The following is a 142,540-nucleotide window of genomic DNA, read 5'->3' as shown; positions in this document are numbered from 1 at the left end:
CTGGCAGTGGCAAGCCATTTCCCCTTGTCCTGGCCCTCTGGGCTCTTGTCCCAAGTTCCTTTCCAGCTCTCCTGGAGCCCCTCTAGGTATTGGAAGGCTGCTAATTAAAACACTCCTAATTAAAAATAGTCCAAGAGGAGATGCAAATAGTGATTGGATGGTAAACTTATCATTATCTGAGGAACAAACTTCACGACCAGCACAGACATACCATCAATTAATTTTATCTAGCAAGGGAATGTTCATCGGTCAAAATTCATGCCAAACTGTCACTGAGACCCTCATCTGGCCCAGTGTTAGTGAAAAGCCAAGAAAAGAAGGGGTGGTGGTATTTACTGTCCTAAACAGTGTCTGTAACAGATATTAAATAATAAATCTTAACGTGGAGGCCAGCAAGTAGAGCTGGGAAGAGTCGCTGCCTTAGAGACTTTCTGTTCCATACCTGGAGAGAGCAGCACCCTTGACCTTGTCCAGAAGTTCTTTGGGGAAGCTGAATTTTGCTTTTTAATTTCTTAAGCATTTTTTCCCTGACCTTCCCCTCATATTTCACAGAGTTTTCCCCCTGCTGGTAGGAGGTGCCTTTCTGCTGACGTCCATTCTGACTCATCCACCCCTGACTGTTACAGCACTAGCCACGTTTCAGCTCAGGCACAAAACTTTAGGTGAGGTATGTCAGTGTGCTGCAGCCTTTCCCAAGGAGAAACAGCCATCCCTAAGGTGCATTTTAAAGGGCACTACTTTTTCCAGCCTGGCAAGGAATTCTCTTTGTTTTAAAACAAACAAAGATAGATTTTAGTCACATGACTATGGAAAATAAACATCTTTAGTAAACATACCTCACTGTTTCTGAGTGTGTTAAACACGCAACTGGCCTTTAATGGAGCTGCAGCACTGTCAGAACTTTGCCTCAGACAAAAGCTGGCCAGTTCTAATTCCTTAATCATCTTAACTGAGATACTTTAAGCCCGAAGCACTGATTTCTTGGCAATATTACAATTTCTAGGTAATTACAGTAATAGGTATTTGGAAATCAAATACAAACTTACACTATATAGGAAGCAATTCTAGAGCCTGATTCTGATGTTGTACCAATAAAAATTACTCTGGAAATAGCTCTTTAATAGCTATTGACTGCTGAAGAACTGAAAATTACTCACACAAAGGATAAGATCAGAATTTGAATCAATTTCATGAACAGCCATAAGAATATCACTTCTATGTAGCAGGCAGGTGATGTTTTGGCTCTCCAGAGTGCTTGACATACACATTAGATAACAAATGCCATCATCCTGTAAGCAGTAGGAGCATTGTCCATCATATATTACAAGTGTAGAAAACAAATGCAACAGTAGAACCAAAGTTTACCCCAGCTGAAGCACCACAGACAAGGCACAGTTCAGTCCCACCCTCTGCAAACCAACCATTTTAACTGTGCCCTCAGCTGACAAATTCAGACAAGTTTAGGCCAGCAGGAGTAGGAAAACTCACAATTTTTCTAGTTTTAGGTCCTATTATCAGGAAACAAAACCATATAATTATTGTCAGTGAATCTCAGGTGCTGATTCTTATACAGAAAGAAATGTAAAACCTCAAAAAGCAAAATTGGGATGGGAGAAGGGTATCGAGTATTGGATATCTGTGAGCATCTAACTCTGGAAGACACAGCTTTCCCAAATAAGAGCAACTATAGAAACTAAAAGGCAAAATAAGTACAAAAAAAAGAGGGGGTTCCTCACAAGTACTGTGGTCACTATGCACCCACTTACACATTGGGAAATATCTTCCTGGCTACCCCAGCTGCACAAACCCCAGAAGGATCTCAGGAAGAACTCAGCTGAACTTCCAGAGATTCTTCCAGAATTTTCCTTTTTTCAGTACGCATTTCAGAAAAGGTTGTAGTAAGATTTATATTTTTACATCCAGTGCCACAAGACACCAAATTAAGCTGTGCATGAGCTTGTGCATTGTTACAGCTGAACAGGAAGTGAGACTTGCTCCACACATTTTCTGCTGTGTGTCTCTGCCATACCATTAGAGGGGTTCATTAAGAGCCCATTTAAAGGCACATCACTTTCCATTAAACTCCTTGATTCTCACAGAAGCTCAGTTGTTTCATGCTTATTAAATTCTTGAGAATTTGTCTGTGAGAGTATTCTAACAAAGGCTGACAAACTATGAAGATTTCAAGATATTCTAAGCATTAGATTATTTACATCCTTAAGAACACTCTGCTCCAGACAGTGAAATTAATTCAAGCTGGCTTGCCCTAAATTTTTTTCCAGCTCCTCAAGAGATTTTGCTTTAACAATATCAAGCTGGTAAAGAACAAAGTACCACAAGATTTGTAGAACAATCTGTAAATCGCATGTAGAATAAAAGTCTGTGGAATTAGATCTTTTTGAAATAAAGGAATTATAATTTAAAGAATAAAGTGGAAAAACAGAGTGATGTTCTTTCCACACAGTAAGTCCAGATATGTAATTGGGTTTCTTCTCTACAAAATATCTTTGAAAAGTATTATTTGACTACTTTTGTCAGCTACAGGTAGGGCTGGGAAAAAAATAAAAAAGAACACTCATACTCAAAATTGGATCAGCTCCACACAGCATTTGCTATTTGAAAGCCTGCAGAAGGGTGCCACAATAGCAAATACATTTTAAACTTGCTCCTTTTTCACTAGGAAGAGTATATAAAAACTCTTTGACAGTGAGAGCTTCTCCTGGAGTTAGTTCCATTTCTGGGAGACGTGGGTATTCCAGGTGTTCTGAGGTTCTTACTGCACTTCTGACTCTCCAGCTGCTGCCTGGCCTCATAACAGGAATAACAGACCTTTCTTTCTAGACTTCTGTGGTGAAGACATGGCAGTTGCTCAGAAAATCTGCTGCAAACTCATTTTATCATGAAATGCACTACAGATTTCATAGACAGAGAAAACAAGGTAGTATCTTTGCCCTTACCACAGGTTTTTTTGTCCTCGAAAACTTAGGTTCTTCTTCAGTCTCCTTTTCCTTAAGCAACAGAATTCTCATGCTTTTCTTCGCAGAAAGGGTTGTAAAATATGGGCACAGGTTGCCCAGGGCAGTGGTGGAGTGCCCATCCCTGGCAGTGTTCAAAAACCATGTGGATGTGGCACCTGAGGACAAGGTTTAGTGGTGGACATGGTGGTGGTGCTGGGCTGGTGGTTGGACTTGGTGATCTTTAAAGGTCTTTTCCACTCTTAATGATTCCCTGATGCCTCAGAGACCTTATTTTCCATATCCCTGATAACTCCCACCACTCAGCTGGGGACTGCTGACGTGGGTCCACCTCCATCTCATTTTTGTAAGGCACATTTCAAACACTGAAAACTGAAACAAACAACAAAAACTGAACAAGACTGAAGGCCTTGCCAAAGGCAAAAGCTCCTTCCCTGAGACCAGTAAGAAAGATTTTGCTATGGGAAATAGAGACCCAGACCTTGGGTTAGTGAGGCTGAAGTAAAGGAATTATGGTGAATTCTATAGTGAGAGAATGGTAAAAAAAGAAATGCCAATATTACTTTTCAGCTGCAGATTTCAATGATTAGTTGTCAGTGTGTGAAGATGTTTTCAGTACTTGACAGTACCTTGTTGATTATCCATTACAAAGCATATGGAAATGCACATGGCACAGCTCTGTTTCACATATTGTGTTACACAACTATGATTAGGGTGATCCCAAAATGCCACAACAAGACATTTAACCCTCATTTCAGGCCAAATGCAGAAAAGATATTCAGATGCCTAAAGTTGCAGATTGAAATCAATCAAATGATTAAAGCAACTTAAATTCAGCACGCATATACAAGTATGATCTTGTAAATAGCTGTAATGAAAATAGCGTTCATTAGTTTGGGAATTATTAAATCAACATTTTGAACAGCGTCAGGAAAACAGGCACAGCAAGAACTGAGCTTAGATGAAGACTTACATAAAATCAACTCAGTGGTTGGCAGCTGTCAAAAAGTAAAATCTTAGGAGTGCTCACAAAAGCAATACGGCATGAAAAGGTAAGAAGATTATACCATTATATACATCTGTGGATCTTTCATACTGAGTGCTCTGGGAAGCTTTGGTAAAATACAAAACATGCAAAGTGGAAAAGGGTCAAAAGAGAGCAAAGATGATGAAATGTATGGACTGACTTCCATATGGGGACTGACTGAGTGGAAACCCTGCAGCACAGGAGAGGTTTGATTTACAGGGGGTATTTTAGAAGGTTATGTATTCTTGAATAGCCTGGAGGAGGTGAGTAAAAATCAACTATCCTTCTCACACACCAGTTCTTGTGCTGGAAGAGGAAGGGAAGTTAGCAGAAGTTGGGTTCTGAACAAACCAAGGCTGATGGTCTTTCCAAAGCACTTGTTCAGCTCTTTCAAAGTACTGTGCATCTACAACATGAAATTCTGTGCATCTACAACATCTTTTGGTGAAGAATTGTACAGGTTTACCACAAGCTACAACAATGTCTCCCTTTGTGTTTTGGATGTGGAGTTCTGCCCAATCAAACCTCACATGGATGTTGTTCTGCACCTTTGTTGTCCTTTCCATTTGCTGTCTTTTGCATTTTTAATAAGCAAAAAGCTCCCAAAGCAATTGGACAAATGCTTAGCAAGGGCTGTAGCTGGAATTATAAAAGTGACAAATCCCATCAGCCCTGCCTAAAAATACAGCTGGGAGATCACATGGGATTAGTCAGAGAAGAAAGGGAGAGGGAAAGGTATGATACACACCCTATTTTTACTTCTTTCTTGGCATCCATCCCCTTCTGGCCACTTGGGTCAGAGTCCAAGCAGTGGCCAACTTGGTCCCAGTCAGCACATGCATTCCTACGTTGGCTAAAATCAGAGTGAAATTTAAAAACCAAAATAATTTAATTAGTCTTTTATGCAATAAAAAACTAAACAGTATTTGTTGTTCTGCCTTGAGATGTTATTTTTAGAGCACCATTAGCTAGGAATTAATTAGTAGTAATTGGTAAACCCTTACTGTGAATCTTGCTGTAGAGTTCATGGTTTATCAAGATGTTTCATGAAGATGCATTCTTATGACTCAGATGTGAGGATAATGTTTTCCTTCAGGACTCCTGCAGGTTCCCTGCCATGACTCAGTGCTGTAATTTATTCTCCATGCTAAGGGCACAGCTGGTTTGTGAGAACAAATGACCAGACTGATGGATTCTCATCACAACTAAAACCAGAGGGGATGGCTGGCTTCAACCTCTCACACAGTTTTAATGCTATCACACAAAATGCCCATAAACTGGGCTGAAAGACACAAACAAGTCACTCCAGATTTTGGAGTATGCCCAATATTCTGACACATGGATGTTGTGAAAATGTCTTACTCCTTATCTTTGATAGGGCAGATGCCAGAAACCTGTGATTTTGTGTTATAAAAAGCTGATAAGCACAAACAGATGCTTCCTGCTTGATACTGTAGGGTTCAGCAGAGCCCTCAGAATCAGCAGACACTGGCGAATAAACTCTTTTATCTTTGTTGGTATTTTGAGTCCTTTGATCCTCTTATTTCAAATCTGCATCCAAAAATTCCCAATTTATCTTTATTTTAGGCTTCTGAGAGAGAAAACAATCCTTTAAAATCCATGAAACTCCTGAGTAGTGATGAAACTGTGTCTTTAGAAAACATTTTTCAATCCCAGCAGCAATTCTGAGGGCAAGGCTGGGCTCCAGAACAGGACTACTGTTTCTAAAGAAGAGGTAATTCTCTATTCTATCAATACAGACTCAAACTTGTTGACTTTTTTACCGCTTTCCCTGTACAGAAAAGGTTCACTTCAACCATCAGGCAAGCCTTGGGGCTCTCCTGTCCACATTTATTCTGCCATTTACACACCAGAAATATCCACCTTCAAAAGAGGAGCATGAACCAGTGCTTTGGTGTTTTTCTATCAGGAACCCAAATAAAAGAAATCAGTGCTTATATTTGCAAAGCCATTTGCTACATTAGATTACAGGCCAACATGCTGCATTTATAAATTCCTTTGCCTGGCAATATTTGGGGAGCAGCAGGAAGAAAACTTTCAGTAGACAAACAAGCTTTGTGTAATCAGGAAGTTAGTAAACCCTGTTGTGGAACAGCAGCATAAGCTGCGTAACACTTCTACATTTCATGACTGACAAACAAAAGAGAATTCCTAGATTTAAAAAGGGAGCAACTAACAGATCAAAGTGAATGAAAAATGCAATTGCTGCCTGCCCTTTGGAAGTTCCTTGTCTGTGAGCCTGCAGGCACAGTTACCAGCGTTCACACACAGCCATCCAGGTGCCACTATGGACCAGGCGACAGCAGCACCTCAGAAAACAGAGTAAATAAAACCTTACAAGGCTTCATAGATAATTTTATTCATAAGGAGACTAAAAGAACTGAACCTAGCCTTAAACCCATCAGCAGCAAGACCTTATTTCGAGTATAAACATCAGCAAGTGACATCACGGAGGAGAGATTCACCTCCAATCCAATTTGCATTGTCTGATCTGCTCCAGACACAAACTGAATTCCTACAGAGGTAACCTCGGAGCAGGTTCCCAGGCTGATCAGCCTGCATCTGCAGGCAGGCCAGCTCTAACCCCAGAGCTGTGATACTGACCTTAGCTGGGCATTTGGGTCACTCCTGGCTGGCCTCGGTGACTCCGCACACAGGAGCCCCAAAGCAGCTCTCTCACAGGAGGGGAGGAGCTGTAAAGCCTCTGTGAAGAGCATTCAGCATTGAAGCTAGGGAACAACGTAGGCTGGCAACAGAACAGGCCTTAGCAGGAAAATACATTGCATGGGTTGAGATTTTTTTCACAGAAAGCATGACTAGTCTCTTTTTTCTTTTTTTTTTTTTTTAGCAAGTGTCATGTGCTATTATAGAAACGTAAAAGCTTAAATCTGAATTTTTCCTGAGCTGAAAATACAGTATTTCCCCATCCTCTTTATTCAAAACTGTCACTTGCTGTCAGAGACTTAGGAAACACAGCAATTCCCAAAAGTCTATGGAAAAGTTTATTTTTACTTTGCCTACTCGGACAGTATTTCCCTTTAGCCCTGTCATACTGCTCTTTCCACCAGATGGTTTGCTGGTTCCTGGTCTAGCTAAGAGGGACTTAACCAGCTTGAATTAATCCTTACAGTTGTCATCGACTAAGTGTTAATGCTCTGACACTGCTTTAATCCTTAGGGATTTCTTTCCCTTCTGCCCCCACCGTGCGTGTGCCAAAGGAGGGAGGGAGGGAGGAGGGCACTGGGGATGCTGAGCTGACAGAACAGCCCCGTGCTCCAGTTCAGTGACAAGGTTACAGGCACTCACCTGGATAATCCATCCCGGGACATTCACAAGGGAGATAAACAACTGCCAAGGAGCTTCTATTACTGCAGGAAAACTGAATCATTTCAGTGGTTATATGTGAAGCAGGAGCACATGTACACATGTAAGATTTGGCTCGCACTTTTTAGCTTACGCGGGGTATTTTGTGTCTTCCACACTGCCCAATTCTTTTTAATTTTCCGCTTTAATGTATTCCCTGTTTTCTGAAAAGTAGAATCTGATACAAAGTAGCTTTCACCTTGGTGTGGGGTTTCCTTCTAGAGTCCATATTTCCTGTTGTACTGCTGAGCTCATGAACCCAGCACACCTGCATGCCCTCTGTGTGCATTAGGAACACCTCCTGGAATTTGGGTCATTAGCATATCGCTAATCTCCACAAACTCATTATTATGCGCACACCCGATTCACGCTGACCTTTTCACCCAGCTGCACCACTTACAGACTCCCACCTTCCCCTTCCCACTGTCCCTCAGGAAAGCCTGGATTACTGGGTGTTCCCAGGAGGTACAGGGATCACCTGACAGGCATTTACCATTCTGGAAGAGATGGTAACGTTTGTCACTTGTTTAGCAAATATTCAGGGGGAAAATTAATTCTATTAGAATTTAATAAGCCTCTTTGCGACTGATGGAGCTCCTCTATGGCAAACCTTACCTCCAGAAAACATCTGAGCTTCTTCTGCAGTGCTACAGACAGTAATCTGGGAAGCATCCATTGAAAGCTGGGTGGTTATTCAGGGGGGCACTGTTCCCACTGTCCTTGCAGGAAAGCTACACATAACAAAGAAATTATTTGGACTATTACATCAGAAACCATTTACTAGAGGAGTGATTTGAAACCGCGAAGCATCAGGTCTAATTGTGAGAAAACAAACAGTCAGCCTGCCACCCCTGCATTTGAAAGCAGCTGTATTTGAATTCTTTTGAAAAATGCTTTGAGAGGCTTATAAATTGTCTCAGCAGCAACCAGACAGCCCTAGACATGCTACATTCAGTAAACTAAACATGAAGTAATTCAGGAGAACTTAGACCATGATCTCACATCCATTGAGCTTAATAAGCGTTCACAAGTATGAAATTAATACTTTTAGATGTTTGCAGGAAAAAGGTTTTAAATAAACCTTTCCAGGTAGTGAACAATTTCAAAAGAAAATATAAGCCTTCTCTGGTTAGGCTGGGATCCCAAAGGGGCCATTCATAGTTCCAATTTGTTCTTTTCTGTCAGCTGGTTTTCTACTTTTTGCATTAGCATTTTAAGGAGCATAACCAAAGTGTTTTTACAATAGAAGTATATATTTATATATATTTATGTATATTCTACTCTTCTGCAGTGCTTTTAAGAAGCAGCAAAGGAATTTTTGCTCAGGTTTTCTAAGCTTATTCTTCAAGCAGCAACAGGGTGTGCAGGAGATCTACCCAAAAATGAAGCATGTGGAATCATGTAGGTATAATGGAAACCTTAGCAAGGCTGCAGCTGGCATGACCAGCCTCCAGTTTTAGAGTTTGGGTAATATTTATATTTCTCTGTCTATATAGTTTCCAAAGGGCTTTCCTACCCCTCCACATGTTTATACACTTTGTGCGTTCCCTTTTTTCCATATGCCCAACTTTACCTGGACCACTTTTCTTCCTCAGTGCACGTCTGGGCTCTGGCCTCTCAATCCTTCCACAGAGAAGATGAACAAACACAACTCAATCCACTTCTGTGAATTATGGTTCCAGAATTTATACTTTACATTATTTTTAAGCAAACTCTTGAACAGGGATACTGGAAGATAAAATTATATGTAAAATGCAATTAGAAATGGGGGGAAGATTTAGTGAACTGGGACAGCTTTTATTATCCATTTTCACACTACACCAAAGCTGCTTGTGTACTTTTAATTGACTGCCATTTTTTTTCTTCCTGTTTCTCTGTTCCACATAATGATAGAAACATGAAATTATAGAAAGGTTTGAGTTGGAAGGGACCTTAAAGCTCATCTCTTTCCAGTCCCCTGTCCTGTGCAGGGACACCTTCCACTATTCCAGGCTGCTCCAAGCCCCATCCAACCTGACCATGGACACTTCCAGGGATGGGGCAGCCACAGCTTCTCTGGGCAATCTGTCTATAATGTGTCTCACCATTATATATAATTATTTATATTATTAAATATATGTTATAATATATGCAAATATCTACAAAAGTGCAAGGTCCCAGCACAGCGAAGCAGGACTGCTGACTGATGTTAGTGTCTCAGAAGCCCAGTTTAAACTGATTCACAGCACTGTGGGATGTCTGTGGTGTCTGCATGAGGCATAGAAATCATGAGTCACCTCCTCTCATCTTACTGATCCCTGGTTCCTAAAACTGAAAGTATAAATTGAAACATTAAACGGAAAATTGGGGTTTCAGTCTGCCCTCCAATTTGGACACACACAGAGTCCCCACTGTCCTGGGGACAGGAGTGTCTCTGCAGCACTGCCTGCCCTCACCCATCTGCAGCCAGAAACCTGGTTTGACTCAAGCTACTGCAAAGTGATCCCAAGAAGGGAATCATGTCCCCGGTATCAGGGCAGCCAGGCAAAGGATTCCCACTTTGGATCAGTTTAAAAACACTGACATTTTGCTTGGACAAAGACACAGGTCCATGTGGGAATGTGAGTTTCACAGATATTCACTGTACGTCCTACCACTGAATTCCCCATGTCCATTAAATACTGTAAGACTCTAAATAAAAACTGAACTGTAACAAATAATCACATTGTAAATAATCACAAGAACTGGTGCTCTAAAAGTTATCATTTCTACATGAAACCCTTTTTAGAGGTCCTCAGGCATCCAAAACAGTGGTAGGTAAATTAAAATGTGTGGTTATTCTATATCCCACTGCAGAAAGCCAGCTCAAGTCATGGTGGCAACAGAGTCCATATGTCTGATAAAAGTGTTGAACTACTGGTTGATTTATAAGGATCTAATATTTCGGATTTCTCCAAAGTGATTATGGGAAAACCTCCCCTTTAGGAGGATTATACTTTTCTAAAAATGACCCATCTCCTCAGGCTGAGTTCCCTTGTTCCTCTCTGCTGTGTTCCAGAGGTTGAACAGATTTATTTTGATTATGTTTTGATTATTTGATTAAATTTGCTTTCAAATTTATGGCCATGATTCTTATCCCCTAAAGACAGTTAATTAAAAAAATCCATTCATAGCAGCATTATTTTGCATGATGTCAGTGATTACCTCTGCTCTTACTCAGGACAACATCTTGTGCAAACCTGTGCCCCACAATTAGTAAGACAGTACTCCTGGTCAAAAAAAAAAAAAAAGGGAGGCAGCAATTGTTTTAATCACATCCTTCAGTGAATTTAAGCCCTGACACGTACACCTGCTCATTCTAAATACCTCTGGTTATTGTCTCTTCATCAATTAAATATGAATGTCTATTACTCTAACCAAACACAAAGCTCTGAGTAGAACATGTAGGAACTACAATTCTTGGTCATGTTGTGACCTGTAGTGATCACCATACTTTCCACCAGTCAGGTTTAATGTTTGCTTTAATGAATATTTTCCCCTCTGCTCACCAGTTAAAACAGCAGGAGAGTTCCCCTGGCCCAGCGGGTGCACGTGGTCCACATACTGCCTGTCTTCCATGGAGGCAAGGACAGGGACAAAGGAGCACACAGCAGGGTTGTTCCACAAAGAAAAGCTGCAGCCTCCCCATCAAGCAGCCTCTGACAGCAAGGAGGAGGAAAGGCTTCACAGAGCAGCTCCCTCCCCTGCAGAGATGACAGGGATAAAGAAAAAGCAGCAGCAGAGCTATTCTTACAGTGAGGGGACTTAAAGCCCGTTCCTCTCAGCTGGACCTTGTAAACAGAAGTTTTGGAGAAGACAAGGGACAGCTGATGTCTTCTCCACTAAACCCACCTGCCTGACCTTTACATATTGATGTAAGGGATGCTAGCAGGCAGGAAACAGGAATTCTGCACTTGATATTATAAGCCCCTATCTGGAAAATCCCTGTGCCTGGAGTAGCTGGCAGAGCTCCAGGGCAGCCCAGCACACCATCCCCTTCTGCTCAAAAAATTCCAGTGGACTCAGCCAATAGTGTTTGATTCAAACTCTTCCCCAGACCTCTGTCCTTTCTCACCCCATAAGGTTTCAAAGTCTCACAGTCCCAGGGTCTGCTTGGGCTGACAAGCCCCATGTGGCTCTGGACTAACCAGGTACTCACAACTACCTACAGCCCTTTTTAGAGGTCCCCGGAAAAAAAAAAAAATCCCAGGTAAATTAAAATGTACGGTTATTCTATATCCCACTGCAGGTACTGCTGGAGAACTGCAAATTTAATCTGGTGGAATGTGCTGTGATTAAACCGTGCCAGATTCCTTGTTCTGTCAAGTTAACAACAGCCTTTCCATCCATGGCTTTATTGCAGGAATTCAGAGCTCTGTTTTCAAAGGAGATAGCTTTAGGCTCCATCATATGTTCTACCTCCATATGGGGAATAGATATAAAACTCTTTTTTTCAACATATCCAGGAAAACTGAGTTGCTGTCAAGGCTGACATAACAGTCTGCTTTATCTCCTCAGTGGATGAGCAGACTAAAATAGCCTTTTCCTCACAGAATGCTAACACAATTCTGTTTCTATATATAAGCACATGGATTTATTGCAAATCTACTGATAAAATTAGCTCTACAGTAACTTATGCAGCCTACTTGGGGATTTTTTTCCTCTTTAGAAATTTTGAATATACTAGTATTTTTTCCTTTTAAATCTTTTAATAAGTTATTTTAGGGAGAAACTTTATTGCAGTGCATTTCCTAATTTGACAAGCAGCTCAGAAAGCAGACATGAACCAAACAATGCTAACTCATGTCTTTGGGTTGCCTCTGTCAGCTTGGAAGGGACTTTGAAGGTAATCTCATTCCACCCCCTTTATCACACCTTCCACCAGAGCAGGTGAAATTAAATATATGCCTTAACTTACAAAATGTCCATCTAACAATATTGTGGCCAGGTGAATTCCAGCTTTGTTGGCAGTGGTAATGTCTGACCCTGCCTGCTTAGATCTGACCTGGTGGCCAGTTTTTGGAGGCTGTATTCCACTGCCAGTCACATGCACCCTGCCAGCTCCCAAACACCTTCCTGTCTTTTATGACTTTGCCTGCAGCAGTAGGAATTCTTCCTTTTAGACACATATTCTGCATAATGTTAGTAGCTGATGGTATGCCAGCCTCCTTCTCCTCACCTATTTCCAGTTCTCCAAACAAACATTTATGCAAATCTTTTTTTTTAGTAGCCTGAAAATGACCTTAAAGGTCTATTCCAGCATAAATGAGTATATGAAAAAAAGAAAGCAAAACAGATTATTTAGGTAAGCATTCAGCAGTTTTTCTTACACTTCTGAACTTTCTTCTCTCTGCTGTAGTTACTGGCAGGTTCCAGCTACTTGTGGATTCAAGTTCAAGACCTGATGTAATTCTGACAACAATAGACCACACCTTTTAAGGTTTCTAAGAAAGGTGTGGTCTAGACAGTTTCTAAGTTGTGGTAACTATTTGTGTGTCTTGTGCTTGGAGGAATGGGTAAAGGGGTGAAAGGCAGCTGCATTGGGAAGTGCTATTATATAATGCACCCTGCTTGAGCTCCAATTATCCAGTAACGCAGTTATTTTTTTGTTTTCTTAAAGTTCCTCCTTTCTTCTGCTGTTAAATCAACATGGGCTTTAAATGTGAGAATTTTCCTTTAACACTTTTCAGCAACTGGATTCCATTTCCTGGTAATTAGTAAGTTCTGGCCTAGATATGCCAGAGCTATAGGAGAACAAAGGAGACAGAATCCTTGGATGAAGCCAGAGGGGAGGGGGAACTGGGTTTTGTATTCTAACTCAGTAGCTTGCTCATGGTGCTCCCTTCTTTGCAGTTTCTAAGGGGGATTTAGGGCTTGTATTTTTTTTTTTCTTTTAATGACTTGATTTTCCCTAAATGCAGACGGTGGGAAATGGGTTTGTAGAAAGTTTTTAGGGTTTGATAGAAGGCTTACACAGACAATCTTGCAATGATATCCCATTCACAGGCGGCTATGCTGGCCATCAGCTCTCCATGTTCACAGCAGGTGGAAGCCTGCACAGAAAGCCTGGGTGACCCAAACATCTGAAGCAGATGGAAATCCAGGGGAAGGTGGGGTGGGCAGGGTCAGATCTGATACAGTGCCACTTGCATCCTCCTTTATTACTCACACACTGACTGCCTAGAAATCCTTTGTAAATAGGATAATTATACTGCTCTTCAGCTCTGGTGTTTTCATTTAAATTCTCCCGTGTCTCGCTCACTTCCATTTACTGAGGTGTCACTGTTTTTTTAAGAAGGCAAGTTAAAAAGCTGTCACAGAAACTGAAGCTGAGTCACCCTGGAAAGTTCAAGATATTCTGTCCCTAGGAAACACAAAGCAAAAACATAAATTAATAACAGATTTTACAGCCCAGTTTGTATTTCCCATTATTATTATTTGCACTCTCTGCATGTTGGGTATTGTAAGGGAAAATAAACAGCTCTGAAACCTTTTTTCATTGCTCCTGAACAGTCTAGTTGGTCTCATTAGTCAGCCAGACACTCCTACTATTTTCACCTCCTTGCTTTGTTTACCCATGATAGCATGATTGAATATATTTCTCCCTTACCATGCAAGTAGGTGTTATAATTTATGCTTTGTTTTCTTAAATAACCTCCTACAACAGACTCCTTCCTCTTCAAAATATAATCTCCACTGCACTTCTATTTTTTCACAGGCACCAGCTCAGGTACCACTCACGCTGTCATTGCTGTAACCCCCTGAAGTCTGATCCCAACACATGAAGGATGCAGACCTGTTGGAATGACTCCAAAGGAGGCCACAAAGTTGATCCCAAGAATGGAGCCCTTCTGCTCGGGAGCCAGGCTGGGAGAGCTGGGGGTGTTCACCTGGAGAGGAGAAGGCTCTGGGGACACCTCAGAGCCCCTCCAGTGCCTAAGGGGCTCCAGGAGAGCTGGAGAGGGACTTGGGACAAGGGATGAAGGGACAAGGAATGGCTTCCCACTGCCAGAAGGCAGGGTCAGAAGGGATATTGGGAAGGAATTGTTCCCTGTGAGGGTGGGGAGGCCCTGGCACAGGTGGCCCAGAGAAGCTGTGGCTGCCCCTGGATCCCTGGAAGTGTCCAAGGCCAGGTTGGACAGGGCTTGGAGCAATCTGGGACAGTGGAAAGTGTCCTTGCCCATGGCAGGGATGGGACTGGATGGGCTTTGATGTCCCTTCCAACCCAAACCATCTTGTGATTCTGTGATTCTATAAGTGAGGCAGCCTTGCTAGAACTGGACAGGACTTTCTCAGGACTCACGGAGAGCTGCCTGTCAGCCTGTCAGCCAAATTTCGATGTAAGAAGCACATTGAGGGGCTGTGGGGAGACAGGAAGAGATCAGTCTTCAAATGTCTTCAACCCTTGTCCTTTCTATTGAACCTTTTAGGAGAAGAAATCTTTGTCTGTCTGGAACAGAACAGAAATCACATCTATCTGCCAGCCCAAATTGTACGGTTTTTAGCCCATTCCAAACCTGAGTGTGCACTAACAAGTTTATAGATTAAAATAATAAAATGTCATCCTTCAAACCAATGATTCTTTACCATTGAATGCTACATAGAATTACATCATTGTGTTCTGCACATATCTGCCCACAACTACTTCAGGTTGTAGCACTAATGCTGATCTGTGATTCTACTGTTTTACAAGTCAAAATTACAAAAATCTTCATGATACAGTACAAGAATTTCCAAACCAGCTAAAAATTATGGACCTTTCTAGAAGAAAAAATGTTACTTCAGAAAAAAAATTACTTACTTGACATTTACTGCTGAATAAAGCAGAGTAAATAGAGGAGGCTTAGTACACTGTACTCACTATTGGATACACAGTTCTCAATCAGGTTTGCTATTTCCCAAATACATGGATAGTATTTACATTACAGATTAACTATCCTTGGAGTGAAAACATTATGAAACCTTGACACTAGGTAAATATCTTTAAGCTAAATGTTCAAGTTAAATTTCAAACTCCTTTGTCCAGTTCATTATGTTCTACTGGGCAATGTTTTTCTGTTAAATATCTTGCTGAATTGGTTTTGCTCTGGTTCATTATTCCTAAACAATCTCTTGAGGAAGTCCACAGGATATGGACTTACCATGTCTTTCCAAATACAAATGCCTCTCTTAAACTGTGCTGTCCTAAGATTCACAAAGTCTCCCAGCCCTGTTAGTGTGCATGTGGTGAGAAACAAGAAAAATATTGTACTTACAAGTTTTGGAACTTAAAAATAGAAGCACAGCTGATCACAGGCCCTCTTAATCCAATTACCCCACACACCCTTGCCTAGAAAAGACCTGCTCTGCCACAAGAAAGTGAGGATACCCATGTCAGAAGCAGACATTAAGTACTTTTAGTTCCCTTTATCTTCAGGTGGAGTCACTTGACCTCCTCAAGAGGCCACTTAATAGTCCTTGTGTATAAAATATGCTCAGGCTTACCCAGAGTTGCTGTCTTGTAATGTAACCTCCTCAACACATTCAAAGAATGAAAAAAAAAAATGTTGCCATAATAAGGCAGAATCCTTTTTCTCTTTTAGAAAGACCTAGCAAGTTTATATTGCTTCATCAATATAAAATAACCTGGACTCAACTAAAACTTTTGTAACCCAATGTGTAACAGATCTGTTTTATCAACATAAAATACCATTAATAATTAGATACCTCACTCCTCTGACCATGGGAACGAAATTATGTGTACCACATAACATCCTTCTTGCTTCAAAAATATTTTCATCTCTGTGTTAGTTATCTTTTCATCACTGCCATTATAAAAATGGATATGGATTTGAAAATGGGTCATGCAAGAAGAAAATATTCCAGAAATGATGCCCCAAGACATAATCAGAACCCTTACATCTTTATATTTCCCTGGGTTCAGTGGAGCTATAGTGACTTAAGTAATTCTTTTCATGGTAGTCAGTGGTCAGAAAATACTTCTGCACATTCAGTAATACTTCATCACTCATTCTTTACACACTATAGTAGTTTATTTTTCAATTTATACTTACAAGTTTGGTCTCAGGAGGTTAGTGGCACTTCCACATATTCATATAAGCTCTCAATTTCATAAGTGTAGTGTCATGAATAATTGTCATCACCCAAGAGGGATGTAAAGCCTACCAAGATTTTTTTAAAAAATTGAATAACCCTTATCTCACGCCAGGGATTTCTTGGGTTTAAGTGTCTCCAATTAATTACTGCTGCCTCACAGATTTATAAGCTATCCAATATTTCCTGGAGAGACATAAAGGCAGAATTCCTTCAGAGAAGCACATCCAGAAAATATCACTCACTCACTAAAGAGAATGCTCCCAACTGACTGTGCTAACAGATAATGTTTCTTACATCTTCAACAGCTAAAGTCTTGAAAATATTTACAACTTTTTTATCTTCCCTCCCCCCCCGCCACCTTTCTCATGGTGTCATATGAGATCTGACTGCGTATCATTAACTTTTTGAAATGTCCTGCATATAATTTAGAGCTGGACTGTTCTCATGTGAAACCATTTTAATTTGAGTAAATTTGAGTAAATTTGAAACCATTTGAATTTGAGTAAAAAGCTGTTACTCCATCTACTAAATCTGGTTTATTTTAGCTTCACCTTTCAAACTGCCCAAATGCATGACATCTCCCAAAAAGTTGTGGTGATCACCTCAAATATGAGGTGATACTCAACTTAGTTTGTGCTATGGAAGTCTGATCAGTTCCCATAGAAATAAATTTAAAACATTGTGTTAACTTAGTGAAAACTGAATTTGGCCCTAGAAGAGTGAGACTCTGCTTATATGAATAGAGAGAATAAGGTATTTCTTTCACTGCTTAGAGAGAGAATGAAAATTCAGGAATCTCTTATTAGAGAGAAGGAGAGAGATAAGGACATAATTCCAGTGAAGTCAGCAGAGATAAACTGATAAAACTGCTTTCAGATGAAATCTGATGAATGATGCAAAACCAGAGTAGCTGTTACAGCCTCAGGTTAAATCCAAGACCCAAAATAGAGATGTTTCACAAGATAGAGACAGTGCTGTGTTTATGAACATAAGGACATATATTCAGCTCAGCATTTTCATCTTTTTCCTTTCATACTTGCAATTATGATCTCATCTGGCTTTCCTGCCCTTGATTTCTTAGCAGTCATAACCTGCAGTACTCTGAGCTTAGAGACTCTGTGAGTTGCCCTGGATTGTTTCAGCACCTGTGGGGCACTGCAGCAGCACTGTCACCTGGACTTTTTAAGCTCCTACGCTACAGCTTTCATATTTTGCAAACCGTACTTTATGCAGGGCTAAAGAGTTCCCTGAAAAACAAGCCTGCCCACCTCAGTCGAGGTTCAGAGGTCTTCCTGTGCTCTGCATAGTCTTCCTGAAGTTTCTGACATGCTTTGGCTCCCTTGGATCTTCCAGAATGAAGGATAGCAGCTGAAAAAGCTGAATTAGTCTGTGTGTGACTGGGCTTTTTGGGGTTCCTGCAATGAGCTCTGAAACCCTTTGTGGAGGCTTCCACAGAGCAGAGACCAGGCTGAAGCTGTTACCACCTGGTGGGTGTGAAGTGAAGGGGCACCCACTGCTTTCCTCCTTATCTAAAACTTGGCAGCATTCATCTCTAGTAGGAGAATTCCTGTGTATCTGCACCAACACTGGAACAGAGCTTGGCCTTCAGATGTGACCAATGATAACCAATGAAGTGCTGAAGTAGCAATTCTAAAAGCTTTAAATTCTTTTATACTTAAAAAAGAGCTGTATACTCACGCAGAATCTGGATTTTTGGAAAATCATAGAGTCATAGAGTGGTTTATGTTGGTGGGGCATGTAATTCTACCCCCTGCCATGGGCAGGGACACCTTCCACTATCCCAGGTTGCTCCAAGCCCCAACCAGCCTGGCTTTGGACACTTCCAGGGATCCAGGGACAGCCACAGCTTGTCTGGGCAACCTGTAATTCTACTTAAAGATGAGTAACCTCCACTACTGAATATAAAGTAGCTGGGCTTTCAGCCACATTAAATGCTTTGTCTGTTTAATTGATCTGGTTTTGCAAGTGAAAAAGTGTATTGAATGTTAAAGCCCATCTGCTTTTTGGTAGGACAGTTTCCATATGTGGGAACTACAAAGAGACAAAAAAAAAAAAATCCCATGTTCATTTCAACACTGAGGCTCTTCATTAAAGCAAAAACCACATTAAGCATGGAATAGAAATACGAATTTTAGAAGAAAGGGCAAATGAGGCACTGTTAATAAAGACAGTTAGTAAGGAAACATAGCTGAGATGGATTTGATTAATACATTAGGAATGACAAAATAACCCGAGTAATGTTCAGTTTCCCAGCATTAAGTAACCTTAATTACTTTCTACTTTTCTAATATATGTTTGCCACAGGGCATCTATCTACCATGTTGAACAGTAAATTTATGTATTTCTTTATGTAAGTCTCAGTATCAGCAGCCTCCTTTAAAAAGCAAAGTTAAGGTCATGGAATGTTCTATATTTGCAGTCTACAGCCCACTGGAGCCAGATTCGGTCTCCCACTGAATCCCCAGCCACCATCCTGAGCCTGGTTAATGTGAGATTTTTTTACCCTGGGGAGTGTAATTGTTGTCTGGTCTGTCTGCCACCCACTGAAACAGTGCATTTACCACTTGCTGTAGAATGTGAGTACCAAGATTATGATTCAGGGTCTCTACCAGGTTTTACAGCTGTATGTATTTTTATATATGAACTTTTTTCTGCATTTTCCAGAGGCAGGTAGTGATAGAATGAAGGATAATTACTTTCAACTGTACAAGGTAGATTGGGTATTAGGAAGGAATTCTTCCCTCTGAGTTTTTTAAGACCCTGGCACAGGGTGCCCAGAGGAGCTGTGGCTGCCCCATCCCTGGAAGTGTCCAAGACAAGGTTGGATGGGGCTTGGAGGAACCTGGGCTAGAGGAAGGCATCCTAGCCCAGGGATCCATGGATCCTGGGATCCATGGATCCTTAAAAGACCATGGATGGTCTTTAAGGTCCCTTCCCACTCAAACCATTCTGTGATTCTGTGACATTGCCAGGAGGTTGTGGAGAGCAGCACTGACAAGGGAAGATTTGCTGCTGCCCAACCCCCATCAGCCCAATCTCAGCCAAACCTGAAGCTAGGGCAAAGTGCTCTGAGTTCCCCCCTTGCCTATGGCTGGCAGTGATTTTTGTGCCCGTGTATGTCCTGTGTGGAGGAGCCAAGGGCTGCACTTGTGCTCCCCAGCTGTGCTGTGTCTTTTCCCCCTTCCCAGGAGAAGGGTGGCCAGCCCAACACTGCTGTCAGAGCTTCTGCCGTGGCTCTTTAGACACAGCCTGCTGCCAGGTGGCCTGCGGGAGGGGTTCCCGCTCTCCCTTGGGAGGCAGCAACAGTCTAGAAAAGGTTGCCAATCAACTGCTGCTCTCCACCCTAGAAGAGCTGTCCATCAATGCTTGGTACTCTCCCCAGTTCCAGAAAGTTCAGTTATTCTGTTACCCCCATTGGCTCCTGTTAGAATACCACTCCTCCTCTGTACCCCGATTGGTTCTCTGTGTGTCACCCCACTCTGTCTCCCCCCTTTACCCGTTGCCCGTTGGTTGTTTTGTACCCTAACCACTCCTACTCCTTTGCCCTTAATACCCAGCCCTGCGTGACCTGGGGGCTCTTGGAGCTTGCTCCCTCCTAGAGAGCTTGTGTCCCTCGTCTCCTTCTCCTGTTCCTGCAACTCTCCTGAAATAAAGCCTCTAGGAATACAGCCTCTCCAGAGTCCTCTCGTCCGTACGGTGGAGTTATCCGGGTCCCACCACCTCCTCCCCGCGGACTGGTCAGCCGAGGGTTTTCCCCTGGACTGGCTGGGCACCCGGGTGAAGCCCGGAGGATTTATAATTTAATACAGTGGCCAAAGACCCCAAATGAACTCTGAAAGGATAAAGAGGGATAAAGGAAGAGTTAACATGAAACACCTGAAACCACATTTCCCTATTTTCAAATTAACCATATATTTTTCTCAATGTAAATTATCTGTAGAGGGAAAGAGATAATGGCTGTTTATAGAAGTGCCAATATTTGTTATCACTATGAAATAAGAGCAAATTCTGAAAAAAGTAAAATTATCTAAATTATGAGAGAGGTAGTTAAACCTCACAGTGATGACATTTCAAACTGTAAATACTGGAATGAAAAAAATAAGTGAATAATCCCTTTCCATAAAGCATTGTCCATAATAGCCAACATTTTCCAGGCCCTATTTTACTACCTTGCTGTATGTGAAATACTACTGCCACATTAAAATATAATTTTCAACTTTGAAATGTTACAGAAATAACTCCTCACTAATCTGAGGAAAGATGTCACTGTCAAATCAAACCAAACTAATTCACTAGCATAAACCAGCTTGTCTTCCGGTATGAATGGACTGCAAAGAAATAAGATGACATTTGTAAAAAGACAAACAGAATTGGACTAAGGGGCCAGAGTACCTTTCTGGAGGAATCTGATGGATTATTAATTTACATTACATTTTGTCTGTGTTGTATTGAGCCCATCAACCGCTGTGCATCCAGATTTGGGCAGGGAACATCTGAGTTTTATTCATCAGAAGCACTTATAATATTTACTCTGCTACCAAAAGCAGTTTTGCATTTCAAAGGTATTCTTTGTATTTATTCCCTCATTAAACAACCTATTTTTCAGATGGAGACAGGTTTCATATAGTGAAGTGTTAATATTTAAAACTAACATCTTCTCATGTTGAGGATGCTACCTACTGATTAAACCAGGGATTCAGTTCAGCTGGGCAAGTTACTTCACATCTCTGAGATGTCAGCACTCATGGGATCAGATTGATAGCCATCTCCTCTGTGGAAAGATGGGGCAAGGCTTATTAGCACTTTGTAAAGTTTAAATGAAGGATATTGATCCTGAGATGTGAGGAAGATCTTGCTCTTCCTCCCAATCCAGCATAAAATTTAGTTTTCACAGTCTGAGCCTGGGGTGGCTGGGCTGTGGCCTATTGACCCACTGATAAGCAGCATGTAGGTGAGCATTTAAACATCAAAGCCCTGACTGGGCAGGGTGAGATGATCCAGGTTAAGCCGCTTCCACAAAGTTTAGCTTTTGGGCTGCACAATGCCCCTTACATACGAGGCAGAGCAGCTCAGTTGGATTTTGGCAGTCAAGGGTGGCTCCCCTCAGCCTGTCACCACACTGAAGGTCAAGGTCCTGCTACTCTGATGCTTTTAGGGCTTAGGAGAATATTTTATTTTTGCATGTGTTCTCAGGAAGAATTTGCACAAGAGTTTATGAGCATGGAACTGTACAAGAAATGTCTGGATGTGGCACTCAGTGCTCTGGGCTGGGTGACATGGTGGGAGATCAGTCACAGATTAGACTTGATAATTTGGGATAATTTTGATAACTTGATAATTTTCCAGCCTGAATGGTTCAGGGATTCTGTGTTGTCTTCCACAGACAAGGTGTGTGAGTTGATTCTCACATTGCTTCTGAACTCAGGAGACCTTTTCCTGCTCACCAATTATATCTGAGCTACATTCCCGATCCCAAGATCAAGCAGAACAAGCTAATTGGTAAGACACTTGCTGTACACAGAGCTACTAATTGCAATTAGAGTTTCACACACAAGAAGGCTGACATTAAATTTTGCCATGTGGCCTCCATCAGCTCACATGGACTGGGGTTGTACACTTCATTTCCCATCACATGACTCCCTGTGTATTCCATGGTAGTCAGCCTTGAAAGACACCAGTTATAATCTACAAGCCCCATTAAATTTTCATAAATATTCAGCTTTGGTGGTGAGCTCCTGAACACCCTGTACTTGATCTTATCTTTCACCAGGGAATAATTTCCCTTGATAAATATTGATGAAAATGCAGCCAAAGTTAATTGATACGATTTCCATTTTTCACTCTGAGCATAGTTATGCTTGAGTTTGCTCTGTTTGCATATGCCAAGGATCAGTTGTCTTAGAGAGGGACTTACTATGCCTGAGTGAGTACAGCATCTTCCCACAGGCATTTGTGTGACAGTCTCCTCCAGTCAGCCAGAAGTCTTTTGCCAGCCATTTTCAGACTCAAGGATAGCATCAATCTTGTGGTGGGAAACCTTATGAAACTGAAAGCTGCTGTCACCGTCAGCAATCAAGACACTCTCCCTCCCTTTCACACAACAGTGTGATTTCTCCCTGAAGAGATGTTTCCCAGAAAACAGATGTTTCTCTTTGAACCAGAATTATTTTAAAAGGTACTTTTTAGAAGTTTAATTTACCTTTTAGGGGCAGTGGTATCAGGAGCATAATCGTGAAATCTGGCAGTGTTCCATGTCTCCTAAACAGAACTGATAGCACTGAACTGCCTCTAATCAAAGCCCATTTGATATTTAGTGACAAAACCACCTTAACTTAAAAATAACATCACAAATTCGTCAAGGCTTTTACAACATTTGATATCATTAGTTCAAAATAGGAAGATAAACAGCAAATATAATGTTTTTGTATTGCTTATTGCTTCTGATGGCATCATGTCCACAGACTGCTTTCTGCAGACATGCCTCCATCTCACAGATCATTTCCTTGCTCAAAGCCCTCCAAAGATTAGTGACTATGTCAACATGGGTTTGTACAAGAGCAGCCCTCAGGGCCAGAGCAGGATAGTTGTAAAGTTGGAAATGCTACATCAAAAATGCCTTAAACATATGAGTGTGTCGCTCTGTTCTTAGTGGAAGTTAAAAAGCACCATCATTATATTAAAAATTCCAAATGTTTTCCATTCCCTGCTGTTTTACAGGAAAATCATCACCCAGATCCTAAAGATTCAGTGATTTCCAAAAGCTTCTCTGCAAAATTTCCCATTTTGTTCTTGTCCATTTGCCAGGTACCTTTGCTGTTTCCTTCTTCCCATTCTAGCTGTAGCTGGAGGAGCCAACTCGGTTGTGTTTACTTTGCATGAACAAGACTGTGTAGAGGTAATCAGAGACACAAACCTGCTGGGGAATGGGCAGGGTCAGAGAGCATCAGGAAGATCTGAGGATTCAGTTACCTGATCTCATCTTCCAGCTCATGGATTGCTGCAAGGCCAGCTCTCCTGAGCTCCTCCTGCTTTGGGAATTAGGATGTCTGGGCACCTCACATCACTGGGCGCATCATGTGTAGGCTACCTGTAATCAAACTGTATGAGAAATCATCCCTGAGGCACATAAAGGGAAATAAAAAGACAATTTATCTTTTCATTCTTGTTACTGGAATTGTACAGCAAACTAATCCATTCCCTATTGCACACCCTCTGCTATGAGGGTGGGCAGGCCCTGGCACAGGGTGCCCAGAGAAGCTGTGGCTGCTCCTGGATTCCTGAAAGTGTCCAAGGCCAGGCTGGATGGGGCTTGGAGCAACTTGAGTAGTGGAATGAGTCCATACCCATGGCAGGGGAGTTGGGTGAGGTGATCTTTAAGATCCCTTCCGACCCAAACAAGTTTGGGATTTTGTGATTCTATTGATGGGATTTTCAAAGCAAAGCCACAATTTTAGCATCCAAAGTTGATTTATTTACAATTAAATCATTAATAGCAGGTGTTTGGAAGTATTTAAGCCTGGAACAAAAGGAAAAGCTTCAGATGCTTATGAAAGGGCTCTATTTTTCACAACTTATCCATCATTCTTTTTTTTTTTTTTTTTGGAAAAGGCACGGAGTTCAGTCTCTTTGCCCTAAAATTTCCAGATCAGGACATGCAAATAGTGGGGCTTAGCTGTTTTGTTCATAAGCTGGGGAGAATTAATGCTACTTTACATGGATACTGGGCCATGACCAGGTATTTTGCACTCAAAAAATACAGAGAGATCCATAGAAAGAGATCAGTTCCTAGGGATTTACCCTACAAACAGACTGGGATGTCAGTTAGATGCCTAATGGGATTTTCAAAAGTACCTTCATAGATTCAGCATCCAGTTGCGCTAAGATTTAGGCACCTCATTTTCTTTTCATTAGATTTTCCTTTGAAAATGTGATGTCTGAGTGCCAGCTGCATTTCTAGGGATATAACAATCTCTGGAAATTGGGCTTTAAGCTATTTGCCAGGCAGCACATGGTATGCCAGTGAGCAAGTGCAAGAACTTTCCAGGCTGCTAGCAGTGGCTCTGTTAGAAGCTCATCCTTGGGCATTAATGACATTTCAGTACATGAGAACATCTGATGAACAAGAACAAAAATACCTGTAAATAAAGATACTGAAATATACCCTTATAGAGATATATTATGAAATAAATTTTATATATTATATATATATATATTGAAAAATATATCCTAGGCCTCTCCATTCCACATTAAGTGGAAGAAATAACATGTATTTGTACTTCCACCCATGGAGGAAAAAAAGAAAAATTTTAAATCAACTTAAATTTTGGCTCTAAAAGACTGAATTAAATTATTTTTACCTCCTCTCCAGATCTTATTTGTTTCCTATAGTGGCTGAACTCTTCCTGTGCATCATATTATTTCCTATTTATTTATTTTTAAATCCCTCCTTTAGGGCTCTGCATCCTACACTCCCTCTTATTTTTCATGGAAATTTTTACCATGAAAAAGGAGGAGCAGACAGAGTTAGGGTAAAGAATACTTTGTTTAACTTGGCCTCTTCCTGGACCTACATATTTGTTTATGATTTGCAAGGTTCCTGCTTTCACCCAGGCAGAAAATAGTTGCTAAGAAGCAGCACTGCTTTATAAAAGGCAGAGCCAGGGCTTGATCCTGCCCTGACTTGTGCTTGTGGCTACTCCCTCCCCAAGGGAGGGAATTTGCATATACCTCCCACCTATGCACTAATCTGTGTCTCTGTACAGCTTACAGTGTGCTGGTTTGGGCTTGGATAAAATTTGGTATATATGTGTAAATATACACACACATACATACATATATATATATACAGAGATAAAAAGAAATTATGTTTTTGTTCGTCTGTATTTCTGGGTGCACTGATACAAATCAACTTAAAATTTAGTGTCTGCCTTCTTAAATGCATGAGTTTACCTAAACTGCGCTGGTGGTATGAAGCTGGTCCACTGATTTTTGCCTTGGAAAAATCCATCTTAAAAACCTTGCATCAGATTTTTGAGTTTCTTGCCAGATTTCAAACACAAAAGTGAAAAGCTTTGAAACAAAGCAGAGAGGTTTGTAATATATACAGAAAATGTCCAATTATGTCTCAGCCTTTCTTGCATTATCATGCCTCTGCCATTATTTTTACTAAAAACAAGTCTTTTGTTGAAATTTATGCAAGTGTGTGAGGTGCATAAAACTCTAGAAATGGTTGGAGGTTTTGTTCATTAACTCTCACTGTATTTTTATATTTGATCTTGGACACAGCAGCCAGTAGGTTGCTTGTTGCTCCTCAGCTCAGAAAACAGACCAAAAGCCTTAGAGGAGATGAGTGCAAATATACGGAGTTTATAAATTTATCACAGAAGTGTAATAGGATATGAAATGTGTATATTGTCTAATGAGTAATGTGAATTCATCTAAACTGCTGTAAAGCCACCATCCCACACAGACCCAGAACTTAGACTCACAGAATCCTTCAGGCTGAAAAGTTCTTTTAAGATTGTCATTCCCCCCAGCACAAGGCCACCACTAACCTGTGTCCCCAAGTGCCACATTCACATGTGTTCTGAACTTTCTACTGGGACAGTGACTCCGCCACTTCCCTGGGCATCCTGTTCCAACACTTGATTAGCCTTTCCATGAAGTAATTTTTCCTAAATTGAGGTGCTCTTTCTCTTCGGAGTGCTTTACACAGATTACCTGATTTCCAGTATTGCTCCTGGGACAAGTCCAGTACCTGCTAGCTGGAACCACATGTGGGAAGCCACCCAAAGCACTGCAGTGCCTTCTTTAAATCCGTAAGAACGAGCTGGATTGAGGAGAGGTGCCATAAATTCCTGACTTGATAAGCCTGATGGTAAATAGGCTGAACTTCAACCCCTAAAACTTAACTCCTGAAATTCCCCAGGCATGGCACGGATTGCCAGGTGTTGGCAATCTTGGGGCAATTTGCAGGGATTCTCCACACTCTGTGTGTAGTGCAGAGGTCTGGATCACCTGGGAGGTGCTGGGATCACAAATGGGACAATACACTCATGCCCAACTGCTCCTCCTTGGGATCATGGCAGAGACCCAGGAGAGGAATGAGAGGATGTTACTTCAGGAGAGCACAGAGTTGCCTTTGGAGGCACAGCTGACCCAGGTTAGATCCCTGGCACAGAAAGTCAGGGCAAAACAAAACAAGGTTCAAAAGCAAGTACATGGAGACCAGGTTGTTACTGTTCTGAAACACCACAGAGAGGCCAAGGAAAAGCTGGGCTTAGTCATCAGTGGTTGTTTTGCTGATCCAGCTGAGATTACACAAGGTACTTCAACAAGAATTTCAGTTGCACCCTCTACTTGTGTTTATTATTTTTTTGGCTTACCCACTTTCATAGGCCTTGATATTTAATTGACTAGAAATGAACACAATTCCCAAAAAGTGAGAGTGTAGCCTGTGTTTTTCAATTTTTCCCACTGCTGCTAACATTAATTTGTTTCACTATTGCTTAAATAAGACAATTCTAGTATCTTCAACATGAACTTTAGATGTATATAATCAGATGTACATCTCCCATATTCTATAACATCAGGTCAATACTAGAGTTTAACACAACTTCTCAGCACAACTTTCTTAGCACATGAAGACTTAATGTTTTGCCCAAATCTCCAGTTCTCAGGAAAACTTACTGTTTTTTCTCTTTCGTGTTGAAAAGCAAAACTGATTGAAAGTGTATTTTTAAAAAGCCAGTAGGAAACTAAAAAGAGAAGTCACACACGACTCATGGTCCTGGAAACAGCTGTGCTGCTTTTCATGACAAAGGGCTGGGCATAGGCCTTATATAACTCCAGAAAAATCAATATGCAGCAAACATACTGAGCCAGAAAGGAATCTGACCCTAAATTTTTAAAATCACACAAGCTGTCTTCTCTCATATCTTTATATAGGGGTTCTTTGCCCCCCAAATACCTTGTTTGCTGTCATGAGTGATGCATTGGCAATAGATTGGGTCACTTGTAGGTGACAGGTTCAACATTAATCACTGCTGTATCTTGAATGCTTAACAAAATTAGGAGTATGTTGATCCATAAAAAAATGCCAAAATCCAAGCTGCACTCTGCCTAACTGCAGGTATCTTCAGAAGAGATAAAAATGGCTGCATGGTACAGCCATACTATTCCCCTGGAAAGTCAGTCTCCAGAGATCTCTGCAAGTCCTCACAAAACTGTTCCTTTCCACACCTTGAAAATATCCAGGAAACCAGAGCAGGAATGCTGGGTGTCTCTTTAAGGCACCACTTCTATTTGATACCAAAAATGCTGGACCTTGAAAGAGTAAACTCCTCCTCAGCATGTACTTGAAATGGATATTGTTGTGCCTGTTTGTTTCACAATATTCCTGACAATGTTTTATCTGGTGTTTCTGTTTACAGTAGTCTGTTCACAGATTTCTGGGTATTTACTACTCAAAGGTAAAGTAAATCCAGATATATGGGATACATATTTAGCAACCCCAGGCCTATTTATATAGCGCCCTTAGGGCACTGGTCCATCTCAGACAACTGAGAACAGAAAATGCTGTCCCAGGCAAGCCCATGAGCCACTTCCTGTGGGCTCTCCTTATGCCCCCAGTGAGAGGGTACATCTCTGTATCACTGCACATAGCACTGCAATCCTTGCCCCATGGCCCATTGTCTGTAGTAGCAAAAGTAGGTGCAAGAATCACCAGTCCCTGCCCATTCCCATGCAAAATCAACCTGCTGAATCATTCAGGTTGAAAACAAGAAAAACTCCTCAGAATGTTGATTCCTAGGTTAGGTGATTTCATTGTGCACTGAAGTGTGTCCCAGCACATAACTGCAGTGGTGCAAGGGGTGACAAAAAGTACAGTGGGGCTGTAGGGATTGCTTTTCCCAGCCCTTTGTTTCTTCGGCTGCATTTGCAGAACTACAGAAACAGTGCTAACATGTAATGACTGTCATATTTCTATTTTCATAGAAACAGATCTAGATCCTCCTAAAAAACTCTCTCCTTTCTTTTTTATGAACAGAATTACAGGTGACTGTAGAATCCACTTTGGTCCCTTTTTACCCTAATCTGCAGAGCCCTGTAAATCTGTGTCTAACTGAAGTGTGTCTTGAAGTGCTTGTCCCATCAACCTTCCAAAGTTATTGCAGGTTTTGGATTTTTTTTTTCTCTGGTTTGGCTTAGCTTTTTAATTCTGAAGTTCAAATTCCTGGAAAGCTTGAGAATGGTTCCTTCTTTTGTTTCACCAAACTTTTCACTATGACCATGCCATTACCTATTCTTTCCCCAGATATACAGTTTCCCAGTCCCAACATTTAATTTTTCAGAGAGGTAGGAAGGAAATATAGGAAGATACCTGCACAGCAATACCTGCAGCCAGCCAGTTATTTTGGCCGTCAGTCTCTACTGATGACTTTAAAAAGCTGAAGTTTTTAATCTGATCTAAATGATAATAATCTTTCTAGATACTTCCTCCCCTAAAATCATATACTGGATCATATGGTTAATCATACTCATAAGGTGGTCCTCTTCTAAATGAAGAAAAGACATGTTACCTGCATGTTGTTCTTTCCTTCACAACAGAACAGCTTTAGAGTGAAAGTGTTAATAAAGGACTGGATGATCCCAATTTAATTCACAGTTTTGCTCCATTCTTCCTTTGTAACTCACATCAATGATGTGGCCTTTTTGAGCCTCAGCTTCTTAAGCTGCAAAATAAGGTCTACAAATCTCTCCAAGTTGCTGTAAGACTACAATCATTCATCTTGGTGATGGGATCAGAGATTACAGTGGGGAAAAATTAAAGAAAATAGCTACAGTAGAATTCCAAATAACAACAGGGCATTCACTGATTCACTGATTCAGTCATAAAAAGGAAGTGACCACAAACCCAAGAGGGATTCAGGTTTCACTTACAGATTTTAAACTGGAGTTTGTAAATGGTTCTGCCATTTCCCCTTTCCCATCAAACACAATCAGATACCCTTCATGTATATGCAAAAGGAAAGATAAGGCATCCCACAAAAGTGTCACAAGGTAAAGACACTGGAGATTGTTCTCTCTACTTAAGAGTTGGTAATTTATCACCTTGGGGTTTGCCAAGTGGCATAAAAGCAGGCAATGGAAATTACTGAAGAAAGGACATTGAGAAGACAAGACATAAATGAACAAGATGCAAAAATTCAAGAGATGAATTCTTCATCCCTTGAATTTTCTGTCTTCATCTTCAAGACAGGAAGACAGATTATCAGTTTTGGGGAAAAGCAAGACAACAGTCTTAGTTTCTTTTTAGAACTTTGTGCCGCAGCAATACAAAGTGGACTGATATAAAATGAACATCTATTTTGTTTACTCTAGTGCCTACCAGAATTGACAAAAGCTGAATACATTCTCTATTTTTTTGAGTAGCTGTGTGACATTTTGGTCTGTGTGTATTATCCGAACATGGTAGAAAACCACTAATGCCTTTTTCTCTTTTCCATAAATATGTATCATTCCTAATATTGGAGACCTGCATGGTAATTAAGATTGTAAAACTGTAAGTAAAACGTACTGCAATTACCTGAGTAATTTGGTTCAAATCAACTCAGAGATTAATGAAGTAAATGCTTCTGCGGTCAATTATTTCCCACAGCTCCACATTGGGCCAGTTCTTGTTCCAACCAAGTTCAAAGGAAAACATGCCTTTAACTCTGACAAGAGCAGGAACTTGCTGTTGGCTGGTAGGGATGGATGGCTGCAGAGCTTTGAATCTGGAACAAAACACACAAGGCTATCACACACCAGCAATTGTCTTGATACCACAAATATTTACATATCAGCATGCTACACACTCTTCATTTTATGTGTGACAGTAAAATAATTGAGACCTTCATGTGAGGGTCAATGTAGAGTAGTTGATCTTAATAAAAATGGAGTTCATTGTTTAACTTCCTCTCCTGACTATCCTGGTACATACAACATGTAAGAAGGGCACAATGAAATGCACAGATACATGAACTTGAGCATATCCAGAGAAGGGCAGCTATGTTGGTGAGGGGCTTGGAACAGAAGCCCTGTGAGGAACGACTGAGGGAGCTGGGGGTGTTCAGCCTGGAGAAAAGGAGACTCAGAGGTGACCTCATCACTCTCTACAACTCCCTGAAAGGTGGCTGTGCTCAGGTGGGGTTGGTCTCTTTCTCCAGGCAGCACTGACAGAACCAGAGGACACAGTCTCAAGCTGCAGCAAGGGAAATATAGGTTTGATATTAGGAAAATGTTTTTCATGGAAAGAGTCATAAAGTTCTGGAATTATCTGCCTGGGGAGGTGGTGGAGTCACCATCCTTGGATGTGTTTAAACAAAGACTGGTTATGGCACTTGATGCCATGGTTTAGTTGAGGTCTTGGGGCATGGGTTGGACTTGGTGACCTTTAAGGTCTCGTCCAACCCAGTCGTGATGTGGATTCTGTGAATATATATATAAAAGAAATAAGCCGGACATTTCCCTGTAGTGTTTGGGCAGCCAACAGCACTATTAATACTCCAGAGTAACACGAGGCAGCCTGTCATGGTTCTCCTTCTCTGTGCTAAAAGGATGGAGCCAGAAAGTTAGATGCATGACCTTATAGTGGAATTTGCAGTCCTCAGGAGACCAGATGACATTGCATGTGTGTCAAATACTCTTGTTGCATCTAGTCCATTCCCACTGGCAGCCATCAGGCTGAAATTTTAAATCTCTCCAGCCTTTTTGTCCCCTCTCAAGGCTGGGCAGTAATTCACATTCTGGAAGGGACACTGGTGCTGCAGAAAAAGTATTTCCAACTCCAAATGTGTTCCTTTACGCTTTCCCCCTGTGCTGCCCTACCTTCCATAACCCTTCCAGTGCTCATCCTGTTTGCACTCATGTGCATATCTTCAAAGTGCACTGCATTTTCATTATGAAGATGCTCTGTGCCTGCATTACAAGGTGTTGCAACTTGAGGTTGCTTCTGTGCAATTAGTGATTCCTGATTATATAAAAATATGCACTCACTAGCTTTAAAATAAGACCACTTTGTTCCTGTTTACCTGTATTTAAATTGAATATTCTTGTTAAGGAGAAACTTGCAATTACTTGTGTCCTTCTATTTTAATGATGACGATTTCCTTAGTATAAACAGGTCTTACTACAGATATTATACATGAACCTCTCCCCCTTAAATTGTCAGAGATTTGCTCGAATTAGCATTGCAAGCAGAAGCTCCCAGCAGAATATGAAACAGGAGCTGGAAGCAGTGACGTGCTCTGTTTTCAAAGGCAGCATGCACACAGAGCGGCCTCAGCTGCCCCGGCTCCCCTTTCACCCAACCATTAAAGCAAATCCTGCTGCAAAAGGGAGTAAAATAAAATTCTTTTTGCATTCCTTACACAGCCCCTGTCCCCCATATCCTTTCTGGTGAGCCCTAGCCTCTTCCAGGCTCCAAGGAGAGCAGGCACAGGCACTTACCTCCCTGCACCAAGTGGGAGAGGTAGGCACTGAAGATCCACCCCCACACAGATCTCATGAGGGAGCACTTGAGTTGAAGTAGTTCAGCTAAAAATCAGATAATTCTGTTACCTGCCCTTAAATAGCATTCACGTTATCTGCTTTCTGCGGCAGCTCCCTCTCTTTACTCCCTCCCAGGTATCATAATCATCCCACGCATCAAACACGCACCATATGCTGCACTTGCAGAAGTCCCCCAAAAATTCTGATGAGCGCAGACTGCCCTGATCTTCCTTTCACCATATTCTCTCTAGAGTCAAGAGCTGGAAAACTTCATTTCATTGTCAGCAATGCCAGTCCTTGCACTTCGGTGGTGTCAACCAGGTCAGACAGCTCTCTCCATGCAGTCCACTCAGCTGGGGTAACAACCACTGAAAAGTGAAACATAAGTGTTAGTTATCTTCTCCTATGCATTTCTATGCTGCAGAATTAATTTACATATAGCTCTGGGGTCTTCAAACAGAAAGTGTTACAGAAATGCAAGGTACTGTGAGTTATGTGAAAGAAATAATTTCAACAAAAACTCTACCTTCAGTTGAAAGACCTCATTTCCATAGAAGCTTTCCTCAGCCCTATCTAAACCTACAACCTGTGACAGGCCAGGTGTGGCACTCACTGATGCTTCTGGAAACAAATCACACCAATAAAAGACACCTGCCCCAAATGTTAAACATAACCCCCCCCCCACCCCCACTGCTGAATGTCCTCCTGACACTGGTGAAATCAAAGAGGATCCATGTATCAGAAGGTTATTTTTTCAGACACTGCAAGCTGCATCATAATACAAAGTGAGCACACAGTTACAATAAATGTCTGTGTTCTTTGGAATAAATTATGAGGTTGAAGATTAATTCATTTCTTTTGATCAAGAAACATCACAGTTCACCTTTGGCTTGCTCCTGTGCCCATTGGCAAACCAGCCCTCAAGGCAGGGTTCTCATTAACCTGCCTTTGTGCTAGCAGGGCTATACAGTGGGAACAGCTTTCCTTTCATGGGACATGAAGGTTCTTCTACATTGTTCTTCTCTTTTTAAAATTAAATTACTCATAACATTACTATGGCTGGAACACATAAGCGATGGTAAAGTGACATCAAATCTATTCTTCTGCTTGTGCAGAGATTACAAAATGCACAGTCCAACTCTTAAGTAATTTTGTCCTCATAGCTTATGATGTTAGTATTAATTTAAAAAACAAAATTGAAGGATGCTAGGTTCTTCTGTAAAAGCAGAAATAAGAGTTCTGTTTGAAAAAAAAAAGCCTCACCACAGGAGCCATGGACCTCTCAGTATAAATTTTCAGTCATTTTCTGGAACACTTTCTGAGTGGATGATAGAACAGGATGCTTCACTCGCTTTTACTTTCCCACCAGAGCAGCTAAATCCCTACATGGTCACCCTTTATGTTATTTTAAAACTCACCTGTCTCGCAGCAGGGAGGACAGGAAGTACATCCCTCACAGCCACAGGATGTGTGGGAGCAGGCCTGTCCCCCAGGCTGTTGGTGCCCTCATCCTGCTGATGATGCTGTGTTCTGGTGTTCCTAATTACAGCCGTCCCTTAATGACCACAGCAGGCATGCAGGAGGCTGAAGAACACACTGCTGCCAAGGAGCAGCCTCTTCCAGCTGTGGTGGCCTAACAGCAATTCCTGATGCTTCATCACAAGAGGATTTACACATCTCCCTTTCCTTCTCTGGCATGACCCAGCACAGCTCTTCTTTGGGATAGAGGCAATCAGGTGTCTGTTCCTTTGTCTTCCAGAGGTTCCCCACTGTTACCATTCTTAATTAACATTCTGATTTTTCACTAGGACCATGAGTGAAAGTAATGATGCAGATTCAGAGGGAGAAAATGAAAAAGAAGAATAAGCAAACTGGGAGCTACCAGGCTCCAGTACAGCCAGTGAACACTTAGTGAATGCAGCCCCAAGGACAAATAGTACAAAGCTCTTACTTGCGTGCACAGTCAGAAGCTGGCAGAAAGCTGAGGGGTCAGGAAGGCAAACAATTCAAGTGCAAAGTGTTTTATTGTAACCCTCTGAACAGGATGTTTCAGCCAAAGAAACTATTGTCCTTATGGAAGCAAGAAAGACATACAGGTGTATGAAATGAGTCAGCGTATTTGTAATGTACAACTAGAATATATTTGCAAATATCACTGCCAAGCAACCATAAATTAATATAGCTGAAAAGCTTTTAATTTTAACTAGGTTTCCAGTCTAAGGAAACAATAACAAAATTTCAAGTTCTATAGGAAAGCCACAAACTAGAGTATTTTTCAAAGGCTTATTCCTGATCAGGAGCTCTTGAGCATACATGCAAAGTCAAAAGGATCAGACTTTAGCCCACTCTCCTAAAAATCATAGAATCCCAGAACAGTTTGGATTGTAAGGGAATCTCATCTTGCTCCAACCCCTTCCACTATCCCAGGCTGCTCCAAGCCCTGTCCAATCTGGCCTTGGACACTTCCAGAGATAGGGCAGTCACAAATGTGTCACCACAAATGTTTGGAATCAGATCTGAATATCAACTTTGGAATTGTTTGCTTCAAGAATGACGACAGGATAGGTACTGCTTTGTGAACACACCCATACTTCTGAACTGATGTTACATGTGGGTTAAATACTGGTCCAGGCCAAGGAAAAATAACTTTTAATATAAATAAAGGTAGTATCTTCATGCCCAGAATGGATCTGCTGACAGTTGCCTGGGGAGAACTGTCTTGAAAGAGTTATGAAAGCTGTACTTTTTTCTAAAATTGTAACTGTTTTCCCTTTGCAAGATATATCTGCAGCTGGGAGTTCACATGAGGCTTCATCCCAAAAGCTGTCTTTGAGATGGAAAGATTGATCCTTCAAGGACAGGTAGTCAGAAGAAGGGGTTTTTAAACGACCTTAACTAGTGGCTCTATCAGCATCCTCTGAACATTTCCTATGGACTTCATCCAAGGGAATTAATTAAGGAGACTTCTGTTTGCTTAATGGAAATAAGACATAATTTATAGCCTTGGTATGGCATTCTCTGGCTTTCTGTCCAACACAACTCAAGGAAGGTGACTGAGGTGGAAGAATGGTGTCTCCTGAAATGAAGGAGGGAAGTTGTTTACATTGTTCAAGAAAGATAAACAGAGATTTGATAGAGAACCTGTCATTAAAATCTAAGGCCATGGCTACTAAACCCGTGTCTTTTAATGCTCCTTCCTAGTGCTTATAAATGTCCTACATTCTTTGCTCCTATGTAAAGAATTCATCCAAGACTATCACTGCTTTGCCACAGGGAAGGAAAGGAGATGAACTGCCCTGCTCAGAGTAGCTCTTATCAGTCAGCCAGATGGCAAATGATGTGCCAGAATGTACAGGGAAGAGTCCAACATGGACCATTAATCCCAACCCAGCCCAAACACCATTAAAATGTCACTGCGAAGAACTCTGAGAGCGAAGGCACTGACAAAACGTGTTCTACACAAGTACTTCTGCAACCAGAATGAATTATCAAAAACCTTTCTGAAGTGCAGGAAGGAAAAGTTATGGAATGAGTAGATTGGTGTAAGTTATAATTCCACAGAACACAAACAATCTTCAACTGCAATACGTATCTCTATACATATTTTAAATATATACATGATAAAGGATATTGAACTGAATAGTATTCCGTTTCACAAAGCATTCTGTTAATCCATAAAAACAATTTTCTGTTTAAAATAAGAGCAGGGACTGGTTTCTCTGGCTGGTAGTGCTGCACTGCACTGAGCTGTGCTAGTCTGTGTGCGCAGAGAAACACTACGTGACTCTGAATTTAAACACATTTTGTAGAGCAGCTTATGAAGAATAAAAAAAGAGGCCTTATTATCACTTCTAAGAGTGACATATTTTTTCTATACTTCCTCCATTTTTAGTGCAGCAATCCAAGCCACATATTTTGCTCTAACCAAACGAAGTATTTTCCCCTCTCAGGTGGTTTTAATAACAAAGCTCTATAGGAAGCAGAGTTTGATGCTATAACATCAAACATTAAGCCTTTGCAATACCCAGAGACATCAGATCTTTGGATGAGACATGGTGGAAACCAGCAGAAGAGCCACATCAGGAACACCTACAAACACCTGACTTAGGGGGAACACACCATTTGGATGACAAGCAAGAGGGCTTTCCAGGCATTAGACTGTATTTTCCATGGCAGGAGACAACAGGAATGCAGAACATCCAGAACCTCCACACGCATAACAAGTTCTGATTCAGCTCCCAGTAACTCAATCACTTGGTAGCAACTCAATCCACTAGTCCTTTTCCATAATGTGTTCTTCTTTACAAATCAATTAAGATTTAGCACAAGTTGCACTGGGAAGTTTTGCAAAGTTTCTAGGCATTTGAAATGAAGGTATTTGCATGTCACAGAAGTACCTTCCATCAGCACAGGATTTCATCTAGAGTAAGGGTGTTTTAATGATTTAAAATAATTTCATGTTGATTGCACAGCACGGAGTGGAGGGGAAAAAAACATTTTTTTCAGTGGGAGTGAGTTTGGGTGATCAGAACAGTTGCACCAAAGGAGAGCTGAGCTCCTGGCCTAGCTCTGTTCTGCATGGGGTCCATGGGAAAAGAACTGGGAACACTCATCTGCTAACTGTGCTGTAGGGAAGCTGCTGCTCCTGCTCTCTGACATCACATGTGGTGGCTGACAATGAAAATTGATGGTGATTCATAAAGGCATCTCCATCCCTAAGAAAACTGGAAGAGCAGCTTGAGTAATCTTGAGATTTACTTAATTAAGTAACATCCCAGCACCATTCTATTTGATCATCATTCCTTTACCTCCTTCTCCCTCCCAGCTTTGATTAACACAGCCCTGATATGAAACTTCATTCAAAAAGAAAGCAGAGAGTGGGAAGGCAGCCCTGAGGTGTGGCTGGTGATTTAAAAGCTGAAAAGAGGCAGTAAGAACGTCTCAGAGAGGTGGGAAACTGGGATTGCCGTTTGCTGCAGGCAAGGTGAGAAGCTGGAGAGGGCTCAGCTGCAGCTGAGATATATGTGCAGGTGAGGAATACACCTACAGCTTAATGCCGCCGCCTGCTTCTGATGAGACAAGATCATTATTTTCAGTACTTTAAAGCACTTTATGCATGAAAACTCAGAATGGCTCAACTTCAGTGTTTTGAAACATGCTTCTCCACTGAGATTCTTGAAGAGTGTTAGAGAAATTGTATAATATATGACAAAATATCACATGCATTGCACAGCTGCACAGTTGAGACACTGAAGTTGTATCTAATGTAATCTACAGGTTTCCTATTTCCTGACCAAGACGGCCTCTGAATCCAGAGGAAGCACTCAGGGAAGTTGCACAGGGAAGTGTACGCTGCCTTCCAGGTGACCTTGGCACTTTAAATCAGGAAGCAAACGTGGATCCTCAGACTTTACCAGGCCCATGGATTATTTATGATGATCTTGCAGCAGCTCTCAGGCCCAGCCATGAATCAGGAGCTTGCATGCAAACACATAACGAACAGACAGGGCTTCAAATACCCCTCGTTTATCAGCAGGGATGTTTAAAAATTAATTTACCTGGAAAGACAGAATTTATCCTGAAGAGTGCATGGGTGAATTTCTCATCCAGCTGTTGAAAATGCTGTTCATCTGGAAAATGCCTTTCCCAGAAGGACTCCAGGGTTAAGGGGTGAGGTGGGATGGAGCTGTCATGGCCTCACACAGAGAGCAAGCTCCCAGGGAGAGCTCCCAACACTAAACACGGTATTTTTTTTTTTGGTCAAACAGATATACCTTGAACTACAGCCCAGATTGATGACAGAGTGTTGTGGCTGAGGGGGTTCATAACTGAGAGGGAGCCATGGCTGAGGGGGTAGCATGGCTGAAGGGGAGCAATGGCTGAGGGGGTCAAAGGGGTGAGGGACAGGCGTGGCTGAGGGGATGTTATGGCTGAGGAGGAGTAATGACCGAGGGAGACCTGTAGCTGAGGTACTGACATAGCTAAGGGAAAGTCATGGCTAAGGGAAAGTCACGGCTGAGGGAGTGTCACGGCAGGGCGGATCTCATGGCTGAAGGGGTGTCGTGGCTGAGGAGAACAGGCAGCGCCAGGTCCGAAAAACAAAGCTTCCTGAACCAGTTGCGCTCGTGGCTGAGTGCTGCGACCAACACGGCAGCAGCCGGCACGGGCACAAAAGGGCACGGTGCTCCCGCCGCCGCTGCTTCCTGCGCCTCAGCTCCAACGGGCAGGGCGCCTCCTCCCGCCGGCCCTGAGGCGGAGGGCCCGCGGAGGGCGGGGCGGCCGGACTCGTTTCGCGGCCGAGCGGAGCCGATCGCTGCCGCCCCAGCACCGCCTCCTCCCCGCCCCGCTCTCCGCCCGCCTCGCGGAGGCGGAGGGTTCGGCGCGCAGCGCTGTGCGTGTGGCCGCAGCTCGTGTGGCCGCGCTTACCCACTCCGCTCCCGCCTTCCCTCGGCAGCGCCGCGCCATCCACTCTCCGCTCCCTCTCTTCCGCCGCTGCTCCTTCCCGACCAGCCGGGGCTGCGCCTGCGAGTCTTCTTCCCCCGCATTCTGGAGGCTCCCAATATGTTCAGCGCCGTCCGCGCCCAGAGGCACCAGGTACGGCGGGCAGGGGCCGTGGGGCCGCGCTTTGTTCGACGCCGGGGAGCGGGCGGAGGCGGCGGCCCGGGCCGGCGCCCCGCGCTCGGGGAGCCGGAGCCCCTGCGGCCCCGCGGCGCTTTTGTTGCTTGCTTCGGGGCCCGTTTTCTTGGGCCGCAGAGTTGCCCGCATGGCCTGAAGGGCGTGAGGCCGCTCCTTCCGTGCCGGGGGAACGGGCGGGCCCCGGCGGCCGGGGAGTGCGGTGTAGCCCCCGGCCGGGAATTCCCGGGTTCCCCACGCGTGCGGGTGCGGGGCCAAGGTCAGGCTCTGCCTCTTGAAGCGCCACGCTGCAGCCGCGGAGTGGCATCTTCCTAACCCGTACCGTGAATGGGGGCGGCCTGGGGGGGAAAGAGAATCGCGGGAATCCTGGACTTTGAAGGAAATGTCCGGGATGAGCAACGTGTTCTGATAGCTATTTGCCAATATGACCCTCCCTGTCATCTATATCAGTTCTAGGAAATGGGAGATAATAAAGCAAAACCGGTGGCTGTCAGCTCGCATTAGTGCTTCTGGTGAACGCTGATGAGGGTGGATGCCCAAGGCAGTTTGGTTTTGGTTTTTTTAGGGTTTTTTTGAGGGGTGACTGGGGAGGTGTACATTATTTTCTGCCTGCATGCACCAATTTCCAGAGATTTTTAGAATTTTCAGAGGCGCTTCAAGGTAGAAAATGCTTTTTGCATTGGCACTTTTGCTGTTCCTTCACCCAGCATTCCCACAGATAATAAAACCTGAATTGGCTGTAATTTCACGCAGGGTAGAAAAATACTAACAGTGAGAGGCAAAACATCCGAGTTATTTCCTAAGGAGATGTGTGGTGATAGACCAATGGAAATACAGTCTCATGTCACTCCTTTTTTGTGTGGTTTGTGAAAGGAGGACTTTTATTTTTTCTTGTTTGCGGTGATAGGTGTGTAGACACCACATCTCTTCTGTCATAGAGCTAGAAAATAAGAAAGCAGGCAGGAAGTGGTGCTTTGATGGTGAGATTGGTTTAATTTTCAAAAGCAGATTTTGTAGCCACAAGCCTGACTCCTGGAGCACAGGATGCAACACTCAGGGAATACTTTCCAGTTAGGAAGCTGTGTGTTAGCTGCTGTAATTAAGTCTGCTTTTATTTTCATCAACTTGAGTTCTTAAGGAGCAGGAGATGGAGAAAGGCAAAAACTGGCCAGAATGGGGGTGGAAGACAAGGAGGACATACAAACAAAACTCAGTGATTTGGTTGTGTGACAGATGTTTGGAGAACTGTGGGAAGTCTGTGTTAATAGAAAAAAATAAACCCAGGGAGTGGGAAAAGGGGAGGAAAGAACTGAGATTTTAGTAGAGTGAATGTGAGACAGAAGGTTGAAAAAGAGATGTAGATAAGGACTGTGACAACAATCGCAAAAGTATAAAGTGGGAAAGGAGAGGAAAGGCAGAACCAGTGTGAAAAGGGAACTAATGACCAGAGCTAGGGCTTAGAAGCGTGGGAGGCCAGTCCTAGTGCTGAATGAGCAGCCGGAGTGTTACAGTACAGCAGTAACATTGAAGCATGAAGCCTGCTGCTTATAAATTTTTTAAGTCTGCATGCATAAATGTGTTTGGAAGAGCTCTCTGGGCTTGCTTTCTATAGAGGGCAGTCCAAGCATTGCACCTTCCAGGGCTGCATGTAAGAGATTTTGGAAAATGTCCACAATACTCTGTCCTTCCTCTTCAATTCCTAACCAGTGGTAGCAAAGATTCCATCTTCCCCTCTCCCTGTCCTCACTGTTGGCATGGGAGCATGACTGAGGTTGATGTGTAGTGAAATAGAAAAATTTTGTCTACAAATCATAGTTATCAGTGAGACTAAATCTTTAGTGGAAAGTAACTGAAAAGTGAATAAGCAAAACAAAATTGTTGTAAATTCTGAGTCTTACTTTAGATTACTGGTATAAAGAGGTTGAGCTGCTTTAGTGGTGTAAAGTATGTTAATAAATGTCTTGGATGTTTTAGGTGTTTTGCCCAAGTGCAGACTCAGACATTAAAAGATGATGTGTTTTTACCATAAGTAAATGCTAATGTATAAAAGAAATGTTTTGAGGACGTTTGGTTTTATATTCTGATACGGATAATGGCCTGTGAGCAGTCGTAGGTGTGACCTACATTTCTTCTGAGCTGGGCTGTCACAAGCCAGAAAGCTCTGGCTGGGTGTTAAACTCCATTTTTGTTTCACAAGTGTCAGTCAAGTGTCTGTCATTACATCAGCAAGTATTGACTTTAAATCAAAATTCATCAAGTATCTCCCCCAAATTAGTGCTTTACCTGTGAGTTGAAGAAGTAGTACCTTAATTTGACTAAAAGCTTTGTGCAGAATTGGCACAGCAAATACTGCTCATGGAAGATGGGCTGTCTTAAAGATGAGATGTGAAATAGATGGTTCCTGTGTTGTTAGGTCATGGGCAAGGTGACTCTGCCTCTGGGGCTTCTTGTCTTGGTGGTCACCTGAGACCACAGCTCCTGCAAAAGGCTCTGCAGGGGAGAGGCCTAGGGCAGCACCGAGGATCACTGTGTCTCAGTATCATTGCTATTTAGGTGAGTTTTCTTAAATGTACCTTTAAATGGGCAGCAGTGAAATAGAGGAGTTGAAAAGGAGGGAATGTCCCTTCTGGAAGTCAGGATGTGCAGCCAGTTTATCTCTGAGTGCACGATGAGATGTGAATCGCTCGCGGTCCAGCGGTACACCTAGGTGGCAAAGGAAGATCTCTGTGCACAACATGAGGTGTTCAGGAAACAAAATTACTGCATAAAGGTTGTGTTTAAAATCGAGCAGCTGGGCAGACATCTGAATCCTGCTTTCCTGGGAACAGCTGGGGTGCTAGAACACACCATGTGGATGTTCAGTGACTTCAGGCGCCTGCCTGAGCCTGGTGATTGGCTCTCGATCCAAGGGGGTCTCCAGCCCCATACCAGTACCAATCCTTACTGTTAAAATTACAACAAAAATCCAGAGTTTACACATTACTCTTCTTTTATCATTTTAAATGTAAGGGAATAGCTGCTCTCAAGTAGGAGTTTTCTCCAATGGAATGTGTTGTTCCCATTCTGGGATGATCATTCTGTAGCTTTATTGTGATTAAAGACGTGCATTTGGATGGAGCTTGATATAATCAAGGAGGGGAAGGTAGTGACAAAGTGATTTCGATTTAAAAAAAATAATTTAAAGGAAAGAGTTTGTTTGTAGTACCTGTTTATGACCTTTAATGGCAGAATAAGCAGTGTTCTGGACTTTGCAGTGTATTTTGGCTGATAGCTTGTGTTGTGTTCTAGCAGCAGCACTCCAAACCAAAATATGGAAAGTTGTGAATCTGCTTGTGCTATTTAATGCTGTTTTGAGTATTAATATTAGCCATGACACACACAACAGCATTGAAACTCTGTGGCAGTAATTAAGATGTTCAAATTCCTAGATATTCAGATTTGACAATACCATTAGGGACATAAATGCATCTGCATGGGATTGGTGTCTCACACAAAGGAGGATTTTAACAGACAGACAAATCTTCCATTTCAATCCAGAACTATTTTGGATAACCTTCTTAGGTCTTGAAGGTCCCAAGCAAGTACGTATGGCAGAGTTAGAACACTGGAAATAAAACTGTTGTGTTACAGCAGAATGTGACAACACATGCCCAGAGATGTAAACTGAGCGAGGCTGATTGTGGGATTTAGTTAGGATAGTTTGACTAACTGTCCTGTGACTTGAAATGTTTTGGTTGAGGTGAATCTTTGGGGAAGATGTGGACATGGGGATGTTGAGTTCTGTTTCGGGAAGTTTGCTTGCTTTAAAAATTGCAGTGATTATGCCAGTTGTACCAGCAGGGATGTGTTAACTGCCAAATGCCTAATTAAACAATATTTGTTAAATAGAACTTGGTGTCAGGCTCTTGACTTGCCTGTAGAATTACAAAAAGAATATACCTTAATTTATTATTCTTTAATCTCACCTTTGTGTGAGATTTCTTTTCCCACCGAGGCAGACTGGCATTGCAGTGTGTTGATGGAATTGTGTGCAGGGGTGCTGCTCCTGCAGCGCCCCAGCGTTCCGGGGTGCTGTGTTCCTGTGATGTGGGACGCTGCTGTGCTCGGGAGCAGGTGTTCCCTTCTCCAGGCTGTGTGGCTGTGCCTGCTCCAGAGCCAAGCTCAGCGAGTGTTTGCTCTGCCTGCGCAGTTCTCTGCTGGCTGGACTCTGCTGTGGGAATGGAGGCAGTGTCCGTGGAGCTGGTGTGTGGTGGGATAATGCCCTCTGCCGCTCCGGGAATCAGCCTCCCGCTGGAGCTGCTGGGCTGCCCGGGCACGGGGCAGGTACCGCTCCTGCCAAAGTCACCCCTGGGCTGAGCGCTGGCCATGCACCACGGTCACAAGGTTCTCTTCCCTGCAACGGAGGGCACTTTTAGTTTTTGACAAGGAGAAATGAGCTGCACCTATTTTTAGGAAACCCGGTTCCCAATGTGGCATTTATTCTGTGGATACAAATATAGTGTTGGAACTGAAGTGATTGATGTTTTCCTGAGGTGGCACCAGGGTCATGGAAAGTTCCAGAGTGAGTGTTTGTTGCCTGTTCCCTCCCTGCTGCTGCTCCTCCTCCTCTTCTCCCCTCCCCGAAAAATCTCAGCATAAAGAGCCCACCAGCACGTGAATTCCCAGCAAAGCCACCCCAGTCTGCACTGCCAGTGCCGAGCTCAACCAGAACCCAACAGGGTCTGTTCCCAGTGTGGCAGAGAGACCTTTTACCAAAGAAAGCTGTCATACAGATTCCTGACTTTATACATCTTTCTGGAAGTAGCGGAGACTGGAGACATGCCCAGTCATTTCAGACATGTCCTTAATCCATCTTCAGACAATTTTAGGCATTCGGTAGAAGAAGGCTATAAGTAGATGAGCACAAGAAGAGCTGAAGGTAGGAGGCTTGTGGATTGTGTTCTTTTAGAAAATGGAGTAATTTCTGTTGCAATACTTGTGAGTTATCTACTTGTGGAAGCAATAATGATAATAGGATGTGCTGAAGGGCAGAGTTGCTAAAGGATTGGCTAAAAATGGGATTTAGCTGTTGTAACTTTTTTCCTAAGCACTGATTTAGCCCTTTTCTTGTCTCCGGGGGTATAACGATGATGTGGTTGATCTCTTATTAGGTATGAGGATATGTTAGTGTCAATATGGAAATTTTCAGGCTGCTTGATTTTTGTGGGGAGAAAAAACCCCAAAACCCCCCAAAAAAACCAACAGCAACAATAAAACAACCCCAACTTGTTTGTGGAGAAAAACTTGTTTGTTTGGGTCAAGACTGTGAATCAAGTTTTATGTGAAATACGTGGCAACACTATTTGTACTTACTTGATACCTTCTCTTTTATTGCAGGTTATGATGCATGACTATCACAGAAGAAATTCATGTCTATAGCTCATAAGGACTATATTACATCATCTTCAAGCCTGATAGTTTTGGAATCCATTTTGCAGCTGCAAACACACGTCTGCTTTTGCATTTCCACAAACATCTTCCCTATCAGGAGATCCTGAAACTCGAGTGCTCTGTTCTAACACAGTGATACCATTGGGCTATTTTAAATTTACAGTCATATATTTGCTTGGTAAGTTGTATCATTAATTGTGTATACAGTAGTTAATACTTCTGCTGAAATTATATAAATTTAAAATCTTGGTGTCTTTTCTTTAATAAAACACAACAAATGGATGTTTGTAAGTAAGATTATTGTTGCCAGTTTAGGGTTGAATACTTGTAGTAGTAAGTGAATTTAAAATAGATGGATTAACACTAGAAGTATTTTGTAGGAGCCTTGATATTTTCGTTACTGATTTTTGCAATCCACTTCTGGTTTGGAGTTTTCTTATTTAGTGTGATCTTCAGAATTTTCTTAAACTTGAGATGCAAATAAAAATTATTGCTGGTAACATTAATAGAATCCCACATATATTCTAAGGTTTTTAAGGTAACTGTGCTTCTGTGTATGTTAGCAGCTCAAATTTACAAATCTGACTTTTGTTTTAAATTACTATTTCAAATTTATTAGGTAAGCGTAATAGTTTAATGTTCTTAATTGGCTTCTTATTTGAAAAGTGGTTAACTAAAAAAGAATCAATTAAAGGAGCTATGGAATAGCTTCCAGATTAAAAAATTAAAGTTTCCTGAAGTTATTTTTCCAGTCTTAGACTGATCTCCCAGAGGTGATATTTTTGTGTATGGCCGAGGTCTTCAGAGGAAGTTGTTCTAGCTTTGAGATAACTTAAAATACATGATTATTGTTCAGAATTTATCAAATTATGTCTGTTTTGTTGGTCATAATGTTCTTTCATGACTTTCAGCTGCTCTAAAATACTGAGTCATTACTCATAAAATTAAACAGAAAATGTTTATCTATCTATTCTGCTTCACAAGCTACTTTAAGTTCTCAGTTCGTATTTTTCAATGTAGCTGGGTTTTGTGTCTGCAAAAAATGCAGCTGGACCAGAGTGGTAGGAAGTGTAAAGTGGTGATGAATAATGTTAGCTGGGGATGGATCTACTGGAAAAGATCTTTAGGGAAGGGAATCCATGTAATTCAGTAGCTCCTAGCTTGCTCCCACAGAGCTGGCACCGATTCAGGCTGTGGTTTTGAATCCAGTACCTGCTGAAGTGATGTGGATGCATTAAAAGTTGTGGCCTCAATCCCTGAAATCATTGATCCATCAATGCCCCCTGCATGTTGGTTTGCAAACAGTGTTGCTAGTACTGCTGCACTGAAGCAAAATGCTGTGTGTGTAACCTTTGCCCATTGCATGTGCAGCCAGACCAACACCAAAATGATTCCCAACGGGTATTTGATGTTCGAGGATGAGAACTTCATCGAGTCGTCTGTTGCCAAACTCAACGCCTTACGGAAGAGCGGTCAGTTCTGCGACGTCCGCCTCCAGGTACCTGTGCCCTGCCCCAGTGGGGTGCCCGGGGGATGTGGGGGTTACACCATGTGAAGCTGTTGCTTCACAGACTGGGAGATGTGACATTTTAGAAACCCGTTTTTCTGAAAAATGCATATTAAAAAATATCCAAATGGGGTGCACTTGGAGAGAAGTGATGGTAACTTGCAGCTGGAGACTGTTAATTTGAAAAATTGATTTGAACTGTGGCACTCACCTGAGTAGGTCTTCATATTGTGAAAATACAAAGGTAATTACAAAAAATCCTCACCAGCACATGGACTTGTTTGTGTTTGACATAAAGGTGTGTGGACACGAGATGCTGGCGCACCGAGCCGTGCTGGCGTGCTGCAGTCCCTACCTGTTTGAAATCTTCAACACTGACAGCGACTGTCATGGAGTTTCCCATGTGAAATTCGATGATCTCAACCCAGAAGCTGTTGAAGTTCTGTTGAATTATGCCTATACTGCTCAGTAAGTAGTTCTCATGGTAACTAGAGAGAGGATAGACTTTGATTTGAAAAGTCAGAATAATAAGAGGTACATTTCTCTATTTAATAGGTTAAAAGCTGATAAAGAGCTGGTGAAAGATGTATACTCTGCAGCAAAGAAGTTGAAGATGGAGAGGGTTAAGCAGGTACAGTTCTCAGCTCTTCTGGAAGTCCATTCTGCCTTCCCAGGCTGACAGCATTGCATCTTTTGGTGTTAACAAGCCAAAACCTGATGATTCTGTGGAAGAAGTGCTCAGCACAAAGCTACTGTAGATGTTCCTTAGCACTGTATTGATTTGGTGCCAGCTGGATGTGTTGCTTCCACTTGAGCTGTCTTAGTGCCAGTGTGTTCCCTGGAGTTACATTTTGTATTTGTGCACCTGTGTGAGAAGAACAGCTTTAAATCTTGGCTGATTCTTACCTTCAGGTCTGTGGCAGCAGTGCTGTGCTTGGTTGTGTTGGGAGCATGAACAAACCTGTAAATCTGTCAGAAAAATAATAATTCACACATTCCTGAACATAAATTTGGTAGTGCTTGACTTTGGGAATACCCTTAGCCGCAGATAGGGGTACCCTTTAAAAGAGAATTGGGATTATTAGCTCACCTGACCGAGAAGCAGTTTTCAATAGGTGGTAAGTAGAAAAGCATGGGGTCAGTGTAGATGTCAGTAGCTTCCAAATGTGTCTGACTTTTTCATTAAAATGTGCATACTCCTGTGGAAGGCAACATTCCCTTTACAGCACTGGCATGGGGATGACAGCAGAGCCACTACTCTGGAGTTAGAAAACAGCTGCTGTATGTTGGGATAGATAATTTAAATGTATAAAAACTGTGTGTTTGTACACTAAGCTGCAGCTCTTTCATTGCCAGGTTTGTGGTGACTATTTGCTCTCCAAGATGGACGTGCAGAGCTGCATCTCATACCGGAACTTCGCCAGTTGCATGGGAGACTCTCGGTTGTTGAACAAGATCGATGGCTACATTCAGGAACACCTTGTAGAGATTTCAGAACAGGAGGAATTTCTCAAGCTCCCACGGTTAAAGGTTAGCTTAAGTTGGTAGAATTCCTTCTGGTACAGGATTTCCAAAAAGCAACCTGAGGAGCAACTAGGATTTCCTTCCCTTTTGGAGGCAGGAAAGCTTGGTGTACTGATTGCTGCCAGTATTATAACAATTCTGGATCTGTGTCCTACTGCTGTGAACCTTAACTGTAGAGAACACATGCTGTCACCCTTTCCAGGTCTAAAAGGTGATTGTATTTAAATGTGCTTCCTAGTTCCATTGGCTGAAAGTTCCTTGTGGTGTTTCTGGCTCTGTAGTAAAGAGAGAGTTGTGCTTACTTTGTAGAATACAGCATGCTACAGGGTAATTCCTAGAGACTAATTAATCTTTTTTCTTCTCCCTCAAGCTTGAAATAATGCTGGAAGACAATGTTGGCCTACCCAGCAATGGCAAATTGTACACAAAGGTAATCAACTGGGTACAGCGCAGCATCTGGGAGAATGGAGGCAGCCTGGAAGATCTAATGGAAGAGGTTAGTCTTTAAGAAAATGGGATTTTGGGATTAATCATTTAAAAAACCCCAAAAAAGCCAATATGAAGGATGATCCCTTTTTTTTCTTTTTTTTTTCCCCTTCACTTTTTTAACTGACCCTAAAGAATTTAAATTTTGCTGTAGGTACCCCTAAGCTGAGAAACTGGGGGGGTGTTCAGGTGAGCTGAATGCACTGTTCAGTCTGGTCTTCACTTTCCTTTTTGCTCCCCGTTGCTGTATAGTAGCCTCAGAGTGGCCTGTATCTGCTTTAGTTTGGGGAGGTGGTACTGAGACTTGCCATAGATTGGTGATGTTTTCCTTTGCAGGTTTTGCTTGTAAATGCACAGTAGGTAAAAGCTTCTAATGGTTGTTCCTCCCCGTTGGTTTATCTCCCCATAGGTTTATTAACAAAACTAGGATACCAAGGCTGAAGAACCAAGAAGAGCCTCAAGTGTATTGACACGTACAGAAGCAGCAGTCCTGCCCCAGTGCTCCTAAGAAAATCCGCTGTGGGCAGAGAACGATCATGATGATTTAATGGTGTTTACTTACTCCTTTACAGGATGCATTATTTTGAAACTTATGTGTTGTTAAATGGCTTTTCTCATGAATACTAATGTTAGATGTAGCCTGGGCAGTGTTTAATGGCAAAATTAGTGGGGAGACAAAATTTTTAATTGGCTCCAACAAATGGACTTTATCAAATCTTGTGAAATTCTTCAAAATTTTCAAAATCTGCTATTACGTGCACAAAAGATCCCCAGAAACAGTTGTCTAGGCAAAAGTACATGTTGATGCTGTCATATAATCTCAAGTGTATATTTCCTCTTGGAGAAACTAATTTAAAAGCTTTGATCATGTTGAAATTAAGATGCATTTCATTGAAACAGCTGCATCTAAGTTTCAGTGGTGGACAACAGTTTCTTCCAGAACTTAAATTTGTGTTGTCTTCCCTCATTCCCATACCTTTCTTTTAGAGTCTGTTGGCTTCTCTTGGCCTTTTATGATGGAGATAAATATGTGTATTTTTCATAGCAGAAAACTTGTGTGCAGGGATAAGGAAAATGCTTGCATGAGACTGTGAATTTGTGTAACTCTGCAAATTAATGTGCCTTTGGCTTGTCTAATGTTTCTGTGCTGGGAAAACAGCAGAAGCCCAAGGAAAATGAAGATTTCTCTCAAGCTGAGAAAGTAAGGAACCTTCACCCCCTGTTTGAAGATTGCCACCATGACATCTGCTTCCTTTTAGTTTTGCCACTGTGCGAGCTTGAGATGAGCTGACGAGCAGTGTGGTGCCTGGGGTAATGTGCCTGTAGCTGAGGAGCACAGAGACAGCAGCCACATGGGTGTTCTGTTATTGTTTTTGCAGGTGCAAACGCTGTACTACTCAGCTGATCACAAGCTGCTTGATGGAAATCTGCTAGATGGACAGGCTGAGGTGTATGGCAGTGATGATGACCACATTCAGTTTGTGCAGGTACCAATTGCAGACAGTCTCAGGTAACCCCAGGTAGACTGGAGCAGTTTACAGCACACCTGAAGTCTTGTGTTCTGCTGGCAGAGAAGGCAACAGGTGCTGTAGTGGAGAAATGCACCAGGAGAAGGTGTCTGGCTGGGAGCTGCTGCAGGCCATGATGTGCTCTCAGATTCTGTCTCTTTGGCAGGCTGGGCTGACTCTCAGACTTTGCACAACAGAGTGCTCTAATTCTGACTTCAAAATCAATCCTGGCTGTTAGAAGAAAGAAGAGGCAGACAGGCACTCAGCTGTAGGAAGTCAGCTGAGACATTGTAGAGTTCTCAGAGACTGTAGAGAAACACGGACTGCTTGGCTTGCAGTGGGGAATGTGTCTGGTTAATTTTGGCCCAGAAAAAGATTCCAGATCCAAGTTCTAATCCTTCAGCTGCCAGTGTCCGCTTCTTTTGTTCAGCTGCACTGGTGGTGTAGCTGCCAAATCTCTCTGATGCTTTGACTGAGTGCAGATCACTCCTGTGCTTTTTGAGAGGTCGTTTTTTATGGTTTTATTTTTTATTTCTTACCAGGTGTAATCTTTCTGAACTCCAGAAAAACACATGGCTTAGTACAAACGCAGGCTAAGATAGAAAGAATAAAAAAAGGACTAACTGTTGTAAATTATCAGTTGCTTTATACAAATGAACTTGGTTTAAATTTATGAATTTAAAGCAAATACATTTTAATATTTTATAACAACATGTTCATACAAAAAGTTTCCTTTATGAAATTCTTAGCTAATGTGTAAAACACTGTCCATCCCAGAATGTGGATTTTAGAAGTGAAATGAGAGGAAAAGGAAAAGCCAGCTAATCTTCCAGTTTGTTAATTGTTTTTAGAAAGCCTTCACAAGGTTCTCCACCTCTGGATACCACTTATAATGCTTAGAAGCAGAGGTGAATGTTAAGAAAGTTCATTTTCAGAACGACGACCAGGACTTGTCAATGTTTTCCTACAAATCCTTTCTAATGAGAAAAATCACCAGCTTCAGACATCCTAAACAGTTGAGGGAACTAACACTAAAAATCCCCTAGATGCCAGTCCTAGAAAAATTGTAACCTTTACATTTTTAAATTACAAAACTTTGTATTTTCTGTTGCTGTCGAGGCAATTTAAAGATAAGTGCTTAAGTGGTTAATTGGATGAAGGTTCAGAAATTTAAAAAATGCTCTCTCCAAGTGCGCTGCTTGTCACGGTGAGCTGAGCTTAGCAATCCAGCTCCTCTGTGTGAGGTTATCTGAGTTAGGTGATGTGTTTCTGAAGTCTTGTGACAGTTTCCATGGAGATCAGGCTCCAGGGAAGTGTGCAAGCATCGCAGACTTGGGACTGTGGTCATAAACTCTGCTGCTGAACAGTATAGACAGCACGGTAACTTCCTGTGCTTCAGGAAGAGCCTCAACAACCCAGCCAACTATGCTGAAACTGGGAATTTGGAGTTTTTTCTTAATAGAGTAAAATAATGTAAGCTACAGTATAAATTTAATTGGAAATTAAAGAAGAAATCTCTTGTTAGTGGAAGTATCAAGGGAGTAAAATCCAAGAAACAGCTAATCTGAGCACAGAGGTGAACTGAGGTAAAATTAGTTTGTCTTCAGGGAATGAAGAGAATAGTTAATTCACTTCCAAACAGCATTATATAATGAACTCAAGTTCCAGAAGCAGAGCTTGGGAGTGAGGCTTCTATGTGGTAGCTCAGTTCTTTCCAGCTGCATGTAGTTCTTTGCTTACATTCGTAAATCCTGCTAGAAATGCACACCTACTTCAGGGATTTGCAGTCCTGCACCAGCAGTATAAAGCTGCAGTCACAGGATAAAGTGAGTTCCAGGAGAAAAGTGTAGGGTGGTTTATGGCCACTGTTTCTGGGCAGGCAAGATGTTCTGCTGAAAATATAGGTGTGCTATAAATGCTGCTCTGCGGAGGCGGTAGATGAGCGTGCTCCAGAGTAGCTACGCAGTATCTCAGAGAAGCAGAGGTAAAAGGAGCTGTAGTCTCTGGCTAGGTTTCTGTAGCTGCCTTTTGATTTTGCAGAAGAGGCCACCACGTGAGAATGATCACAAGCAGATCAGTAGCAGCTCCTCTGGAAGTCTTTCTCCAAATGCTACTGTTCAGAGTCCTAAACATGAGTGGAAAATCATTGCTTCAGAGAAGACTTCGAGTGAGTAACAGGGGCAGGGGTTGTCTCCTCAGATGTGTCTCCTCTCGGGTACCTGCCACCTTCTACTCCCTGGGGATTTCCTTCACATCTTTGAGGAATGCTAAGTTTCTTCTTACTGATGATACAAGTCAAGTAATTTGTAGGGTACTTAGATGTACCTGGGCCAAACTGGGATGACATACATTTCAGTTCCTTATCAACTAAATCTGTGGTGTGTCATAATTTTCCCAGAAAATCCTAAGGACACAGGCAGTCCATAGTTAATGAACAGAGCTGTTTGCACTGTGTGTGCAAGGAGATTCCCAGCCCATGTTTAAGTTGCTGTCGTATGTCCTTCAAGCACTCTTTTAGTATCTAAAGCATAGTTGTAAATAACTAACACTTTTGGAACCAGTAACCTGAGAAAATGAAGTTTCCGTGCTGCCAAGGGGACAGAGAACCAGCAGAGCCCATTTGGCATCCAGCTCGGTCCCCCTTCACGTGGCACCCTGCTTACGGTGGCGGTGTGCTGTCCCCGCAGGTAACACGTACCTGTGCCTGGCCGTGCTGGACGGGGTGCTGTGCGTCATCTTCCTGCACGGCCGCAACAGCCCGCAGAGCTCCCCCTCGAGCACCCCCCGGCTGCTGAAGAGCCTGAGCTTCGAGCTGCAGCCCAGCGACCTCATCGAGAAGCCCATGTCCCCCATGCAGTACGCGCGCTCGGGGCTGGGCACGGCCGAGCTGAACGGCAGGCTCATCGCTGCGGGTGAGCCGGGGCGGGGGCGCCGGGCCGGGGGTGGGCCGGTGCCTCTGAATGTGGGGCCAGTAACCTCTCGCTTGCAGGGGGCTACAACAGGGAGGAGTGCCTGCGCACCGTGGAGTGCTACGACCCTGAGAAGGACACCTGGACGTTCATCGCACCCATGAGGACGCCGAGGGCCCGGTTCCAGATGGCAGTGCTGATGGTGTGTGGGGTGGGGAGCAGGCAAGCCTGTGGGACCCCCACCTGGGCTGAGCTGAACAGGGCACACTGAACAGGATGGCTCTAGAAGCTGTTTCTCTTAGTTCCATGGTTACCCGAGTGCTCACGAGCTGACTGGTGTGCTGCGAGGTGACGGGTGTTGGTTTGTTCTCTCAGGGGCAGCTGTATGTCGTGGGTGGGTCAAACGGCCACTCGGATGACTTGAGCTGCGGAGAGATGTACGAGCCCGAGATCGATGACTGGACCCCTGTTCCCGAGCTGCGGACCAACCGCTGCAACGCAGGTGAGGCCTCTGCAGCGCCCGACTGGGGGCTGGAGACTCAGCCAGTTCTTGCTCACTTGCCATTCTTTCCTCTATCAACAGGAGTGTGTGCCTTGAACGGAAAGCTGTACATTGTGGGTGGTTCTGATCCCTATGGCCAGAAAGGACTGAAGAACTGTGATGTGTTTGATCCTGTAACAAAGGCTTGGACTGGCTGTGCTCCCCTTAACATCCGTAAGTTTGTTGGGGAGCTGGGCAGGGATGGGGAGAAAAGGGCAACTGCAGAACTGCACCAAACCAAACTACACCAAAACAAAACCTCTTTGAGTCGCTGCTGCTGTGGGCTGTTGCTGGTGGCTGACTCTGCCAGCTTTGGTTGCAGGGAGGCACCAGTCGGCCGTGTGTGAGCTGGGGGGGTACCTGTACATCATCGGCGGGGCCGAGTCCTGGAACTGCCTCAACAGCGTGGAGCGCTACAACCCCGAGAACAACACCTGGACCCTGATGGCGCCCATGAACGTGGCACGGCGCGGCGCCGGCGTGGCTGTCCGTGATGGTAGGGCTGGGGCTGCTGCCTCGGGGCCTTTCATGTTTGTTCTGATGCGAGTAGAATACAAAGTTGTGCTCCTTTTTGGGCAGGAAACAGTACAGTAGGAGCCTGGTTAAATGCCCAGTTTTAATTAAAAAGCAAAAAACCTCTTGGTTTTGGGGCATTCACCCCACCTCTTTGTTCTGAAAGTGTCACTGTGCAGCTTCTAAAGCTGCACCTGTTTGAATTTGGACTTTGCTCTTACTCTGAATCAAATTCCTGTCAGCTGTCATGGGCAGGAGACCCAAAGCAGATCACTCCTGTAAGTGCAGACCTTGACCAGGCCAAGGTCTGCGACAACACCTGGGTCCCTTGGGGCTTTGTTGAGCCTCCTGGTGGGAGCACAGGGCCAGCTGGTGCTGAGCAGTGAGCGTGGCTCCCTTTCCTCACACAGGCAAGCTCTTTGTGGCTGGAGGATTTGACGGCACGCACGCGGTGAACTGCGTGGAGATGTACGACCCTGCCAGGAACGAGTGGAAGATGATGGGCAGCATGACCACACCCAGGAGCAACGCCGGCATCACCACCGTGGCCAACACCATTTATGCAGTGGGGGGCTTTGATGGCAATGAGTTCTTGAACACACTTGAGGTCTATAATCCAGAGTCAAATGAGTGGAGCCCCTACACCAAAATTTACAAGTTTTAAGTCAATTAAATTCCCTTTTCAAACTAACAGGCTTAGTGATGTAATTGTGTTTCAGTTAGAGGTACACCTGTGAATAGGGGTGGGGAGGGCATAGATGTTGCCAACAGCAACACAGAGCTTTTGCATATTGCATATTAACGTGCTGTATATATTTGTTTTGGAAAAAATATTGAGATGAAGGGGTTTTTTGTGTATTTTAGAACTTTAAAGGTTTTGTTTTAAGATTTTGATGATAATGCAAGAGAAACTAGACTGGGCATATCATTTCAGGAGCTTCCCCCAGTATTTGTTACTTTGCACATTGGATGACTTCTTGGAGGTGTGTTCTTGGGGCAGGAAGGGTAACATTTGTGGGGGATAATGTTTTCTTCTTTCATCAGGCCTTGGTTTCCTTCAGTAACTGGAACAATCTGTAACAAGAAGCCTTATTTAAATAGATGTAATGGCTATTTTTTTTAATTAAGAAAAGCTGACATGCCTCTGCTAATACCTTATCTTTTACAATTGCCTTTTTATAACAGTTTTTATATACTCAGCAGAGTATTTTGTCTGTTGAAATGCAAATGGCAGATAAATGGTTATTGAAACAAAGAGACAGCCTTGGAGTTTCTAGAGCCCGAGTGGGACAGTGGATTGCCCCCACAGGTGAGCTGCTGCCTCTGCTGCAACAGTGTGAGTTAGTCTGCACCACCTTCCTTAGAACTGCATAGGGTTTCTGGACATGACACACCCAGACTTTCTAGGGTGGGACAAGGATTCTGGCTCCAAGTGTTTTGAGGAGAATGCAGAGCGTGCTTTCTGTACAGCAGTTTTGTTACTCTGGGTGAGCTGATCTTTGTACAACAACAACTGTGGGGGGGGGGTTCTCATGGGTTTTAAACTCTTGCCAGCTGGCAAAAAAAATGTGTTGTAGTACCTGTCTTTATTTTTCTAATATTACCAGCTGGAAGTGTGGTAGAACATGAATAACTTGATTTTGTATGTGTTCATAGTCCTGTTTTAGTTCACTTTCTCTGCTCCTATGGATCAAATGTCAGGGTGGGATGACTTGGTGTCTAATGTGTAGTGCTGCACATCTAACTCTGGGTGCCAAAACTAGCACTGACTGCTTGCTGCTGCTGCAAACACATTAAAGGTACCTTTTGGGAAACCCTTGCACCACAGGTGTGCCCTGGCCTGGCTGTGTGTCCTTTTCTTCAAGGAGGGGGTGTCCAAAGAGGAGATACTAAAAATGACGTTTCAGATGGGTGTGCAGGCACAGGGCAGGGGGTGGAGTGTCCCATGTCCCTCATGCCTGCAGTAGAGTCAGGCTTGCTGCTCGGGGGACTGGGGGCTCGGAGCACCACAGCCCCTGGGCAGTGTCTGGGCCAGGGCTTTCCCTGCTCAGGGGCTGTGTTCAGAAACCTCTCTGCAGGTTGGGTGGTGCCCCACAGGGCCGGGGGGCCGGGGCCACACAAAGCTGCAAATGCACAACAGAGGTGCAAAGCTGCACCTTCACCTTTAGGGATGAGCCACACTGGTGCTAGGCCAGGTTCTGTGCAGTGGGGCAGGAGCCTCGCTGCTCCAGCTTCCCATGGGAGTGGGAAAACACACCAGGCCCAGGAAATTCCTGCACACCAGCCTCTGCAGGCAGACTTGTCCTCCACAACAGCCCTTCCCAGCCAGCTGCCCAGAGAGCACAGCCAGCATGTGCTGCAGCTGGGCCAGGGTTGGGACACACAACCACAACTCACAGCACCTTTGAGCCAACGTCCCCATGCTGCTCCTGGAGAACCCCCATGGAAACACCCCTGCACAGCCACTGTGCTCCAACAGGAATTCCACCTCACTCCCTGCCACTGGGGCCTGGGCAGGACTGCACTGCCTTGAATCCACAGGGACTGGGCAGAGCCACTCAGAATTAACCACTGTTTAATGTAACAATAAATTACATTTTTACAATCAAGAATTTACAAATACATCCAAAAGTTAATATCAAAATAGACACTTCAGAACTTTGCCAGTCAGCTCATCTCTGTACAAATACATACAAGAAGAGGTAGCATTAAAGGCCTTAGAAAATGGCTTTTGGAAAGTTTCATGGACTTGAAGCAGTTCTGGAAAGCAACCACCAGTGCAGCCAGAGAGGAATGTCACCTGGAGAGCAGGGGGGACCCAGGCCCACCTTCCAGAAGGATGTGGCAAGAGCAGGATAAGGAGTTTCCCTAAGAGCACTGCTAGCAGGTTTCCACTGTATGAAGATAAAGTGCCTGCTTAAACAAAGGAGACGTGCCCTTTTCCTCTGAAAAGGGGTATGGGACAATCACCTGTGTGAAGGCGGGGGGTCTGTTTTGTCTTTAAGGAAAAATAAGCATCAACCTGCTCTTCCGCCCATTCTACATCGTCTCTGAAGCCTTCACTGCACAGGACACACGTGTTGTGTCTGTGGGTCAGTCCTTCATTCCCGGCCTTGCACTCAGCTACTTCCTACCCTTGGGTGACACAACAGATTCCTTTCTCTCACCTGGGACTGAACCAGCAAAACAAACAGAGGGGTTTTCCTATACAGCCATTAACAGCTCAGTTCCTCACAGGAACGCTGGATGCTCAGCAGCACAGCACAGCTGCTAAATCCCATACCAGCCCTGCTTCTCCTGGCTATCCATGGCCATCCAGCAGCACCCTCACTCAAGACAGAACATTCTAGTAGTGAATAGAATTCTCAGCAGAAATCCCAACATTTAATGTCCACGTGAAACTGAGTTTTCCCTTCAACTCCAACTCAAACCAGCACCTTCGAGAAGAAAAGCCGGCAGGGTTTTGGCTCCTCCAGCACTTGCCTGCTCCCCTTGAGGAGGCGGAGCTCACGCGGCTGAGCCCGGGTCAGAGCCAGCCCCGGCTCTCGGCCTCCCTCTGCACGGACGCCTGGCACTGCTCCAGCGTCTGCTCCAGCTGTGCCAGCTGGCAGCAGCCCACTTCCAGCCTCTCCCTGGGAGACAGGAGAGAAAGGTTAGCAGGACACAGCAGAACAGGAATCTTTACCAATACTCCTTAAATTTTCAAGGACGTTTCCATTAAACTCAAGCAGCAGCACTGACGTTTGCACTACAGCTGCTAAATCAGAGGATTTCACATGAGCTCCTTACAACAGCCAACCCACAGCTGAACTCCTGTTCCCTTCTAGGGCAGGTAAAGTGGAACAATTGTCAGGAGACGTCACTGACACCAACCTTCTGCAGAGATTTGGGATTCTGGAAGGTTCAGTTCAACCATCCTTCATACACTGACACATCCTGTACTCCACGCTCAAAATAAGGATCTGGATACACCCCCTTACAACTTAGACCCTTTCAAAAGAGTAATCTCGACCTGATCACATATAAACATGCCCTAACTTCAGTTTGCAAAAGATTCTTTCTCAAAACACCATTTAAAAGCTGCTCCTCAAAAAAGGAAGAAAACCCCAATCAGTGAGTTTCCCAAGCACAGCCTGAGGGCTGCCAGGGAAGTCTCCAAAGCACCTGTTTTACTCTGCTGAGCACAAATTTCCACACACTGTTTTCTTTATGACTGTATCAATACAGGTCTAGAATCATCAACTTGTGGGAGTGAAGCTTTAAAACTATTTTTTATTACTGATACAAATACTGAATGTCTTCCTCCCTGAATAACTTTGTCTCCTGATCTTGCAATCTGCACACTGAACTTCACAGAAGATTCAGGGACCTAGAATGAATCCAGGCAAAGGGAAGCTTTTTAGAGTAATTCACCCTCCAGCCTTTCACTCAGCTGATCCAGGCCAGTGACAGCTCATTCATATCCACACAACAGCAAAATCCAGTTACCTGTCCTTTATTAGCCAGCTCAGAATTATTAAAAATCCATGATGGCATTTTAGAAACCTCCCAGAGCCTGGATTCACAAACCGTCAGTGACACAAATTCATAAAGAAATGAGCCAGAAACCACTGGCAGAGGAAAGAGGGCTCAACACCTCACCTCCATCAGCTGAAATTCACCATGTAGGCACTGATGCCTCAAGTCCAATTTAATTCCTGTCCTGTTATGCTCTGTGTTAATCAGGCATTAAAATTAAAAAGGGAATTTAAAAAATCCCCCATTTATTTTCCCTACACTATTCCTACAAAGGGGGATTTTTACTGACCCAGATGATTCCTCTCATGGTACCTTGGTTAATACAGGTGAAAAAGCTGCCTCAAGCCCCCAGTGGGGTCAGTAACTGGCTCACCTGTAGGGCTCCTGTGAAACACATTCATACAGCTCCTCAGCACTGAATTTCAGGCTGTTATTGATCTAAAACAAAGAAGAAAGAATGAATATAGTCATTCATCAAGTATCACATGTCTTCTACAATTATACAGTAGGAATAGCAGATACAGCTCATGTATTCCCTAGCAGGCTCTCAAGTTGAGACAGTACATTTTAAAAAGTCATCCTGTAATAAAATCTAGTATTACAAATTCCATCCCCATTATCTAACCACTTCTGCACAAATCTAGAAGACCTTCAATAATTTTTCTTCCCCTCTTAAGTCACCCTATAGTTTTATTTACATATACATATATATAGATATATATGTGTGTATCTCAAATGAAGTAAGCTCCGACTTGCATCTATTCCAAAAATATATGTGAAGGCCCAAACCCCAAACATATTTCTCTGCACAGCAGAGCACTGCAAGCCTGAAATATGTAACATATTAAACAGAAATATTATACTGAAAACATTAATTTCAAGGCTTTTTACTCTCAACAGCAAGTCATTCACACCAAGTGAGCACTCAGCAAATCACATGAATATTTCAAATACCTGTTGAAATCCAACCAAAATCTATCTTTATATTCAACAACTAATAAATAAGAGCAAAGAATCAAAATTCTTAATGGAAATACAGTGATGAGACAGGACGCCAGAGCTTGAAATAAAAGCTGTAAGTGAAGTGATCAAACACCAAAAAAAAGTCATACCTCATGTCTTCTGAGGAAGCTATAGAGGGTCCAAATATCTTGGAAACTGCTGGTTGGGGTTAAAATTCTGAAAAAGAAAAGTTTGGGGATGCTTTAAAGCAAGTAGAAAAGGAGTCTATGAAAGAGTTAAAAAAATAAGTCAGAAATCTTCAAGGGAAAAAAAATTACTTGAACAAAAAGGAAATTATGAACTTTGAAGAATTTTCCCTTCCACTACTCTAACAGAATTAAAGAGGTTATTATTTCTGTGAGGACTTTTCTGGAGGCTTTTTCTAATTAAAAATTCCCTCCATGTTTTTGTGAGCCATTTCTGAATGAGGGAGGAGGGAGGAAACCCAGCACTAATTGAAAGCCCTTTGGTGCCCACCAGTGAGGCCCATGGGCTAAGACACAACATTCCCACCCCAGCTTTAACTCATTCCCTTCAGATTCCCACATGCAGCCCAAATGCTGCAGCTCACTTTCCATTTTTGCTACTTCTAATAATCACCAATTCCCACCCAATCCAGCCAAGGGCCAATGGGATGTAGCAGCTGAAGAGAGGTGGCTTTCATGAAGCACCTTGATGGACACCCTTTTCCACAAGGCTCCAAACCCAATCCAGTAAAGAAGCTGTTTTTTAACAAAATTAATTATCCTCATCTATTCAGGCAGATACAATTCAGTTCCACCTCAGTGTAACTTCATTTGCATTTACCAGGAAAAGCAGAACCCTCTTAAATGCTGCAAAATGTACCTCAATATCATCACAAAATTGAAACACAAGTAACACCTTATATATATATTAAGAAATACTGAGAAAATTCTGGATTTTTAAGTCTTACATAGTTAAATCATGATTAAGATAATGAGTGGACTTGGAAAAAGAAAATCTTTTGGGGAAAGCTCTATTTACTTTCCCATGGGAAAGTGCCCAAATTCTCTCCCTCCTCTTGCAAGCTGTAAGCTCCATTTATAAATGAATTAATTAGGAATTGAAAAAAACAGGAAAGTAACAGAATAAGTTTAAAAATACCAGTTAAAGGACCCTGTGTTTGAAGCAGGCTGGAAGACCATGACACAGCACAGGATTTATTGTAGAGTCCACTCTAAAAGCAGAGCGTGAACTGCTTTTTCTCATCATTTTTCATAGGAATTATCACCAAAAATTAGTCATGCATTCTTCCCTCCACTTCCTAAGAAGCAGTACCCAAAATGTTTGCCTTAAACCTGCCAACTACGAGTCAGGAAGGGAACCAACTGGCTGCTCTGCCTAAAAACACCTCAGAACCTTCCCCAGGCACCTCAGCGACAATCGGCTTTGACAGCGGAAAACCCCGGCAGGGAGAAGCTGCCAGCAACCCTCCATGGAAATGCTGGGAATCCTGGCAGCTGCAACTGCAGAGCAGCTCCCCTTGCCCCCCACAGCAGCTCCCATTGCCCCCCACAGCAGCTCCCCTTGCCCCCCACAGCAGCTCCCATTGCCCCCCACAGCAGCTCCCCTTGCCCCCCACAGCAGCTCCCATTGCCCCCCACAGCAGCTCCCCTTGCCCCCCACAGCAGCTCCCATTGCCCCCCACAGCAGCTCCCCTTGCCCCCCACAGCAGCTCCCATTGCCCCCCACAGCAGCTCCCATTGCCCCCCACAGCAGCTCCCATTCTCCCTCCCCAGCAGCTCCAGGCTATCCAGCCCTGCCTATCACACCCAGCACCTGCAGCAGCAGCAGGAGCAGAGCATCCCAAGCCTGGGAGAGGCTGATTCCTCATGGAATCATTCCCTCCAGTCCAGGCAGAAACTGCCTGACTGCTGCCATCAGCCTGGATGCACAAGTGGACACAACATAAAAGCTAAGGTGTTATGAATAATCTCACCCCAAGGCCATCACAAAATGCTGGTGCAAAATCTGTGCATCCCTGCTCTTCCTGCTGTGCCAAGGATACACATGGGTAAGTGATGGGGCTGCCAGTGAAAAACCTGGCCATGGGAGCTCTCCAGAGGAAGGATGGAGGGAACACACTCAAGCATATCCCTGCAAGATCTCAGGTGTATGGACAAACCCATTGTGCCTCCAGCTCTTTGGGGAAAAAAACCAAATTGTGTAATTAATCAGGCAAGTAACTTAATGTTAAATTCTGTACCTCATTTTATGGCCTTTGCTTGGATGATGCCAATGGTTTCTGGGTTTGTACTGTGGAATGAGAAGTCTGACATTTGGCTCCAACTTTTATAGCAGCTCTAAATAGAAGAGATTTGTTGTTTTGAGGAGAGAGCCCTCACTCCATACAGAGCCCTGGGAAGCTGCTGAGGGAAGAGCTGGCACCATAACTCCCCCCACAGATTCCCAACAGGTCAGCACTCATGAAATAGCCTGGTGCTGTCTGCAGCTAGAGGGGCTGCAATACCAGCTCCAGTCTGGGAATATATTTTTCTGTACAAAACTGACACATGCCTGTCTGCAGAGCAGTGATTTCTCAGCATCACTGCTCCCTACTGCTTTCTATCACTTCATGTTCCTTTCATCACCTGTAGCCACCAGCCTGTGCTATGGAAAATGGACTTTTTAAGGGAAGGCATACACTGGGAAAGCTGGACCTGTCTGTAGGAGCATTGATTCTGCCTCCATTACTTCATTAAATCAAGTTGCCCTCGTTTCCATGGAAGTTTCTCAGTGATAAAACGTCTGCCTCAACTACAGAAGCATGTCTAGAGAACTGTCTCTAAATCAGTAATCCATGAAGCAAAGGGCTTTTACATCCAACTGTTCTAAGCAGCCATGTGAACCTCAGCACTACAACACCAACCACTGCTGCTCCTCTCTCCACACTGGTTCAAAAGCAGAGGGTGGAAATCCATGGAATCACTTGGCCTTTCCATCAGCACAGCCTTGCAGAACCACACTACAACACCCCCCATTCTGTACTTCAGCTTCAACCTAGGAACTCCAGTGTGGCTCCACAGAGTTTTCTGGAAATATTGAGCATGTGAGGTAAAGAAGGGAATGTCATAGAAAGACACAAGAAATGACTGTGGACATCTGCCACCAACTGGAGGTTAAATGCTGTCTTGGGGGCAGGAGGGGAAAAGGAGACAGTCACACTTGGTGATTTTATCTCAAGTGCTTCCCAAATCACTCCCAATGTTTCTTTATTTCCTGTCCTGTCACTCATCGGATGCCAAACACAAGGAGTAAGATACAATAATAAACAGAAATGGATAGGAAATAGATCAAAATGTGCACAGAGAAGACCTGTGAGAAAGCAAAGCCTATTTGGAAAGGACCAGAAATGAACTTACCAAGTAGAAGTGAAAAAGCCCAGCCCATAAGCCAAGTGGCAGTGAAAGCAGGCCAGCCTTCCAGGTGCTCCAAGATCCCATGAGGGCAGGAACAAGGGAGGTCTGGTGGGACTCTGTGCAATCCCCTGTGACACCCGGGGGAAGCTCTGCCCCTGGGCCTGTCCCACTCAGCTGTCCCTCTGTCACAGCTCAGGCTGGCAGGGCTGGCACAGAGCATTACCAGTTAACAAACCCAGAGCTCCATCTAAAAGGCTGGCATCTGATGGCAGAAAAGGCAGCCTCACCATTAACAGCCCCTTTTAACCTCACTGCCTGAACATCAAGGAAGCCAAGGTGACGGGACATGGAAACCCCAAAGTTCCCTGGGGCTCAGTCCCAATTCCTCACGGTGCTGCACCAGGGGTGGGGTTACAGCCACCAGCACAGGCCAGGGCCAGCTTCCACAGCAGCCAGCTGGGAAATCCACCAAAGCCAAGCTCGTGCTTTCTGTCCCTGCAGAGATGTCTTGGCCATCAGCCCTTGCTGGCACCCCTGGCTCTACAGGCTCAAAGCACCATGGCTTCTACAAGCCCATGTTTGAAACCTTCCCGCTTTTCAGACTGCTCTAAAGGCACCATGGCATGAGCAGCTGCACAGCAGCACCTCTGCCCTGCCCCTTGGGGAGCACTGCCCACTTCCAGCCCTGTTTGAGCTTTGTTTCTTACAGCTGTCATTAAAATCAGCACGACAGAACATTCCAATTTGGGCCTGGCAGCAGAGAGGGCTGCAGGTTAGTTCAGTTCCAGGTTTCACCTAAATGCACAAAACCAAAAAGATGAAGCAAGTGGTGATTGGAATGTCTGATACTTCTTGAACACGGAGCTAATCTCCATTTTACTTCCAAAAAGAGACTGTGTGCAGAGAAGATTAATGACAGAGCTCTTCATCTAGAGATTTTATTGGGACTTTATGGCAGAAATTATTAACTGACACAAGAGCCTAAGGGAATGAAGACAATTCTCTATTGAGACATCAAGGAGAAGAGACCTCAATTCCTCCACTGACCAGCTGAAAAAATAAAGAGGACACAGTTTCTCTGCATCTGAGGAATTCTGTACTAAAACTAGTATCACTGCAGAATTGTTTCTAAATTATTTCAATTCAGTGATCAGTTCTGATATAGTAACACTCTCCTACACTACTGAAATCTTAAGAAATTACACTTTTAATTTACAAATGTTTACAGAGTCCTGGACTAATTCACATTTTTCCAAACCACTGGGAGTGCAAGAGAAATTCAATTTAGATAAAATATTAGAAAAGGAACTCAGGCTCCTTATGCAGTCAGTAACAGACAAATATTTTACAGGTGACAGCATATTAGTATAAATATTTAGGAGGCCTGTAACTAAGTGTATATGCTATAATCTGTGAGTGATTTTCAAGCTGGCATATGAACAAAAGAATTCTTTTTTAGCCAAGAGATGAAAAGAAAAAAATCCAACTTGAAATAACTGCATCAATTCACCCGAGACTGAATTTTCTTTCTTTCCTATGAACAAGGATTTCTTATCTGAAAGAAACCTGGCAGGAGACATGAAGACAATGTCCAATTCCCTAGGGCTGCATACAGAAGCTTAGAATCACAAGTTCTATTCAGCTGAGGCAATCATCAGCTAATGAAAACCTCTATTTTATTTTAAAGGGTTAATTTAAGAGACCTTAAATAAGGTGCCCCAATTAACTGGTTCAAAATAATACCCAACCCAAACACAAATATAAAACAGCAGTGAGAACACTCACAAATCCTCAATCCAAAATTATTTAAAACCATGTCATGGTTTCACAATTTTACTGGGTGCTTAAATTTCAGAGGTTTCATAGCCTTTGGCCATTACCAATAGTAAAGGTATATAGTTAGAATATGCTAACTGTACTGATTATTCTTCATTTCAGAGCTGAAGGCCATCATTGCTGGCATGCAGAATTGTGCAATACAAACACCACTCTGCTACCAGTGCTGTTAGAGGAAGAAATCAGGACAAAATAAAAAAAATCTGCATAGTGTTACAGAAATTACCAGAACAGGGTAACATGCCAAAAGCTGTTACTGACACTTCTTCAATGAAATAGCTTTTTTTTTTTTTTTTTCCTTTTCTGTACCTGTATTTGTCATTAACATGTTCTGGGCATCAAGCACCACTGGTGTAGTACTTTTTTATGATTAAGGGTACCATTACATTTATCTCAAAAAGCATTATCATGTTTTTCTAGTTGTTTTTAACAATCTGAAAATCTAAACTTTTAAACATAATTTACTGGTGAAACTTCCAAATTTTCACAAGATATTTTCTCTCTTCTTTGTTCTGGACAGCAGGGAAGAGAAGGTACCACAGAATCAGCTGTATTTTATCACTAAAAGCTGTGTTACCTCCAAATATTGAAGACGGAACTTTCTCACTATTTTTTCTCCAGTGCCTCCTTTTCTGCAATCATGCCATCAGATTAAGTCACTGAGAGGCATTTTTTCAAAAATCAAGAAAAATAAATATGCTGCAAGGTCATTTTAGAGCAAAATGAAAGTGAGGTGTCTCTGCCCATGGCAGGGGGTAGAAACAGATAAGCTTTAAGGTCCCTTCCAACCCCAACCATTCTGATTCTATGAAAACTTCTGAATTTTTGCTTTAATACTTTGTAATATTCATAAAACTTCACTGAGACATTAACCTGGCTCCTGGCTCTTTGGAAAAGCTCCTCAGAACTCTCCAAGTCCCTTAAATCCCTCCACTCAAGGCCAATGCAGCAAATGCTTGGTGCAAATTCTCCCCATTTCTTGCTCCACGATGCCACCTACTGCAAACCTGCACATCAGAGCAGGCATTTCCAAAATGTCCAGGAAAACTACTCCATTCCAACAATCAGCCTGTGTATTTTTATTTATTATTAGGAGCTTTTATTTTTACAGAGCTCTCCCACAAAGAAAACCAACAGTTTTCAATGAAACACCTCTGCAACACAAAAATAACCATTCTGAATATTCCATATTCCCATTTAATCTCATCCACCACATCTATAAACTGATACCACAGGATCTGTTGCAAAAACTTTAGCATCAGAATGAAGAGAGCAAAGTTTAGCAGCAGCCTACTTTATTGAAAGAATTTCCTTAGAGGGAAAAAACCCCACCACCAATAAATTGAATCCATCAGCACTCAGCTGCTCAAGCTCTCTTTTCTACCCATGTTTTTCTGCTTCTGATTTTACAGTATTTTGATCATTTACATTTGAAAGAGAAACTGTAATTCTTTGAATGGATCTATTATTTCACTGCCATGAAAAAAGGACTAAGCCAAGACAACACAGGAGGTTCCTTATTCTTCCTGAAACTTCCAATTTTTTGTGCTGTAAAAAAAAAAACTGGAGGGATGGGGCTCCCCCCCTGCCAGAGGCCAGGGTTAGATGGACTGTTGGGATGGAATCCTTCCCTGTGAGGGTGGGCAGGCCCTGGCACAGGGTGCCCAGAGAAGCTGTGGCTGCCCCTGGATCCCTGGAAGTATCCAAGGCCAGGCTGGATAGGGTTGGAGCAGCCTGGGACAGTGGAAGGTGTCCCTGCCCATGGCAGGGGTGGGATTGGATGGGCTTTAAGGTCCCTCCCAACTCAAACCACTCTGAGATTCTGTGATTCTATGAAGACAGAGGGAATATTATCCTGCCTATAGAGAGAATACAGGTGACTGTTGTTTTTATGGCTGTCACGAAGAGCACTCGAACTGGGAACAGCAAAGCCCCAAAACTTTACATCCTTCACTCTACTGGAACTTTGCCCGCATCTGAGTGGGCCTCACATTTGAAACATAAATGCCCTGAATTATTCAAAGTTCCTGCCATCAAAACCGATGTATTAATCATAATCATTAACAGCTCCAGTTACACCTGAGCAGAGGTGACTTGCTGCTCAAACTGGAAAACAAATCCCAGGCATGGAAGGCAATTCCCTGCAAGAGATCTCCACGTCTGCAACACTTCCATGATCTTTTGCTACCAATGGTTCAAGGCAGCCTTGACAACAGGATTTTTACTGCAAATCATGTCACCAAGCACACTAAAATAAAGAGTGGTTTGGTGCTGAAATATTTCAGACTTCTGTGACTTCAGGTGCCTGTCACACATTTTGTGCCCAGCTGCAGTGCTCACCTGCCAATGCCCGCACGGATGTCCTTCACTGCTGCCAACAGCTTCTGCAGGCCCAAAAAAGCCTCCTCAAACGAGGCCTTGGCAGCCATGGTCACTGCACTGGGGTCCAGCTTCTGGAATAGCTCAATACTGAAATTCAAAAGAAATAAAGAAGAGACAGGAAAGCAGTTAATAAAAAAGCTCTGACATAACAATTTGCATGCTCCCAACTTTTGTGTGACAGGTTGTCCAATTTTTTTTTGACCAATTTTTTTTTTTTGGTTAATTTAGATTAATTATGGACAAAAAAGCAGAGTTTCCAAAGTGTGCTTGTTTGAAATTTATCTAAGGTTATGTGTTAGTTCAGAGCCCCTTTAGCAAGCTGTACCTGTACAAATTCATGGTGTTCCAAACACCTTCCAGGACCGACCAGATTTCCTGGTGCCTGTTTTCCTGAGCCACATGAAAGCTGGGCTGTAGCTCTTTTTCCTCAGTGCTTTGCAGATTAGGCATCGTGGCTTCCATTTTTTCACACGCAGCATTTTCTGAAAGAACCATGATGTCTTCTGATAAATCCTGCTCACTGTCTGCCCTCACCTTATAAAACAGTTCAGCAAACAAATAATCAATGTATTTGGTTCCTAACTTCAGAAAACCAGAATCTACACACTACAGATTTTTTTAAAGCAATGCTCAAGAAATCAAGACTGAACTCTTTGAGTCACCTTGGTTACAGTCTCTGCATCCAAAGCCTCTCTTGATAGTTTGGGCTGGAAGGGACCTTAAAGCCCATCCAGTGCCACCCCCTGCCATGGGCAGGGACACCTTCCATTGTCCCAGGGTGCTCCAAGCCCTGTCCAGCCTGGCCTTAGACACTGCCAGGGATCCAGGGGCAGCCACAGTTTCTCTGGGCACCCTGTGCCAGGGCCTGCCCACCCTGACAGGGAGGAATTTCCTTCCTGACAAGTTTTCAGACAGAGCCTGATTCTTGTGACAGCAGAACATCAGGTTCAGGACTGACTGCATTGCACAGAGGTCCCAGCACACGTGACTCCTGACCTTTCTTTCCCTTTCATCCTTTTCCAAAGACACCAAGAACTCTTTACAGCTGTTCTGACCTATCTTCTTTCCCATAAATCCAAATATTTCATTAATGCTCATGACTCCAGTTTTTATGTCATTACATACAGAACTGACAGTAACCATAAACCAAGATAGTTGGAATTTCCTCCACAGCAACTCAAGAGCTGAGCTGGGAGTGAAGACCAACTTCTGAGAACACAAAAGGGGCCAAGGACAACCACCACAAACCATGTGATACAAGGGAGTCCCTTCTTCAGCTACAAAGACAATGAAAGCTGAAATAACACACTTAAGATGAGCAGTATGGAACCCATGTCATAAGGAGAATCAGAAGTTTAACCTCTAAGGCCCATCAGGTACAAATGCAATAGAAAACGAAGATAAAATAATGGTTTTCAGTCACCATTTCAATTCTAACACATTTATTAGGGAAAAAAATGTATCAGCAGATATTCACTGCATGAAAATAAAAGTTAAAGTCAAGGTCTCTTCATTTTGAAAACACCCCAGAAACATTTCCTAGAGTAATCAGTGGAAATGATGGGAAAAATTAAGAAATCCAAGCCAGGTTTGGAGCACAGAACAACTTGAGGATGGGGTGAAGTGGATAAACACCAAAGCTGCCCTTACCCCCTCGAGGGTCTCACACAGTTTTGCCACTTCAGCATAAGCCTGGGGCAGGACACCGTTGTAGTCTGACCTGCAGCTGAAAGCATGGAGCAATTTTTTGGATTCCTGTAGTAGGATCTGCACTGTTGAGGAGTCAAATGGTTTATCTGATGTTTAGACATTAATGTAAGAGGGAGAAAAAAAAAAAAAGTAAGGATTTAACAGTCTTGTCAGGCAACTTTAATACTCAAATACCTAGATTAACAGAAGCATGTGAAAAGCCTAGGAAAATGGTTCAGAAGCATCAGGTACAACAATCCCAGAGAAACATGCAAGAGATTGCTCACTCCTTAACCAAGTCTTCCAAATTTATCCTGGGATCTTGCATGAGGATCAACTAGCATATCTAAAATAATTCTGCAGAACAGCGATATCCCAAAGAGGTAGAACCAAGAAATCATATGATATCCTGAGTGGGTAGGGACCCACAGGGATCATGGAGTCCAACCCCTGGCCCTGCACAGACACCCCAACAAGCCCACTCTGGATCCCTAGGAGCATTGTCCAAACACTCCTGGAGCTCTTGACAGCCTTGGGGCCATGCCCACCACCCTCTTGTGGGGATTTTATTTTGGTTAACTAGTATTTAAAACAAACCTCTCTGCCCTCACATAACATATTAAATATCCTTTGCTCCTCCATAATTTTTTTGGTAAATGCAGATAATTTGGTCACACATAACATGGGGGCAAAGGAAGGAAAAGGATTATTTGGTTTTTAAAAATAATTCGGACTTTGGTGACCATTAATACACACAGTCAGTTCCATAACTCAAACCGAACACGAAGGCTTTTTACAAGTTTACCATTAACTTTCTCAGGGCTTACCTGCATAAAGGTGTTTAGAAAGACATTCAATGGTTGAAAGTAAACTCCTTGGTACCACATAACCAAAAACAGCCATCCAGTGTTTTTTATAACATTTCAGCAGGTTTGCTAAGGTCCATGGTGGCTTCAGATAGAGGATCTGGAAGAGAGTATATTATAAATTCAAAGGCTGGTTTTCATTTAGACATATTCCTATACATCCCACAACTGCTCTGTTCTTCAAGAATGTGATGATTTGTGACTGCTGAAGGAGAAATTCAATAAGACCATGTCCAGATTTAAACAAGTTTATCTGTTAATAAAGATTTGATTCAGTAGCACCATGGGTTAAACAGTGGTGCTCATTCAGAAGTAATGCACAATCAGTCTCATGATTTGTGGTTCCCCGTGCCTCAAAAACTCTAAATACTTTTGATTTATGTCAAAACTGATCTAATGAGTTACTTGTGCACAAAAGCCAACAGTAACAAGAACAAAAAGAACAACAGTAAATATGCCTTTGATTTTCCAGTACTGTTACAGAGTAAAAATAAACACTGTGACTATTTACACATGAAGTAACATACGTGTATTGCAAAAAACTTGAGAATTCACTACTATCAAGTGAAACCAGTGTTTGAAGATATGTTTTAAGAAATTAACTAAGTGAATACAGAAGTGATTAAAAGCTTAGCAGCTAATCAGGGCAGCTTGGGAGACAACAGTCATCCCATGATTTTGGGGGATTTTTAAAGCCATAGAGGCTTATCTGCAATAAATTTAAAGTTTTAACAATGCCCCAGCAGCTATAAAATGGAATCTAAAGTAAAGCATGGACAATTTGAAAGTGCCTTGCACATGGGTATTTATCTTCTGCAAACCATACTTTTTCAAGTATGTTCAGAGGTTCTCATTAGTACCCTTGTCATTCTGTATCTGTACTGGAATCAATTTAGCTGTGAACAGTTTCACAGTGGGAAAGAACAGTTCTGGTGGGGAAGAAATGCCTGCAACAAATGCCCTGATATTATACAAAACATGATGGAATGATTTCTTGCAGGATGTACTTACAGTGCAGGGTTTTACTTGAGTAGAAAAGCTGAAACAGATTTTTAATGCCACTAATAAAAAGAACTCTGAAACTTCACACTGAGAAACCAGCAGCCCTGTTACTGTCTCATTAAAATATTGCATGTGTTGCACACTAGTGGTCAAACAGGATAATCTTGCTATAAAATGAAATATTAGAAGTGAATACTGAGCTGTTCCCTGTCAATGATATCAGGGACCTGGATGACTTGGGCTTGGCTTGGCACAGGTATTAAGAGCAATAAAATACCAAGGACATTCAAGCAAGATGATGTAAGAAACCACCTCCATCCACAGGTTTCCAAATGCAAGTTTCATTTCAGTCTCCAAAATACAAGACAAAGCTTCTCCTAAGTTCTTTTCAAGGTCTGGAAGCACATTTGGGAATTGTGCAGTAAAACCAGTATCACCTCTTGTCTTCTCAAATTCTGTATCTGTCAAACCAATGACACAAAAGGTATTTACTGAAACTGAGTTTATATCTAATTCATGTTGATGGCACATGAAGAACTTGTCCCCATAAATAAAGACAGACTGCACCTTGGTTTATAAAGCAGATGTGCTACACCTAATTAAGTTTCAAGTATTTCTAGTTATACCCACTTGTACTGTGTATTTTTAATTAAGAGCTACTAACCAAGAAGGTTTATTTCCCCAGAGTATTACTCATTAGTGATCTTACTCTACATTTCCTTTTTCCTTAAATAACTTAGATCATATACAGCCAGCAGCAAGCACAAGAGGATCACTTCTGATCTCTGAGCTGTAATTGTATCTTTGGAAAAATGAAAAAAACCTTCTTCATTCCCAAAAAGTTCAGGACTCCCTTTTAAACTACTCTAAACACAGGAAATTAATGCAGTGTTTTTTTCTATAAAACAAAAATACATAATATTTGAATTTCCTATAACTCTGAGACAAATGGTTTAATTAACATCTCAAACTTTCAGAAAACCTTTGAAAAAACTTTCCCCAAACAAAAAACATTCCTAAGGATTCAAAGCACAGGAAAACTGAAGGTATAGTAGTAACTGTTCTTCCTCTACACCACTGATTTTTACAAACTCCATATCCAAACAAATCACCATATTCCACAGACTCACCCTGCTTTGGCTGCTGCAGCTCCTCAGAGTTCTGGGGCCTGTTTGCATTCACATTCTGCAGAGCAGTGACCAGATCAGCTTTGCAGAATGCCTTGACCTCACTCACAATGGCTTTATTACACAGATTTTTATCATCCCTAGAGAATAATTAATTGCTGTCAACAAAGGAATAAAAGCAGCACACTGTATTTGGAAAACTTATTTTGTGTACTTCATTATGTAGATGAAGTTCTCTTTCTCAAGCAATTAGAAGCAGTTCAAAAATTAAATCAGAAAATTAAGTAAAAATGAGAAACATACTGAGAAGTGTTTCAGAGTCTAGGTTTAAGAAAACAATAGCTGTAATTACTACAGCAGTGATTACAGCAGTGATGCTTAGTTGCTATGATCTCAGAAAGCAAACCAGGCAATAATTCTAAGACAGTACTATCTTATTTGATGGCTACAGTTGATTCTCCTTGTTGAGACCCTTTTTAACTATTCTGCTGGCCAAATCTTTATCCCAGATGCCACTCTGAGGTTCTGCTCCAACAGAACTACTTTAGAAATCCAGGACAAAGTTGCATCCCAGCACTTTCTCAAAAATTCCCATTGTTTATATTGGTAGAGGATAAAGGGATTTTTGGATGAAAGCCAGTTCTGAAGTCACCTCCTGTTTTTTGATCAGTGAAACCTAAAATCACCATCACTACCCTATGAATACTGTGACTGAAATGGCATTTTCAGCAGCCACCTGTGTCAGCTTGAACAATCCAAATGGTGCTCAGAGTTTTAACCCCACTCATTGAACAGTGCAGGAACTGGTTCTAGCCAAGACCAGAGCAAGTAAAGCCAAGGAGTATTAGTCCTTCAAGCTGGCTTCACCTGCTTGTATCAAATTCTGAATCAATACCCAGAGGTCAGCTGTTATCCTCACAAACAGGAACAGCAGCAAATCCATCTCCAGCTTCCCTCTTTCTAAGATTAACCCATTCACTGCTTCTGCTCACATGGCTGGAAACAGAGATAAAGTCTCTAATGGGATCTCAATCTTTAATTCACATATTTTTTTTCTATTTTGTAACTTCAGCAATATTTTTTATGAGAAACCAGAATAAAATCTGAGAAACCTATGTTTAAACAAGTTTTAAAATTGAATATTGAGTAAACTGAATTCTATTTCAGGCCTCAAGCTCAAGCTCATGAAGGTGATTCCATCTCCAATTGTAGTAGTTTGTAATATCCTTCTCCTCTAGCTTTTAAGAAGGTGATTGCCCTTCCAAGAGCTTACTTCAGAAAGTGCTCTTTCTTTAAGCCCTGATTTGCAAGCAGTGTGGCAGGAGAGCTAAAGGCAGCCAGGAACTCACGTGCACAGGACGACAAGAGCTTGTGGGAAGAGCTTCTGGTACTGCAGGCAGCACTGCAGGACGCGGTCGTCGTTGTTCTCGTTGCTCAGCCCATCTGCAAAGGCAGGGCAGACCCAGCTGAGGGATGTGGGCACAACTCAGCCTCACAAACACTCAGAGCACTCATGGTGCTCTTTGTACATTTAACATTCCCCACACAAGGACACAAGTGTAAGGTGAAAGTGAGAAACAACTGGTAAAACAACAGACAGTGGAGACATTCACATGCCACAGCCTTGGATATACTCTGAAGGCTGCTGTAAGAAATTAGCTCATTTTAATTAGCTAACAGCAGAGTGAAGAAGTCCCTATTAAACTCAGAATTCTAAGGTTGCCACTAGGTGATGTGCAAGGATGAAGTACCCAGCACAAATGGATTGCACATGTATTACATATTTTTTGAGAAGCCAGCTGCATGGATTGCCCCCACAGTTTGGAATCCTGGCTCTTGAGACACTTGTAGATGAACTGCACTGCAGGGATAGCTTTGTCCCGAACATGCTGCAGCATTTTCCCCTTCTTCAAGTTGTCCAGCTCTTGTAGGACGACCCAAGGAATTATTAATGTAAGTCTGTCAACTCCTGGAAAGAAAAAAAACACCACAAATAAAAAAAGGTATTTGCAGGAGCGACACAAACTACTACAGAGAACTTTCAATTCAAGCATCATATTTATGCAAGTTCACACCTTTTTGCCAGTAATTTTCATAATCCTTGCTTGAGAGAATCTAGCATTTGAAAAAGAGCTGAAAAAGGCTGACTTCCCTCTTTTAATCTAACCTCAATCTGGCACTACACTGATTACATAGAAAAGTGACAGTACCAGAAAAACAAAAGGGAGACACAATTTTAATCAGCAGAATACTTTGACAACATTAATAACACATATTTGCACCAGTTATCTTGGCACACACCCACTGTAAGATGTTGCAGCAAGGTGAAACAGCAGCTGGAATACCAGGCTGCACACACCCAAGTGACTACAGCATCACTGTGCCAAAACAAGCAGCAAAAAAAAAAAAAAAACCAGCAAGGGCTTGTGTTCTTTGCCAACCAGCACTCCTAAGCCAGGAACAGAAAGTGTGGCTATTGGACCATGGTTTTATTTGTAGGTAAGTATGGCCTGAACTTTAAAGCTTTTATGTGAAATACAGGGGTAAATCAAAAGTTTAACAACTGTTCTGTTGATCTCCCCATGACAAATACTTCAACTGTTTTCTTTCTCATTCACATTACGAGAACAGAATTTTGAAAAAAATGCATTAATAACCACCTGCTTTACCATAAATAGGCTGGGAATCAGCAGCCTTCTCAACATAGTGGGTCTGGTGCAGGACCAGACACTGGGAGTTGCAGTATTCTAAAAAGGCATCTCAGTCTATGTAAGACAGCAGCATTCCTAACCTGGGAGGAGAAATACAGCCTGACACACTCCTGAAAATCTCTCAGGCCCTAAGGAAAGGTATTTTCCAGGTGGCTAGGATAAGTGTATTCATTAGCTGAAAGCATCAAAGCACCCTAGGCATTCTGACTGTTTCCAGATGTGCCTACCAAGAACTGACAGGCACAATCCTAATCCTGCAGATATTAAATAACCAACAGCTTCCCAGCAGATTAGAGGCAAATATTAAAGCCAGGGTCTGCATTCTGAATTCCTGAGAAATTACTCAGGAATTTCTGCCACCTTTATCAAGACAGAAACAAAGCACTGACTGACTGCTCAAAGCTTTTTCCATTGTTTTATATTTCTAGAAAAAGAAATGCTAGAAGTAGACTAGAAAACAGAGTTATCACCAGTAAGGGGTTGAATGCTTAAATTATGTTCTTAGAAAGTGCTAAGGCTTATTTACTGCTAAGAATTCAAGCATATTCCTGGGAGTATCTGCCATGATTCTCTGCAGGTACATGGGCTGTAAGCACAGTAGGTTCTGCTTCCACAAGTGAGGTTTCCCTAAGATGCAGCTTGTCTGGGTTCACAGAACCAGGCTCTCAAGTGTGTGCCTTCTGCCTCTGCATGAAACCTGCTGCCTTTTTAAGGAGCCCAGGGCTTGGTTTCCTTCAGGTAGCCTGAAGCTCTTACAGCATCTGTTTTTCTTACAATATCTTACTCATCAGAACATATTTGCATACCTGGTATGTCCTCAGATTTCAAGGATCTCACAAACTCAAGGTGACTAATCATTATATTTGTGTCAATCACCACTAGGATGTTCAGACCAGAACTAAAGGCCCCTAGGGGAAAAGAGGAGAAAAAAGAGAAACCAGCAGAAAGAATCAGTTGTGTGCTCCCTACTCAGACCATCAATAACTGTAATCACTTGTTGCAACTAGAGAGCAAAGCAGATCCAATCATGACATACCAGCAGAAATATTTAAATCCTGTTCTGGAAGATCTATCTCCATGCTTGTAAGTTCTCCACAGGTCTGTACTACAGACAGGGCCATCCTCTTCTCCACACGAGCAACGTGCAAGTCTTCAACGATCTGCATCTACAGTGAGAAAATGGGCATGTGTATAATCCAATGGAAGGAATCACTTCATAATTATTCCCCAAAAAGACATTTTTGCATTAAAGCTGTTAAAATTGCCTCAAAATGTCTGAAAATTTTTAAGTCAGTACAGGAAATGTAAATCCATGAGAACTTCTACATATTCTCCAGTAAAAACATCCAAAATATGGCCTAGAAAGATTTATGACCTTTCTACATGGTATTCAAAAACTTTGCTGTTTTTTTTTTTTTTTTTGCTAAACAAACTGCAAGTTTCCTAACAGGCACTTCTTAAAAAATATGTCTCTCTTCCAACTAAAAAGTTAGAGGATGAAAAATGAGATAGCTGGAGCATGTGAGCAACTATGAAGGCCCTTTTGTTGCATATGGTAACAAAAAGACACTCTTTATCTCAGAAAGTTCCTGATTAGCAGCACTTCAGCAAGTTTGCTTAGTTTTTAAAATAAATGCTCCACATTTGAGTGTAGATCATGAGTCAACAATGCCAAATACTACGAAAGGTCATGGAACTGTCCAGTTACACAACCTTGGTGCCCTTGGTCTTTAAGACAACACAGAAGTGTTAAATGAAAGCATTACCAACCTCTTGGTCTGTTTCTGTGTTCTGACTGTCTTGAAGGGGTGGAAAGTCTTCAGAGTTCTGTAGGGAGAATTAAAAACACCACAAACACACATCCTACCAATATCACAAAATATCAAGGAATACTGAGGTAAAAGGGATCCCCATGTCAGGAGTTTTGGAATACAGCCCTACCGTGTTAAACAAGTCCCTCACTCACCTTTGGGACAGGCACAGGCTTTCTGACCTCACCTCCCTGATAGGAGTCAGATGTGCAGGGGTCCTCAACATTCTAGAAACAAGCAGGACACATGCCTTAGAGGGCTTTTTAGAGAACACTGGGTACTCCCAAGTGAATAGGGAACATAAACTACAGTTATTAGCATCTACAGTATCATTTTAATAGGGCTTAGATGCATGGCTTTCTTTTAAATAAATAACAGTGGATTACACAGCAAATTCCATCTGAATATTAACCCCCCACCTTTTCTTTTAAATTGAAGGTGCTTGACCAGGCTGCCCAGAGAGGTTGTGGAGTCTCTATCCTTTGCCCTGGGCAATGAGCTCTGGCTGACCCTGCTGGAGCAAGGGGGCTGGACTGGATGACCTCCAGAGGTACCTTCCAACCTCAACGACTCCCCAGCTCTGCCTGTAATACCTCCTAGCATACACACAAAATGCTCACACTACCCTAACAAAAACTGGAATCTCCAAAGATGCTGGGTATTTTCTCCAGAACAACAGCAAAAAAAACCCCATGCTCAAGATCCAGCTTGTGTTTGGCTCTTAGAAACAAACCTGTCACAGATAAAAGGGAAATTCTGCAGCACACATACCAATTTAATCCCACATCTACCCCAAGCTCTCCTGGCATCACTGCACTAGCAATGCTCTGTCTGGCAGCAAGTTTTCATTGCTTCAGTTTATTCATTCAAAAAAAATGAAATAACCGTATCAGCTCAAAACAAAAAATCAGCTGATTTATACCTAAACTGAAGTATTCCACACCCCCAGCAGCAAAGCAAAGCCATGGAAGCATCTGTGCAGACACAGTCCCAAGACCTTTACTCTTCTGGTCTGTTTAACATTTAGCTGAGGAACATGGAAACAAGGTTTACATTAGGATCAGAAAAATCCACCTAGTTAGCTATGAAACCTGGCTGGATTCTGTAAGAAGACAGTCTGCTCATATAAATCTGCCATTAAGTTCTCAATACCTGCTTAAAACACAATGCTGTGGCTTCCAAGTCTCCTTCTTTAGCTCCTGAGTGCTCAGGAGCTTTAGGAGAACGAGTGCCGTGTTGCTTGCGCTTCCGAGATTCCCATCGTGGTGGAGCTTCGGATGAGGAGTGTGATGATCTGTGTTTACTCGTGCACCTCTTTTTCTCTGCAAAGTCCTTATATTCCTCTTCCTCCTCTTCTTCCCAGAAGCTAGATAATGCACTTGACTCCTTACTGGCAGGTCTATCACCATGCCCAGTCCCTGCAGAGCTGTCAGGCGGCTTTTTGGGAATTCTGACATCTTCACTCCGCTTTTTTGAGCCCTCTGCCTTTTTATGTGGTACCTCATACACAGAGGACTTAAACTTTTCTATCATAGCTTGTTCTGCTTTTAGCTTGAGTTTACAGAGTTCAGCTTTCTCTCTCTTTTTCTTCAGTGCCTTGTCCCTCTGAAGTTCAAAGCTGTGCCAGAGCCTTTTTCCTTCTAGTCCATCAAAACGATGCCTTTCCTTGCTGGTAGTTACCACATCAGGAGTGCGGGTGGTTTTGCCATGTTTGATTTCTTTGGCTTTAAACTGGATCACAATTTTCTTCTGCTTTTCAGTTTGAATTGAAGAACCATCCGGGCTTTTGCTTCTCTTTGGAGATTTTTCCTGGGATCTTCCATCCGCATCATGGAAAGCACGAGAACTTCGGTGTCGCTTCTTCTCATGCCCATGTTTCTCTGGTTTGGATCTACAGAAACATGATCAAAAAAGTAATGTAATTTAGCTCAGTTAATGGAAAAGAGCAACAAAAAGGGCACCTGCATTTGAGACAGAACTAAGCATTTATGAGCACCATATTCCTAAATATGAACGTGAAGCAACTTTGTCCTTCAAAATAGTTTGATACGGCATTTTTGGATTTATCTTTCTCCACTGTACAGCCATTTTAGCTTTAAGAAAATGGAGAAAAAGCTTTTTCTGCATTCACTGGTTTGAGAGACACCCTACACAGTTGAGTTTCTTCTTATCACAGATAAGTTTAAACAACAGTTCAGTGATAAAGGAGGTGTGTTACCTAAAAGGTCAGCTTGGTCACATAGCACCAAAACACACAGCTTTCAAACTGTTTATCCTGCACTGACTGGGGAACTTGGAAAAGGAACAACAGAGGGGAATATAGTAGCATTCTACAGAAATCGTGAACTATATGAAAAATTATTAGGAAACTTACTTATAAGAGCAGAGAAAATACTCAGTAATTACATTTACTGTACACTAGGTTTAAAATATCCAAAGAAATACCATATTTTATCTGGTGAACAGGTTGAAAAAAAGTCTTCAGCATTAAATGGCCTGTGATTATTATATTTTTAAATAGTTCTATTTAATGACAGATTGAGAATTTACCTCTGAAGTTCTGTTTCCCCTTTCGCAGTATGCTTGTAAGATCTTGTGTCTTCAGAGTTCTGAAAAAAAAATTCAGGGGCTTACAGAGGAAACTGCAGTTGGAAAAAAAAAAACCTTCATAAGACAATGTCAAAACTGGGTGGTTTGGCTGCTTAGAGAAACCCTAAGGTCAAAGGGTGCCAAGGATGTGCATGCAAAGGTAAGGGTGCAAAGGGTTTAGCAGCACTTCATGATTTAATCATGGAGCACTTTAATGCTTACAAAGTGATTCAACAGGGTCCACTACAGCAGTGACAATTACAGATCTGAGATAGTAACATTCCTACCATGATCAATTCACAGGCACTCACTCAGGTAAAATCATGTGTCCACTTGTAGTTTTTATACATCTCTGGGTTATTTTCCCAAAACCACAGCGGGGTGTAGGAAGTTACAAAAGAGAACAGTAACACATGGATTATTTGGATAAGGAAACTCCAGACAGTTCATCCTTTCACAAATAATTCACCCCTTCAGTAACTGGGGCCTGCTGATTCAGTGAGGCCATTAGGTCACTGCTGCAGTGATTTTTCCTACCTTAGCTGGTTTATTTCCACACTGGAGAGCACTTAATGCAAAAATCAAAGGCTTGCAGAAACCAGGGGAGTCCTAAATTAAGGCAGTTCTGAGAACTTCTGCCTGTGGTTTGTTCTGGAGCTGCAGGACCAATACCAGCAATGCAAAGAACAAACAGAACGCCAGACAATTCCAAAGGCTCCCCCTGGGAACATCCCCCTGCTGTCCCCAGCAGCTGGAAAGCAGTGAAGGAGCTCCCTTGGGGCAGGTGGAGCTCATGATGCTGCTGAGACAACTTCTGGTGATAACAAACCCATTTCCAGCTGCTCATTTCTCCCTTCAAGGCCTATTCCCCAACAACCATGAGTTTTCATGACATTTCTAATATTTCTTTTCAACCTATCTCCTCCTCCTTTTCTCAAAAGTTTTCACTTAATTTAATTATCATAAGCAAATTTTCTTACTGTTCCTCTCCTCCCAGCACAATCAGTTTGGGGTATAAGACACCTCCCACCCATGCTGGGATCACTTGCTCCTGTCAAGAGATTTCCTTGTCTTTTTTGCTGTTAAAGCTGTATTCTTCAAACTGGTGAGGCATTAGCAATGGCAATAAGCTACAGTATGAGGCTTAAGCCAAGTGTTTACCCTTTGTATTACAAAAGTAAAAAAAAACCCATACAATAAAGGATCTTAGGATAAGTTAATTTTAGAAGACAAATTGAATAATAGTAAGGAAATCAGGGCAAGAAATAACAGTTACAAACATTTGACTTTGAACAACATTTTCTCTATGATCAGAAAACTTCTAACATCAATAATTCCATTCATAAGGCCGTAATCATGCTCATTTATTAACAGTTGCAAAAAGTTGTTGAGAAGACAGTATTTATTTTATACGTATTCCTTGAAAAATCCAACAGGGAAAAAATCTAGCAAATTTAAGTGTGGATTTAATAAACTACTGATTTATCAACTGTGTATTGCACTTCTGAGAGCAAGTAACTTCTCAGAAGTGGACATAAACAATAAAAAAAAATAGGAAGCTACACACAATTATGACCAAAAGGTGACAACTCTGGTAGCACCTGCATTTTAAAAGTGATTCAGTGAAACTGACTCACTAGATACAAGTATGCACTAGAATATGCTGAGAATTTTGGTCATTAATTTATGTCTCAGTGGCTACAAAGAAATGTTTGAGTCGCTCACCAAAAGTACAATTTGTGATTAATTAGAAAATTAGGATATATGATCCAAGACACAGAACAGTCCAAGAAAGCTGCACTGGTTTCAAGACCAGTATTAAACCCAACTTTCCTCAAACAGAAAGATATACTGAAATGAAAAAGTCTCTTATTTTCTGATACCCATACTACTCACAGCATCTGAAGAAAAACACATTTATCTGCCCAATTCAACCCTCCTGCTGCTCTTTATGATGCTGTCTTGAGACTGGATTCATCCTTCTACCACAAGACTGCTAAACAATGTTTCCTTGAATGTAGGAGGTTGAATTAAGATATAAAAGTAATAATATTTCTGCTCCTACTTTGTCATCCTGGCCATCCAAAGAGACTTCCTTTCCAGATAATTTCTTCAGCTTCTTTTTAGACATCTTCAAATCCTATGAAAAAGAAGTGTATTGTCTTTACTGCTTGTTTGAAGTTTTTAGATCCAGATGAGATAAAAATAAGTTTTAACTGCACAGAGAAAAATACTTTATAATAGTCCTCTTTTGTTTTCTCATTACAGAGCCACAGCAGATATCAACAGGGTTAATTAATTATTCACATCTGAGGGGAACACCAGAGCAGAAAGGACAGCAATTACACCTCCCCAGAGACACCTATTTTGTACCAGCAATCAAAAACTAGCATTCTTCAATACTAAGTCGTATAAGCAAGTTTTAAGACCATCGGACATTGTCAGAGGCTGCCCAGGGCGGTGTTAGAGTCCCCATCCCTTCAGGTGTCCAAAGAAGGCCTGGACGTGGTGCTCTGAGCTGGTGGGGATCGGGCACAGCTTGGACTCGATGGGCTTGGAGGGCTCTTCCAGCCCAGCCGAAGCTGTGACTGTCACCTTCGGCCCGTCCCGAGGATGGAGGAGTTACAGGAATGACAGTGACATCCCGCAGCAGCCCCGCCACACCAACAGCGCACACAACAGGAAGTTCAGGGGAGCTGTGGAAGGCTTCACCCGGAGCTCCCAGCGAGGCGATGCCCAGATCCCGGACCCGAGCAGGGGAGCCCGGGCCCGGCTCCGCCCTGAGGCGCGGGCAGCACCGGGCTCTGAAGGAGCCTCTCGCGGGGGGCTGAGGGGCGGCAGCCTCCTGCCTCACTCCCTCCGAGGGGACAGCCCGGGGGCCCGCAAGGCAGCCGGGGCGCTGCCAACACAGCTCCCCTTCCTTCCGTCCATTTCCCTTCCCTTCCTCCCTCCTCACAGGACGCCGTGCGGCGCCGCCTCACCCCGCTCGGCCGCTCCCCGGCGGGCCCCGCGGCTGTCGGGGCCGTTCGGGCGGCTCGGGCCGTGCCCGGCGCGGCGGCCCCGCTGCCCCGGCCCCAGCCCCGGCCCCGGCCCCGGCGTGGCTCCTCCTCCGCCGCGGTGCGCGCCGGGCCGGCCCGGGCGCGCCTGGGAGGTGTAGGCGGAGCTGGTCTCTCTCGGCGTGCGGGCTCCGCGGCGGGAACATGGCAGCGCTAGAGGCGGCGGAGGCAGCGCTGGAGGCGGCGGAGGCAGCGCTGGGGCGGCGGCAGGAGCAGAAGGAGGAAGAGGAGGAGGAGGAGGAAAACCATAACCATGACCATGACCATGAAGGCGGCGGCGAGTCGGCGGCGCTCAGTGAGAGCGGGCGGGGCTCGGGCGGGTGCGGGGAGCCGGGCCCTCAGTGCTGGGGCTGAGGGCGGGCGGGAGCCATGCGGAGCTCGGGCGGGTTTGAATTTACACCCCGGCCGGGTTTGAATTACAATCCGGGGCCGCTTCCCGTCTCTGTCCGCCTGCGCCGGGGAGCCCTGGGAGGCGCAGGCTCCCGGTTCTCCCGTTTTCCCAGCGCGGTGCGGGGCCACGCGTGTTCCCGCCGGGCCTCGCTACGCTGGAACCCGCGCTCCTGTCGCTTCTTTCTTCCCCAAACCTACCGATACTTTGTCTTTGGGGATCATTTATTATTCCATGAGGTCCCCTGGGGAGCCCGAAGTGCGGCGTGGGCCGCGCGGGCTCAGCCGCGCATCTTTCCTCGCAGATTTTTAAACCAAAACGTGTTTGCGCCGTGTACTCCAGGACGAGCCTGCTGGAGCAGGGAGGTTGGACCGCCGTGGTCCTTCCGACCTGACCCGCTCTGGGATTCTGTAAATTGGTTTTGCTGGGCTTCCAGCTCCCCAGGTACGCCTCGCTGCCAGCCCTTTGCTGCTGCAGCCTTACGGTTGGCGTGAACTGACGCTTCTAATTAGTATTTTCTCTCGTGTAAGTGTACTTCAGGCTCTTTGAAGAAGCGTTATTCTGTTTGTGTGTGATCAGTGATTCCTGGTGGGCATTTAAAAAATCCTGAGGTCTGGGTTCGGTAGCAGCCTGCCTTTCTTCATCATTCACTGTGCAATTTTACCTCTCTCCTTCTACATGTACATATTAACTAGCTTTTTTTACATATATGCATATTATCCTTTTCAACCATTCTGCACGTGCTCTGAAGATGCAGACTGTCCAACTCTGCTGTTTTTTGACACTGCTGCACTCTTGCTATACATTTTTATAACTGTTTCCACTTTCCCTGCAACTAATCAATAGTTGTTAGGGATTCCTTACTAAACTTGCTTTTACTTACTCGTTTTATTTCTATCTTTATATTAATAAAACATGTAGAAACTATCACCAGGAATCCTGCAACTTTTCAGTGGAGCAGTAGGCTCCATGCAAATCTTTCTTAGGGGAGTTGTCATCTTAAAACAGGTCTGTGAGAAGCACAGCAACAATCTCTTCGTAGCAATGCACCTCCTGATAGATTTTAAAATAGGTAGAATAATTTTACTCTGTGCTTCTGTTTTTTCAGGTTTTTGAGCCCCTGTCTTGTGGTATTCCTGCCATTTTCTCTGTCAGTTTTCATAATAACAGGTATTTTTACCCAACAGCAATGTTTAAAAGAAAACAAACAAAAGTAGGCCGGGGAATCTGAAGAACTGCTGTAAGATCCTTCCAGCCTGTCTTAACTTTTGGTCAGAAATAGGTGGATAGGGAAGACCAGCGAAATCAGAGAATCGTAGAATGGTTTGGGTTGGAAGGAGCCTTAAAGCCCATCCTGTTCCAGCCCCTGCTATGGGCAGGGACACCTTCCACTATCCCAGATTGGTCCCTCCACATCCAGAGAACAACCATCCATTCCTGCATCCTCTGGAAATAACTTCCAACACAAACCAGTTTGTAGGTTCATATTTTCTCCATGAGGCGCATCCCAGTTTCTGTGTCAGGACAGACAGCTCGTGGCTGCCTTTTGTGCTCTCTCTGCACCTCCTGTCTGTCCCATCCAGGCTGAAAAGCCTTGGCATGCTCTGTTGCTTCTCAGTAGTTGCAAAGCAATGCCAGAGCTTTGTTTCTTGTTACCCATGGTTGAAACTTCACTAGTCCCACCTATCCCCTGGAATCTTGCTGGGAGCGGGACAATATTTATAGATAGATTTATGTGGCTTTCTGAATCCTTTCCTAGTGATTCCTTATATTCCTTGGAGAGGGGTCGGACCACACCTGGGGATTTCCACCTTTTCCTTCAGTTATTTTCCCCGGGTTTGACTATTCTCATTCTCATTTTATTGCCCCATCTCTCAGCCTCTTGAAATGCTTGAAATTCTTTACCAGGCCCATCTGTACTGCCCCGGGAGTAATTCATTTGCAAGTGCTGATGGCACCAGCACTTCCCCTCATCTCTGCCTCTGCTGATAGCAAATTCCTGCCTAAGTCCCTTCTTTCATACTGTGTGATTCATGAACTAAGCCGTTACCAAACTTTTTTTAGCTGATAGCAAATTGTCAGGAGAATTTGGAGCTCTTCCTTGCCTGCTTTGCCTTGCTTCACTGCATCCTGCCAGAAAACAGCAGTGTAAATGTTATTTCGTTCATCTTAAACATCTGATACTGATGTGTGAATAGTCATTTCAGCTGTCCAGGTGACATTATTCCACAGTAGTTTCCAAGGATAATTGGAGTGAAAATTCATCTCCTAATATCCTACATTTTTTTTTTCCTTCATGTTTGTAGTCAGCACCAGATTATTGGGAATAAATGAACATGTTTGTATAGTTCAGTTACATCAACGACACCTTTACTGTGTCTTTGTTTGATTTTAAGATGGTTTGGTGATCTCTGAAAACGTGAAAAGCAACAACGTTGATGTGAAAATTCCCGAGTCAGAATTGGAAGCTGAAGACAAAGGAGCAGAGGAAGAACACCCAAGGGAATCTGATAGCAATATTTTGGATGTATCATCTGATTACCCACGAGGTTTGTTAATAAACTCTTAATGTTTGTGCTGTGTGCTGGAGGAAAGGTAGAAATACTGGGTAGGAAAGGTAAAGGGAGTGTGTGAAATCTCATTTTAAAACTCACCTCTGTATCCTGACCACGTGGATCAGTTGCTTTGTCTGGCATAAGAAAACCTGAAGATTTGTGCTGTAAAAACGTTGTAAAGCTTAAAGTTGCTACAGAATCTGTGTTACAGTGGACTGGGAAGTTCTGTGTGCTGGAATCAATAAAGCAGATTTCAACCTAATTTTCTTGGTATTGGCAAATTCTGACTGATAAGTTGAAAAATCAGGTGGTTGATTTAAAGGTTAAATGGTTTACTAATGGTTCTTTACTAAGGGAAGGAAAAAATGGTAGAATTTAATGTATCCTGGCTCTACAGTGAATAATTGTTCTTAAATTTGGTCCACTTATAGTTGATATTTAGTTTTGCCAGTGAGTTCATATGATATTTTTGTACTGCTTTTGTGCATGATTTGCATTCACTAACAATGCTGAGACAGCATCAGGTGTAAAGGGAATGTGACTTGATCTTTTCAGCTGTTGTTTTTCAATTAGGGTCTCTCCATCTTAGAAAATTTGTGTGTCAGTATTAAGACGAAGTAGAAATATATGAAAATATATGCATCTTATTAAACAGCTACTCTGGGGATAATTTTTGCAGTCATTTGCGCTGCCATGGAAGTAAAACAACAAAAACAAGTATTTCAGTCGCTACTGCAGTCATTCTCTAACAGTGTTAGATTTGATATGTGGCATAGAAAAGTAGCAATAAACTAAAAGCAGTTTTTAAACTAAGAATGTTTAACTTCTAAATATTTCTGGATTTTTTTTTAGACAAACATATTTCAATTCAGAGACACCTTGCTGATCTAGAGAAACTGGCTGACCTGAGAGAAGGTGAGTTTTACACAGTAGTGTCCCAGAAGACAGATCTTCGTGTTACAGGTATTTACATTTTCCTTTAGATTTTATCTTTATCACACTACATATATTTATGATATTTAAAGATGAGGGGTTTTGTAAAAAAGGACTTTATGATTTATTCTCTTGTTCCTCTCCTAAATTCTACCTGAGAGGTTGTTTGACATTTAGCTAGTTTTTATTCAGGTTACTGCTTCAAGGGCTTTAACACCTGCATTGCACAGCCTTGCCTTTGCTTTTTGTGTCTCACATGCAGGTTTTTCAAGAATTATATGTTTCAAAATTATTTTATATAGGGTACACTGCCTTATTTTGCAGCTTAAATAGATATCAGCTGCTTGTTTTGTCCGAAAGATCTAGGAGTTAGAACAACAAAATATTTTTTCTAACCTCTCGATTTGTTGGGGGTGTTGGTTTGGTGGGTTTTTTTAAACATTTCAAGTCTTTGCATGTCATCTGTAAAGTTCTGTTGTTCCTCAGTACTTTTCAGAAGTTTCATTAGCTTCATGTTGCTGAAGTAAAAAATACTAGAAACCAAAACCCAAAAGTTGTAGAGGTTAATATTTTTTAAAGCTATAGTGATTTTGGTCTATATTCTATGAAGCAGAAAGAGGCAACGCATAAATTTGAAGTTTGTGCATGAAATGGAATGTTCCCTGAGGAATTCATTTCTACCTCATGTTGATTTTACTTTCAGCCTTTTTTTTTCTCTTGGCCTACATCTCAGCTAACACAAGTGGTAACTGCATTTCATGTTTCTCAATTTTAATTGTATTTTCAGATGAAAGGAAGCCTTGTCCATTGTGTCCTGAAGAGAAGTTCAAAGCTTGCTATAGCCACAAACTCCATCGTCACTTGCAGAATTTGCACTGGAAGGTTTCTGTTGAATTTGAAGGTAATGGCAACTGGGTTTGAATAGTAAATACTAGAAGAAATTGTGGGTATGTTCTGTGTTTCATCTTCCAAAATTCCCCTTGACTTAAGCATTTTGTTACCATCTCTGAATTAGAACCATATTTTGACAGAATGAATTTTGAGGTGGGATGTAAAATGTAAATGTGGAAGAACTCCATTCTTCTCCAGCCAGAATGGTTACAATTGTGCATTTTCTCTTTAGAAAAACACCAATAATTGCTTGGCATGTCATGAAAATGACCATAAAATTTAAAATATGTGTGTAATGAAAAGTACTTCAATAAAAGTTCTAGTTATATATTAATAATAATCAGACACACTGGTGATCAATTTTGGTGGATCATGAAGATCCCATGGGTTCTGATAAACCCTTGAAGTCTTTATGTTGTATCAGTATTTAGTAGCTTTAATGGTTTTTTAATAAACTCTGTGATCTGCTTGTAAGATGCATTAAAATCCCTGCAAGAAGTTTAGGAGGGAAAATAAAGTGAGTAGTGTGTGTTTTTTAAAAATCCAGGTGTATGGGTTTGTGGGAAATGAAGTGACTATTTAGAGGATGGGCAAGATCAAGTTGAACAATAAATATTCCAACTAGAGTATCAGGTATCTCATTTGGTTTTCTTTAGCTGTGCAACGTATGTTTATAGGAGTCTTCACACAAGTCTTAGCCAGGTAACTTTTTGTGAAAGACTCACAGGTATTTTTGAACTGGAGACTTGGTGTAGCTTTATAAGATGCTCAGAGACTTATTTTAATAAATTTTAAATTATTTGCATTTTAAAGTTTAAAGTGTATAATTAGCTGATAAATTTCCCTGTGCAGAGAGTGAATGTACCAGATAATTGGTGATGTTCTCTTGTTGCTGTCTGGTGAAATCTGAAGTGAGAGCATGTGGTGCAGGCACAGACATGCTGTTCATTTACTGTTCTGGGATGGCATTTGTTTTCCAGGGTACAGAATGTGCATCTGTCACTTGCCCTGTCGGCCAGTAAAACCCAACGTTGTTGGAGACCAGGTAAAAATGCTGAATCACAGAAATTCTTGTTACTGTACACAGTGAGGGAATTGGGTGACTGAGGGGAACTTTTGAGATCTGCTGAGTTGCCAAATACAGCTTGCTCCTCTGTGTAGGATGCCAAAAGCTTGTTGGTCCAGGATGTGTGGTAGAACCCTTGGGTAGCTGCATGTGGTTGTACTTCTCTCATTGGGGGGGCAGCTGCCTACATCAGCTCTGGCTGTAGATTCCAGATGTTTTGAGTGCTCTAGAGGTAACATGCAGATGACTTCTCATATGCCTGTGTTCAGTTCTACTTCAGGCATGCTTTATGTATTCTGAAACTACATAAAAGACACTATTTTACAGACATTGTCAAAGATGGGAGCTCATTACCACTGTATCATCTGCTCAGCGACTATAGCACGAAGAACTGACATGATAGGTCACATTAATCGTCACGTGAATAAAGGAGAGACTGAGCCGAGGTTTATCACAGGTGAGCTCTGGCTGGCAGGAAACATTCAGTCTTTTTCTGTCATACACCACATGCAATAACTGTGACAAGGGGTGGGAGACACAGGAAAAATTCAGAAACAGATTTAGCCTTTCTACTGAAAAATCTGCCCTTAATATTTCAGAACTTTTGTTTCATCAGAGGTGTAGCAGAGTTGTGATTTAGTGTTGCATTGACCAGTTACTGTGTTCTTATTGAGATAATTAGTGTTCCACACACCTTTAATGTTGTAAGTACCAGCTTGTGTGTCTCCAAAAGAGTGAGGACGTGGCATCCACAGAAAAAAAAAAGTCTGGAGTAAATCTTTCTGCAATATAAAAATCCTTATCTTTTCATCCAGACTGCACCAGCCTGGGTTCCCAAAACAAGGTAATGTTTTTTCAGTCTCAGAAAGTCATGATGGAGGTGTCAGTAGTTCTTTGGTAAATTGCAATCCTACCTTTGTCCAGAATGAGATGTTGGTTTCTAACTTGCATAATCTAGGTTAAAAACATTTTAAATAATTGGAATGCCAGTAGTTTGATGCCTGGGCATCAGTTTGAATGTCTGAGAAGTGATAGGAGTACCACATTCCAAATCTTTATAGATTTTGTGCTATGAAATACATTGATGTCTGTGTGCTTGCCTTCAGAGCTGTGAGTAAAGAATGGCCCATTTAGCATTTTTTAACAAAATGCATGAGGCAGTTTTTCCTCAGGAGGGGAGGAGAAATCCAGAGGTTTTGTGATCCTGTAGGCACTTGACAGCTCTTGGGGCCCCTGAAGGTGAAGCAGATACACCATGTGTGTGTTTGAAAGCCCTGAGAGAGGCAGGGTGAGCACTGGAACCAGTTGGTACAAATTTTTCCTGGTTGTTCCTAGGTACATTTTAGACTTGGGATGAATTGCTCATAGGATTGGCAGCCTGTGCTTACAGTTGTCAGATTTGAAAGCTTGTTTTGCCACAGAAAATTGCAGTAGAGCATGATCCTGATTTACCAGTTGAGATTAGAAGATAAATTGTTGCCTGCTTCTCCCCTCATCCTTCTAAACTGGTCCATGTCCTGGTTGGATTGCAGCATTACCCAGACCTCTTGCTTTATGGGAGCAGTTTTTCAATGTAATTTACCAACTGTGTTAATATTAATTACAGTTCTCACCGATTCTTTCCTTCTGCCTCCATTACTTGTTTCAGTTCGTGCTCCCAAGTCGTCTTACAGAGTGGTGAAGGAGTCAGCCACAGATGTGCAGGTTCTTCCCAACCACTCCACACCCCAGAAAACAGATTCCTATTTTAATCCTAAAATGAAACTCAACAGGTGAGAGAGCAGGGAGTGGGAGGATGCATCAGAGGGGTGGGGAGTTGGTAGGGAAAAATCTGTGTTTTGAAAGGCAACCCTGCAAAACCTCTGTTCAGAGGGCAGGAGAAAAAAGTTTCTCATCAGAAAACTCTTACTGATAAATAATATTTATACCCAAAACCACTATATGTGAAATAGTGTCATTTCTGAAGTAATTAAATCTTTTCCTGTAATTAGTAGATCTTACTTTAAGAATACCTTGCTGTAGAATTCAACTTTTCAGCACAGCTGATGTTTTTATTTGCAATTCTTCCCTGTAAAAAGTGGAGTTCAGCTTAAATATCCCACTGTTAGTTTAAAGGTAAATAAATAAGGAAAAGGAAGCAAAAATGTTCTCTCAACTTACAGACTATGGCCATTTTTATTTTCCAGGCAGTTGATATTCTGTGCACTGGCTGTGCTTGCTGGGGAGCGCAAACCCATTGAATGTTTGGATGCTTTTGGTGCCACTGGTAAAGTCCATTTCTTTAATATTTTGGTTAATATCTAATAGGAGGAAGCAGCAGTAACTCATAACTGACAACCCACACTCAAAAATAATGTGAGGTACACAATAATTTTCTTTTTTAGGCAGGGAGTCCTGAGTTTCCATACAAAAAGACAGCTGTCAAAAGCAATATTAAGGCTTTTTAAAAGGTTGTAATAATATTAAAGTTCAGTGATCTTCTTAAAATCAGTTATCTCACTGTCCTTAAATTCTGTTTTTCCACAGGTATCATGGGATTGCAGTGGGCAAAGCACCTCAGAAGTTCTGTGAAAGTTACAATTAATGATTGTAATGAAAATTCTGTGACAATGATTAAGGAAAATTGTCATTTAAACAAAATGAAGGTGAAACTGAACATTAGGGAAGAAGACAATGGTGAAACTGTGGGAAATGGAGAAGAAAACAGTGACACCATTGAGGTGACAAAAATGGATGCCAATGTTGTCATGCATTTGAGATCATTTGATTTTATGTAAGTGTTGAATGTTTCTTTCAATTTTCTGGTTTGGTAATGTCACACCCCATCCCACTTCACAGTATATGATTATTTGGAGAAATTAGAATCATAAAAGAATCAACCAGCAGTCACTTGAAATGTAATTTTGTTGTCCCAGAAATGGTGAGGGGACAGAACTTTAATCTTAAATGTTTCAGAAGGTACTGGAAAAATATTAGTCTTTTTGACATTCAGAATGGATTATAAAAATACATGAAAATTTTAACCCAGGCTGGGGTTTTTTTATAACTTCATTATCTGTTTGCTCAAGAGAAATACCAAATCAGTTTTGGGGTTTTTTTTTTAACTTATTTTAGCTTAAAATGCTGTTAGTTGCATCTCCTGTTTTTCTCTATTTTACAGCATATTAACTTTGAATTAAAGCAGGCTGATTCTTCCAGGTTGAGTATATAGATGCATGCACTCAAACCCTATACAAATATCAAAATAGGTGATGGGACTTTTTTATGTTATTAATGACTGACATCCAGATCTAAGCTGGAAGTTTTAGTCCTGTTCCTTCTTTCTGTTTTAAATGTAATCATAGGTGAAGGTTATAAAACAGTGTTTTCCTCAGACATTGGAGCATTTATAGACTCTCAGTGGTGCATCCTTTCTTTTCAGCCACTTGGACCCCTTTGGAACTTCTGTGAATTACCTGGACTCTGCCTTCAGAAACGTGAGAAACCTTGGGATTGTGTCAGTGACATCCACAGACATCAGCTCCCTCTATGCCAAGGCGCAGCACGTGGCCCTGCGTCACTACGGCTGCAATATTGTCAGAACAGAGTACTACAAGGAGCTGGCAGCCAGGACTGTGATTGCTGCTGTCACAAGGTACTGCTAAACCATTTCCAATTAGGGTAAAAAACTACTAGGTAATCATTAGAAATAATTAGTGACTGGGCAAGGCAAAAATGCATCAGTAGGGTAGGGGCGGGGTGGGATGGTAATGTGAAAAAAAAATACCCAGACTTGCAAACTCTTCTATTTTTCTATCAATTTTGCCATTTTATAGCTCCATAGGACTTCCTAAAATACAAAACAAGCTTCTTGAGTGGCTTCTAGGTAAGCCTTTCAGTTAGACTTGCTTCAGTGGAACCTGATGTTCACTGCACATCCTCATACTTGAGGTTAAAAAGATGGATGTGATTACTAACTTGTGAAATCAGTTATTTGCATATAGATACCCTAAATAAATTCAGTCTGTTAAAGAAATGAAGACCTAAAACCTAATTGGAGAAAAAAGTACAGGCAAGAGGATGGGACAACTGCTTGGGAAAGATGAGGAGGAAATGAAATCACCAGAGGTTTTGAGAATGCCAGAACACAAATGCTGAGCTGAACATTTTTAGATTTCCCTTGTCCTCTCCCTGCACGTGTGATGATGCAGGTGGCAGACCACTATTTCTAGCTGTGATAAGAAGTAGTAAAATTAGATTTGCTTGGCCTGCCAGAAAGGCCACAAAATGAGGCACTTCAGAAAGAACACTTCCTCCTGATCTCAAGTCTTCAGTACCCCTCTCTAGGAAGTAGATGAGCTCAAGACCTGTGCAGCAGGTTCAGGTGTCCATGGCAGTGTTTGCCTGCTGAATTCAGGACAATTTGGTTTTTGTGTGTGTTCTCCCCCCAGAGCTGCAGCTCGCTGTAACAAAGGCATTGAAGTGCTGCTGGCAGTAGCTCTGGAACACTTTGTTCTCGTGGTGGTCAGAGTTTTACGGGGCCCAACCCCTGCAGATGACTCTGCAAAGAAGGTCCGATACCTCATCCACTGCCAGTGGTGTGAAGAGAGGGTTTTCCAGAAAGAGGGCAATATGGTGGAAGGTAAATGGCTTTTCTTTTGCAATTTGTCTCTGTTCTGTGCCTTGTTTATATTTACATCCCATTAGTAGCAATTCCCTTGTTTGTAACAATGAGTGGTATGTGTGAGGTGGAGAGGGCGCTGTGTCTCGTGGCCATGGGCTGGATCAGTTGTCTGCATGGATTTTCCTGTAAATGGACTGGATTTGTGGCACAAATCACTCAGGTTGTGGCTGCCCCATCCCTGGAGGTGTCCAAGGCCAGGCTGGACAGGGCTTGGAGCATCCTGAGCTAGTGGAAGGTGTCCCTGCCATGGCAGGGGGTGGCAGGGGGTGACTGGATGGGCTTTAAGGTCCCTTCCAACCCAAACCATTCTAAGATTTGTTTCTACACAGGACATCCTCCCAGCCTGCTCTAGCTGCTGGAGCTGCAGGATGCAGCTGGTGTGTCCATGGATCTGCCACTTCAAGAAAAGCCCTAGGATAGGGGTAGCCTTTGATAGTATTGGGTGCCTTCAGATGGCAGCAGCTGGATAGCTTTTGGTGTCAGATTGCTTTTCTGCTGTATTTCAGTTCCTTAAAATGCAGTGGACTGAGCAGTCTGGCTTTCCCCTGCTATTGTTAATGGGCTGTCCCCACACACAGGTTAGCAAAGACAGGAGACAAAAATTGCACTCCTGGAGATGCTGGTTTGAATGAATATAAACCCTAAAACCTTGTTTCCAAGTTAAAGGCTCTTGGATAGCTTGCTGTCAACTCATGGTGTCTTTGCCCTGCTCAGAGTCAGATGCATAAGCATACAATGAGCCTGGTATTAAAAAGTTGCTAAAAGTCAGATAAAAATCTTAGGGATGGGGATGAGTAGCTGAGTACAGTGTTATGGTAGAGATCTTAAATTTGTAAGTGAATTGTTTGCTTAATGTCTGAATTGCACAGGGCTTAGACCCGTAGGTGGACTGTGCTTTGCAGTTGTAACTGGCTGATGTTTCAGATTTTGTAGTTGGCACTTACGTTAACCTGGACAGCTGCTTATGTAACAGTAGGAAGGCAGATATTTTCCTTGTGTCTTGAAAGAAACATAGGGAAGTTACTTTTCTTTTCTTCAGTGTTTTAACACTGATTACAGATCAAGTCATCAATCACTAAATCTCACCATGAGCTGCTTGGCAGAAGTGAAAATAATGTCACACTTCTGCTGTTGTCCTTCCAAATACCTCACTGAAGTGAGCTCCCACTGCATCTCTCTGTCTGTGCAGTAACACAGGCATGGCTGGCTGTTTCCAAACAATTTAAATGTTGTTTTTCTGCTGCAGAAAACCCTTACCAGCAGCTGCCCTGTGACTGCCACGGCAGCATGCCTGGGAAGACAGCAGTGCTTCTTGGTCCTCTGTGGTAAGTTCACATCACAGGACACGTTTGGAGAGTCACTCCAGGAGCTCTGAAATTAATATTTGTAGAAACAAGAATAAATCTTGTTAAGTATTTTAGCCATTTCAGATCAGTATTAAAAATGGTCGGCAATCAACAGTACCTTTCTTGTGGGGGTTGAATGACTTTCTCAACATCTTAGGGCAGAAATAAAATGACTATTCTTGAGATCTTGATTTACTATTTTTTTAAACAAGACCAGTGTTGTTGTCATTGCAAAAAAAAAATGAATTCAGTGTAACATAATTGCTAATCAATTTGGGCAAGAGAATTTTGGAGCAGCTTCCATTAAGAAGCTTTAACTTTGACTTCTCTTGCGTTTCATAGGTCAGGAGCTCTCTTTAACACTGGATTCCTCAGGAGAATGCTCCTGGAGGCTGTGCAGTATGGCTTGGATGAAGCTCAGCCACTTCTGAAGACATTAATTTGTGAAGCAGAGTGTACAACTCTCAAACATTTTTCTACCCACAGTCCTGGTGATGAGAACAAACAAGGTAAGAAAAGGGGCAGCCTGTTCACAGAGAGGACTGGCTTTGTGGTGATTTTTAGAGATGCTGATCTGTGATAAGTTACTTAACAGCAGTGTATCCATAGATTTGAATATGTTATTGAATAATTGAATTATTTCCTTCTGTGTAATTAAAGCATTTTGCCACTTAACAGTAGAATTAATTTTGCCTTATAATTGTATTCTAGAAGAGTGTGGTGTATATATTAGAACATCAAATACTTCTGCAGAATCCTACATAGTACATGGTAAGTGGAGCATTTTGGTGTAGCTTTTGTATATTTAACAGTATTGCACTCTGGAGTTTTTTCCTATCCAGTACTGATTTTACTTTATCTTTATCCAGAATCATATTTATTGGTAAAAGCAGAATGCCAAATACTCTGTGAAGGCCACTTTAATTAATTTGTTACTACTGAAAATGGCCTGTTGATTAAATTCAGGCCCGATTTTACCTCTGCAAACACCAGCTTACAAAAGGAGGCACACAGCTGAAGTTGCTGCGTGGCTTTGTTTTTGTGTGTACTGTCTGAGGCTTTGCTGGTGTTTTTGGGGTGCCTGTGAGTACTGAGTGGTTTCCATGGCCTTGTTGTGGCGCAGGCAAGAGGAAAAGCGAGGAGGTGCTGCGCAGTGCAGCGAAGCGGCAGCGGGCTGAGCACAGCGCCGAGCACCCCCCGTTCTACTACAACGTCCACCGGCACAGCATCAAGGGCATGAACATGCCAAAGTAAGTGTGGCTTCACCTTCCAGCCTGGTCTGACACTGACACACAGCTTGTTCTGAGTCAGCCCTGTCAGTACCACGTCCGTTCTAAATGCAGGGGTTTGGTTTTGCTGCCTTTCTTCCCAGGTTAAATAAGTTCCTGAACTATCTGTCAGAGGCTGGATACCGCATCAGCCGAACCCACTTCGACCCCATGGGAGTCCGCACCAACGCGCCCCTGGCGCAGTTCAAGACTATTCTCATGAAGTACAGCACTCCCACCTACGTGGGGGCACAGGCAGAGGGCCCTGTGCATCTCCCTGGAGAGATCCAGGTAGGAGAAGAGGTTCCAGCTGCTGCAGCAGTCAAGGTGGAGGAGGCTGAGTTAGCGGAAGATGATAAGTCTGGGGTCACCGCTGCCATGTTCACAGAGTCCTACCCCACTCACTGTGCTGCTGAATAATGCAGATTGGTTTGTTCATCAGGATGTTACAGACTTCAGCACACCCTGTTCCAGTAAGCCACTCCTTTCTCCCAAGCTGGACTTTGACCCTTTTGAGCTGCCTGTTGTACTTTGAAGGGACAGTTTAGACTTAGGTAACAGAACTTAGCCCTGATCCCAGCATGGCTGTGGTCACAGAACCAGTACTGTGGGAAGGCTGTGGAGTTACCTGCTTTTATGCTCACTTTCTTTTCACACTGACGCATGGAGGCTGCTTTCCACTCTGTCTAAGCCTTACTGCCAGCACAGCATCCAGGAGATGGGACAGGGCCAACAGTGTTCAGTATTTTGGAATATGACATTATTGTGAAACAGCCTGTTCCTAAAATGCATCATTCCTAAAACCTGGCCAGCTATGATCCAGAGAGAGGGCATGTTAAGGTAAGAAAACAGCACAGGATAAAATGCCCTCTGAGTTAAAGTGAGGCAGTCCTGCCTGGGTGCAGCTGTGTCTCCAGGTTGCACATGTAACTCTGCATCCAGGTCTGTTCCCAGGGTTCTGCCTCCAGGCAGGAGCTGATCCCAGGAGAATAGGAAGGAGCGGTGACACGGCTGCTACCAAACTCCAGTTTGTAACTGAATCGTAGTGAATTGTGTAGTCACTCTAGGTAGTTGTCTGCTCAGAGCTTACAGTGGTTGTGTGCTGCGGAAAGGTACAGGGACAAGGGACCACAGCGGGCGTTCAGGTGAAGTTTGTGGTGAGTTGTCAATAGTAAGTCTGAGCTAAGATCTCTTCTGTGAACGAGCAAAGCTGCCAGGTGTTGGCAGTTCTGGTTTCCTTAAATACATGGCAGCATTCCAGCCAAATGAGCTTGCCTTTGTCCTTTCTTTCCCCCACACTTAGTTGTGGTATCTCTGTGTATTCCACTTGAACAGCCGTCAGCAGTGGTTGCCATTTCTCACAAGTTTGGTGTTCAGCCTGGCCCCCACTGTTAGGTTTATCTACGAGCAGAATATGAGGGGTTATTATCCTTACCCATCTCTGAAACTACAATAGAAGTAACATGACTAATGCACTCCTGATGATGCAAAACATCCTATGCTCCTGTCAGGCCAGAAGTTGCTGCCTCTTCCACTCTCTTCAATTCCAGATTGCTTTGGTGGGGAGTTATTCTCTTCTCTAATTTCAAAAAGGAAGAACCCACTGAAGAGTTCTTGAATCAGTGATACAGCAACAACGCTTCCTTCAAAAATGTAGTGCTTACAGTTCTTTTTCAAAGATCACCTGGGAGCACATTGGAAAGCTATATGGAAGGAGAGAATTTCATGTTCCCTAGTGACATTTTTGGGTTTTTAAGCTGATAGTGCTGGCAGATGTTGCTTGCAGGTAACACACTTCAGTGTTAGTAGGATAAAAGCAGTCCTAAAGTCAGTTACCTGGGGCAAAGGATTGTTCTGATTACAGTAAATTAGGTTAAAAAGAAAGTTTAACTGAAGCCCCTTGTGAGAAATACTTTTGATTACTCTTGAAGCTTCTTTTAAGGAGCCAAATGTATTGAATACCTTTTCCAAGCCAAGGCAACTATTCCCAGGTGACTGGAAGGGCAGAAAAAGTGAAACTCAGACTTGTCTGTACAATCTGGGCTCTTTTCCTCTGCCAGACAGGCAGAAGCTGTTGTAATCTGGGGTGGAGTTTTGCCTGTTGTCAGGGACCAGCTGAAGGGGTGTTTGTAACTCAGGCCTCTGGGAATTCTCTTCCTATTCAGCAGTTGTCTCTGCTGTTGACCAGGTAGAGTCAGTCCTGCCATAATCAGCTGGCAGAACATTACTGTAGGTTTGAGTCTGGAGCTTGGGACATCTTGTTCCTCCTTGCATGGACCCACATGGCCAGGAAGCTTTCTGGGAGTTGAAGCTGTTCAGAGGCAATTTGGGTAACCAGTGGTGGCCCAGAGAGCAGCAGGATCTCCTCAGTCAGAGACTGTTCATGTTCAGTGCATCTCAAGAAACCCTACAGTGGCCATACTCAAGTATTGCCTCTTAACTCAAGGTGCATCCTCTGGTTAAATGTGGTGAATGTAGAGACAACAAGGAAAGGAACAAAACTTGATCTCTAAATAATACACCTCACTGAAGGGCTTCATTACAGTTGCTCTCTGCTGCTATTGACTGAAGCCTAATAGTTAAATGCACCCAAAGTTGCTGGGTTTTACCTGAGTGCTGTAAAACTCCTTCATCCCCTTCCTCAGGCTGCAGGATCTGGTTGGAACAGCAGCACCTGTGACAGGTCAGTGGAAGAGCTGATACCTTCTGTGTGCTCCTATTTCTCACTCAAGGCTCAGGAGCTGAGCTCCTCTCAGGGGTCTGTAACAGCCACCACTGGGGGAGCTGAGCTGCACCTGCACAGTGCCAGGCGTGGCAGCACAAACGCAAACACTGCCCAAAGGGGGTCCTTCATCAACCACAAGAGGAAGCAGCACTGCAATTCCCAACAGGCTGTTGATAACATTTTTGCTTTTATTGTCAATTTGAGCATTTCAGTGGGACTTTAGTTGGATAGAAGATACTTTAGTTGGATATTAGGCTTACCCGTACGTAACACACATGATGTACTTAGAAAAGAACATGGCTTTAAAAGGGGGAAGAATAATGGCATTTTGAAAATAAAATAGTTTATAGCACTAAAGAGTCACAGTGCAATCAATTATTTAATCAAACAACTACATTATATATATAATATTTAAAGAACATAAATATTCAGGAAATTCACTACAACATGAAAATAAAAGCTTCACATTCTCTCACGCTTTTCAAAAGAACTGGAGACAAAGTGACAGCTCCTAGACAGACTGCTCAGCTTCACAACACCTCTCTTGCTTAAGGGACTGTCCCTCCCCTCAGCTCCCCCCCAGGAGGGATGCTGGCACTAATCTAGGAGTTCTCCCCAGTAACTTTAAAGCATTTAGCACAGCCACTCCCCCACCCCCCATTATATTCCAAGGACATGCACTACAGTCTATACAGCAACGCTTCACAAAGTCAGCAAAAACAGGTCCCTAACAGCTGCTCTGAGGCCTGAACTCTTCCATTTCATGTCATAAAAGCCCAAGGCTCTCCAGTCAGAGGAAATAATTAAGTTACTCAAAGAAGCCAGTGCAGTTTCCACAGCGGGATAAAGCTGATCTGAACAGCAGCCAGAAGGGACACTATTTACAAGTGCTAGGAAAGCCCAGAGCCAGGGAAGGGCAAATCCTTCCCAGGAGAATCCCCGAGCAGCAGAATACTTTTGTATCACATGCCAAAGCCAGTGAGAGTCCAGGCAGGACACAGGAGGAGTGTAAACCACACCATGTTGAGGAAAGCCTGGTGCTTCCCACCTACCAAGAACTCTGTTTCAAGCCTCAGGGGCAAACGGGAGGGTTCATCAGCAAGTCTTAGAGCAAAGGGAACCTCGTGGTGACAGCTTCCCTTCAGACAGGACATGGGACAGGTCAAGCTGCCCCCTCAGAGCCACAGCATGGTCCAGAACCAGGGTACAAGGGCTGTACCAGCAGCTACCAGGCCTAACAGCACAGCCCACTGCCACGTTGGGAAACTTGAGCCTAAATGTAAGACACTAAATGGTAAACTTTGTCAAGTACTGAAGTTGTCTTCCAAAGTGCTAAGCCATGTTTGTTAAAGCTATGGCAAAGTAACAAAAGCAGAATCTTGGAGCAGCTTACAATCGAAGTCTTCCCTACTCACCTGACACCGGGAAAAGGTCCCTGCTGGGGTGGCACAGTTCTCCAAAGCAAAGCATTTGGATGGCTATGTGCTGGAATTTAGGGGATTTGCTTTAACAAAAAAAGTTTTCTGAACAATTCTTTACAGCACATTCACAGAGATCCTCCTCTAGGGAACAGAGCAGGGCTGTGAAACATCCATCCTTCAGTTCAGCTGTGAGGACAGGGCAACACTGCAGGAGGAGCCAGGCAGGAATCAAGACTGGCATGTCCTGCATGGGGAAGAGTTACGGGTTTGAGGTGTTTGGGTGTTTTTTGACTGAAATAGCCATTAAAAACAAAACCAAACCAATCTGATGAACCACTTTGCACTGAAGTATTAAATTAAGCCCAGTAAACAGCAAGGTTTTAAAGTGTCAGTTTTCTCACTGCAGCTCTCTTTGGAATCCCAGAATCCCAGGATGGTTGGACTTGTAAGGAACCTTAAACACCATCTCGGTCCAAGCCCCTGCCATTGGCAGCAATACCTCTCACAAGATGCAAAATTCACCTTTGTTCACAAGAAAATGTCTTAATGAACCTTTCCTAGGGAATCTGATTACCTCTAGCTGCAAGACTATCCCAAATCCATTCTCTACCAATCATTCTTCAGATGGGTAACAGTCACCAAATTCCAACATTTAACACATTTCTTGGCATATGCTACTATTGAACAGACTTCCTTGGCCACCCAACACTCCACACTTCACAGAGGCTACTATTAACTGTGTCCGATGGAGCAGAAATCCAGATTTACCTGGACAAAACGAAGCCATTCCAAACCGGAACACTGGATCAGATATCATGCATTAGGAACAAAAAAAGCATCTCAAACACTGGAATGCACTGGAGGTCATTTAGTCTCCTAGGGAAAAACCAAAAAACCCAACCCAAAGACTAAATTAAATACAGCCCAGAATACTGTCTAGTCATATTACTGAGTATAGTGAGAGTGCCTGAAGGCACCACGTGTGTTGTCCATGAAGATACTGGTGGTGCCTTATTTTAATATTAAAGAAGTTGTAGCTATAAAAAGAGTTAGTTCCATCCCAGTTTCCCAGCACTTATTTGTGCTCCTTGGTGGGGGCATAGTACAGTTCCATGGGTTTGTTCACTTTCCAGTACTTCTCACTGACCAGTTCCAGGGAAAAGGACCCATTTAGTACCTAGAAGAGAACAGCAAAATGGGAACAAATGAGGTCATCTGGTGTTGTGCTGTAAAACAGGCTACTTAAATCAGTGCTTAAATGTGTTGACTTGAAGGAGTCACCAATAATGTGGCACAAGTTACAAGCTAAAAACCACAAAGATTCTCAAGTGAAGTAATGTTTTTCCCCTCTTCAATTTTAATTGCAGAAGAATGGCATAAGCCAGGTCATGGTTGGTGCCATCACTGCATTTTCCCCAAGTAATTTCTATGCCTCCTTTTCTACCAACCAAGTTTTTGCCAAAAAAGCAAGTGATCTGCTGCTAAATAAGCTGGTGCCACGAATTTTCCCGAGGCCAGCAGAGCGGGTTTTGAGCAGACGTGCGTGCAGGGCTGTGGCTGGCCAGGTGAGCGGGGCAGCGCGGTGCTTACGGTGAACTGGCCGGCGGCGGTGGCGATGTAGATGGTGTACTGCTTCTCGCTGGCCGTGTCCAGGTTCATCTGGTTGGACTCGCCTTTGCTCCGCAGCTCCTCCAAGGCCAGCCTCACTGCCAGGTACTTGGACAGGTGATCAACCGTGGCATTGCCCGAGGTCTTGATGTACCTGCGACAGCAGCCACACAGATCATCGATAATGCACAGCAGCAGCTGTGGGAAAAACCATTGCAACGCCCCAACTATTAAAGGTCAGCTGTGAAAAGGCCTTTAGAGACCGTTCCCAGCTGAAGCTTCACATAGATTTACACACATCACAGAGAGATGTCTCATCAGCAGAGAAAGACAAGAAAAGACCTGAGGAAACACCAGAAAACTACTCTCTGCTGTGAGTCAAAACTTGCAATCTGTGCTTGGACTGGATTATGAACAAAAAGAGTCAGGAAAAGCTGCCAGCCTGCAAATCCTGCTGACACAAAGCTGCTCTGTAAACTGCTGACACTTTTACAAGGTTTGTTTATTCCTAAAGAATCTTAAAGTAGAAAGGGGCTGATATAACACCATCATCTCACTACTGAACTGCAATGCTAGAAAACCTTAAAAACATCTTTATTTGTGATCAAAGGCTTAAAACACCTTATGACTCTATTTTTTATAATAGTTGAGCAGTACCATCTACCTGACTTGGAACACAAAGAAGGGGAGAGTGCTTATTTGTATCTGGCCTTGGCACAGGTTGCCCAGAGAAGCTGTGGCTGCCCCTGGATCCCTGAAAGTATCCAAGGCCAGATTAGACAGGGCTTGGAGCAAGCTGGGATAGTGGAAGGTGTCCCTGCCATGGCAGAGGGTGGCATTGGATGGGCTTTAAGGTCCCTGCCACTTCATCCTGTGATACAAATAAATAGGGTGTGGTATGACTGAGGTAAATTGATGTTCAGAAGCCCCAAGAAGTGATGGAAAACCGAATCACCAGGAAATAGCCGCAGAATACCTGGAGATGGCAAAGGGTCACTGACCTTGTCTGCGCACTGTCATCGTTCTCCATGAGGGTGGGGTGAGGCCTGAACACCAGCTCGATCTCACTGGCCCCGTCCATCACGGGATCTATGGCCACAGTGGTGTTGTTGTTGTCCAGCTCCAGCCCAGAGTCATCCGAGGTTTTGGTCCTCTTGTTGCTGGGCCCCGCTTCCTGGTTGCTGTGTGTGGAGGCGTTGCTGCAGTGGGAGCTGTCGCCGTTGTCCTCGGCCCCGCTGCCATTCTCAATCTGCTGCTTCTTGCCCCGCTGCAACCTGGCCACAAACAGGCAGAGATACACCCTGACCCATCCAGAATCCAGCCAGGTCACAACACACCTCCTCCCCAAGTGAGGCATGTGCGCACGCAAGCACTGAACATTTCAGAGAGATCTAAAGTTTAAAAAATTACTAATATTAATTCTTCAGTAGAGAAATATACTCATAGACAGAACTATTCATTTTTTCATGTTCCTCAAACACCTTTTAGCTATGTTTTAAGACTATTTTAACTTCACACAGTTGTTTTTCAGGCAATTGCAGACCATTATTTTCATCCAAGCATGGATCCACATGTGATTAGAATTATTAAATCACACCATGCTTTATCATGCAAAGTCTGGGGCCTCTCTCCCAGCTGGCTCTCTTAGGTTTAAATGCACATCTGGAATTTCATCACGGTGTAACAACACATATTCCAGCCTGTGAATTAAGTCACAACTAAGCCCCAAATCCTGGTATTCTGCACATTTATTGGCATGTAAGGGTAGCATTTTGGTACAGGATTTATGGTGTTATGGTTTCTTATCTAAGACATGACAGCCATAATTGGGTAAAGCTAAGCTGAAGTTTCTATCAGGCTGCCACAGAAGTCACAGGGAGTGATACAGAGATTTCTGATAGCAGATAAAAGGTTAAAAATCCTTTTGCCAAAGGTTAAAAATGGTTTTGGCAGATATCAGAGGAGAGGAGAAGATTCTCAAGCTCCACAGGGCACGAGGACAGCCGTTGTATTTTTAGCCTGAAGGCAAACGAGGTGATTATGTACCTGTTCATAGCCTGAATCTTTAATCCCTCCTCGATGCTGTGACTCAGGGCTTGCTGGTTGTTGTGCTTGCTGATCCTGGCCAGCACCCTCTCCTGATGAGCCTCGTACTCATCCCGGCTCGGGTAAATCTTACTGATGAGAGCGTCGAAATTGGGGTCTGGCCGCAGGGATCTTTTTGAAACGAGCTTTTTGCGACATGTGGGACATTCTTTGTTCCTGGACATGGGCAAGAAGGAAGCAAACAATACTTAACTCTCCAGCAGTAACAAAACTCTGTCCTGTTGCTTCCATTCTTGGTCAAGGTGCTCGCTAAGACTCAGTATTTACAGTAAATCTGGAAAGGGGTTTCTGTCTCTTGACACATCAGGTAGTTGCAGATATTTAAACAAAGATCCCAAACATATCTCTCCCTGCTGCTCTTTTATTTTAAAGTATGTTTGAGTAAACTGTTGTTGTGGTTTGACATGGAAGTGAATTTTTTCAAGAAGTTTGGTCAAACCAATCAGTAGTCAGGTTTAGATATTAGCACCTGGAGTGACCACTAAAAGTATAGACATGCCTCTGAGAACACAGGGAGTTAAAAGCAAGAACTCCCAAGGGAGTTGTCTCTTTGGTTCCAGTCGTCAGAGAGTGCAGTGCAAACCTCTCCTACCCAGCCAGGCTGGGTAGGGGAGGGGGAGCCATGCAGCCTAAAAGAAGTAAGCCGAGGAGGCTGAAAGACTAGAACCAAGCCAGCTCCTGCAGACAGAAAAGTAGAGAAGCAGAAATGCCTTTGTTCCCCCCCCAGAGGGAAAGAGACAGAGAGCCTGACGGCACCTGGAAATTTGCCAGCAAAAGAGAAGGAGAAGATGCCCAGTGTAAGAGTTAAGAGTTCTAGACAGAGATTTCAGCCATCCAAGGAGTCTGAACTTTTAACCCTATCCTAGAAAAAAGCTTTGTAAAATATTACTCCTCCTTGATTTATAGTAGAAGAGAGACAGTCCGGGACCTGAGATGTTAGAAGAAATTTTTAAGTAAGAAGAGATGATGGAGTAGCTTTTAGCTGGACTTTTCTTGTTAACCATAGTCTAAACCAAATTCTCCTGCAATAGAAACTGCATTTGAAATGGCTGAAGGCCACATAATTTGAAATGTATTGTTAGGAAAAGGAAGAATAAGGGAAATGAAACCCATTTTTGTCAGTAATGTGTATTTTTGTTTTACTGTTACTGGATCTAAGGGACAAAAAGAATAGAAAAAAGGACTTCAACTCCTTGTAAGAAATAGAATTATGAAATTATTTGTCATGAGGAAGCAATTTGATCTGTCTTCCAGAGACGGCTGAACATGGAAAAACAGGATTTGAAAGGTGTGCTGCACATTCAGAAACTCCCAGTGCACTGTCCCACATCAACGCCCCAACCAAGGACACTTCCACCTCAAGTGCAATGGACTGTCCAAACCTTCTTTCCTCCACAGTGTTTGTCCCTGCCCCTGGCAGCATCCCCTTCTTGTCCTCTGGCAGTGTCCCATCCTTGGCAGTGTCCCCTCCCCGTGCCTTGGCAGCGTCCCATTCCCATGCCCTGGCAGCGTCACCTCCTCAGGCCTTGGCAGTGTCACCCCCACCACATCCTGGCAGTGACCCCTCCCTGGCAGTGTGTCCCCACCCCCACCAATGCCCTGGCAGTGTCCCCTGGCAGCGTCCCCTCCCTGTCCCCTGGCAGTGTCCCCTGGCAGTGCTCACGTACCCGCTCCTGAGGGCGGTGATGATGCAGTCGGCGCAGAAGCGATGCAGACACTCCTTCGTGGTCATGGTGTTCTTGAGCATGTCCAGGCAGATGGGACACATGAGCTCGCTGTGCAGGCTCCGGGGGGACACCACGATCTCCAGGCCATCTGTGATGGCCTCCTGGCAGCAAAAGAGGGAAAGGTTCTTTCCTGGGATTGAGTCCCTTCCTCGTGGAGACAGCATGTTTTACCCAAAGGAATGCAGCAAAGAGACAGGACACACAAACACAACAAGCACACAAAACCCCAGTGCTGCCAGCCCTGCAACACACAATAAAAACAAGGAGCTGCTGGAGAGTGTCCAGGAGAGGCCATGAAGCTGATGAGGGATCTGGAGCACCTCTCTGATGAGGAGAGACTGCGGGAGTTGGGCCTGGTCAGTCTGGACTGAGAGGGGACTCTCATTAATACATGTAAGCACCTCCAAGGGGTGTCAGAGGATGGTCCCAGACTCTGTTCAGTGGTGCCAGTGACAGGATGAGGAGCAATGGCCATAAACTAAAACACAACAAGCTCCACATCAACACGAGGAGGAACTTCCCTTGGAGGGTGCAGAGCCCTGGAACAGCTGCCTGGGGAGTGGAATCTCCCTGTCTGGAGACATCCCAAACCCCTCTGGACGTGCCCCTGTGTCACCTGCTCTGGGTGACCCTGCCTGGGCAGGGGGTTGGACTGGCTGATCTCCAGAGGTCCCTCCCGAGCCTAGCAGTCCCAGAGCTCTGTGATTACCTGGGGTGTTCTCTGCAGCTCGTACAGACTGAGCTCCCAGGTCTTGCTCAGAGGCTGCGTCCCGTTGGTCTGCACGGCCTGAGACATGGCTGGGGAAAGAAGGGACACGGGCTGAGCACTCAGGTGAGTCTGGCTCAGGATCCTCTCCCCTCCCAAGCCACAGCAGCGTGTGTCCAGCCCAGCAGAGGCTCCAGGGAACACCCGTGCCCCCACGTACCAGGCTCTGCTGTGTCACACAAGGATAATCCCCTGCTTGTACCACTCCAGGAGAACTGGGGGAGCTGCTCAGCCGTGAATACTTGGCAAAAATCAATTCAGTTGTTAAACAAAAGTGACACAGAACTGAGGGCCAGAGAACATGGGCCACAAATGCCACCTGATGCGGAAAATATTCCTGAAACACCCACTTCCAAACATGCACATGGGTCAAGCAGGGTCTGCTTCCTACACCGAGGGGAAGGGCAAAATGAGACGGGACACAGCACACCAGTCAGATGTGCTCACTGGAGCACACCACGAGGGCTTTTCCTTCTTCTTCAAAACACAGCCCTGATGGCTTTCCCATCAGAAGTTTGAAGGATGCTGAAAGATCAAGAGAAAACCAGTCACTGCATAATTTAAATAATAATAGTTATTTTAAAAACCCAGAGAAACTGCAGTGCTGTTCCATCAAAATTTTAGTACCTACTGTATGAGATAAGGCAAAATTACCACACAGAGTCACTGCAGATGTGAAAAAGTCTGCAAAGGGACAGAAGAAAATACTGTTTCTGAACAGAAAATACTTTTATGCTGGGGGAGAGGAGGCATTGTTTCCCATGACTCCAGAAGTGCCTGCCTTGAGCAGGAAAACTTATCCCAGACAGTGGCATGTTTAAAAAAAATATTGTAACTATGTAAGTGGCAAGACTGCAATTGCAGACCTTTTTTCTAGGTGGAAGAAGTAGAAATGCTTTATTTTATTCCTTTTTTAAATCTGGGTTTCCAGACCCTTCAATTCAGCAGCCAAATGCATTTTCTATTGGCATCTACCACATACATTATAATCTATTTTCCAACTCATTAAGTTCTTTATGAAAAGGCCCAAACTCTCTGGAGAACAAGATTACTATATAAGCTTTAATTAATTGTGAAGGGAAAAGCAAGATAAGCTGTGCAGAGTACTAGATCTACTTTCATCCAGGCACAGAAATCAAAGTTTTCTCATTTGGTATTTTCCTTATTTTGAGGAAAGAGGGAAAAAAAACTGACATAAAATATATTATGTCTATTTAGTAGAATCACAGGACCCTGGAATACTTTGTGTTTGAAGGAAGCTTTAAGATCATCCAGTTCCAATCCCCTGCTATGGGCAGGGACACCTTCCACTGTCCCAGGCTGCTCCAAGCCCCATCCAGCCTGGCCTTGGGCACTGCCAGGGATCCAGGGGCAGCCACAGCTTCTCTGGGCACCCTGTGCCAGGGCCTGCCCACCCTCACAGGGAACAACCTCCTCCAACATCCAACACAAACATACCCTCTGTCAGTCTGAAGCCCTTCCCCCTTTTTCTCACTCCAATTCCTCTCAGAGGCCACCTCCAACTCCAATTTTACTGTGTAAATGTCGTGCCCTAAAACTGCAGTTTACTTGTCACAGAAGACATGTTCCTCTGTGGGGATCAGAGAAGTGCCATGTCCAGTTAAGACCTCACCAGCCCAGCAGAGGTGAGAAACCCCAGCTGCAAACTGAAGCACTGGGCTGTCCTGTCAGGTGTTTTATTTCACTTATTCAGTGGTATGAATTTAATGATGGTATTAAGTGACACATCTCAGCAAAGAAGGGAAACACTGTTTCTCTATGTTCTAATTTCTACTAATATTTAAGGCAATTCCAGGTGTACAGGAAGCCAAGTGCTCCAGGATAAGGATTTTTTCATGCTGTTCTAATAGAAGCCAAACATCATTCTATGTCTGCACTGGATACCACTCTTGTGTGCTTTTAAAACTGACACGTTCAATTAACCATCATTCCAGCAGCTGAAAGAAATTCATGGAGCTGCTAATCACAACCCTTGCCAAAACCTGCTGAAGCACATGGACCAAGACCAAGCAGAGCCCCAGAGGATCCAGCCTGTCCTAGACAGGAGCCTGCTCTCCACACCTGAGCGAAGAGCTCATCCCAGCAGTCCCTGCCTGTACAGGCAATTCCTCAGCTCAACTCACGTGCTGGCTAACACAGAACAGCAGCTCTGGGGCCAGGCCATCACCAAACCCATCCATTGCACAACAACCACATTAACACCAACATTTCTTCCTGGAAAAGGTGGTCAGGCATTGAAGGGGCCTGGAGTCCCCCCTTCTCCAGGGGGGTCTGGAGTCCCCATCCCTGGAGGTGGCCAAGGAAGGCCTGGATGTGGCACTCAGAGCTCTGGTGGTGGTGACATGGTGGGGATCTGGCACAGCTTGGACTTGAAGATCTTGGAGGTCTTTTCCAGGCTCAGTGAGTCTGGAATTTATCCTGTAGCCACACCTACAAGCCCCAGGCTACACTGCACAGGACTCTGTACAGCTGTTTTGATGAGTAACTGACCAGCTTTACCAGAAATCCCTCTCATCTGAGATGCCAAGTGCTTCACTCTCACCCTAAGGGCTGCAGTGATAGTACTTTCAAATTTTAAGAAGAATACCAGTGGCCTTAAAGCCAGCTGAAAGCTGCAGAGATCCACACAGCTCATCCTGTCACTACCAAACACCTTCTCTGTCTCTGGCAAGGGAAATCTGAGGAGCAGTGGTCAATTCAAGCATGCTGGATCAACAACAAAAACAAATTATGCTCCATGGAGTTTTTACTCTTGTTGATCATCAATCAGTAAGCCTGCTCAGCTTTTCCCCTGATCCCCTAAAATTTCCATATCTATATCATTCCTGAAAAATGCATGTGAACGAGGCCTGACTCTTCCCTCTGGCACTGGTGGCTCTCAGATTGGATTGTGTTTCCTCACACTGCTAAAATCTAACCCAGCAACACCCACAGCTGGCACCAGGATCAAACATCCATCTCCACAGTCAGGAGAGGCATTTTGACCCAGAATTGCACTGACCATGTTAACAGCCACCAAGTACCAACCAGCAGTCACAAAACCAGCGAACCATCGTTTCAGATGTTGCATCAATGAATAACCTTCTCCATTTGTTTGGGGAAGTGAGGTGGGAAACACCTCTACACTTAGCTGACTCTTCAGTTTCTTTTTAGGACAGTCCACTGCTACTAGATTTGAAGCAAGAAATCATGCATGGCTCAGGTCACACTGGCTGATTGTTTCTAGAGCTACAAAAGTAGGAAGTTTTCATGAGCTGAAGGAAGATTATTTTCCTGCTCTTGACACTGTGTTCAGAGGGAAAAATATGAAGCGTAAAGTTTCTAGACTGAAGGTACAACAGACTCTTTATTAACTACTACTGGCAAAGGGACAGAAGATAGAGAAAAAATGTCAAACCTCACATTTGTTCTTCAGTCTGGAAATTTAGTCCAGTGAAATTTCACATTCCTAAGAATCACTGGCATAGTTCACTCTTCCTCTGCATCCCTTCTGGCACTGTTTTTCAAAAAAGTCTTACATGACAGGTTTCTCACACTCATTTTCCCAGCTCACAGTATGAGACAGATTTCACCTCAACAAAACCCACTTTTCACCTGTTCAACATTTCACATCTTTTCCACTTTATAACGAAGATGGGATCGCTTCTTCACAGGCCACATGTGTGAGCACCAGCAACAACGTGAAGTCAAACACTGAAAAAACTTGTAACGCACCACAACCTTAGACTTTTTATCATCTTTTTACCTTTATGACTTGTCTGTTCCCTCTGGATAAAAGAAGAAGGCAACCAGTCACACAACAACAGGCTAACTGGGGTGAAACCACATTTATAAAGTCACAAAACAATTCAGATTGGAAGGGACCTTAAATGACCATCCAGTTTCAACCCCCTGCCATGGGCAGGGATACCTTCCACTGTCCCAGGCTGCTCCAAGCCCCATCCAACCTGGCCTTGGACATTCCCAGGAATGGAGCAGCCACAGCTTCTCTGGGTAATCTGTGCCAGGGCCTGCCCACCCTCACAGGCAGAAATTTCTTCCCAATATCCCATCTAACGCTGCCCTCTGGCAGATTAAACCTCTCTCTCTCAGAGCCAACAAGCAGTAGCTGTTTGGATTAGTTCTGTGGCCAGAGGGCCATTCTTGTCAATCATAAAGTAAACCACCTTAATCAATATTATATGGACTCCTGCAACCCTTCAGACTGACTCGGTCTTCAGGCACAGCAAAAACCCTAGGCACAAACTCCATAATTACAGGGTACACACATCTGTCACTATCAAAGCCAGAACTGACTGATAAACCAACGTATTACAAATTTGAAGAAAACCAGCTGGGATTTAAAAATTTAGGAAAGTAAGTCTTGTTCCTGAAATGCTGGAAAACAGGCAGTTACAGGAAAAAGTAACAGTAAGGAACACCCTGTTTGAAAGGCCCTTGCATCTCCTGCCTGCTCACTGACTGGGGAATTTATGCTGGGATGTCCTTCTTCCAAAAGTGCTCGGACAAAAAACTCCAGCAGACTAATATCCACACTTGTTACACACCACATCCACTTTACAACCTCTTACACTGAAATATACTTAATTATTTACTCCAACGTAGTCATGACTGAAGTAGGGTGGGCATTTGGCTATCCCATTCCTGAAACTGTCCAGTAAAAATAAAATCCAGCTGACAGCACTTAGAGCAGAGCAGTCAGATCTGTGGGCAGCCAAAGGAGGAGCTCAGCACCACCATTTCTCTGCTCCTGCCCTTCCCAGCTTACCTTTCACAGGTTTCCACCCTCACATCCAACAATGAGTAACAGCTCCTTAGTCCTATTGCTGAAAATGAGCCAGTTCTGAATATGTAACATTTCTTCTGCACTCTAGCCCAACACTAACCTTGATGGTGGTCCTGCTTTAAACAGGGAGCAGGGGATGCCATCAGGGATCCCTCACAAACCTGGATTATGCTCCAAAAGGCTTTGCAGACAAAGGCTAAAGAGCATCTGCAGTGTGGTTGTGTCAGCACACCTTGAGATCAGAGAAAGGCTGGAATGGTACCAAGCAGCTGGAGACAGAACCCACAAACCCAGCTCAGGTGTGACCATAACCACACCACCCCCATTCAACTTTCTATGATACTTTAATGAAAAAAAAACCACTTATGAGGAAAAAAATTGCATCAGGCTCTTAAAAAAAAAAAAAAGATTACACACATTTTTAGAGAGTATTAAAATCTTAGAAATAACTGATTTCTGTTCCAAGTTGTAAAAGGTAAATATTGAGACTTAAAAAATATTGAGACTTAAAACAGTAAGACAGTTAGACTTCTATTCAGTGTGCCAAATTCAACAGCACCTTCAACCATTTCAGGCTTTTCTTCCTAAGGATTAATTCCTTTAAAAACAGGTATTCATAGTGCAGTTACTTGGAAGTTTAACAGGTTTAGAGCTTTAAGCTTTACTCTCTTTCACACCATGACTAGTATTGGGAACAGACTGCACGTTTTCACAGAGTACTCAACTCAATCATTCATTTCAAATTATTCAATTAAAGCATTCTGAAATTTAAGTTTTTTTCTGGTTTTACTTATTGGCTTAGAGCTTGATTTGAAAAAAAAATTCCACACAATCTGGAAGACACTATTTGAAAGAATTAACCTTCTCTGTAGTTCCCTGGCAGTTCAGATAGCTTTACATCCAGTTGTAATCCAGGACAACTGCTACTAGATTATAATCTAGTATGTTTAGTATTCACTCTGAAGTTATGTTCCTCTCTGGATCAAAAATCCCCCAGGAAACAGCCAAATCAGGTTCTGGCCTGGAGCTCCTTTTGTTCCCTGCTCTGGAAATCACTCCTCGGTGATCCTGAACAAAGATGCCACCGCACCAGGCTGTGCCTCCCAAACTGCCCACCACTCCTCAAGGTGTCTCTTGCTGAGTTTATATTGCACTTACTCTAGCTATACCCTGATCTCTGAAGGGGCTAAACGCATGAGAGGAAGGTTCTACTGAACTGGGTTTAGTTCATTCAGCCATCAGGATTATGATTATCCAGTGCCACCCCTGCCATGGGCAGGGACACTTCCACTAGCCCAGGTTGCTCCAAGCCCCATCCAGCCTGGCCTTGGACACTGCCAGGGATCCAGGGGCAGCCACAGCTTCTCTGTGCCAGGGCCTGCCCACCCTCACAGGGAACAATTCCTTCCCAATAGCCCATCCAAACCTACTCTTCCAGATTTAAAGCCATGTGGCCCTTGTCTCTTATGGACCATGGATCCATGATCTATGAGAGAAAGAAACCATCCCAGCAGCCACTCCTGAGCAACAGTGTGGCTGGGAATTAAGACAGGGATCAGATTCATGCCAGGGCATGATCATGTCAGGGATCCCTGGCTGTGGTAAGCAGTGTTTAAAAGCACCTGCATCACTACAGCCCTGACTGCCAGCAATGACTTTGTGTCATTCCAACTTCAGTTCCAACTGAAGTGATGCTCACTGAAAATTAAACACATGATAACCACTCTGACAATCCCAATTTAACAGTGTTTGCACCTGGCTCCCTGCCATCCTATTTGCCTAACAATTTAACTATAATAAAACTATAAAATTAATATTAAGACACAAATTGTACATTTGAATAGGTAAACTCTCACAGAATGTCAGATACTGGATGACTGGCACAATGGAGAAGTTACCAATGCAATAAAAAAACTATCTGTAAATACATGAGTGACAAATGTTCCCCACACTCAAGACCATACCAAGTTCTACATTTAAAATACTGAGAAATCCAAGGTTTGTCACTCTACAAAGAGCAGTTAGCAAAGAGACACAACCTCAGTGCTGCCCTGGAGCACTCCCAGCCAGGAGGGAAAGATGTATCATGAATTCCAGACCACAGACTCAAAAATGTCCCAAAGCAGCCAATAAAACTGAGGAATGCAGAGAAACCCGAGGCACCGATGCAGTTTAACAGCCCCAACAGTTGGTAACACCAAAGACCTTTTCCCAGCATGACTGTCCCTCTCAGTCATACCACAGCAAAGGTTTTCATTTTCCTAATAACTACTCCCAAACTCCCATTTTCCCGTAAATGTAACAGCATTTCTCTTCAACACTGAAATAAAATCTTCCCTTGAAAAGTAACTACACCTAATGCTGTGATTATGGAATCCCTGGAAGGCTGCTGGACAGATGACATCTGACTGAGGGAAAACATAATACTGGCATTTCTGAAACCCATGGGCTTGGAAGCACATGGTCTTTTACAGCTTCTTGGCTGTATTTACTCGCCTAAGAAAGTGTTTTCCCTTTGAGGTACGGAATCTTCCAGCTAACAGCCACTCACAATTCCCTGGCCCTGAGATGGATCAATCCATGGAGTTGGGCAGCATTTCCAATCTGGCTGTCAGGCTGCTGCTCCTGGCTGGGAGACACTGGAGTGTGACCTCACACAAACCATCTGCTGTGCATCTGGACACCTCTGCAAGGGCTCCACGAATCCGATGCTGACAGAAGTGTCCAAAGGGAGATAATCCTCCTGGTTTAGATGTCAAGGGCAACACGGGAAAATAAAGTACCAAATCAAACTGTTGATCAAACTCCAGGCTGTTTTATGAGTGTTGGAAACAGCCATGTACTTCTGGACATGACACAAAGATGTGATTGATTTTAGGTTGGTGTTTCTCTGTATATTTATAGCAGGAAAGTATAGCAGCATTTAAGCACCCTGAGCCCAGGTACATCCCTCCTGTGGAGCTGAGGCTCAAATTTCAGTTTATTCTAACAAGGTCTGTACTCTGTATGCATCTGGCCTTTTCACACCACCTCCCAGATCACTCCATTCCTGTCAATAACCTTCAGTCCTCAGTGTCAGCTCCTCATTCCCAGTTCTGTACCCTACCCTCCTGGACATCTCAGCTAGAAAAACTGGAATACATAAAAATACCATTACATTTCCAGAGAACTATCTATATCATCACTTGCCTCTAAGGTGTCCAGAATTCACCTGCTCAAACTCATCAGATGTCAAACCAGGCTATTCCTAAATTATAAAGCTTATTTTTTTTTTAATCTTAAAAGATCAATTTGCAAACTTTTCAGGTTTTGGTACACGCACACACAAAAAAGCAAACATTGCCCACTGTTCTAATGCATCAGGCAGTAAGATTATTTTAATCATTAGAGCTCATATCCTGGAACCTAGCCTTTCACATCACCTATATCTCATCCAAAATAGTATTAAAATATAACATTAATGCCTCCTGCCAGGAGCAGAAACAAAACCCAAAACTGTTACAGGAACAGCAACATTTCACTGTTGATGTGGGTCAATAGACCAGGCAAACACTTGACCTCAAATGTGCCAAAGACCTTTGCCAAGAATTCATATAAAAAGGAAAACAGCCATTACCAACCCATAATTTAGCCCTGTGAAGCAACAATATTAAGCAGAACTCTGGGGGAGTGAGTAGAATTGTGATTTTATCTGCTGCTTGTTAAATTTTACACCAACTTTTTCATATTATGAAGCCTGATACTGTATAGTATGTGTGTGACTACCCAGGTGAGTTTCAAAAATGAAGTTATCTCTTAAATTAACCTTGGACTTCAGAATTAATAACCAGCTGGGAAAGAGAAAAGCCAAAATTCCTTTCTAAAATTCATTTCAGTGCTGTATCAGATCAGAACAGGAGGGATAAAGGACTGAAAACTTTTGGGAGTAAACAAAAGTAAAGCCTCAAACTCTAGAAAAGTTGAATCCGTCAAGCAACTAAATAGTGCAAACAATTCATGATATGTGTTGCCTTAGGATATTTTTAATGAGACTTAGTTTTTAATTCTTCCTTGCCCTGCTCTGCTGGCACATTTTTTTGAGGCCACTCTCTTGCTGTGTCCTTGAAGGAACAGCTGCCAAAAGCAAGACCTGAGCACTTCAATCAGTAAGGTGAAGTTTAATCATTTCAGTACCTCTGTTGTGCCCTTGAAATTTTTTGCATATTTTAACAAAAATTCTATGAACATCCATGCACTACAATTCAGAATCTTTGCATCTTCATAAATGCTGTGACTGGTTCTGCCAGAGGTATGTGCAGGATTCCAGGTTCCTTCCAAGAGCTATATTAGAGAGCCACAAGGATTTCTCTCCCATTTGGCAGTGAAGCCACAAGCAACAGTGACAGAATTTTCTTGATGAGAACAAAAAGACAGCTTGGTTATTAATAAACAGAAAATAAACTCCCCCACAACACTTGAGAGACAAAAAGACTCAAGCAATTTTATGTCTGATTGACTTAATGGCTGCAATAAATATATAAAAGCAAAACAGTGAATTTGGCAAGCAGGCAGCTCTCACCTAAAGCTGGGCAACAGCAAAGAACAATTTCTGTTTCAAGGACTCCCTCACAAGTAAGACTGTCCATTTTGTAAACAGTACTACAGGAGCAACACTTAACACAGTTTAAACCAATACTTACACAAAACAGTGCAATGTTATCCCAAGAGGTGAACAGTAAAGAATGATTAGCTTTTAATTAGTTAGCAGAACACTACTGCTAACTCCCTGCTGTCTGCAAGAGAGCTCCAGGATCCACAAGTGGGGGGAAAGCAGACAGGGGTAATTACTAAAATACTTCTCCACTGCAACAAGTCTAAACAGTTCCACAATATCAAATGCTGCTCATTCCTCCGAAAATTAAGAATTTAAGGTCAGCTGTGACAGCCAGTTATTTGAATCAACAGAAAACCAAGCAAAAGCAAGCTGAGGCTCAGCAGCATCTCTTCACCAATCTCTTTACTCTCTGTCTGCATCATTATTAAACTGCTGACCTATTCAGGAAAAAAAAAAAAAAAGGTAGAAAGTATTTAAGGAAAAAAAAAGTGGAAGGAATTCCTTTACTCCAGTGCTTCTTTCATGCATGTTCCTAGAGCTGGTGCTTCAGTAAGACGAGATTCAGTGCTCCTAAGAAAAATATAACAGAGCAGTCGAAGACTGGAGTCTCATTTTAAAGCTCCTTTCCCTCCTCCCATTACATTTTTTTTTTTTGTAAGCGAGGGAAAGAGTTAAAAGAAAGATGAAGAAATTCACTTAGCCCAACATCTATTTCACATATAAGACTGATGGCTTTCCTGTAGCCTGTATTTCTATTCAATGACAGCAGAGCACTGAAAATGCCAGAATTCTGCTCCAATCACCCAAGATGCCCAACCAAGTCTTTATACTCAACCCATTACCACTCATCACTCCTGAAACACAAAGTATCATTGACCAAGGAAAACCCATGCAATTTATTTTGCTGGCACCTGCATATTATTTCACCTCTAAGACATGACAGAAAGTGCTTTTCTTGGCAGTTGCAGCAAAGCTGGTGCTTCAAAGCTTTGAAGCCAAAGGCCAACAATTTTAGCCACTGAAGAAGTGAAAAAATACATCCAATACAATGTCTGTGTCCCTCTATTATCAGAAACTTGAATGCAGACAACAATATTATTAAACACCACAGGTGTGCAGTTATTAAACACTGCAAGTGACAATTCATGGGGGCAGTGAGGTTTAAAGATGCTCTCGATTTGTCTGTCATTGCAGAAAGGCACTGTCACAGTCACACCCAGCCACAAACTTGTACCTGACACTGCAGCTCGTGCTGTCCAGTGAAAATTCCTCCCATCTCCAGACAACTGAAAAAGCTAATCCTTCCAACAAAAATTTTTAATGCAAAATATACTGCTTATCCATATCCACTGCTGTCACAGCCAGTGCCTCTGTCTTCGCTGACAGCTGAATGTCAGCTCTGAGCTTGACATGATGTATAAGAAAGTCAAATTATCTCATTACACAAGTTTTTAATGGAAACACAGATGAATACAAATCAGAGCACCTCTGCAGGGAACTCCTATGACAAATCGAGTCTTTGTCACTGAATGAATGACACTCGACGAAAGAATTCTCCCCAAGCAATAATAATTTCACCTGCACACCAGTCACATTTTTTCAAACGTAAGCAATTCCCTTTAATCCTTAAAAGCCCATGTGCAGTGCATAGTTATCACACAGAGCTACAACCACTTCCAAACAGGGCTGGATTATGAATTATCATACTGGAAATCATCTTTCTCTACTACCTGTCCTCTGGATTTCTGTGGAATTAGGCACTTGATCCAATTATTTCCCACAGAAGAAGGTCAGAAAAACAAACAGCTTACAAAAATCCCGAGAAAAATATTGCTCAGTGCTGGTTTCATATACACACAGTGCCATAGGGCTGGTGCAAGGAAGGCAAGCGATCCAGAAGAGCTACTGCAGAATGTAAAACTTGGCAAGAAGCAAGAGCTAAATTCGTACAGAAGGCAGTGGGAGCGATGTGCAGGGAGGAGACACATCCTCAACTCCCGGCACAGCGTCCTTCTGCACCTGCTGCCCTGTGGGAAGCGACATTTTCCCGGGAGCAGCCGGGTCGCTCCCAGCCCCAGTTCGCGAGCATCCCGCCCCGCCAGCACCGCTCGGCACGGGCTCCGGGAGGGACAAAAGACCGGGAAGGCCGAGCTATAAATCACACCCAGGATCGTACTGCTCAGAGGGGCGATGCGCAGAGCCAGCGGGAGCAGCTCGGGGCCGTGTCCGTGAGCTGTCCCTTGCCGGGGATGGCAGCGGCGGTGCCGCGCTCGCCGGCTGGTGCTGCGGTACTGCGGCTGCGATGGAGCCGTGCGCCCGACCTCTGCCTGCAGCTCCCAGGCTGCACACACGCACCTACACACGCATCCCTACGTGCATGGATAGGGAGACAGCTGTGTACGTATAGGTACGTGTGTAGACATGGATACCCCGGCCGCTCCGGGCTCGGCAGCCCCACGCCGGCCCTGGGGGCGGCTCGGTGCCCCGCGGCCCTGCAGCACGGCCGGGGCTGAGGGCAACGGGGGCTCCAGGCTGCCATGGGACCGCTAGCCACGGCTCCTCCCGGACACCCCGACCCCCGCCCCGCCGGAATAGCCCGGCAGCCGCCCCGCCGCCTCCCCGGCCGGGGTCAGCCCCGCTCGGACACCGCGCACAGGCACCCGCGGCTCCGCACCCGCCCCGGTCCCGTGGGGACAGAGGGCCCCGGCGGCGCCGCCCGGCCCCGCGCTCACCGCCCGCCGGTGCCGCCTCGCTCCGTGGCCGGCGGTGCCGCCGCAGCCCCCGCAGCGCAATATGGCGAGCGGCGGCTCCGCAATGGAGCTCGGGAAATAGAGGGGAGTTACATATTCATGGCCGGGGCTGGGCAGGGGGAGCGCGGACGGGGCCGCCGCGCCCGGGCCGCCCCGCGCCCTCCTCCGCCTCCTTCACGGCCAGGGCGCGGTGGCCGCCGGGGCTGCTCGCTGCTTTCCCCCGCCCTGCCCACACCTCCGGCCCCGCCGCCGCCAGCGCTCCATGTCCTTTTCCTTTCCCTTTCCTTTCCCGTCCCCAGGATGCGGCACCGCGTCCTGCGGGGCTCCCTCCGCACCACCGCCCCTCTCCATTGACCGCCCTCCCCGGCCAGGGATGGCTGAGCTGCACCAGGAGAGGGTCAGGTCGCACATCTGGAGGAATTCCTTCCCGGAAATGGTGATTAGACTTTGGAAAGGGCTGCCCGGGGGGCGGTGGGGTTACCGTCCCTGGAGGTATTTAAGGAAAGGCTGGCTGTGGCACTTGTGCCGTGGCCTGGTTGACAGGGAGGCGTTGGGCATAGGTTGGCCTCGATGATGCCTGAGGTGACTCCAGCCCCGGTGACCCTGTGGTTCCCGCAGCCAGCCCCGCGGCCGGTGGCCGGGCCGGAGCGGGGCCGGCCCAGGCAGCTCCCGCTGTCCCCGGGCAGGTGAGCCTGCGGGCCGCAGGAACTGGGTTATCGCCGCCTCATTCCCCGCTCCGCGGGCAGGAGCGGCTCCTCCACCTCCGCACTGCCCGGAGCGGGAATGCACGGCCTCGGGCCGGCCCTGCCGGGCTCTGCTCCCTGAACTCCGGGGCGCTCGGACACCGCTCCGAGAGAGACGTGCCCGGAGCCCGAAGGCTGTGGGAAGCAGCTGAGCCGGGCAGGCGAGGCAGCGAGCCCAGCGCCATCCCCACAGCCCTCGGACAAGGGACAGAAGCTGAAGCAAGACTTGCGGTGTTTCTGTTTACGATACACCTTCAGGTGTTCTCGAGCATCTCCGGCCCGCTCTGCGGTCCTAACGTGAAATAAACGTTTGTCTTCCCGTGTCTGCGTTTTAACGTTTGGTAAATTAAAACTGTATTTATGAGCTTTGGGTCTTCAGAGCTGCCTTTACTGGTCTTGGCATTAACTGTTTTATAGCGATAGCAAGGCAGTGCACTTGGTGTAATTAAATCTGGTGTGAGTAAAAAGTGAACAGGGATCAGACGTGAGCTTGAATTAATACTTCAGTCTTTAATCATGCAGCAACATAATTAAGATTATTCGATATGGAGTATTTAAGGCAATTCAGTATGAAGTATTGCAAGTTCTCCTAGAGTGTTATAGTTAGTGTTCTCATAATTAGAATATTTTTAAAGTCCTGGTTTGGACCTTCACCTCTTCTTGCAAAACTTCACATATTTTTGAGAAATTCTAACCTAAGTCAGGTTATTCTTAAGTAACTATTTTATGGAGTAGCTTTCACTCCCTCACACCCCTTATGACCTATACTGCAGCCTTTATAATTGATCCTTACAAGACATTGTTAAGCTACTCAGGGATAACATCTCTGTTTTCTAAGTGTGATCAAATGTCTCAGATAAATCTCAGAGGGAGTCAGCTGTGGACAGGACTTAACAGTCCTTGCTCTTGATTTGGTTTCTTAAAGAATTATTTTTCTGAAGTGGGTTGTGTTGAGCTCTTTCAGTGTTAAAATTCAGAACTGGTATGGAATGGAATAAGAGATTCTGATACATTCCTCTCTTTAGAATGACAGTAGTCAGAACTAATGACTGAAATTTTCCTGAAGTTTCAGCTATTCATCAGTGTCAAGGAAAGGAAAATGTTGTCTGGCAAGTTATTGTGGTACCAGAAGTGCCCTTTGGTAAAAATTGCTCCACTTGTTAATTGCCTACAGCACTGAGGTGAGTGAAGAAATTCTGATACTAATGCACCACTGTTAGTAAAATTTGTTCTATGTGAGAAAAGCTTAATGCTGCAAAAATAAGATTTTCAAAATGAGAGCATGCACTTGTCAGGAAGGCAGATCTCCAAAGGCAGATGGAGTGCAAGGTGGGTTGGAATCACAGAATCCCAGAATGGTTTAGGTTGGCAGGGACCTTAAATTCATCTCGTTCCACCCCCTGCTATGGGCAGGGACACATTCCACTATCCCAGGTGGCTCCAAGCCCTGTCCAGCCTGGCCTGGGACACTGCCAGGGATCCAGGGGCAGCCACAGCTTCTCTGGGCACCCTGTGCCAGGGCCTGCCCACCCTCACAGGAAATCTGGTATAATGCAAAACTATACACTGGCATGTAAATTAACAAACTGTAAGCATTTCTAGGAACCCTTTGCTGAAAGAGACGCAAAAGGAAATTCAACACTTTTAAGCTGTGCTAATGGTGTCCGCTCACTGTATTTCTAAGAATATTTACTTGATTCTGTTTTATATTTCCTGAATGATTTAATAGTAGCACCTTGGATCTCCTCTGCAATGTGGTGTTCTTGCTGCTTTTAAGGATGTGAGAAAAGGCTGCCAAGTACTTTCCAAGTGCAGGCTGTCCTCCTGCCAAGACATCAGCAAGAGGGTTTTGTGCTCAGGGCAGCTGTGGTGCAGCTGCAGAGCTGTGGTGCAGATGCAGAGCTTGCTCCCTGGCAGGAGCCCTGCTGGCACAGGGACACTGCTGTCATGGCCAGGGGACGGGGGGCATGTCCCTCGTGCTCAGCACTCCCTAGATCATATCCAGGTACTCTGTCCAATTTGGGGCTCTCCCTGCAGGAAAGGCCTTGACAGACCGGAGGAAGGGAAGGTAAGGGAGGTCCCCAGGATGGCTGGGGCTGGAGAACGTCCCCTGAGAGGAAAGGCCATGGGAGCAGGGCTTGGTCAGCCTGGGGCAGGCAAGGCTTTGGGGACCCTACACATCCAGCCCCTTCCTTTGAGGTTATTGAGCCAAGGTGAGAGGTGACAAGAAGCCAAAACAAGAAAGTTTTGGATGAATACAGGGAAAACCTATTCCCCATGAGGACACTCAGCAGCAGCACAGTTGCCCAGCAAAGTTGTGCCGTCTCCATCCTTGGAGGTTTTCCAAACACAGGCAGTTCAAGCCCTGAGTGGCCTGGTCTGACCCGAGCTGACCTGCTCTGAGCTGGAGCTTGGACAGGGACCTCTGAGGGCCCCTCCAGCTCAAGTTATCCCATCATCCTGTGATGCTGCTCTTGGGTGCAGACAAGAAAGCCTGGGAGATGGATAATACTGTATTTCAATACAATACAGTGCTCTGTGTTGGGAGCATTTTTGTTCTCTGCAGCAGGTAGCAAAACCGTGCAGCATGAGAGCCGAGAGAGCTTTCATCAGCTCCTGCTTTCCACTGTTCCTGCTGTAATGGAAACATTGCTTCTGCTCCTTGCAGCAGCAAAATAATAGTAAAGAGAATTACTGCGGTCAACTGAGACATGTTGTTTCCATGTTGTCCTTTCAGGTAAAATATTTATTATCTGTTAAAGTGATTGAAGGTCACCTGTTCACTTCCTTTTAGAAACCAGCACAGAGAGGGAAGGAAGAGAAAATACTCATGTTTTAAAAATCTGGAGGCAGAGAAGTGGAAGCAGGAGGCAAAAGATGGGAAAATCAGGAGAAAATCTCCATGTTGGTGCACTACTCCACTGTGGTACATTACAGTAAAGCAAGATAAGGGTATAAATAAATTATAGCAAAGGAAAACTAAATGGGCATTGGTAGGATGAGGTAAGGTCTGCCCCAGCAGTAGTAAAATAATCATTTTCCCATGCCAACTGTCCCTGTCAGACAGAGCAGGAGGGATTTCTGAGGCATTTACCCTTTGTGTAGGGTACAAACTGTGTGCAGAGCAGCTTTGCTCAGGATCAACTCAGCTACAATCGGGCAGGAGGAAAAGGCACTGAGGTTGTTCTGAACCAACACTGGCTCAGGACCAATGGCTTTGCTACAGTTTAAGATTTAGATTCTTTAAAAATAAGGCAGAGCAAGCAAACTGCGTGATCTTGAATGAAAAATGTTTGATGTTTTGAATGGGAAAGAAGGGAAACTGAACAAGATTGCTCAGCACAGATTGGTATTTTGGTGGCAACTACGATGTGCCTCTTCCTCCTGCCAGAGCTGTAGCAGTCTGGTCAGAATGTCCAGTGGGAGTCGAGAGAGGAAAAGCCCTTTTCTGGATCATAAGAGACCTGCAAGATAATACCCCAGTGATATATCTGCAGAACTTTGCAGATTGTGGCTTTATTTTGAGGCTTGTGCACAAAATAAGTGAGAGGGAGAAATTTGGGGCAGATTAACTACTCACAGAGGTAACATGAATAAAGGCAAATTGTAACAGAATCCATGTTGCTAAGGATCAAGATGTACAAATTAGGGATTCTATCAGCTGTATTCCTCTGGAAAAGAAGTTTGGTATGAGACATTACAGGCTCTTCAGTATTCAGGCCCTGCCATTATTAAGTACTTGCTTTCAAAAAAGTCCCTTAAAATCAATATGTTGTAGCCAGCATTTGGACAGTCAGTGGTGACCCTAGAGGGAAAGATACTGCTAAAAACAGCAGCTGGTAAATCCAGAATAAGCTGGGAGTGGAAGAGCTAAGAGCAGGTAGTAAAGGAGTAGATCTCATTTAGGAAGGGTTAAAGACTTATTTTTACCCCTCCAGTGTATCCCAAAAATTTCAATGTACTTGATCCCAATAGAGCTTTAGTGGAGAAATGCAGTGCTCAGGCAGTGAGCAAGCAGGGACATCAAATCTGCCACCTTTGATGGGAACAGTGCCAGGCAAAGTTCTTTGATGCAAATTGCTTATAAGAAGGAAAAAATATTGCAAATATCTCAACTCCAAACCTGCAATATAACAACATATTAACAATATCATAAAATTTTAATAATAATAATAAGCTTTGGCAGCCTCAGGGGCAGGAAGCATTCCAGTGTAGGCTCAAGCAGAACCATCCCACAACCACAGCTGGGGAACAACAGCAGGACTGTGCTATCAGTGATTGGTAGTAATTCAGAAGTGTTTTCATAGCAGCACTCTACTGCATGGTTCAGAAAGTGATTTTATCAGCAAAGTAAAAACAGAGATCAAAACTGGCCAAGAATTTGAGGAGTAGCTGCAAGATACTATTATCTGCTTCATAAAGTGAACTTTCAGGCAGTGATGGAAGAGTTTTGCCGGTTTAATAACTGAAGGATAGTTGCAAGTAGCACACCCTCTAATCACAAAATGCAACTGAAAAAATATCTGAAATTCAAATTCTTCAACATTTCATGAGGCAAAACCCCAAACTCACTCAGACTGAAAAAAAAATGTTTACAAAATCTATAGCCTTAGGGCTTACCTCAGAAATTCACTACGTTTTCAGAGTATTGGTTCTTTGAGAAGACATTTTATGTCTCCTTAGCTTTGGAAATGTCTCCAAGGCACATTAAGACATTTGATTAAAATAGAAGAGGTGGATAATTAGTGGCATCATTTGTAAACACATGCTTAATTGGGCTTTTGGAGAGGGGTAGCATGCACTTAATGGCTGGTATTAATTCTGCATTTGATATTTACAATAGTGTATTAACAGGTGTAGGATGACAGAACATATAATCATTTAATCAGATAATCAGCTTATTACAAATATTTTCACTTGTTTGGATTTTTATTTTAGGCTTTACCTATATCCCTTTAATGCAGCACAAGAATTAATTCCACTAATCTAAAACATGTTGTTCATCCACTACAAAACCAAAGGCAATAATTGTTTCTGCTTGCATGTGCTGCCAGAGAAAACCAGAGCTGAGGAGGGAGCAGCTGTTTGTCTGCCCAAAGTGACACTTTTGTGCCAGTGTTCAGAGCCACCCATGTACCCTGACACAGGTGGGACTTCCCAGACATGAAATACAGCCAGCTTGTTCCATAGGATGGGAGTAGCACCCTGAACACGTGGCTGCCTTCTCCCTGTGGGGTGCTGTGTGTATGGTCTGTCCCCAGTAGCCAGTGGATATTCCAAATTCAAGCTGCAAAAGATAAGCTAATTTCTTCCATTCCCAGAAATCCAGGGTTCAGAAATTAAGGCCAAAGAGTGGGATCTCATTATAAGTAACTTGGGGAAAGCAAGAAAATGTTGCTTCTGTGCTCTGCACAGGGGCAGGGAGTAAGACAGAGCCCAGCTTTGGTATCAAACTGCATCTGGTTTTTCTTGTAACTCCTGGTTTACTACTTTTATTATAGTAAGTGGATTGAAGGAAAACAAATCTTGTTTTTTACCTTGCTTCCTCAGCAGATTTTGCACATCCTTTCAGAAGGGTTTAAGTAGTGTCAGGGCAAAGAAAGCAGAATGCTCCAGCTCTGGTGCCTAGCAGAGGTAGTTTGAACTGAAATAGGGACATGATTAAACCCTGTTAACAATGTTTTAATCTGTCATTCAGCAAACAGCGTCCTGCTCTCTGCAGTAAGGAAACAAAGGTATTTAAAGCCTGCCAAAGGAAGGGAAGTTCTGTGTACAATGTTTGGAAATAGTTTTTAAAGAAATAACTACATAGAAAGTGTTGCAAAGATGAAGTCAAAGATTTATGAGGTGTATAAGGTGTTTGTGGGATGAACTACAGGCTGAGACTAACCCACAGTAAAGGTGTCTCTTGCACTGATGAACTTTTCATTTGTGGTGAAAAAAAAATGTGCTGTGCCCTGGAAAACAAATTTAGCACTGGCTGTTCTCATGCTAGGGCTGTGGGCAATATTTTAAATACGTGCAACATTTTAGGTGTGTGACACAAGACAGCACAGCAGCAGGGTTAGAAACAGGAGAATATTGGGAGGGAGAAGCAATACCTGCACACAACTTCTGGGGGCCCAAATAGGATCTGGAGGCTGATTGTAGATGGAAGCAGTGCCACTGAGTGTTTCTGTATTGAGTACTGACTTGTAGTTGATTAATACATCTACTGATCTCTAATTAGGTGCAATTAACAGCCTGTACACAACAGCAGGCTGGGTAATATTCAAGATAATTATCTGGAGCCCTCTAGTGGAGCCTGAGACAGATACAATCAGACTTTTTGTTTTTCTGCAAAGACAGATTTATTTTTCTTCCAGTGAATGGCCCAATCAAGAACCTTTGCTGAAATCATTGAAGGCTTATGCTTGCACTGAAAATCATGCAAAAGGTAAATAAGTATTAGGATGACTTAGTCTGTTGTGTTGATCTTTACAAGTAGTGACCAACATTTTAAAAGCCTGTTTTTAAAGAGACAAGGATAATGAGAAGGCAAAAAGACAAGAGGGGAGAGGGAGGAAAAAAAAAGGGGAAAAATAATACAAAAAAATCAGGATATGTTTTAATGATTCTTGGCTTAAGCATCAGTTACAGGAAATGAATGACTATTCCTTCTCTGTTTCATATCTTATTTTAGAAGATTTCCTGTAGCACAGACTTACCTTGTTTTGTAGCTGGTTAAAGCCTGCAATCCTAAACCTGAGTGTTTCCCTGAGTGAAGAAGCTCGGTGGATGATTGTGCCACACTTTCCAGAGGCTGCTTAAATTGTGTAAGACTATCCCTGAGCTGTGTGTTTCAATTATAACCTAGGGAGATTTGCTTTTAATTCATCTGTTTTATTCATTACTTGAACTTCAGCAGTGACCTCAAGAAATGATGGAGAATAGGTGTTTGCCAGCTGGGTCCTTGCTCCAAACCCACATGTGACTCACCAAAGCAGCTGTGCCCATTTCTTCCATAACACAGCTCTGCTCTCTAAGTGCTGGGAGCTCCCTGACTTTGCTGCTCCAGCCTGGACAGCCCTCGGGTTCCACAGATCTGAGCTCTGATTTATTTGGAGCTGCTGGAGCATACTGAACACACATTTCAGCCCAGCATATTAGGTGGGACTTTGCATTTGGAGTTTCTTTCCAAGATCACAGATGCCAGCCTTATGAATTAGGGACTTTGGTAGGTGCTGGGATAGGCATTATATTAGGGTAGAGGTCTGAAAAATAAATGATTTCTCTTTTTTGGTTCTATTTTCACTCCTCTGATTATTTTCAGGCCAAGGGATGGAAAAGCGAGCTTGTGGCTGTATGTTGTTATTTGCTTCTAAAGTCTCTGGTTCTGCTATTTGGCAAATTGCTGCCTTCTAAACAGCACCAAGAACACAGTTTGGAGAAATACAGTTTGCACCTATTTTCTGCAGCCTCACACATCTGCTTCAGATTTGCAGCAGGAGGAGAAATGGGATGTGTAATGCTGGTTTATGGACACAGCAGATGTCCATACATCAGCACACACACACACACTGAATAAAGAAGACTTAACCTTTTGGGATTCACTGAAATGAGGCACAGGGCTAGTGAGAAGTACAGAACCAGCTGTAATAATGGTTTCCACAGCACTTGTAAAGAACCTGGATTTGTCCTAATTCTCCACAGGTTCTATAACGAGGAGAGCTTTGTTGCTGAGTGTCTCTGTACAGTAAGACAAGAAAAGCAGTTCAGGTCTTATTCCTACACTGTTCTTTGTTCCTCTGAAGAAATCTGTCAGAATATAGATTTCGGAGTTAATGGCCTGGAAGCAAAATCCCACAGAACTGAGTGTCTGTGTTAAAAGCTGTCAGCTATCTTCAAAACAATTAGTGGAAAGGCTAGAACCTATTTCAGGCAAAGAGGGAAAGATGGAATAAGCCAATTTTTTTCCAGACAAAGAAAATGATGAGTATTAATGTGTGGTCATTTTAGATGTCTGGCAGGACCCCTCTCCCCACAATATTTGTCTTGTGTAGTTAAAAATGGCAGCATTAATACATTCTGCTTCCATGAGCCCCTTCATGGCAGCTGATTGGAAAGATCAATAATGTGCCTCAGGTTGTGAATCATTAGAAGCTTATTTTTCAGTGTTGATTATTACAATGTATGTGATCAAGTGTGATCAAAGCAGATTATTTACAATACACAGCAGTGTGGTCTGTCGGAGGGAGCAGCACATTTCCAAAGCTGTGGAAAGTGGTTTCAGAGAGAGCTGACAGATTACTACAGTGTTTATCATTGTTACAGCCTCAGTGGGAGTCTGGTTTAATCTAATTAACATAACAGTGGGAGCACAATGACAATAAAAATTAGAAGCACTGAAGAACTCTATTATGTGGCTGGTGTGACTGGGAATGACAGACATTACAATGAAAGCACAACAGGAGGATGTTAAAGGGTGGCTACTGCTCAAGGAAGCCTTTTTTTGTACTCATGACATTAAGCTGAGATTTTTTTTTTTCTACACTGTCTGCTCTGAGCACCCACTTCAGGTGTTCTGCATTGCCTTCTCTGTTCTCACACACCTCTGAACTGGCTAAGCTAGCAAGATAGCTCTGCTCAGAGAATCCCAGACTGGTTTGGGGTGGAAGAGACCTTAAAGCTATCCCAGTCCCATCCCCTGCCATGGGCAGGGACACCTTGCACTATCCTGAGCTGCTCCAAGCCCCGTCCAACCTGGCCTTGGACCCTTCCAGAGATGGAGCAGCCACAGCTCCTCTGAGCACCCTGTGCCAGGGCCTCACCACCCTCATTGAAAACAACTTCTTCTTAAATTCAATCTAAATGTCTTCGTTTTTCCAGGAGCTACCAAAAAAAAAAAAAAAACAAACAGATTTTTTGTGATCATTTAGCAACAACAGAAAACACTACCTTGAAAAAACAAGTTAAGTTAAAACAAGCCTACTTCAAACTTTGGAAGCAATTTAAGTAGTACTTTTTGAAAGGAGTTCCAGGCATCTCTAGTGATAAGGTAAGGAGCAGTGGAATGAAACTGCCAATAGATACCAAAGCTTTGGCTACCATAAAAATATAGGCATTTTTGGGAGCTTTGTTCCATACTTCTGTGTTCTTTAGAGAACTACCTGTTGTGTTCCAGGAACAGGTCTTAGAGGAGGCATTTTCAATTCATGAAACCTGGTGGGTTCCTTTTCCCACTGCTTTCAGTGGTTGATTTTGCAGAAGTCTGGTGGGTTGGTGTGCATGGGGAGGAGGGACCTAAATCCACAAGGTCCACAAGTAGAGGAACAACTTTCACAAACTTCCAGGCCTGGCACATATCCTGGTCCTGAACATCTCCAGCAAGAACAGAGGAAAGAAAATCATCTGTGTCTGAACAAGTCAGGGATACAGAGCTGTATGAAACTCTAGAGTGCACACCTGATTTCACAAAGCAACCAAACCAAAATTTTAATGTCCTTTCTTGTGAAATAAATGACAGTAGTACTGTGTAGCCATTGATCAGAGAAGTCTCAAACAGGCCACCCTGCAGAAGGATTTGTCAAAGGCATCTACAGACCATGAATAGCGACTCTCCATGAAATTTTACAGAAAACAGGCATCTACTCCTCCTCCCCAACCTACAATAAAAACTCTTCTAAAACACATGCATCAAATACCATAAACGTTGCAGCAGAGCATTGGCCAAAAGTCAAAGCACTCTCTGGTGTTTTCCAGGATATAATTTCTCTTCGTCTCTGACAGTTTTTTGATGATAAACTAGGAAAATATGATAAAGAGAAGTCTTGGAACAGAGAGTGGGGATGAGGAAGCCATGTGAACAATTTGACAGAGTGTAAAAAAGACAACAAGAAGGCAGGAAGCAGGAGAGAAAGTGGTTTGGTAATCAGCCCATGAGAGGATGATGTAGAAGTGTGGTGATTCAGTGTTCGCCCCACACTGTTTCCTCTTGTAGAAATTCTTAAATTTCTCAGGGTTTGGTCCCTGTTCTTTGCCTTTTGTAGGAGTTGGAACCTAGATTTTCTTCTCCAGATGAAAAGGTAGGTTATTCTCTGTCACAGCAAGGCAAGAGGACTCATACCTGGAGCAGATTTCCAGAGCTGCTGGTGGTGATTGTGATGAGCTGAGCTGCTGCATCCCCCATGGATCCCCAGGGGCTGTGGGTGGATCTCTGCATCCCCCGTGGATCCCCAGGGGCTGTGGGTGGATCTCTGCATCCCCCATGGATCCCCAGGGGCTGTGGGTGGATCTCTGCATCCCCCGTGGATCCCCAGGGGCTGTGGGTGGATCTCTGCATCCCCCGTGGATCCCCAGGGGCTGTGGGTGGATCTCTGCATCCCCCGTGGATCCCCAGGGGCTGTGGGTGGATCTCTGCATCCCCCGTGGATCCCCAGGGGCTGTGGGTGGATCTCTGCATCCCCCGTGGATCCCCAGGGGCTGTGGGTGGATCTCTGCATCCCCCGTGGATCCCCAGGGGCTGTGGGTGGATCTCTGCATCCCCCATGGATCCCCATGAAGGGGCTCAGCTGCTTCACCCTGGTCTCACCAGGGCCTGCAGAGGAATCTCGGCTCTGGCCCCTGGAGCACCTCCTGCCCCTCCTTCTCCACTGACCTTGGTGTCTCCACGTTGTTCCCCTCACGTGCTCTCACCTCCTCCTCTTCTCTGACTAGAAGAAAACCTGTGTCCCACTTTGTCTTGATTTTCTTCTTAAATCTGTTATCCCAGAGGCATTACCAGCCTCTCTTATTGACCCAGCCTTGGCCAGCAGCATGTCCAGCTTCAGAGCCATCAGGGACTGGCTCTGCTGGACATGGTGGAAGCGTCCAGGAGCTTGTCCCCTCCCCGTCCCCCCAAAAACCAGGCTGTGCAAAACCAACACACGGGGGTGAGTAGGGTGGAACACCTCTGCTATGAGGAAGGGCTGGGAGAGCTGGGGGTGTTCACCTGGAGAAGAGGAGGCTCCAGGGAGACCTCAGAGCCCCTTCCAGTGCCTAAAGGGAGAGCTGGAGATAAGGGCCTGGAGGGACAGCACAAGGGGGATGGCTTTAAGGTGAAGGAGGGCAGGGTTAGATGGGATATTGGGAAGAAATTCTTCCCTGTGAGGGTGGTGAGAAGCTGTGGCTGCCCCATCCTTGGAAGTGTTCAAGGATTGGAGCAACCTGACTCTAGCAGAAGGTGTCCCTGCCCATGTAGAGGGTGAAATAAGATGATCCTTAAGGTCCTTCCCAACCCAAACCAGTCTGGGATTCTATGATTTTAAGTTGAGTATACTTGGAATTAATTTGCTTTGTAAAGAAAACTAATTGCCTGGTAACTTTAGTAGCAAAGCTAAGATTGTCTGTGAGCTTTCTGGAGTGTAGTGAGTACAAGTTGGGTATCTGAAAAACAGGGAGGTGTGCGGGGTCAGGAGGGACTTTGTAGGGAAGGATTTTACCAGAGGAAGAGGAAGAGGGATTCTCTGTCACCAGAACAGCTACAGAGGTGAACGTGCAGGAGAGGGCGCCCGACAGCAAGGAGTAACTTCTGGTGTGAAAACGTCTCATTAAAACAGGGAGACAACAGCTGGTTTAAAGTTTTGGTTGAGGTTATATTTTGCATAACCTCCGAGAGTTGAGTGGCCAACTGAGCATCCGTGGTTTTGGTAGCTAGTGCATTCAACATGAGTGAAAATCTGATTGCTGTCACTCATGTCAGCAGCTCCAGCCTTCAGTCAGTGAGGAGTATAATCTTTACCAGTCCTCTCTAATTAGATGTGTGAGAGCAAACTGGGTAGGAAGTGTACAGCTTCCTTTATTTCTCCTGTCACACCACTACCTCAATCCCAGCCGTGGATAGCAGCCTCCACAGTGAGCTAGCTCCTTGTTAAACCAGAAAATCCCTGTACAAAGGCTCCACATTGCTCCAGTTAGTGTTGGATGCCTGTGCTCCCAGAATGCTGAATGAGGTTACAACTTGGGCTGTGTTTATTTTCAGGGCTGTAGCCGTGCAAGGCTTTTGCAGACAGCAGAAACATTCAGAAGCCTGGACAGTGGAGCACTGTCAGGATCTACTAACTCTTTTCCGTGGCAAATCCAGCATTTAGGGGAACTGCACTGAGTGGCAGCCACTTCTACCCATGCTGTCCTCAAACAGAGTGTTCTTCCTCAGCACCTTCCCACGTGCAGGTGGTGCAGGTGCTTGCTCTTTAAACTGAAAATTCAAACTCCAACCCTGTTTCATTGCTGTGAGACCTTCCTGGCAAGTAGAGCCCTGTGCACCACCAGTGAGAAGGTCCAGAGCTCCTCTTGGTGCCTTTCCTGCACTGCTGCCTCACCCACAGCTGCAGTTACAGCCCTGCTAAGTTGCTTCTCCTCACCCTCCTTTGCAGATACATCTCATACAGTCACAGCTGTGGTTTGGGCAGCTCATTCTAGTGACAGTTGTCATCCATCATCCACACTTGGGGCTGGTGCTTCGTGGGCTCCACCTGGAGCACTACATCCAGCTCTGGGACCACAGCACAGGGAAGATGTGGAGCTCTTGGAGCTTGAGGAGGCCACAGAGATGCTCCCAGGGCTGGAACCCCTCTGCTCTGTAGCCAGGCTGGGAGAGCTAGGAGAGCTCACCTGAAGAAAAGAAGGCTCTGGGGACACCTTACAGCCCCTTTCAGTGCCTAAAGGGACTCCAGGAGAGCTGGAAAGGGACTTGGAACAAGGGATGGAGGGACAGGACACAGGGAATGGCTTCCACTGCCACAGGGCAGGGTTAGATGGGATATTGGGCAGAAATTCTCTTCATCCCTGGGAGTGTCCAAGGAAAAGTTGGATGGGGCTTGGAGCAACCTGGGCTAGTGGAAGGTGTCCCTGCCCATGGCAGGGGGTGGAACTGGATGGGCTCACTGCCCAAACCATCCCCTGATTCTATGATTCCACATGAACTTCGGTTTATTTCTCCTTCTTTTCAGAGGGTTTTCGCTTTGCACAAGGCAGAACTCTGGAAAGGCTCAAGTTATCACTAAGCTGCCCCAGCCTTTGTTGTGGTGTATTGTTCTTGTCTGTGGACTAACAATGCAGCCAGTGCCTTCAGCTGGGAGCCAGGAGCCAAGTGGAGACCAGCGATAAAGAGAAGGAAGGAGGAGCAAGGGAGAGTTTGACCTCACAGCTTTTGTTTAAATTGCTGGTTCTTTTTAGTATTTCCTCTTGTTATTCTTTAGGTATTTGGGGAAAGAGAAGGGAACCATAGCCAGACCATTATGTATGCTTAGTCCATAATCGACGCATTTTTATCATCTCTTTTCTTCTTTTTATTTTCTTTATTTTATTGGTTGTTTAAATAGCTACAGAAATATGCCAGAGAAATGGAGACTAAAATCTTGCAAGTTTTTAATTCTGGGCAGTGTGCCAAGGAAAAGGTAATTGTTGGCAAGACTCCAAGGTTTGGTTTGCATGCTGCTTTCAGTCCACAGCAGGGATCCTTACAGCTCGATTATTCTATACAGACAAAACACTCAAAAAGCTTCATTTTAAAATGGGCTGAGTGGCTATTAGAGAACATTAACACCCCCAATTTCAGCCTCCTGCCCACTCCTGTGTTCCTGGACTCTCTGGTCCTTGACAGAGTACTGAAAGACCCCCCAGTTCTATCCAATAGTTACTGCAAGATGTGGCAAAATCCAGCCTTAAGGTAGCTCAACTGCTAAACATCCAGCGTGCCATCAGAAATGAAGCAAGGCCACTGCTGCTTCTTCTGCTGGTTATTTAGAGAGGCAAGAGCTAATTTTTTTGTGCATCTGAACACATCAAGGGAAAACACATTAGGGCTAATACAAACAACTTGCCCCACGGAGAAATTCTGTCTGGGTTTAAGTGGAAGAAAATCACTGTGAGAACAATTAAACATTGCACTAAGTTGCCAGGGAAGTGGTAAAATTTCCCTCACTGGAAATATTCAAGGTTTGGCTTGACAGAGCCCTGGACAGCCTAACAGAAGGGTCCTGCTTCCAGCAGAAGTTTGGAGCAGATGGGCTCCAGAAGTCCCTTCCAAACTGGATTTTTCTGTGATCTATGATAATACTTTCAATCATCATGTTTCAAAGTTGGGATAACAGAAGAATGTTGTTATTTTCTCTCATGTAAGGAAAATGAGGATTCCAGTGTCTACGGAAATACTAACTTTATTATGAAATAGAAAAGGAAGGAAAAGCAATAGTTGCATTTCACTTACAAACAGTGCAACTGTTTGTTTTGTGGTCAAAACCAGTCTGGTAAAGCTGAACAGCGTAGGTAACCAGGAGAACATAGGTTTCTGCTAAACATCATCATCCAAAAAAAAAAAAAAAAAGCAATAAAACAATCTCTTTTGATCTGCAGAGAGCAGTTTTAATGCAGTAAATATGACAGTGTGTTCAGTACTGCACAGCAAAACAGTTGGGACTGTGGTGGTGGATGTGTCTGAAAGCAAGCAAGTTTTTAAATAAGTATCATGCTTTCCTATAACAAACAATTAAGCACTGGCATTTAAAATGCTTTGAAAAAATCCACAGAATTAGTAGTGATTTGATAGAGTTTATCAATTCTAAGTAGATCATTGCTACATAATCAAGGCCACTGCTGTTTCTTCTATTGGTTATTTAGAGAGGCAAGAGTGAACCCAAGGCAGGTACTGTGCTAGAAAAGCAGATTAATTGTTACCCAGGTTAACAACTGGAGAGGCAACAGAGTGAGTGTAAGAAAATCAGTCCTGCACTGGTTAACTACATCTGCACTCCTAAAGGATACTGAAAGCCCTCGTGTCCAGCTTTTATCACACAAATAAGTCATGGGAATAATTCATTGGAAAGATTTCTGCTGGCTGCTCCACCACGAGGATGTGCTGGTGCTGCTGAGGAGGTGACGTCCTCCTTCTGCCCAGGCGCACTCTGGGTGAGTGCAGATGAGCTGGAGAGGAGCAGGAGGCTGACAGGATCCCAGGGATGATGGGATGAGTGTGGGATTGCTGTGAGGCTGCTCGCTGGGTGGCTTTCCCAGCCTTGGGTGGATGGACTTGTGCTCTCAGCATCTGCACTAAGTGAGCAGAAACGCTTGTAAACACTTTGTGATCCATCTACTGTAAGTTCAAAACCTCGGAGGGATAAGTTTTTATACAATTATCTGGAACAAAAATGAAGCAGACGAGACAATCACTTCAGAGAGGGGAAAATACATCAAAAATCCAAACGATTCAGTTTTCCTTTGTGTGTCTCCTTTTGAACTTTTGCAGCCCCTTCAGTGTGCAGGATGGCTTAGCAAATCCCACTTTATTTGTTACACATGCCTCCCTGGATAGGGTCCTGAGGAGAAGCTTCTGCGTGGAAAATGGAGACTTGGAACAGGAAAGCTGTGTTTAAACCCCATGCTTGGTCCTAACGAATATACTTGGAATAAAAAGCAACCAAAACCATCTGTGGCCAGAAGAAGCAAATCCAGATGTCGTGGGGATTTAGCCCTCTCCTTCATTAATCATGTCTGCAGGATCATTCAGCTTCTGCAGCCTACGCCTGCTGGACTTTTGAGGGGTTGTTAACAATACAGGAACAGCAGCTCGCTTGGGAAGAAAGTTTCAGTCACATTTTTGATAATCAAATGGAAGTAGAATTTCTTACTCCTCTGAGCAGAGTCAACATCATTTCCTTAGTTAAGATGGGAAAATGACAGGTTGAATTTCTGGATTTGGCATCTTGCCTCACTAAACTCTGTTCAGAGGCAGTGAGATGCCTCAGCCTTCCCTTCTTACCAGGCTGCCTCCTACAAAAACCCTCCCTATAAACTTATTTGTACCACTCAGGAAGGTCTTGGTCTCCCCAGGCAGGTGTGGCTGCCCATTTGAAGCAGTAAAGATCTCCACCAGATGGCTTTTTATTCTGGATTTTCTGTTGAGATCAGCAAATTGGGCAGTGCCTTCTTGTTTGCTGTTCTGTAGCCGTGGGAGCAGTGGGAAGGGCACTCAGCTGTGGTTTATTCCCTGGTTTCTGTGCACCACCTCTATTTTCATCTGAGGGAACAAACCCATGAGTCTTGTTTGACAATGAGGGAACTTCAACAATGAATTTGCAAGGGCCTGTGCATTAGTTGTTTTGACATGAATGTCCCAACTAATTAAATTACAGCCTCTAATGGCAGCTGAAGAGGAATGATCACCTCATTTGTCATTTAACAGATTTCATAACTAGTGACTAAGCAGAGAAGGAAATGGTGTTTGAATTTACCAAATACGTTTTGTGAATTTAAAAAACAGAAACATTCAACACATGTATTTTTTTTAATTTACATATACACAAAACCATGTCATTTCCTGGCCACTGGGGCAGGTAAATTGAGTGTGCCACAGCTGGAGGTGATTCTTAATTCTAGGATTCCTTGCTTTATAGGAAATAAAATCCAGAACCATATCTTTGCATTCCTATTCAGGGTTTTTATTCCTGCCATTTCACTCCCATACCGATTCCCAGGGCTGCTGGCTTTGCTGCACCTCTTTCCTTTCCTGTTCTTCTAGATCCAGCATTGCCCCCCAGCCTTCCAGAAGGAGACTCCAACTTCAAAGAGCCACAGGGCTGACATCAAAAGAACAAGCAAACAAGCCTGAAACAGTGCTCCCACCAGGTTCCTGACATGGCAATGACAGAGCCAGCAGCACTCCCCCAGGAAAACTGGGGAGGAGAGGAGACAAGTCCAGGGGAACTTTTCACCACAGGGCTCAAAGAGAAATTACTTCACATTAAGGTAAGGCAGAGTCTCTTGTTCTTGTGGGGTCACTGATTTGAGAGGATTTTTTCACTCCAGGTGTGAAGTACTTTCCCTTCTCCACAGCTGCTGCCTGGAGCTGTACTTGGGACAATCTGTTTATTTGTAATAAATCAATTTTAGAATCTGTTTTAAAAAGCAGTCTTGACATGCAAGTTGGTAATGTGCCCTAAGCACTAACAGATTGTGCATTTGGTTGTAAAGAGTATCACTTGCTCAGAATACATTTGGGTTTGGCTGTACTCCACAAGAACTGGGAACCTAAGAGCCACTGAAGGGCCCTTGTGGATAGAAACCAAAAGAACAGAGCTCTCTCGAGTGAGTAGCATGAGCACTGTGCTGTTCCCTCAGCTTTGAGAAGGAATTCTAGGGAAGCAGCATTCTTTTGTTGTGCTGACCTGGTGGTGTCTTACAGGCCCAGCTGCTCGAATCCTCCCACTCCACAATCTCAGGTGTCAGAGGAGAGAGAAGCTTCTCATTGTCATTACTGGGAAGTTTTCATCACCCCACCACACTCTTGTACAACAAAGAAAAAAGAGGTTTTTTTAACCTCAAGTTTTCTACCTTTCCACTGAAAAGTATTTAGTGTTTGAGGAGCAAGATGTGTGTTGTTTGGATATTGAGGATGGAAATTCTCAATTTGTAGCAATGCTGATGTCTACCTGAGCCCTGCTATGGGCTAGGGCTACATTTGTGTATATATATTTATTAAATGCAAGTAGAGAACTACAGAACTCTGCCATGTCACCATGAATGCAGTATCAGAACATTCTATTGCAGGAGTTTCAAAAACCTCTCAGATTGTGTATCACATTCAATTCCGTGGGCAAAATTGGCATATCTAAACAATTTGCAACCAAGCAGGGTAGAAAAATGAGAGTCATTTATAATTTGTTTTTTTATAAGCACTGTTTTTCAATGAGTATTCCAATGAATGTTGTTCACATGTTGAATGTGAGCAACATAATAAAACATAACTGGGAAGGAACTAGGGAGTGAGAAAGGCAACCAGCAAAGCCTCCTCCTGCTTTGAACTGTGCACTCAGCAGCTTGATCATTTTGATCTACATAACCTTTGAAAGGTAGAACTACAGATAAAATGACACCATCTGCTACTGAAATATTCCTTTGCCTTACTTTCCTTCCTTCATGAGTAGTTCAGACTGTCATCCATACTTTTCAGTAAGGGGTTTTATCTGATTTCTTAATTTGAATCATGACCATAAACACCATTTTTACCTCTTTCCTGGAACATTCAGTTCATATATGAAGCAGCATACTGTTTCCACACCATGCTTTTTAATTTTTTTTTATTTTTATCTTGGTATAAGAAAGATGCTTTCTATAGCAAGAACAGCAATTCACTGGCACAACCTCCTCAGGAGCATAGCAGGGTCTCTGTTGCTGAAGTTCTCAAAGTAATGGCACAGGGTGTTAGATAATCTCCTTAGACTCCCTTTCCCAGGAGAGGTTCGAGGACCTTTCAAGGTCCCTTCCAAACCTGGGCTGCTCCATGATTCTGGGATTAGGAACTTGTCCAAATCCACTCTCCTGCGTGTGGGTTTTCAGTGCTCCATGCTGGTTGGTCTCTCAGAATTAGGGCAGTAGCTAAAGCACAACCAACTCTTAACTTTTTTTTTAAGGCTATTTTATCAAAATGTTAATTTTGCTTTTCCAGACAGAACAGCTGTGATTCTCTTAGAGTATTCTCTGTAGCTAGATTTTAAGACCTCCTTCTAACCTTTTGAAAATAACTCATAAGAATAACATTTTTGTTTTACTTACAGGGAAAGGATTCAGAATATACTTCAACCAGCAGTCTGTCCTGAGAAAAGGGCTGTTTTTATTTTGTCACACATCTCTCACACTGTCTGCAACCTGATTTTGACTTTCAGACAACAATGGTTAAGAGCTTCCTCTAGCAATAGATAATTATTATTTATTCATTACAGTTTCATTACATTTTCAGCTGGCTGTGTCAACAGCACATTGTTATCCTGCCTACAAAGCCAGCGGCCTTAAAATGGCTCCTTTCCCTTGGAGAAATCCTAGAAGGTACTTTTGGATAATGAATCATCTCTCCCAATGGATTTCGCACACCTTTCACTTTAGCACTTCTGTTTGATAACAAACCATGTCTCTGAGGCAACCAGGAGGGCTGTGGGGGAGCACACACAGGGTGAACCTGTGCTCTCTCTGGAGCAAAGGGCACAGCCAAGTGCTCTTGTGCAGCTTGGCAAACAAGCTGGTTCCTTGGCACGTCCCCCTTACCATCACACAAGGAGGAGCAGCCAGCAAGGTGGCCAAGATTGTATCAGTCCCTCTGCTGGCACCTCTGCAGGTTGTCAGGTTGTGTTAGGGACTGTCTGTTTGACTAACAGCCCCTGGAAGTTCATTCCATGGTGAGCCCGCGGCGCTGGGAATGGATCTGGTCATGTCTGGGGCACATCAGGGTTCCATTACAGTGGGAGATCAAATAGATGAGATTGTGGTGATAGCCTCCTTCTCCCTCCCTCTCTCCCTCCCTTCTTTCCCTTTCTCCCTTCTTCCCTTCCCTCCCTCTCTCCCACCCTCCCAAGGCAGCATTTGGCAGTGACAGTGCACTGCCCTTTTTGGGTACCAGAGCTCCCAGTACTTCCACTGGCTGCCTCGTGGGTCCAGAGCATGAGGAAGCTGGACTGTGGTGATGTAAGAAACCACCTCCCTCCATGTCACTGTGCCACAAGTGAACTCACAGAGGCTACAGAAGTAGATCTTCCTTCCTTTGTTTGGAAAGGATGGCTTCTCCTGATCCTCTTCACTCAGGAATTCACTTTCATTTTGCCCTTTAGGACATAATGCAACCTTTAAGATATAGTACAAAACAGGTGTTTAGAGAAGGAATTTTGGAGTGTGTAAAGATAAACACAACCCTTAAAGATCAAGATTTCATGGGAGAAAAAGTGGAAAAATACTTGTTTTGATTGTATTACTTTATCATCAATAGCTGCAGTGCAGGTGTGTCACATCAGCTTAAAATTTAATGTGGCAAATTTCTTATCTTAAAGATGGTTTTTGTTTGAAGCAGTACATAAATAGGATCATTTATCTCTGTTCCTGATTTGGCTCACATTTCTCATGGTGTCTTTTTAAGATGATAAAGACAGAAGCTTTGCTATTAAAACACAGCATTTCCCTATCTTAAAAAGGAAATCACAGTCTTAATTAGCAAGTGTTTATGAAATGCCTGGGGATCTTGGGGAACAGGTAGTGACACAGTATAGAATGTTGTAACTAAACAAACTCCTCAGTTCTCATTTTGTTTCTACCCTAGGTGTAATTACACAGGGAGGTTTCCCATTCAGTTCTGACATCTGTTCTGGGGCAGGAAGCTTCTGGGATTTGGCATATTTTCATCTGCTAAATGATGGGACAGAACTGCAATCCACTTCATGGCTCATGAATTCTCCAAGGTTTATCTCTCCAGACTCCTGGAGCTGACTTGCCCATTTCACGTGATGACAACCTCCTCAGCTACATTTGATAAAAGATACACTGCACTGAGCAGAGCCTGAATTCTCCTCTGAGTTAATGCCTTCAAAAGGCACACCAGTAACCAGTATTTCCCCACTGGTGTCTGCTCACACAGCTCACAGAGATGCAGTGAGAAAACCACAGCAGCCACCTTGCTGAGAGCTCTCAAATCTATTTAAAACAGAGCCTAGTTCACATTTGACCTCTAGAATTGCTGTTGATTTAATGTTTTAGCTCAGCTGGGGTCTCTAGAGACTCGTGAGACACTGGCTTAGTGATGCTCTGGATGAGCCTGCTCTCCTCGAGGTAGTGAAGCTCCATCACATTTAGATACAACCAGTGTGTGCCCAGAGAACATGAGTTTTGGAAGGAAAGAGGTTGTTTTGCACAGTACTGAACTCGATGTCACATATCATCTGCAATATTTCAAATCTGATCAAGTTCAGTGTTGGTTTAGAAACCCCAGAATGGTTGGTTTGTTCAACTCCAAGATGGTTGGTTTATTCGACCCCAAAATGTTGTACCATTCTGTGATCAGCTGAGTGGCATAGGATATACCTACCAACCCCACAGCCCACGTCAGCAAAGCTGAAATATGTGAAAGCAATTTCACAGTGAGTGGCAGATGTGTACAAGCTGAATGAGAAGTATTTAATGGTAAAATGAGTAACTTCCAGTCACTGTGAACCTCCAGTGTGTCAGCAAAATCCACATTCATTGCAACTCATCAGCTCCATACAAAACATATGAGGTGCAATAAGGGATGGCACCCTGCCCATGGCCACTCAGCTGGATTAATGTTATAAAAATATCAAAAAGACTTTAGAAAGTCACATCTGGGTACAATGGGAAATTATTATTCAGGGGCAGGAGAATTCAGATATCTGTTCCATACTGTCTTACATTGATGTGCTGAGGATCTGCAGACTGGTGCACTTGCCTGTTTTAGGAAGTTGTTTCAATCTTTGGACAATATTTACTGAAGTGCTGTGTATTTTAGCACCTGCTTATTTAGGTTTATTGTTCATCCTAGAATCAAACACACAATAGCAATTTGCAATATTCCTGGTAAGAGTGGGACAATACGGCCCTGAAGACTGAGCCATAAATCACAGAAGGATGGAATGGGTTGGGTTGGAAGGGACTTTAAAATCATTTCATTCCACCCCCTGCCATGGGCAGGGACACTTTCCACTAGCCCAGGTTGCTCCAAGCCCCATCCTTGGCCTTGGACACTTCCTGGGATCCAGGGGCAGCCACAGCTTCTCTGGGCACCCTGTGCCAGGGCCTTTATCACAGAATCATCAAGGTTGGAACAGACCTCTAAAATCATGGAGTCCAAACGTCACCTCAGCACTGCCACTGTCCCCCCTAAACCACTGCACACATCACCCAGCGCCAGTCCCAGCTGCCTCCTGGACACCTCCAGGAGAGGTATTTTGGTCCTGTTCAGCCGTGCTTTTACTGTGGCACGGTCTTTAACGTGACTTCTGGATAAACTCCGGATGCTCTAACCGTGTGGATGTGGATTTTGCGGTGACGAGCGACAGTGGGGCAGAGCGGAGTGGGGGCACACCGAGCGGCCGGGGACAAGCGTGCCTGCAGCCCAGAGCCGCCGCAGGGCACCGCGGCTCCCGCCGGGTCCCGGCCGGGCCGGGCGGGGCGGGGCAGGGCCGGGCCGGGGGCGGCGCCTGCGGAGGAAGCGGCGGGAGCCGTCCGGGCTCGGTGGGACCGCGGTGCTGCCGCAGCTCCGCACCGAGCCATGGGCGCCTCTGCCTCCGCGCCGCTGGACGACAGCAAGTGCGCCTACATCCGAGGTACGGGCTGGGGGACGGCCGGCAGCGCTCCGGGCATCCCGGGGCTAGGGAAAGCCGGCAGCGCTCCGGGTACCCCGGGGCTGGGGAAAGCCGCCGGCAGCGCTCCGGGCATCCCGGGGCTGGGGAAAGCCGGCAGCGCTCCGGGTATCCCGGGGCTGGGGAAAGCCGGCAGCGCTCCGGGTACCCCGGGGCTGGGGAAAGCCGCCGGGAGCGCTCCGGGTACCCCGGGGCTGGGATAAGCCGGGAGCGCTCCGGGTATCCCGGGGCTGGGGAAAGCCGGGAGCGCTCCGGGTATCCCGGGGTTGGGGAAGGCCGGCAGCGCTCCGGGTACCCCGGGGCTGGGAAAAGCCGCCGGCAGCGCTCCGGGTACCCCGGGGCTGGGATAAGCCGGGAGCGCTCCGGGAGCCGGCGGGACAGCGCGGGTTGAGCTGATTCTCAGCGTCCGATGGAGTTGGGAGCACTTTCTTAAGGGCGATGCTTTAGAAGTTTCCACTGCCGGAGTTAGTTATGAGTAGAGGGTGAAACTTGAGAGTGTGGAGCGCTGCGGCTGAGTCTGCCCGTGTGACAGATTCCATGTCTCCAGACCAGGCGGCTCCCGAGGCACCGGGCTTTGCCAGTGTGACCCCAACCAGCACCATATGGGTTGATGCTTTGCCAAGCCCCTTGGAGGCAGTGGCAATGCTGCTGGGTGGGTCCCGAGGTAAAAAAGGTGGGTACCTTACACAGTCTGACTGTGTAAGGGCAGTTCTTTATCCCATTAAAATGTTAGGAGAGAGAGAGCAAACAAAAAAAAATAGGCTTTAAGTTATGTATAAAACAGGCTTTAAGTTATGTATATTGCTATTAAAGTATGAAGGAAAATATGGGGTTTAGGGTGGTTTTTTGTTACTTGAATAGTTTGGTATGAAACACAGCTTACTCTTACCTGTGCTGCTTATTGTTCAGCCAGCAGGTAGAGTATTTGCAAAGCAAATTTTAAGGCTACATATTTACAAATGGGATAAAAGTTTGCATGAGAAAAGGAAGCCCAGTTTTAGCACTTGGTGTATGATGCATGCGGAGCCTGCGAGAGCCCTCTCTTGGAGATCAAGCTCTGTGCTGAGGATTTGGCTGGAGGGGGACTCCTGGATGATGCCCACAACCCAGCTTGTCCTTGGATTTCTTTGCTTTGGGATGTTTCTGTGGTGCAGAGGGAGTGCAAACACTGAGCCACTCCTCTGTTAGGACTCCTTTGAAATCACAGTGGGTCTTTCAAGAGATTCCCATATTGGGAAAGATGCCCAGTTATTAAATAGCTTTTACCTAAAAACCAGTCAGCAGAGCTACTGGCCTCACACACTGAGATTTTTCAACAGAGTCCTGTCAGTACTGTCAGTTTTTCCTGTCCCATTGAGGGGGGTTTGAAGTCCCATCAGAGCTATGAGGGTGCAGTCTCCATGGATTTCTATTTTTGTTTACATTCATCCCCACGCTGCAGCCAAAATTGCATTTTCATAGTTCAGCATTAATTTGCCTGCAGGTCACAGGGAGGTTACCTTGGTCATGCTGAGAGCTCTGCAGCACTCCAGACACAGTTCTTGTTTGCCCATCACATCTTTGCACAGGCAAGAGCCAGAAGGAAGTCACTGTGGAAGAAGGAATTAAAATCCTGTGCTCATGCCCTGGCTCCCGTCTGCTGTTGGTGCTGTCAGGATCCCCCATTCAAAGCTCCTGATTGGAAAAATAATTAATGAGGCACTTTATACAGAGGCTCCCTGTGAATTAGCATTTCCAAGGAGGAAAAAGAATTGTGAAGAGCATCTGAAATGCAAACAGAGTGCGATCGAGCCAGCTCACCAAACCTACTGCTGATGTTAGGCTGGAGTCTGTGAGGGTCAGGCCTTGCTGTCTGCCCTACACACCTGGGTGTGATTTATTTGCAGAGGAGCTCTGTGGTGGGCTCCCCTCATTCCTGGAAGGACCACGTGCAAGCACTGAGTCTGTAGCTTAATTAAGCAGTATGTTTTTCAGCTGGCTTTGTGAAGCTTAGGTGGGTTTTTCTAGTGGGATGGCAGCTTTTGGGGTTCTTTTCCTCCACAGGTGATGCAGGGGCGTCCTCAGTAAAAAGGAAAGGGAAAGACTTCCTTGCTTTTTGTCAGCAGAATTGTCTGCTGGAATGGGACAGCACTGGTGAGGGAGGAGATGGGGAGACAGCAAGCCAAAGGAACCAGCAACACTCTCCAAACTTTGTGCATTTTGGGATGCTCCCTCATATTGGCCCAAATACCAGTAGCCTCAAGACAGGAAATCCTGAATATTATTTCAAGTGAGAGCTTGGTGTAGGTCATAGTTGTTTTCACGATGATGTAATTTAATTTCTTGTTGCTGTAATGAAAATCTAATTTGTCTGAAATTAAATGGATTGTAAAGCCTTGTAGTTTACTTAGACAACATTTAAGCTAAATGTAATGAATGGAAATGAGGGGCTGAGCATTAAAGGCAGTGGATGTCCTGTGCAAGGCAGGAGTTGGACTTGATGATTCTTGTGGGTCTGTTGCAACTCTGGATATTCCACAAGTCCATGTTACAGCTTCTACATCAACGCAGGTACAGTTCTACAGGTTTTCTGACTTCAAGAGTCTGTCTGCTCACATAGTTTGTGGGATGAGAGGAGAACCAAATGAAGACAAGAATTATGTGAGATGTAAAATTATGTTGAAAATATGCAAACCCAGTCAGACAGGTGCCTCTATAACCCCTCAAGAACCTGCCCTCAGCATGGGCACCCCCAGGTAGAGCCTGGGAGCTGCTCTGCTGTCTGTGGTTTCCCCGTGGTGAAGGGGGGTGAGCCTTGTCAGACCAGCTGGAGAAATGAATTCCAGAGAAAACCACAAGGCATCCCACACAGCATCTCAGTTACTGAATGCAAATCCTGGAATTTCCACCTAAAACTGCTTCCAGCTTCCATGCTCTTAGGGAAAATGGGGTAGGACTGAACCAGCCAATTTGGAGAGCTG

General features: G+C 43.8%; 4 protein-coding genes and 2 long non-coding RNA genes across 11 annotated transcripts; 3 read left to right on the top strand and 3 right to left on the bottom strand.

Moving 5' to 3' along the window:
• Positions 1-30,115: 30,115 nt before the first annotated feature.
• Positions 30,116-37,879, bottom strand: LOC128792510 (uncharacterized). The gene is made up of 3 exons (XR_008432429.1): positions 37,614-37,879; positions 32,224-32,423; positions 30,116-30,299 (listed from the first exon to the last, which is right to left on the bottom strand). It is a non-coding gene; the product is annotated as an uncharacterized LOC128792510 (long non-coding RNA).
• Positions 37,880-38,335: 456 nt separating this feature from the next.
• On the top strand, positions 38,336-54,933 carry IVNS1ABP (influenza virus NS1A binding protein). Of its 2 annotated transcripts, none has more exons than XM_053950531.1 (15): positions 38,336-38,649; positions 44,065-44,296; positions 45,490-45,616; positions 45,924-46,093; positions 46,181-46,256; positions 46,982-47,155; positions 47,520-47,645; positions 49,015-49,122; positions 51,184-51,310; positions 51,831-52,055; positions 52,133-52,254; positions 52,428-52,554; positions 52,636-52,767; positions 52,916-53,089; positions 53,517-54,933. In XM_053950531.1, the coding sequence occupies exons 3-15, from the start codon at positions 45,506-45,508 to the stop codon at positions 53,768-53,770; spliced, it is 1,926 nt and encodes a 641-aa protein (XP_053806506.1). In that variant the 5' UTR covers positions 38,336-38,649; positions 44,065-44,296; positions 45,490-45,505; the 3' UTR covers positions 53,771-54,933. The 2 variants fall into 2 exon arrangements, with proteins under 2 accessions (XP_053806506.1, XP_053806507.1); XM_053950532.1 differs by lacking the exon at positions 38,336-38,649 and adding an exon at positions 43,396-43,606.
• A 731-nt stretch (positions 54,934-55,664) lies between these two features.
• On the bottom strand, positions 55,665-81,221 carry SWT1 (SWT1 RNA endoribonuclease homolog). Its single transcript, XM_053949888.1, is given in 20 exon segments — positions 55,665-56,738; positions 57,998-58,062; positions 58,737-58,803; positions 66,183-66,311; positions 66,550-66,758; positions 67,875-68,020; positions 68,741-68,879; positions 70,094-70,242; positions 70,912-71,048; positions 72,258-72,351; positions 72,689-72,877; positions 74,426-74,527; positions 74,656-74,785; positions 75,390-75,446; positions 75,586-75,657; positions 76,583-77,321; positions 77,981-78,039; positions 80,085-80,159; positions 81,001-81,111; positions 81,114-81,221. Coding segments are annotated over 20 exon segments (2,883 nt in total). The 3' UTR covers positions 55,665-56,632.
• TRMT1L (tRNA methyltransferase 1 like) lies at positions 81,220-95,455 on the top strand. Of its 2 annotated transcripts, none has more exons than XM_053949891.1 (16): positions 81,220-81,370; positions 83,860-84,012; positions 84,871-84,933; positions 85,739-85,852; positions 86,823-86,887; positions 87,236-87,365; positions 88,557-88,680; positions 89,095-89,174; positions 89,435-89,681; positions 90,330-90,542; positions 91,339-91,529; positions 92,818-92,896; positions 93,260-93,426; positions 93,629-93,688; positions 94,041-94,167; positions 94,290-95,455. In XM_053949891.1, the coding sequence occupies exons 1-16, from the start codon at positions 81,220-81,222 to the stop codon at positions 94,603-94,605; spliced, it is 2,280 nt and encodes a 759-aa protein (XP_053805866.1). In that variant the 3' UTR covers positions 94,606-95,455. The 2 variants fall into 2 exon arrangements, with proteins under 2 accessions (XP_053805866.1, XP_053805865.1); XM_053949890.1 differs by having other exon boundaries at positions 84,871-84,981.
• A 1,623-nt stretch (positions 95,456-97,078) lies between these two features.
• On the bottom strand, positions 97,079-117,256 carry RNF2 (ring finger protein 2). 4 transcript variants are annotated; one of them, XM_053949894.1, is made up of 7 exons: positions 117,171-117,256; positions 104,482-104,570; positions 103,713-103,873; positions 101,986-102,201; positions 100,941-101,213; positions 99,922-100,093; positions 97,079-99,508 (listed from the first exon to the last, which is right to left on the bottom strand). In XM_053949894.1, the coding sequence occupies exons 2-7, from the start codon at positions 104,566-104,568 to the stop codon at positions 99,407-99,409; spliced, it is 1,011 nt and encodes a 336-aa protein (XP_053805869.1). In that variant the 5' UTR covers positions 104,569-104,570; positions 117,171-117,256; the 3' UTR covers positions 97,079-99,406. The 4 variants fall into 4 exon arrangements, with proteins under 4 accessions (XP_053805869.1, XP_053805867.1, XP_053805870.1 ...); XM_053949892.1 differs by lacking the exon at positions 117,171-117,256 and adding an exon at positions 116,672-116,802; XM_053949895.1 differs by lacking the exon at positions 117,171-117,256 and adding an exon at positions 116,295-116,313.
• Positions 116,938-117,755, top strand: LOC128791941 (uncharacterized). The gene is made up of 2 exons (XR_008432232.1): positions 116,938-117,125; positions 117,250-117,755. It is a non-coding gene; the product is annotated as an uncharacterized LOC128791941 (long non-coding RNA).
• Positions 117,756-142,540: the final 24,785 nt, after the last annotated feature.

Source organism: Vidua chalybeata, chromosome 9, assembly GCF_026979565.1.
Source record: "Vidua chalybeata isolate OUT-0048 chromosome 9, bVidCha1 merged haplotype, whole genome shotgun sequence".
In the NCBI taxonomy this organism is placed as follows: Eukaryota; Metazoa; Chordata; class Aves; order Passeriformes; family Viduidae; genus Vidua; species Vidua chalybeata.
This window is presented reverse-complemented; position numbering and strand designations above follow the sequence as displayed.

Coding starts and splice junctions, on each gene's coding strand:
- IVNS1ABP (XM_053950531.1), top strand. CDS start 45,506: ATGATTCCCAACGGGTATTTGATGTTCGAGGATGAGAACTTCATCGAG. Junction 46,094..46,180: donor AATTATGCCTATACTGCTCA/GTAAGTAGTTCT, acceptor TCTATTTAATAG/GTTAAAAGCTGATAAAGAGC. Junction 47,646..49,014: donor TGGAAGATCTAATGGAAGAG/GTTAGTCTTTAA, acceptor TTGTTTTTGCAG/GTGCAAACGCTGTACTACTC.
- TRMT1L (XM_053949890.1), top strand. CDS start 81,220: ATGGCAGCGCTAGAGGCGGCGGAGGCAGCGCTGGAGGCGGCGGAGGCA. Junction 84,982..85,738: donor GACAGATCTTCGTGTTACAG/GTATTTACATTT, acceptor TTGTATTTTCAG/ATGAAAGGAAGCCTTGTCCA. Junction 85,853..86,822: donor GGTTTCTGTTGAATTTGAAG/GTAATGGCAACT, acceptor TTTGTTTTCCAG/GGTACAGAATGTGCATCTGT.
- RNF2 (XM_053949894.1), bottom strand. CDS start 104,568: ATGTCTCAGGCCGTGCAGACCAACGGGACGCAGCCTCTGAGCAAGACC. Junction 101,214..101,985: donor AAGATTCAGGCTATGAACAG/GTACATAATCAC, acceptor GTTTGTGGCCAG/GTTGCAGCGGGGCAAGAAGC. Junction 100,094..100,940: donor GATGACAGTGCGCAGACAAG/GTCAGTGACCCT, acceptor CTGCTGTCGCAG/GTACATCAAGACCTCGGGCA.